Source organism: Aegilops tauschii, chromosome 5, assembly GCF_002575655.3.
Source record: "Aegilops tauschii subsp. strangulata cultivar AL8/78 chromosome 5, Aet v6.0, whole genome shotgun sequence".
Lineage (NCBI taxonomy): Eukaryota > Viridiplantae > Streptophyta > Magnoliopsida > Poales > Poaceae > Aegilops > Aegilops tauschii.
In genome coordinates this window covers 66,331,994-66,476,172 of record NC_053039.3, presented here as the reverse complement: position 1 = coordinate 66,476,172, position 144,179 = coordinate 66,331,994, and positions in this window count along the sequence as shown.

The window sequence follows — 144,179 nt, the reverse complement described above, 5'->3', positions numbered from 1 at the left end:
GGCCGAGCCTTCCACCCTTTACCAAATATATAGATGCATTAATTAAATAAGAGATATTGTGATAAGCCAAAATATCCATGTCCCAACATGGAACCAACTTCAACTTCACCTACAACTAGCAACGCTATAAGAAGGGCTGAGCAAAAGCGGTAACTTAGCCAAACAACGGTTTGCTAGGAAAGGATGGTTAGAGGCTTGACATGGCAATATGGGAGGCATGATATAGCAAGTGGTGGTTGCGCAGCGTAGCGATAGAGAGAACAACTAGCCAAGCAAAGATAGAAGTGATTTCGAGGGTATGGTCATCTTGCCTGCAAGGTTCTCAGAGTTGTCGAAAGCTTGATCCTCGTAAGCGTTCTCAACAGGTTCCTCGTTCACGAACTCGTCTCCCGGCTCTACCCAAAGCAAGAACACAAGCAATGGAACCACAATCAATCGCGGTGCAATGCACAAGCAACATGATGCAATACATGCATGATATGCGAGATGTGATATGCAATGCATATGCGTGCTCCGGAAGGGAAAATATGAACAAGGTATCAACTTGGCCAACAAAATATGCCGCTGGAAAGATGAGATGATTTCGGTCGAAATCGATATAAATATCACCGGAAACGGATGCACGGTTTGCAAATGGCAAGCAAAACAAGAATGACACCAATCTGCGATTAACAGCATGATGGAACTTCGAATACATCAAGAAACTATGCTACAGCACCCCAACATAGCAACAAAGCATATGGCAGTGATCTACAAGAGATTCTTGACAAAAGATGAACACTAAGGTACGGCTAAATCACACCAGAACAGGTTCAAACAAGCATGGAAAAAGTGCAAAAGATATCAGCTTCACAGACTTTGTGAAAATACTAACATGCCAGAAATAACATCAGGAAGCCATGTTTAGAGCAAGCAAACAACATGCTATTGGAACTTATCATATCAAAACAAGGCATGGCATAAATCTACTAAATGTATAGAACAAAAGTCCCTTGATGACCATGAGCCAGAAAGGCACAGAATATATGATGGCACCCATGTAAACATAGTAAATTTCGTTAACAGGTTTCAGACTTAGCAGAAAACAGAGCATGGCATTAACAGAATAATGAAGGCATATTTGTGAGCTCGATTCACTCATCACAAGGCAATGCATGACAAAACAAGCATACCAACAGCAAGAAGACATGTTCATGAAGTTATCCATGGCAAGAGCAAGTTCATAGCATGTATGGATCAACTACAACAACCCTGGCAAAATTTAATAGCATGTTAACATACTGCCAGGAACATTTTATAGCAAACGTAGAGCAAGATTGAGACATGCTAGGGCACTCCATAATTGCAAACAGGGGATTGGATGGATAGAACATAACCATATGTTCAAAAAATTATTACTGAAGTATCTCAAAATAAGCATGGATCTCACTGTAGCATCAAGTTTACATGGCATAAAAATAACAGCAGGTAAAGAACTAGTTTGCATGCTTGTGCTAGTCACTACATAGATCACAAAAATACATGGCATACACCCCTGTAAAGATGGCATGGCATAGATGAAAACACATGTAGAGCTCATGCCCAAAAGATGCACAAATCAAATGCAGCAAAAATGACAAAACATCAAGTTCTGATAAGTAACAGCAGTAAACATCATATAGCACTTTTCCATCAGAGATTTGAGCACCCTGATGAACTCAAACGAGCATGGCATAATAGAACAAAATGAAGAGCATCTCGTGATGAACATTTCTATATATCGTGCGAATGAAACGGAGCAGTATGCAAGGCAATATGATGTGATGAACAGGGCAACATAATGTGAGAATTTGGGGACTTAGCAGAAAAGCGAGGCGGGAAGTCAACCTCCGATCTAGGGTTCTTTGTGGGCACGCGAGCCGAGGCGGGGCCGGGCTGGCCAGAGACGGGGTGGCGCGGTGGCCGGAGTTGGACGGGGGGAGGCGCCGGAGTCGGGGCGCCGGATCTGGCTCCAGCGGAGGTGGCGGCGACCGGCGTGGGCGGCGGCTACCGGGGGCGCGGGCGGCGGCTACCGGCGACGCGGCGGCGACCAGCGACGCGGAGGAGGCGGACGGAGGCGGCGGCCGGCGACGGCAGACGGGCGGCGGGGCGCTCGGCGGGAGGCACGGGGCAGCTCGGGCGGCGCGGACGGGCCGGGAGGGCCCCGCCTGGGCCTGGCGGGCCGGCGGCGGCGGACGGTGGCGGAGGCCACGTGGCGGCTTCCCGTTGGCTCGGGTGCGGCGGTGGTTTCGTCCGGCTCGGGCCGGACGTGTCCGGCGGCGCGAGGGGAGCGGTGGCTAGTGTTTGGACTGCGGGATTTGGACGGGGTGCACATATTTATAGCTAGAGGGAGCTAGAAGACTCCAAATGGAGTGTAGTTTTCAACCACGCGATCGTGATCGAATGACCGAGGGCATGGAGGGGGCTTAGATGGGTTATTGGGCTGTTTGTAGGGGTGTTTGGCTCCAACACACAAAAGGCCTTTGTGGTTACCCGGTTAACCGTTGGAGCATCAAGCAACCTCCAAATGGAACGAAACTTGACAGGTGGTCTAACGGTTGTGTACCAAGGCCACTTGGCAAACCTCGGTCCATTCCGAGAACGTTTAACACCCGCTCACGAAAAGAGACAAGAGGGGTGCGCCCGTGCATGTGGGAGTGTCGGATTGCAAAACGGACAACGGGGAAAATGCTCGGATGCATGAGACGAACACGTATGCAAATAAGATGCACATGATGACATGATATGAAATGCATGACATGAACAAAATGCAAAACGAGAGACAAAACCCGACCACGAAGGGAATATCATAACACATAGCCGAAAATGGCAAGAGTTGGAGTTACAAATATGGAAAGTCACATCCGGGGTGTTACACGGAGTCCAGCTGGAAGGCTGCTAGAGGAGCCCGACAGCACCATCCACACCTCTGCATCCAACTCCCCGGCAAATCACAATGCCGGGGAGGACACACAGATGTAGATGATGGTGCTGCCGCCTGATGAAGATGGTGCAGGCGATGATCAGCCGGAGTCAGAGTCGTTGCTCCCCCGCCCGCTACCATCGTCATCGCCGTCACTGTCCTCCTCGTCGCTGCCGCTTGAGGAGGAGCTTTTGTCGTCGGTCGAGCTCTCCGCACAGCACCCTAAGCGACCTCCCGAGCGCCCGATGATCTTGGAGGAGAGCAGGCCATTCTCCATTAATTTGAACTAGAGAAGGTGCCCCTCCGAGAAGCCGTGGGCACGGGCGAAGGTCTTCCAGGCGCGGCGAAGATACATCACATGAGGAGCGGGGAAGTCGACATCAACCCTCATACCTCCATTCCCGCAGCCCCTCATGTGCAGCTGCAGAGCGCGTGGTTGGTCGAGCTCCATCTCCCACGCGAAGGGAGTTGGGAGGCGAAGATGACCACACAAGGGCTTGTACATCCTGATGATGAACTCCCGGGGTTGGTCGCCAACGTGGCCTTCCATCAGGGGAGGAACCACCGGCGGAGGCGCCACCAGGGTACCGCCCCGCCCTCTTCATCCCCGAGCACCACGGCGACCGCGACCTCGCCCCGTTCCTCCTCCCTCCGCGACCGGCTCCGCCACCTCAGGGTCTAGGGGAGGAGGGATGCGCTGTCGAGCAGAAGCCCTCGTCACCGCCGCCGGAACACTACCATGCCCTCGCCATCTTACCATGGCTAGGAGAGAAGGCTTGCGGAGAAGAAGGAGAATTGTGTGCAGAGAGGTACTGCCTTTGTCTCTTTTTATAGAAGGGACGGGGCAGGAGGCTGGCCCCTCACGCAGGAAATGGCCGCCCCACTCCTCCAATGTGGCCTCTCCCTACCCTCGGTAGCTTTGGGAATCAAGGCCGACCTTCTACTCCAATCATCGGCACTCGATTTTCAGCCATGGTACTCCTCCCTGTGCTCTCCGCATCCGCCACCTACCACGCTCAATGCATGCGGAACACGTGGCAGGTGTGTGCGGGACAGGGGGTGCGAGTGGGGTGGCGGTTTCCGCCCCATGATCATGGGGCAAGCCGAATCCACAAGCCACGATCGAAGTTCCCCCATGGCGTTACGCATGACGCACGGGAAAACCGGAAACTGGCCCGAAATCAAAGCTGATGAAGAAGCGATGAGGACTCCAAGAGACCAGCATCTTCAGCAACCCTGCATGTGCACATATTAGGCCCTACCCCGACGACGCTCCGCAACGCGTTCGGGGCAGGCCCGGGGGCTTCTGTCGGTGCAACAAACCCTGGGTCTGTTGCCCAGACTGTGCACAGGCACAAGAGCAAGATTGAAGTACCAGCCCAAGTCAGAGTTCAAAGGATCAAGAGATTCGAAGAATCAACATGCAGCTCAGAGAGATTAAGGCCAAGCCAGAACCGCAGGGTATCGCCAAGAGAAGGCCTCCCTTGCCGGGCAGGCGAGCCCGGCAAGGGACAAGGCCACCCCCGGAAGCAGGCGCCCCGGCCGGCCCTGCTGGGGCTCGCAGAGGCAAAACCACCTTACCAACCACTCCAGCACAAACCACATCGTCGATCAATGCGGTGTCAAGCTGCAAGATGATTAAGTGGCAGCCATTCGCCACATGGCAGCCATCTCCTATAGAAGAAACCCAGAGATGACACCCGTCCTGCGACGTGTCAAGAGAACAGGCGCGGAGCTGGCAAGATAGCCCGACATGCCTTGCCGGGCAACTAGTGATGTGACACTAAATGGTGCATTTAATGCGCCATGTCAGCCCGCAGAGTTAGGTATGATAGCACTATTCGCTATCATATCAGTGCACAATGACTACTTTGCCATTGTAGTGACCCCATGATCTATAAAAGGAGGCCCATGTCACCCATAGAAAGGGTTGGAATGTTGATGAACCCACACCCCCATACGCACGTACTCGCTACAGCCCTAAGGCAACCCCTGCCGGGCAAGTGGACTATGCTTCACCACCTCCATTCCACCATCAATCCACCAAAGCAGGAGTAGGGTTTTACGCCTCGTGGCGGCCCGGACTTGGCTAAATTGCTTGTGTGCTCTCTATCATGCTACCTTGCGCTGGTCTGCTCTTTGTGCAACGCGACGTCCCCCTGCTGAACCAGCAAGGGAACTCCCGGTCCCATAGGTGGCTGCGGATATCCCGCGACACCCCGTGCGTCGTGTAAAGCCAATTGTGGTGGGGCCGCTTCAGTAATGCATGGCCCGTGAATGAGTTTAACGCACGGGGTAGAAACGGCCAATTCACTCTTCCCACCACGCCCTTATCCTTCGCCACATATGCTCCATGCATCGCGCGGGGTAGGTAACGGAGGCGTGTGGCGCGGGAGAGCATCAAGGTGAGGGCCTGGTCATCTTGAATTGGCGGAGGAGGACGATGGCCACCCATTGATGGGGAAGCTCCCCTCCTCGCCCCGCCTGTAAAAGGGACGGGCGGAGGAGGGCGGAGTCACTCATCTTCGCATTCCTCCTCTTCTTATGTTCTGCTTTCGCTGATTATGCTGAGGGAGAGGGCTTGGGGCCAGCCCCTAGGCTCCATCTTGAAGCATTCCCTGGGTCTGAAAGGGAGACTCGGGCAGCGCGGTGACAACGCCGGGGGTGGCAATCCCGGCGTGCTTGCTGCCGGGCTGCCCGTGGCCTCTACTTCAGTGGGAGGGGATGCGAAGGACACCATGTCGTGGCTCGAGGCGGGCATGGCGCGTGGTAGTCGATTGCTCGCCATTCTTCTTCCCCTTGCGGCACTGGGGAGGAGCCACGGAAGAGATTCGTCGCTAATAGGGGTGAATCTGGCTCCTCCTGGGTGTCGTCCTCCTGTCATGCAGGAAGGCTCCTTGCTTTCTTATATGTCTCCGGGACGTGCGGTGGCTTCTAACGTCAGGGCTCCTGGGGACAACCATGCTCTCTGTTGGAGGACCCAGAGAGCATGGCGTCCGGCGTGATGGTCGTGCCGATGTCTTCGGGTGGTAGTGATGCGGACTACAGCGACAACCCACGACGCTTCAAGAACAGGGACGACCGTTCCGATGAGTCATGTTTGCCGGTGACTCCGTGCCTCCCATCTGGTCCTCCAGCAGCGTCACCATCCACGCCTGCCCTCTGGTTTCTTCCTCCTTGCTGGTGAGCAGCGCCGTCCTGATTCTGGGGAAGCGCCGAATCCCAGCTGTGCCCGCCTCCGGCATCTTCGACCTCTTCCTGTAGGAGATGGACAGGGGCAAAGGCATTATGGGGCACTTATCCATTTTCAATCTTAAACCTGCTGGCATTTGCCAAATTTTAATTCAAATAACATAATCTCTCGAGTCCATGTTTGTGTTCTATAATGCTTGAACTTATACCAGCATATTAATGAAAAAGATGAACCTTGCTAGGAACCCGTGCATGCGTATGTCCATGCAGAGGCGAGATACCTCTTTAATATAAATAAACAAGTTTTTCTCCAGTAGGCTATCCTGCCGGCACCCTTTTTGTCTACCGGAGAGCTACGTCTGCCGGGGAACAGATAGAGGGACCAGCCCCCACCAACTTCTTTTCACCAAAGGCGACTACGACCATCCTAACCGAAGCAACGTTCGAGTCATGGATGGGAGCACCTAAGTCTCAAAAGAGTGGCGAAGCTTTCTCATGTTCAAGTTATAGCCTTACAGGACACTAATGGACAGGAGGTAAAACTTATATGTTTGGCTTGCCGGGATCACTATGCCGGGCAATCTTCTCAACTCCTTATCGAAGCCAAGTCCACGGCAGGAACCTGCAGCTTCATGTAGATGAGAACAAATGCAGGATGCGATCCTATCTATATGCATATTTAAATGCTCATGAAATGCTTATGCCGTGATCTTGGAATGCTCATGCATGCATGCAATCTTGGTCGGGGGCCCCCCGTAGTGCTTCTTTATTTTCTCTTGCACGGGGTCATCGCCCCGACTTTGTACAAGGGGTTACATGCAGCTGAGGCAAGACCTGTACAAAAGGGTGGCTGCCGGGCAGCGCCCGACAGCCGCACCTTACGGGTAGAACTTGCGGAGATGCTCAATATTCCATGAGTTTTGCAACTGAGTGCCATCTCCGGTCTCCAGACGGACTGCGCCAAGTCTGGTGACTCGTACTACCCGGTAAGGGCCTTCCCACTTCGGTGACAACTTGTTTGTACCCTTGGCGGACTGAACGCGCCTAAGGACAAGGTCACCTTCCTCAAAACACCGGACGTGAACCCTGCGGGTATGATAGCAACACAGGGCTTGCTGGTAGCGTGCAACACGTGTAGCAGCTCGGAGACGGTTCTCCTCGAGTAGCACAGCGTCGTCACACCGGTGCTGATCTTGCGCTACTTCATCGTACGCAGCACTCGAGGTGACCGGTAAATGAGTTCCGTGGGGATAACTACTTCTGCCCCGTAGACTAGGGAGACGGGAGTTTGCCCGGTAGCTCGATTTGGTGTCATTCCGAGGGACCAGAGAACTACCGGCAGGTCCTCGATCCACCGCCTGTCGTGCTGCTGCAGCGTATCAAAAGTTCTTGTCTTGAGTCCAAGCAGCACTTCAGCGTTCGCCCTCTCAGCTTGTCCAATGCTCTAGGGGTGTGCCACAGAGGTGAATGGGATCTTACATTCGAGGGCATGAACATATTGCATGAAGGCGCGGCTCGTGAACTGGGTGCCGTTGTCAGTGATGATCCTTGCCGGAACTCCAAAATGACACACCAATTATTTCAAGAACTTTATAGCTGACTGAGCAGTTAGCTTTCTCACGGCAGTCACTTCCGGCCACTTTGTAAACTTGTCGATGTCAACGAACAAGAATTCAAAGCCCCCGATTGCTCGAGGGAAGGGGCCGAGGATATCGAGCCCCTAGACCGAAAATGGCCATGATAGAGGGATTGTTTGAAGAGCTTGGGCAGGCAGGTGTGTTTTCTTGGAATGGAACTGGCAGGTTTCATATTTTGTGACAAGCTCGGCCGCATGTTGGAGGGCTGTGGGCCAATAGAATCCTTGCCGGAATGCTTTCCCAACTAATGCCCTTGATCCAATGTGGGAGCCGCACATTCCTCTATGAATCTCAGCCATCAGTTCCTTTCCTTCTTCCCGGCAGACACACTTCAATTTCACACCGTTGGGCCTCCTTCTGTACAGAGTGTCATCGACAAACTGATACATACTGGCCCTCTGGGCTACTTTTTCAGCTTCATCTTTGTCGTCGGGAAGCTCTCCAGTTTGGAGGAAGTGGACAATGTGCCTTGCCCAAGTTGGAGCCTGGGGCTCGGCAACGAGGACTAGAGGCACCTCCTCTGCTGCGGGAGCAGCAGCCTTGTTCGCGGGGTCCATGGGCCCGGCAGGAGGGGGTGGTCCAGCAGGCTGTGAGGAGTTGTTTTCGGCAGGGTCTCCGCCAGGAGCGGACGGCTCTACCGGGAGAGGCTCATCATAGTCCAACTTTATCCTCTTCTGGGCCATTGTTGCTGGGGATACAGAGGGCTGAGTGAGATAGAGAACAAAAATCCCTGGTTCCACAGGAAGCTTCTGCGCAGCACACTTTGACAGATGATCAGCTATGCTGTTTTCTGCATGGGGTACGTGCTCTGTTTGCAATCCGTCAAAGCGCTCCTCCAATCTCCTCACTTCCTCGACGTATGCCTCCATCAATGGACTTTGATAATCCTTGTTGACTTGTCTCACCACAAGCTGTGAATCTCCTCGAATGATCAGCCCCTTCATACTCAGTTGCATTGTTGGTTGCTTCTTTCCGGGTGAAATGCATTTGGACGACGTACTTCAAGTGCTCCCCGGAGGGGGTGACAAGAAGCACGCCAGCTCCTGCACCTTGTAGGGAAAAAACACCATCAAAATACATAATCCATTCTTGGGGCGATTCCTTGCCGGGGATAACTGTCTCTATCACTTCCTCATCAGGGGTTAGCGTTCATTCCGCAATAAACTTTGCCAACGCCCTGCTTTGAATAGTTGATGTGCTCTCAAACTTCAAACCAAAGCTGGATAACTCCAAAGCCCACTCCACTATTCTGCCGGTAGCCTTAGGGTCTTGCAGTATCATTTGCAATGGAAAACGAGTAACAATCGTGATCTCATGGGCTTGGAAGTAGTGGTGAAGTTTCGTTGAGGCCATGATGAGACCAAAGATTAACTTCTGCACGCCAGAGTACCTCGATCTAGCCCCCTGTAACAAGGAGCTGACAAGGTACACTAGGCGCTGCACCACTTTCTTCCTTGTCGCGTCCTTGGGGTTGCTCTCGTTGATGTGCTCATTGCTATCCTGATCCTTCTCTGATTCTGCCAGTCTCTGCTCACTTTCTGCCTCATCCACTTCTTGCTGCGCTACCAAGGCCACTCTGACCACTTGGTTGGTTGCCGCCAAGTATAGCAACAATGGCTCCTTGGGTTTGGGAGCAACCAAGGTAGGCACAAAGGACAAGTAGGCCTTCAACTCTTGCAAAGCTGCATCTGCTTCTGGGGTCCACTTCATAGGACTGGCCTTCTTCAAAATTTTGAAGAACGGCAGGGCGCGCTCGATAGACTTGGAGAAGAATCTGCTTAGCACGGCAACACATCCTGTCAGGCGCCTCACATCCTTAACTGTCCTTGGCGCTTGGATCTTCTCGATGGCCTTGATCTTGTCGGGGTTGGCTTCGATCCCGCGATGGGATACAAAGAACCCAAGCAACTTGCCAGAGGGAACACCAAATACACACTTCTCCGGGTTGAGTCTCAAATTGATCTTGCGCAGGTTATCAAATGTCTCCTCCAAATCCTGAATAAGGGTGGCACTGTCCTTGGTCTTGACCACAATATCATCCATATAGGCTTCTATGTTTCTGTGTAAGTGTGGCTCAAAACCAATCTGGATTGCCCTTGCAAAAGTGGACCTGACACTCTTTAATCCAAATGGCATGCAGACAAATTAGTACGTACCACATGGAGTGATGAACGACGTCTTCTCTTCGTCTTCCTTGGACATGAAGATTTGGTGATACCCGGAGTACGCGTCTAGAAAGGAGAGCAAATCACAACCTGAAGTGGAATCCACAATCTGGTCGATGCGTGGCAAGGGAAATGGATCTTTCGGGCAAGCCTTGTTGAGATCTGTGAAATCTATGCAAAGCCTCCACTTCCCGTTAGCCTTCCGGACAACCACTGGATTTGCCAACCACGTGGGGTGCGATACTCCTCTGACCAAACCAGTTGCCTCAAGCTTCTTGATCTCTTCTGCAATGAACTGCTGCCTCTCCAAGGCCTGCCTCCAGACTTTCTGCTTGACAGGTCGGGCATGTGGGCAGACAGCAAGGTGGTGCTCGATTGCCTCCCTGGGAACACCGGGGATATGAGATGGTTGCCAGGCAAACACATCGATATTCGCCCACAGGAAGGCAACGACCGTGCTTTCTTATTTGTCATCGAGGGTGGCGCTCATAGTGAAAGTACCATCAACGCCAACCAGCCCTACCGGGACCTTCTTCACTTGGGGTGCAACGACCTTAGATCTCTTGCTGTTAGAACACTCAGGCACGTCGTCAACGGGTGCCGTGCACTGGGTGGGGGCACGCTTCCCGGACTCTTTGCTGGAGTCCCTACAATCTCTCTTCTTTCCTTTACTTTCCTTGGCGGGAGCTGTCGCTGCCGCTGTCTCTGTCGCGACCGCGTCCCGGTACATCTTGTCCACACAAATGGTTGCATCCTTCTCATCTGATGGGATGGTGATGACTCCCAGTGGCCCAGGCATCTTCAAGGTGTTGTAGGCATAGTGTGATGCTGCCATGAACTTAGCCAGGGTCGGGCGTCCAAGAATCCCATTGTACAGCAGGGGGAGATCAAACACATCAAACACAATCCTCTCAGTCCGGTAGTTCAGGTCTCCCCCAAACGTTACCGGCAACGTGATCTTTTCCTTAGGATGGCTCCTGCCCGGATTAACTCTTTGAAACGTGCTGGTAACCTCTAGCTCTTATACTCCTATCTGAAGCTTGCTGATCACCGGGGAAATCAGATTCAACCCGGCCCCGCCGTCCACCAGCATCCTTGTGACCTTGATGTTGCGAATTGTTGGGGAGACCAACAATGGCAAACATCCTACCGAAGTGGTACGGCTAGGATGACCCTCCTCGTCAAAGATGATGGGCGTACGGGACCATTTGAGCGCTTTCGGGCCTCTGGCGGGGGTTCCATGGCATTGACTTCTCGCGCCCACTACTTGAGCTGGCGGTGAGAAGTGTGCAGAGATACACCTCCGTCAATGCACATGGCATTCGTGGCCTTCTAAAAGTCCTGCTCACTAGTTTCCTCTTCATCCCCTCCATCACTTTCATCATCACAGGTTTCCTTCTCTCGACCTCTGGCAGGCTTTCCTTGGTTCCGAAAGGGTTTGCCGGGGCGATTTACTTCACCACCTCGGCCCTTACCTCCAGCAACATTCTGACCTTTTTCCTTATCACGCTTCTCATACTCTGTTCTCTGTTTCTTGACAAGCTACTCAACCTGGTAACACTCTTGAAGGTCGTGGCCCTTGGTCCGATGAATCTTGCAGTACGGCCCATCATCTTTCCCAGCTTTCTCGGCAGCAGTGGCTCCCCGACAGTGCACGCTACAGCTTCCTTGGCGGGGCCCTCAACTTTGGCCTTCTTGCCGGTAGTAGGCGTACCTGATACTTCAACAGTCATCACTACCTTATCTCTTCGCTTCTTATTGCGCTTCTTGCTCTTCTTCTAACTGGTTGATTCATCATCATCTTCCGAATCAACATTGGCGCAATCTTCCTCTCCGGGCAACTTCCTTCCCTCCTCCATCCGAACACACTTATCCACCAGTGTGTAAAGCTCCTTAACAGTCTTGGGCAACCGCATGTTCATCTTGGAACGAATACGACAGTTGCGCACATTGGACTGGAAGGCAGCTATTACGGCTGCCGGATGGATGTTTGGGATATTTCTATGAACTTTGCTAAATCTCTGTAAATACTTACGGAGGGTTTCTCCTTCCTTCTACTGGAGAAGTTGCAAATCGCTGGGCCTGCCGGGTTCTTGATGACCGCCAGTAAAGGCGCCAATGAACTCGTGGCATAGGTCAGCCCACGATGAAATGGAGTTCTCCGGTAGGTGCATTAGCCAAGACCTCACATTTGACTTGTGGGCCAATGGGGAGTAGTTGGCAAAAACCTTCTCATCTCTTCCCCCAGCAGCCTGAACAACGATGGTGTAGATGCTCAGGAATTCTGCCGGTTTCAGCCCCCTATCATACATCTCGGGTATCTCTGGCTTGAACGTGTGAACGGACGACCAACGGACTTGCCGCAGCTCTCGTGTAAAGGCAGGGCAGCCAACCTCGAAAGGTAGGCACCCGCCAACACCGAGCGCAGGCTCGTCGACGTCGAGGCCGTCGCACCTGTCGGTCCGGCGTAGGTCGTCGCGGCATTGCTCGATGACGACGCACGCATCTCCTCTCGGCCCATCCTTCGGGGCTCGATGTTGGCCTGGACGTACTCAAGGGTCAGAAGAGGCCATCGAGACGTCGTCGGGGTCTTGATTCTGTTGCGCTCGCGCTGCCTGCCGTGGTGGGGACTACACCCTGGGGATGGCCCCTTCCGTACAGTCAGCAGCATGAGCTATTGCTGTCGCTTGGGGAGGTCATGGCGGGCTAGCTCGCCATGAGCCCCCAGCTTCGACGAAACCGAGCAGGCTTTGGATGGTGGCACACCATTCGTCCATCTTCTCGGCCACTGGCTGAAACCTCAGCAGTAACTGAGCTCGCTCCATGGCCTCCGAAGCTGTACTCGGCATGGACGATGATGAAGTCGATCGTACTGTCGCTCGGCTCCTGACGGTGCCAGCGTCGATAGCAATGCGCCCCCACTGTCGCTGCGGGGCAACCACCTGGATGTGGTGTGGCGAAGGCGCTCATGGGCCAGCGGCTCTGTCGGGCGCAGTGGCTTGGTCGGCCCGTTCCCGGGGGAGGTGCACGCGCTGCAACCGCACCGATGGTGGGGGCGGCCGGAGGGCGGCGGTTCGCCCCGGTCCGAGCGCTGTTGCTGTGGCCGTGCCCGTCGGGCGTGGAAACTGGCGCAGATGGAGTGACCCCCTCACCCGCACCTTGGGGAGCATGGCCATTGGGGTGTTTCTGATGCTTCTCTCCTCTGGTGCCTACTACTCCTGCGTCGGCTACGGGGGAAGTGGTGACGGCGCCGCCTGCTCCGACCACTCCCCCAACAGCATCCGTGTCCTCGTGCGCCTCTGCACCCCCCGCAGCGTTAGAGGCCGCGGGCAGCGGAGCCTTCGAGGTGGATGGGTGAGCTGGAGGACCGGGTTTCTTTTAGGCGCCATGGTTGATGGCGTCGTCGAAGATGAAGATGGTGATGAAGTCGACGTGCTGCATGTAGGAGATCTGGCCTAGAGGCAATAATAAATGATATTATTTATCTCCAAGTTCATAATTATGTTTATGTTCCATGCTATAACTGCTATGGTTCTCGAGTCTGCAATAACACGAGGCTCGGAGGAAGACTCATATCCACGTGTGCAATAATAAATGGTAAGAAGTATTCTTAGTCTGGCCTCTAAGACTAGCTCAAGTGTTGCATGATGGTTCTGTTTTCCTGATCATGGGCATGTCAATGCCAGCAACTTTGAGGGCACAATGTTAACAGAACATTTGTGTTGAATCGACCCGGATTGATGTTATGCTATGAGATACATTCGTCACAAGTTAATGGTTTATAACATAGAGATAGTTAATGTTTGCATAATTCCTTAGACCATGAGAGTATCGAGTTTCTTCATGCTTGCTTCATGAACTTTGGGGTTTGTTAAACGTCATCCGTAACTGGATGGCTATTACGGCGGCTTACGGGTTCATGGGAAAGTATGTTAAGTAACTTGATAGCTCGAGATTGGGATTTGCTCCTCCGACGATGGAGAGATATACTCGGGCTCTCTCGGTGTTACGGTGTCCATCATCGTCTGCCCAGACACTTTGTGATTTGATCACGGGGATGCCGGAACACGAAACGAGAAAAGAGAACAAAACCGGTAACGAGGTAACTAGCATAGTGGACAAGTTGTTGATCCATGGGAATGCCAACATGTCTCAACTCGGGTATTTGTAACATATCGCGAAGCAACAGGAATAGCACACGGCAACAAGAGGTTCACTCGAATATTTATTCGTGTGGGTATAGGGGTCAATATGGGTGTCCACGGCTCCGATGTTGATCATTGATCGGAAGGGGTTCCGGGTCATGTCTATACTTCACTGAACCTATAGGGTCACACGCTTAAGGGTCATCTATCTGCTGAATACTAGACAGGGAGTCTGAGAGAAAATCACCGAAAAAGTTTCGGACACCGAAAAGTTTCGGACAGCGGAATCGTACCGCAGAGAGAGGTCATCGGATAAGTTTCGATGATACCGAAAAATTGTTTCGGGATACACCATTATGTCAAATTGGTTTCGGCACATGCCTGATAATTCTTGGAGGATGCCAGAATCATTCGCGAAGCTTTTTGGAATTTTCTGAGATAAAAACCGGAAATGTTCTGGAGCTGCCGGAGCCACTTCAGATGCGTTTCGCAGATGAAAATCACTAAAACCGGAATTGTTTCGGAACACATTGAAAATCATTTTAGTGGGTACTGGAAATGTTCTTAGACCACATAAATATTTTCAGTTTGATCAGACGCTGAAAAATGTCGTCGTGAATAGTGAAAATCAGCTTTATGGTTACTTTATGGAAAGCCAGCTTTTGGGGCTTTGCTCCAAAAGATCTTGGGGATGACATGGATGGATAGGAGCCATTTTTTGGGCCCCTCATGGGGGTGTGGCCGGCCACATGGGGTATCCCCCCTTGGGGACCCTCTTGTTCATTGGTTTCACTCCTAGGTCCTTGTGGAAGGACTTCATTCATGTGCATTTTGGGTTTTTTGTGAAAGTACCCTACCCCCTTGGGATTTCCTACAAATAGAGGTGGAGGGGCAGCCCTCCACACTCATCCCTTGCTCTCATACACATGCCATGCATTATCTGGCTTCTTCTCTCCCTCCCATGAAAAGTGTTTTGTAGAGCCGTAAGGCTGTCTGGGTTCCGGCAGGAACTGGTTCTGGACGGCGAAGCCCTGCCGGATAGATGACACCGTATGTGTGCAACTCTGTAGAGAGATCGTAGTTTTCATCTTAGTTCATGAGTGCCTCCCGAAGGGCTGTCCGTGTGACCGTCCGAGTTTCGAAGGTCCTCCCGAAGGGCTGTCCGAGTGACCATTCGAGTTTCGAAGGTCCTCCCGAAGGGCTGTCCGCGACACAGTTCGGGGGCTGTTCGACCGCCTCCTGAAGGGCTGTCTGAGGAACAGATGAGGGTATACATCCTCGCGGTTGGGAGGTTGTAAATCCTAGCTCCGGGGATCTGCACCGCCGATCGTCATCGACTCTACTTCCCGCTGCGCTACGAGTCGGTAACGAAAAAGATCAAACCATGTATGCAGTCTCCATAGTGGTCCTGGGCTGGTGCGTAGGTCGGAAATTTTATTGTTTTCTGCTGCGTTACCCTACAGTGGCATCATGAGCCGTGCTATGCGTAGATGCAGGTTGCAATCTTGAATACATCGAGATGTATGGGTATTGCATAATATAATTAGGTAGTAGATGAGATCTATTGCTGAAAATTATTTATGCGGGTGACATATGAAATCTGTTACACGACGTTCTTGTTGCTTCCCTAGAATTTGTGTTTGCTCAATCTCGAGATAGCATGGTGGAATTTGACAAAGTTCTGGCAATCTGTGATCCTGATTGATCATGGAAGTGCTATCAGTTCTTTGGGTTCTGCCGTAGTCAAAAGAAAGATGAAATTCGCAGACGACAGGGCAATGGAGATATGATTTGCACGGGGGTCATGCGTATGACGAAGTTTAGTATGGGGTTCGAGATTTTATTGTCTCGTGCTTCATGCACCCTGCAAAGTTAATCTAGCGACATGAACTATCATACTTGATGATGAACGTTGGTCGCTGCGGTTTAAGTCAAAACCTTAGAAGCCACGTAATTTTTTTTTTGCATAAACCACTTAGAGGCATCTAACTTGGTTTTGCAAGATGTGCATGTGATGTGGTATAGCAATGCTCATATTCAATTTGATTATGTATGAGATGACTATATGATGTAATTAACATGACCTGTGTGCCATGATTCGGCATGATGGTTGGAGCAATTTGATTGTCACTTTAATGACCTGTGTGTCAACCTTAAGTAATGCACTTATTTTATTAGCTATAGAGATAGCAATATTATCTGGTGCATCGACAAGGTGGTGGCAATCTTCGTGAAGGTGAACACCAACGCGAATGCCGAAGACGAAGGAATGAAAGACTTCTCCATCATAAAGGGCTATACCATATCATGCTATTATGAAATTACCTGAGATGTTAATCCCTTTGATGCACCCTTTTTGATTGCGTGGTAGTCGCTTTTTATTAGGGCGATATCTCACTAAAATATCAAGTAGTTAGTGTTCTCCCAAGTGTAGCACCATCACGGCACCTATCTTTTCGGGGTGCGCCATGGATGCATGGGTACGAACGATTAGAGAAGTGTGAGGCGGGTGAGGTCAGACCTCGCAGCAAGATCACTTGGTTGTCTTGACGTTCATGGCAGGATCGTCCTGAGCTCGGAACACACACATCGAAAGATGAGCAAGAGTCACATAGAGATGTGATCGGCAAGTTGGCCTACCAATTAAAATTCCCGTTATGAGATGATGATTCTATGGCGATGAATTGAAATCTGGATCTTGTATCACTCAAAATTAATTATGAGAGATATTGATTTGAGTGGGAGCGCACTATTGAATTAACATGTTTAATTCTCAGTGCAATTAATTATGAACACTGTCTAAGTGTTTCTTGCAAAATAGTTGTAGAATAATGGCTCGCGATTCCACTTTCCCTGTTAAAATTGAATAGCTGTTAAATATCTGGTTAAAACTTTACGATTGGTAACGTAATATGAGGATTGTCCTCAAAAGTGCCGAGAAGGATTTTGTCCTATCGCATGCTTTCTGTATCCTCCGCTAATGCTATGGATCATGTGACTCTCATCCTTCGATCCAAAAGCTAGAATTCTATTACGGTCAAGTGGAATATGTTTGCTTCCATGAAACCCAAACTTCGAAAGTTGGGATAGTTATATGATATTCATGGAACTAAAAATTGTTTTCAGATACAAACAAAGCAATGTTTGTTTGCAAGTATTAGTAAAAGTGTTTACTATGCATTTGACTATTGGGAAAGGGATCCAGAAGAACGCCTGTCATATAATGAAAGGTGAATAAAACAACAACCTAAAGAGAAAGGAAGTGTCCAAAGGGTGTTAGTATGACTTACACACCTAGGAAGTCCGGGGCTAACGCCCACTCTTAAGTTGGGTGCTTCTTTTGTGAGTGGGAGAAATACTAAAAGTTAAACTGTTAGAAGTATAAAGGCAGAAAGAAAGATGACTGGAATATCCAGCTCATGTATGACTGTCATACAAGTTTTTAATGTATAGTAGGCTGATCAAAGATATAGTTCTTGGGAATTATGGTTAAACATGTTAATCACTAATTCTTGGGTATTGTGAGTTAATCACAAAGACACCCGCTCGATTGCATTCAATTGCGAATCATTGTAAGAGCTACTATGGCCTAAAAAGACTAGCCAGAAATGAGGTTAAGGTATACACAGGGAACATAGTAAATGTTACTATACCTTCCATCGGTGTATTGCCGTCTGTATTTATTTTCATAATTCATTTAGAGTTTTACAAACTCTAGCCCATTGCATAAGGTATCTTGCAAGAAGGTTGTTCATAAGAGAACTTTTTATGTTCAATGTTATGAATAACACAAGGGCCATACTTTCATTATGAATGAGATGTATGTTATGAACATTGATAATAATACAATACCTCTGGGTTTACTTTCATAATTCATTTTAGAGTTTCATACACTCTAGCCCATTGCACAATGTTTGTTGCAAAAGAGTTGTTCATAAAAACAACAATTGTTGTTAAGTATTATGAATAACATGAACGGCCATGTTTCCATCCAAGATGGAATGTATGTTATGAATATTGATGGTAATATGATACATCCATAACACTGATGCTAAATGTCGCAAGACTAAAAGAATACCACACAAGTGTGGCACTACATTTGGTCACATTGGAGAAACCCGCATGGAAAATTCCATTATGATGGATTTTCAAGTCTTTTGATTTTGAATCATCTGACACTTGCAACTTTCCTCCGAAAAGTGAAGTGACTAAAATACCGTTCACAGGCCATAAGGAACAAACAACAAACTTATTAGTGATCATACATTTGATGTGTGTAGTCCGATAAGTGTTGCAAGTAGTGGATTTATATATCTTCAAAAATGACTCAAGTAGATATATGGATATTTTCTTGATGAGACGTAAGTCTGGATCTTTTGAAATCATTCGAAAGGTTTTCAAAAATGAAGTAGAAGTTATTGTAACAAGAAAATTATGTTTCTGCAATTTGATTGCACAAAGGAATATTTGAGTTACATGTTTAGCGAATGTCTGATGAGTTGTGAAAGGGGTTTCATAACTTGCACCTCCCGGAACACCACTGCAAGTGGAAAGTCCGTGGAGATGTAATCAAACCATTTATGACATGGTAAGGTCAAAGATGACATAAATAAATTTGCCATTATCCCTTTTAAAGTGATGCTTTAGAGACTGCGGCTTTTACACTGAAAAGAGCTACATCGGGTCTGTTAAAATGAAGCCATGGTATGGTACGCCCAACCATGTTATATCTTTTCTTAACATTTGGAATATAGGGCTTGTGTAAAAGGTTACAAACCTATTCCAAATCAGACAAGTGCTACTTTGTAGGTTATACCAAATTGTTGGGTATTCCTCCCTCACTATACCGAGGCAAATAGTTTTGCCGCGAAACGGTGTGCTTTTAAAGAGAATGGTTCTTTCAAAAAGGTGAGTGGGAGAATAGTGCAACTCGAGGAGATAAACAGTATCTACGTCATCAGATCAAAGGAAAGAGACCTTGGAAGTAATTCCAGAGTTTCCTACTGCGACTGATACGGAAGTCTCTACAATAAAACGTATGAACTTCGGTCGAACTTGCAGCTGAACCACGTAGGCAAGGCTCGTGCAAACCTCTCAGGTGCGCAAACGAGATATTGTTGTTAGACAACATTATACCTACGATACACAAGGAAGCCTTGATGGGCCCTAACTCCGGAATTGGCTAAATGCCAATACAACCCGAGTTAGTTTCCATATAAGTGATTCAAGATTAAAACCTTGATACACCTTTCGAAAGACTCAGAGTCTAACAAATATTTAGGGAACTTAAAACTGATACGGATAAAAATGTTTTATCCATAAAGCTTGACTTGTTGAAATAACAAGTTCAAGAGTTGACTACGATGAGGTTGTTTTCATCGTAGCGATGCTTAAAGTCGGTTCGAGTTGAACTAGCAATTAATACATATTTCAATCATGAGATATGAAACATGGATGACAATAGGATTTCCATCTGATGGAAATGAAACCAAGGACTTGCATGTGTTACAGTCCAAGGCATTTTGTCTATCCAGAGGATGCTAGTAAGGGTGCAAACTTCAGAGTTCCAGCGATGGACAGAAGAGAGCAAAATGGAGTTGGAATCTTCGTGCTTTGATGAAATGGTCAAAGGTGTTTGACTTCATCAATGGGTAACGAAGATGCTTGTAATTCAAAAAAGTAAGTGGGAGCATCATAATATTTCTAAAAACCTTGTGTGCTTGACACATTGTTAATTGGAAATAAATTTCTTGATACGAATTAGGACTTCATTTGAAAATTGTTTTTTGATGAAGTGCTTAGGCTAAATAGCCTCAATATTAGGCATAATGATCTATGGAGATAGATTTACCTAATAGGGCTAAGCAATGAATACATATTGACAAGGTGCTAAAACCTTTTAGCATTTAAAACCGCCAGGGAGTGATTCTTGCCGGAGTCACATGGAAGAGTTTTTTGCAAGACTCGGTGTCCCAAAACACTGATGAGCAAAATACATGATGCAGATTCCAAACACTTTTGTGTTTGGATTAATCATGTATTCCTTGGTATGTAAAACAACCAGATATGTCCGATACTCCCATGGTGTTGCGAGTATGGATACCAAAGTGATCAAATTACTGATCATGGGACAACAGTGAAAGATGTCACAGAGTACTAGAGTAAGTACTGATGACATGGTTTTCTCGCAAGTAGAGATCATGAAGAGTTCGTTGTAAAATGTTACATCGATACAGTCTTCATCTTTTCTCCATGCGATTTTCGATTTAAATTAAGGGTTTTGTGTAACACACAATGTGGTGGCACAGTTAGTTGGAATTTGTTCAAACTAGTTACTGTGGTGAATTCTATAACAAGGGCTAAGTATGTTGACGCTTTAGAAGCGACAAAGAAGATGTTGAATCATATAGTTCATTCATGAACTTAGTATGGTTCCAAGATGGCTTCTGACAATGGGACACTACTGCAGGTAGTTGCTCCATAACTCAGTCTGAGGAATCTAGGTTCGACCTGTGATTCACATACATACAAAGCCAAGTCCACACAAAATATGAATTTTGTGAAAACGTGAAAACGCGAGGACATGCAAAGATACACACGGAGCTGAAGTCGTCAGATCCGTTGGACATCAGGCTATACCACAAGCGAAGCATATTTACACCGGTGTGCCACAGGTGTGAAGTGCATTAGCATTAACTAGATTATTGACTCTAGTGAAAGTGGGAGTCTGTAGGAGATATGCCCTAGAGGCAATAATAAATGATATTATTTATCTCCAAGTTCATAATTATGTTTATGTTCCATTCTATAACTGCTATGGTTCTCGAGTCTGCAATAACACGAGGCTCGGAGGAAGACTCATATGCACGTGTGGAATAATAAACGGTAAGAAGTATTCTTAGTCTGGCCTCTAAGACTAGCTCAAGTGTTGCATGATGGTTCTGTTTTCCTGATCATGGGCATGTCAATGCCAGCAACTTTGAGGGCACAATGTTAACAGAACATTTGTGTTGAATCGACCCGGATTGATGTTATGCTATGAGATACATTCGTCACAAGTTAATGGTTTATAACATAGAGATAGTTAATGTTTGCATAATTCCTTAGACCATGAGAGTATCGAGTTTCTTCATGCTTGCTTCATGAACTTTGGGGTTTATTAAACGTCATCCGTAACTGGATGGCTATTACGGCGGCTTACGGGTTCATGGGAAAGTATGTTAAGTAACTTGATAGCTCGAGATTGGGATTTGCTCCTCCGACGATGGAGAGATATACTCGGGCTCTCTCGGTGTTACGGTGTCCATCATCGTCTGCCCAGACACTTTGTGATTTGATCACGGGGATGCCGGAACACGAAACGAGAAAAGAAAACAAAACCGGTAACGAGGTAACTAGCATAGTGGACAAGTTGTTGATCCATGGGAATGCCAACATGTCTCAACTCGGGTATTTGTAACATATCGCGAAGCAACAGGAATAGCACACGGCAACAAGAGGTTCACTCGAATATTTATTCGTGTGGGTATAGGGGTCAATATGGGTGTCCACGGCTCCGATGCTGATCATTGATCGGAAGGGGTTCCGGGTCATGTGTATACTTCACCGAACCTATAGGGTCACACGCTTAAGGGTCATATATCTGCTGAATACTAGACAGGGAGTCTGAGAGAAAATCACCGAAAAAGTTTCGGACACCGAAAAGTTTCGGACAGCGGAATCGTACCGCAGAGAGAGGTCATCGGATAAGTTTCGATGATACCGAAAATTTGTTTCAGGATACACCATTAAGTCAAATTGGTTTCGGCACATGCCTGATAATTCTTGGAGGATGCCAGAATCATTCTGGAAGCTTTTTGGAATTTTCTGAGATAAAAACCGGAAATGTTCCGGAGCTGCCGGAGCCACTTCAGATGCGTTTCACAGATGAAAATCACTAAAACCGGAATTGTTTCGGAACATGTTGAAAATCATTTTAGTGGGTAGTGGAAATGTTCTTAGCCCACATAAATATTTTCAGTTCGATCAGACGCTGAAAAATGTCGTCGTGGTGAAAATCAGCTTTATGGTTACTTTATGGAAAGCCACCTTTTGGGGCTTTGCTCAAAAAGATCTTGGGGATGACATGGATGGATAGGAGCCATTTTTTGGGCCCCTCATGGGGGTGTGGCCGGCCACATGGGGTATCCCCCCTTGGGGACCCTCTTGTTCATTGGTTTCACTCCTAGGTCCTTGTGGAAGGACTTCATTCATGTGCATTTTGGGGCAGCCCTCCACACTCATCCCTTGCTCTCATACACATGCCATGCATTATCTGGCTTCTTCTCTCCCTCCCACGAAAAGAGTTTCGTAGAGCCGTAAGGCTGTCTGGGTTCCGGCAGGAACTAGTTCTGGATGGCGAAGCCCTGCCGGATAGATGACACCGTATGTGTGCAACTCTGTAGAGAGATCATAGTTTTGGTCTTAGTTCATGAGTGCCTCCTGAAGGGCTGTCCGTGTGACCGTACGAGTTTCGAAGGTCCTCCCGAAGGGCTGTCCAAGTGACCATTCGAGTTTCGAAGGTCCTCCCGAAGGGCTTTCCGCGACACAGTCCGGGGGGCTGTTCGACCGCCTCCCGAAGGGCTGTCTGAGGAGCAGATGAGGGTATACATCCTCGTGGTTGGGAGGTTGTAAATCCTAGCTGCGGGGATCTGCACCACCGATCGTCATCGACTCTACTTCCCGCTGCGCTACGAGTCGGTAACAAAAAAGATCAAACCATGTATGCAGTCTCCATAGTGGTCCTGGGCTGGTGCGTAGGTCGGAATTTTTTTCTTTTCTGCTGCGTTACCCTACACTGCACACGCCTTCAGGTTCGTGCAAGGGAGCCCCCTACCTGGTGCACCAAAGATGTCGCGGGAAACCACGGGCACCTATAGGACAAGGAGGCCCCTTGTTGGTTCGGCAGGGGGGCGATGCATTGCACAAAGAGCAGACGAGCATGGGGCAGCATGGCAGAGATCACACATGCAATTTTACCCAGGTTCGGGCCACCATGAGGCATAAAACCCTACTCCTGCTTTGGTGGATTGATGGTAGAAAGGTGGTGGCGGAGCGTAGTACACTTGCCCGGCAGGGGTTGCCTTGAGGCAGCAGCGACTACGCGCGTATGGGGGCGTGAGTTATCCAACCTTCTAACCCTTTCTATGGTTTCCATGGGCCTCCTTTTATAGATCAAGGGGTTACCACAGTGGCAAAGTTGTCATTATGCACTGATAAGATAGCAAACAGTGCTGTCATACATAACTCTGAGGGCTGACAGGGGGAATTAAATGCTCCGCTCAATGTCACATCGTTGGTTGTCCGGCAAGGCTTGTCGGGCTATCTTGCCAGCTCCGCGCCTATTCGCTTGACGCGTCGCAGGACGGGTGTCACTTGTGGGTTTCTCCTGTAGAAAATGGCTGCCATGTGGCGAATGGCTGCCACTTAATCACTTTGCGGCTTGACGCCGCACTGATCGACGACGTGGGTCGTGGTAGAGTGGTTGGTGAGGTGGTTCTGCCTCCGTGAGCCCCGGCAGGCCCTACCAGGGCGCTTTGGTTGTCTGTTTCTGGGGGTGGCCTTGCCCCTTGCCGGGCTCGCCTGCCCGGCAAGGGAGGCTTTTCTCTTGATGATATCCTGCTTCTCTGGTTTCATCTTGGTCCATCCGATCTGCATGTTGGTCCTTCGAATCTTTGGGGTTCTTGCACTCTGGTTTGGGCTGGTGCTTCAATCTTATTATCGCGCCTGTGCACAGTCTAGGCAACAGACCCGGGGTTTGTTGCACCGACAATGATGCTTATGATGAAACTACTTCTCTGATTGATAATACTGTGCCACTTGGTGAATTTCTTGATGAATAACTTGCTAGGGTTAGAGAGAATGAAATTACTGAAACTGATGATAATATTGAAACTGAAGATTATGATTCTCCCCCAAGATATTAATTGCATGTTGTACCTGAGGTTTATGTTATGGATGAATAACCTGCTAGAGACTTCTTTGCTTGCAATGATTGAGAGGATCTTAAGAAACTGTTAGCTAAGCTGAAAGAAAAATCCTTGAATGCTAGAATGAAATATGATCCCAATTTTGCTACTTCACCTATCTTTGTTACTGATAAGGATTATGAATTCTCTGTCGACCCGGAGTTAATTACTTTGGTTGAATCTGATCCTTTCTATGGTTATGAATCTGAAACTGTTGTGGCACATCTTACTAAATTGAATGATATAGCCACCCTATTTGCTCATGAGGAAAAAAAATCTCTATTACTATATTCTCAAATTGTTTCCTTTCTCATTAAAGGGTGATGCTAAGTTATTGTTTAATTCTCTTGCTCCTAGTTGTGTGCGTAGTCCCAAGTATATGATTTACTACTTCTCTGCAAAATATTTCCCCGCTCATAAGAAACAAGCTGCTTTAAGGGAAATATTTAATTTTGTGCAAATTGAAGAAGAGAGTCTCCCACAAGCTTGGGGAGGCTTCTCCAATTACTTAATGCTTTGCCTAATCATCCTCTCAAGAAAAATGAAATACTTGATATCTTTTATAATGGACTAACCGATGCTTCCAGAGACCACCTGGATAGTTTTGCTGGTTGTGTTTTCAGGGAAAGAACTTTTGAGCAAGCTGAATTGTTATTGAATAATATATTGAGTAATGATCATGATTGGACACTTCCTGAACCAACTCCTAGGCCAACTCTGAAGAAAAGGGGTATTCTATTTCTTAGTCCAGAAGATATGCAAGAGGCAAAGAAATCTATGAAAGAAAAAGGTATTAAAGCTGAAGATGTTAAGAATCTACCACCTATTGAAGAAATACATGGTCTTGATAACCCGACACAGGTAGTAGAGGTAAAATCTCTCCATAGATTTGATGAAGGTGATATTCCTCATAATAAGTCTGCTAGTCAATGCTTGGATGAGTTTGATAATTTTATTGTTAAACAAGAAAACTTCAATGCTTATGGTAGTAGACAATTGAAATCTAATGCTTACATGCTTGACCACTTGGGTGATTATATGAGTAGAACCGTTAATGATCTTAAGCTTATTCGTAAACATGCTTCCATGGTTACAACTCAAGGAGAACAAGTACTTAAGGTACATGATGATTTGCTTAATGAGTTGAATAGTAAGAACAATGATAATGTTGTTAGGGTTATGACTAGAGGTGGTGAACACTAGTGCAGAACCGGGCTATAGCACCGGTTCGTTAGGCCCTTTGGTGTCGGTTCTGTAACCGGCACTAAAGTGTGGGGACTAAAGCCCCCCTTTAGTGTCAGTTCAGCACGAACCGCCACTAAAGGGCCACCACGTAGCACGAGCCAGCGCTGGGGGTGGGGAGACCTTTAGTACCACTTGGTAACACCAACCGGTACTAAAGTTTTTTTTTGAATTTCTTGGACATTTTTTTATTTATTTTTCTGATTTTCAATTTTCTGAATTATTTGACGATTTAGTCTCTAATCAACCCTCATAACTGCTCGAGTGTGGATCACTCATTCCAAATCGTCTAACTTCCCGGCCGGTCACCCATCCTCTCACTACTCAAGCCTGAGCACGCTTAACTTTCGAGTTCTATTCCACCTAGTTTCCAAGTCTGCACTTGTTCTTTTCCTGACAATAGTAAGCTGTCAATCCTATTAACCCTCAGGAGTTTAGCTTGAGGATGAAGTCCCACGTTTCACCATTTGAGTTTGAAACTATTATTCTAAAAACAATAATTATTTAGTAACACTAATATTTCTTGAATAAGTAGTTTGACCGCAGTTTGACCAGATTTGACCAAAATTCAAAACATTGAAATAATTATATAGTAACACTAATATTCTTGAATAATTATTTAGTAACACTAATATTTCTTGAATAAGTAGTTTGACCATAGTTTGACCAAAATTCAAAAAAACTAAAATTTGAGCATAACTTTTTTTCCTTTTAGAATTTGAGGATTCTAAAAATTCGCAAAACGACCTACTTTTACTTTAGAATCGTGCTGAACATTTTGATATATTATACTTTTTTTCGACATCGTATGCACAAGATATAGTCATTTTACTTTTTCATCACACTTTTTTGCAAAACATGTCCAAATTGAAGTTTTTAAATTTTCCTCACTAGTAGATGTAGTAACATAACTACATCTCGAAGGATTTTAATTTTTGAAGTTTTTATCATTTTCTTTTGTTTTTTTCAAAACTGAAATGGCGATAGACGAGGGGGGTGGTAGAGTTTGAAAATTTCCCTTTAGTCCCAGTTTGTGTCTCCAACCGGTACTAATGGGGCTCGTGGGGCCCCGGCCTGACGCCAGCCTGCCACCACCCCTTTAGTACCGGTTCGTGGCATGAACCGGTACTAAAGGTTCAACACGAACCAGGACTAATGCATAGCCGATCGAACCGAGACTAATGGTACCATTAGTACCGGGCCAAAATCGAACCGGGACTAATGTGTCTCACGTAAGGTCCTTTTTCTACTAGTGGAAATGACCCAGGAACCTTTGTATCCTGAGGGTCATCCTAAGAGAGTTGAGCAAGATTCTCAGAGAATTAATACTGATGCACCTAGTCCTAGTAATAAAAAGAAGAAGAAAACTGATAGGACTTTGCATGCTAGTGAACCTACTATAGACATACCTGAGAATCCCAATGATATTTCTATTTCTGATGCTAAAGACACAATCTGGTGATGAACATGAACCTAGTGATAATGTTAATAATGATGTTCATGTTGATGCTCAACCTAGTAATGATAATGATGTAGAGATTGAACCTGTTGTTGATCTTGATAACCCACAATCGAAGAATCAACATTACGATAAGAGAGATTTCATTGCTAGGAAACATGGTAAAGAAAGAGAACCATGGGTTCAGAAACCCATGCCCTCTCCTCCTAAGCCATCCAAGAAAAAGGATGATGAGGATTTTGAGCGCTTTGCTGAAATGATTAGACCTATCTTTTTGCGTATGTGTTTGACTGATATGCTTAAAATGCCTCCTTATGCTAAGTACATGAAGGATATTGTTACAAATAAAAGAAAGATACTGGAAGCTGAAATTTCCACCATGCTTACTAATTATACTTTTAAGGGATAATTAGATTCATGCCCCTAGTTGAGTCCCACTCGGCTGTTTTACCCCAAATTTCCAAAAGTCATAGGTTTTGTCCAAGTCACTTCGCTCCTCTTATGCTTTTGCCCTTTGTTTGTTTGGCTGTGAGTTTGAAAACTTCATAACTAATTCATTCTAAATCAGAAAAATACAAATAAGATACCAAAATGTTCAAAAAAAACATCACCTATATGTCAGTGTCATTTTCATTCATGAAAAAATGTTTGAAAGTACCCATCCGAGTTTTAGCTCTTATGATACCACCATCAATAGTAAAATCGAAAAAATTCAAAAAATTCAAAAAAGAAATTCGTGGCAATGAATGACAAATATTTTAAGTGCTTTCCAAGTTTCATCGGGGAATGACATTCGTGGATGTCGTGGCAAAAAAACAATCAGCACTCCAAAATAGATTATTATTTTGCTACGACTTCCACGAATGTCGTTCCCTGATGAAACTTGGCAAGCACTTAAAACAGTTGTCATTCTTTGCCACCAATATTATTTTGAATTTTTTGATTTTTTTAGATTTTTACTGTTCATGGTGGTATCATAAGAGCTAAAACTCAGATGGGCACTTTCCAACACTTCTGTCATCAATGCAAATGACAGTGACATATAGGTGAAGTTTTTCCGAACATTTTGGTATCTTATTAGGAAAATTGCCCGTGCGTTGCAACGGGAGAAAAAAGAGAACAGACCCATGCCCCGTGCTTTTCTATTGACTAAACAACAATTGTGATAAATCAAGTGGAAGACAACGATGCAACTAAATGAACCAAATGGATAATTAAGTGTATAGGGTCGATGGATCAATATAATTCTTTTTGGATGTTAGTTCGGAACGTGTGACGTGAATCCAATCAATTAATCGGATGAACAACTTTATATTTAGATCACCATACTGATAATAAAAGTATCATAGACGTAGTGTTTATTTTGAGTTACTGACACCAGACAATAAAAATGTGGTATACTCCCTCTGACGTCCAGGCATGCATGCTTCTGTCGTGTGTGCTAATCGTGAAGTCCTTGTCGTATAGATGTTCTAACTTTCTATTCTGTTACGATGTATGCATGATTCTCCATCGCAATTGAATCATTGCTTAGTCTGTTGTGCCTCAATTCCTTCATGGGGTTTTTCTATAACGTAGGAATCCGTTGTTGATTAAAAAAGAAATAGATTAGATTCTGCATCATAAATAGAGCATACATATCTACTCATAAATTAATCTCATTAGCCTGCAGATAAGCGTCAAATATGTGTTGTTTGTATAGTAGTCCCTCTGTTTTTATTTACTTCGCATATTAGCTTTGGTCAAAGTCAAGCTTCGTAAAGTTTGAGAAAAGTGTATAGACAAAAATATTAACATATACGATAACAAATATATAACATTAAAGCTTCTGTAATTACCATTGTTTAAGAAAGTAAGCTAGTGCACTAAAGTAGGTTACTTTTGTTTACTATATTCTTTAGTTTAAATAATATTGTTGTACTATGGTATCCCTAAATATAGTTTCAAGTAAGCATGAGTGAGTTAATTAATGACGGTGCATGTGTTGCTAGTGTCATGTTTCTCATGGATACAATTTAGGAACCAGAAAAATGTTACGGCATTGTAGATCATATCGTCGATGTCTAGTGAAAAAAGCATAACACATCGATAGATTAATTATTGTACTACCATCAGACAACAATTTTTTATGCATGCAACATTTTCAAAGTAATTTTACCTGAATGGAATTGTTGGTTTCCTCCGTAGCTAGTCAGTATGAGTTCGTGATGAACATAAATAGAGTGAAATTCAACCTTAATAAAAGGCAATGTGTGCATACTGCATAGTTCGGAGAACATGCAATGTGTGTGTAGTTCGGAGAACAAAGACATGCATACTACTCCCTCCGTTCCTAAATATAAGTCTTTGTAGAGATTCCACTATAAACTACATACAAATGTATATAGATGCATTTCAAGTGTGGATTCATTTATTTTGCTCCGTATGTAGTCCATCTAGTGAAATCTCTACAAAGACTTACATTTAGGAACAGAGGAAGTAATAGGTCCGCGTGATGGACTCAGATATTTTAATTAGAGGGTGAAGGATTCAAAGTATTAATCTCGTAAGAAAAGTCCAAACTATTCAAAACAGGAACTGTGAACAGCACGCTAGTCTAAAAAAGCTAGCCACACACGTTGGCTGGTCTAGAAGAAACCAGGAGCAGCGTCGCTAGCGTATGGAGCTAAACTTTTTTAAATAATAGATTTTTTTATTAATTTTCAAAAATAATACGCCGTTTTGATATTTTTCACAAATAATATGGCATCATCTTCCTAGAAGACGATTGGACCTAATCGTCTTCCTGGTGGACGATTCGGGTCCAGTCGTCTACCAGCAAGCCGACTGGGCAATCGTCTATAGGGTTGGCCACCAGTCGTCTTGCAGGAAGATGATAAGTTGCAGTCGTCTTGCAGGAAGATTATTAGTTGCAATCGTCCCGAAGAAAGATTATTACAACTAATCATCCAGAAGAAAGATAATTAGTTCCAGTCGTCCACCAGGAAAATGATTAGTTCCAACCGCATACATAGCTAGCATATGTACGTCCCTTGCGTACATAGATAGATATAGTGATAGACAAGCATCAGCCACGTCGTCCGGCACGTCGTGGAGGTGGTGTAGGCGGCGTCGGCCACAGATACCTGTGGGGTGCCCGAACGTTACGGGGAGGAAGCTCAGACCATGCCTGGTCATGCTGTGTTTCCTGTGTGGGAGGTGGTGCAGGAGTCGTATATATGTCCATCCACTCGTTGTGCTGCGACAAGAAATCATGTCTGTTATGCCCACCTTCATGGTCACTATCCCACCCGGATCCGGACATAGACGCGTCATGTCCATACGACTGATATCCGTAGGACCCTGTTGGATGGACGAACATAAGTAATGATGAAATACATAGGCTCAATTGATATTCACAAGAATAAATATGAAGAAACATACCTATAGGCGGAGGCCGTGGCCGAAACACGTAGGCAGACGTGGGATCCGGCTGGTGCTGCCACGCCGAACTACTGTCCTGGTCAGGAGGTGGTGGCCTGGCCGTCCACTGCTCTGCTAGACGTGGACGCGGATCATGTCGGTGATGCGTGGGTTCGAGCTGACCAGTCGAGTGACGCGGCGGCTGCTGGTGCGTGGAGTGGCGGGGGGGATGCTGGTGAAGTACGTCCGAAGTGCGTGTGCACGTAATAGCTCGATACACAGATCGTACTTTCTCCTCAATGCGCGACATCCAGGTCTGGACCTAAGCCCGAGGAAGCATTAGAGGTGCAGACGACAGTGAACGCTGAAAGGTGGACACCTCCTTGCCAAGTCCGCGAGTCAACTCAGCCTGAAATTGTGAGGACGATTATTACGTGCGCACGGCAAAGTATGTATGGACTACTTGCATTATATGAATAGAATATATCTTACCGCTTGCTGCCTAGAGCCCGAAGTATCATAGCTCGGGTACATATCCGCCGTATTAGGGGCAGGTATCTCATCTAGGTGGTTGTGATGAATGATGCATAACCGTGTTCCGGTCATGTACCGCTGCAGATAGAGATTGAATTCGTCCATATCAAAGTTGTGATTCTCGTGCTAGAGATGTGTGCTCGCAGTCTCCCATTGTGTAACGTACGGCTGAACCCTATCTAGCCACTCAGTATCAGTCCTGTTGATCCCCTTCTTTGTGAACCTAAAATTTTGGTGTTCGTTGAACAATTAACTAACAACTTAACTATCGACAATTTTGAAGGACAGTGCAATATTAATAACTAGACAGTACCTGTGGATGTCTCTGTGCAGCGACGCCTCTGTAAGGGGAGGTGTCTCCAATTGCAGAAGACCAAATTGCCTCATAACCCTCTGTTGGGCCATCTCCTCAACGAAGACATCGAAGATGATCTTCGATTTTGTCATCCAATAATCGGCATCTCTTGTGCACAGCACGGACAAACCACCGGGGTATCTTGCATCTATGGCTTCTTGCGTGTACGGCTGCCAGATCACCCCAGTGTACGCATCAAACTGCTCGTTTAATGCCGTGTAAGCTCGTCTGGTCTGATCAGCAGCAAAGCGTCTCTGCGGAAAACAAAAGTTAGATTGAACCCTAGTGTACAAAACGAACAAAACTTAGATTGTGACATACCCTGCGATGTGTCCAACTCATATCGAAGGTAGGCATGTCGATGCCGTCAGCATCGAACATTATATCCATAGGCTCATCAGCACGTACGTCTGGTCGTCCTACGGAGAACCTCTCCCACGACCATAGTTGCAGAAATAGAGGGCATCCAAGAAGGGCGGACGTGGGTGACGTAAGCTGGCAGGCGTTGCACATAGCTCGGTATGTATATGCTAAGACAGCCGAACCCCAACTCCTTTGTGTGATCTGATTCGGCGTCTGAGCGCTCGCGATCTCAAGTGCAATAGGGATGTAGCTCGCGTTAATAGTGCTGACATGGTTCTCTGTGAACATCACCTTGCCGAGAAGCCACAGTATATATGCCTCCAGACTTCTAGTGATCTGTGTCGCATTCAACGGGACCCTTGGATACCCCGGGAACTTTTGGATCTATTTTGAGCAAAGAGAGTATTAGTACATAGCTAAGGTATGTTATGTAAGAACAATTGCAAGACAAATGCAACTTAAGCGGCAGGGGAACTAACCTGGAAATGGAGTAACCATTCGTACTTAGGTCCGTGATTATCTGATGTCAGCGCCGGAGCTCGGTCATAAATACCCGCGAAACGCTGTGCAATACCAAGCTGCCAATCAGCCGGTGCCTCCAACGGTCCTATGACAAGACCTGCCAACGGTAGTCCCAATAAAAAGGACACATCCTGGAGAGTAGGAGCCATCTCTCCCCAGCGGAAGTGAAACGTGTGTGTCTCAGGTCTCCACCGGTCCACTAAGCATGTGAGCAAAGAGGCGTCGATGGTGAGGCGTTTGGAGGTCTGCGTGGACTCAACCAGACGCGCGAAAGGTAAAAGGCCAGCCCATTTCAACCTGCATGTGAGGACAAATCAGTAGGTGTGTCTCATCCATATATTCTTGAAGGAAATAAGTAAAGCACGTACCGCTGAACCCATCCCTCGTGTATTTTCCAATCTTCCTTTTGAGTGCGAGTGACCAGCGCATCAAGCTTGCGCTCAGAACCTATCACATCATGATGCTTTCTATCAATTTCCGCACTAAGCAACCCCATTCCCGCCATTCCTGCATATACAAATTTCAAACATAGTGGCAGACTTAATACAAATTTCAAACGTAGTGCCAGACTTAATACAAATTTCAAACGTAGTGCCAGACTTAATACAAATTTCAAACGTAGTGCCAGACTTAATACAAATTTCAAACGTAGTGCCAGACTTAATACAAATTTCAAACGTAGTGCCAGACTTAATACAAATTTCAAACGTAGTGCCAGAATTAATACAAATTGCAAATATAGTGCCACACTTAATACAAATTTATAACTTAGTGCCTAGCTTCCGCCTCGACCTCTTCCTCCTCTTCCTCCTCTTCCTACTCTTGCTCTTGCTCCTCGTCCCCGGTTCCCTCGTCCACGCCCAGTGACGAAAGTGGGACAATTAGTGTCCCTATGGCCAAATTCATTGCATAAAATACATTGCATAGTGGCACCTCCCGCTTCAGATTCATCCATATCATTCCGGATGCGTCGGCATTGTCGCCTACCTCTACTTGTACGCATATTCTCTGGGTCTGGAATGTAGCGCCTTTCAATAGGATTAACGGTGCTGAAGTTACCCATTGAGCGAAACCCCAGCAACTCACCTGTCCAGGTATTGAGGACGGACTCTTTTAGAAAATATGGAGACACGAACGATATTGTGTCCATTCCAAGCTGCCCGCAAGCAGCAAGTACATGGGAGCATGGTAGGTGAAGCAACTTTGGTTTGTTGCATGCGCACTCACACGTTGGCCATACTTCATTTCCAATTTTGACCTCATGTGTCTGCAGCTCATTTGCACAACCGAATTTGTTGTTAGATAAGCAGACCTCAAACCTTCTTTCTTGATTACCAATGGGGACTACAGTGTGTGACCTAGCTTTTTGCATCTTTTCTTCCATGTACTTCATAATTCTGGGAAGTCACAAAGCCCAACAGGCTCCTCCTCCACAGCCGCTGTTCCAGTTGCTAACTGTGCTGCTACTGCTTCCACATGTGCTCTGACAGCTGCATCTCTTGCAGCTTTCCTGTCCCTAACTTGTCTCTGCGTGCACACATTAAGTCTGTCACGTATCAAATTGTACTTCCATAGTTGGTTCTGTTTACAGAGTTTTTTGAACAAATTCATCAGGTTCTTATTTCTGAACTGCGAGAAGAAATTAGCCCCCAGATGGCGCATGCACCAACGAGTATACCTGCATGCCTGTCATGAAGGATGCAGACATTAGGCTTATCCTTCACAACTGCTACTTTCAATTGCCTGAAGAACCATGTCCAACTTTCAATGTTCTCACTCTCCACAAATGCAAAAGAGAGTGGTACTACTTGATTTTGTCCGTCTTGACCAATGGCTGTCAGGATCTGACCCTTGTACTTGCCAGTGAGAAAAGTGCCATCTACACATATGACCGGTCGGCAATGCCTGAAGGCTTCGATGCATATACCGAAAGAGAAGAACAGTCGATGCAGCACCCTCACAGTTGGGAACTCTGGCATGAAGAGGTCTTGGATGTCGACATAGGTGCCAGGATTGCGGGCCTGCAGCGTCTGGAGGAGCCGGACAACAGAGTCATATGCATCGAAAAAAGAACCAAATCTGGTCTCAAGCGCCCTATGCTTAGCCCTCCAAGCCTTGCCATAAGAAATTCTGTATTTGAACCTGACGAATACTTTTGTCTGGAGAGCCTTAACTTCCATCGCTTTGCACTCCACTATCTCACTGTAAAGCAACCGAGCAATAAGCATGGACGAAAGGTTGGCATGATCTTGAGGGATGCAGGGAATAAGACATGTGTGATGAACTAGGTCACTAATCACCCAACTTGTGCCATACTTAGGGAGATAGCCATGCACCCTGGCGGGGCAATCTTCATTCTTGCATACCATTGTCAAGTATTTCTGACTTGACACCTCAGCTGTGAAAACCCTTTGTGTGGACATTGCCCATTGAATGATTGCGTCCTTCAGAGCGTTCTTGTTCGGATACATAGCACCCGTCGCAATGTTATTCTGGTGATATTGCCAGGCAGAATCATGCCCATCGTTCACGATCATTGCTGATGAGAAGTCATGATTCCATGATGCAGGATTCGGCACATCCTCTAGGTTCTCTTCTTCATCAGACTCGTCGGAATCATCGGCATGACCAATGTCAACATCAGTATTCTCATCTTCCATCTGGTTCTGCATGTGCCCATCTACCTCGTCAGCGTCCACCTCCCCACTGTAATAATCATCAGCATTTCCTCCGTGTACCTGACTACTCTGTCCTTGTTCGTAACCATCATCTCCAGCATTTGACATTGAGTGCTGCATCACATCACTGCTTTGCCCAGGATTGTAACCACCCTCGCCTTCAGGTGAAATTATCTCCTTCACAACGGGAAGCACTAAGGCACAAGGATTGCATCCCCTGGTTTCGCAACCTTGTAACCACCGCACCCACCGAGAGTCCCGCTCTATTGGCCTCAAATAGAATAAAACGTTTGTACTTGTCCGGGTCCACAATGCATGAACACCCACGGTCTGAGTTTCAGTATTCAGCCCTAAACTTGATGTCACCCATTCTTTCAACTGACTAAGAGACCATGTTTGAGGTGCGGTCAGTGGCACCTCTATGTTCTCAAATTCACTCAGATCAACCCCAATCTCATTTGTTTGGACAGTACCAGGACCATAGAAAAATATGAACGTCACTACATCAGACATCTCGGCTCACCTATAAAATTATTTAACATGGACAGACAACTGTTAAACATCATGACAAACTAAACATATTCACAGTCCTAATTGACACACCTAAAATTATTACGTAATATTAATGGATCAACTAAAATTATTCACACACCTAAAAATATTTAAGTACTAAATATTTTTAGGATATTACCGGAACAACTTCAAAAATTGATACAACAACATGTTTGACATCTATATATAGTACATATAGTACCGCACCAACTAAAATAAACGGACATCCTTTTTTTGCGGGAAAACTGACATCCACATCCACATATAATACGCCATATTATTGGAGCAACTGAATATATTCACACAACTAAATATTAGACATCCAAAAATATAACGGTTACTACTGGAGCAAATACCAATATTCGCACACCTAATACAAAATATTAGTGGAGCAAATAACATCTACAATATTCGCACAACATCTACCGGAGAAAATGTCTCTAAAATTATACCCTTGAAGCGTGCGAAGCAACGCCGACGAACAACGGCCTTCAATCAACGGAGTCGGAGCTTCACGTCCACCACACTGCCGCAGCTTCATCAGTTCATCTTCACCTCCACCACCTCCACAAAATTGCTCACCACCATCTCCACCACCTCCACAAAAATGCTCACCACGACCATCACGAGCTACCCCATCAGTAGATCGAGGTCTCCCTTGCCTCCCCCAACTATCTATAATGTATCTACGGTGGCAAATCAGGAAGAAAATGGCTCACTTTGGAGTATAAATGGGTTACTTTTTAGTCGGAAGAGAGAAGAAAGAAGAACAGAAAGAAGAACACAGAAGAGCGAGGGGATAAGGTCGCGCGAGGGAGAAGGAGCCGGGCGACCCGGGGCGGGACCCTGTCGTCCTCCTAGTGGACGATCGTCCTGCAGCAGGACGACTGGGCCCTGTCGTCTGGGCCCCAGCCACCGACGGCCCATGCAGGCACGAGTGGGAGCGCTGCGACGTGGCCGGGCCAATCGCCAGCTGCCACGTGGATTACGGGCCACCGGTCGTCCTCCTATACGCCGACTGGACTCAATCGTCCAGCAGTAGGACGAGAGGCTGCAGTCGTCCTCTAGCGGGACGAGGCCGTATTATTTTTGAAAAATAAAATTTCGGTGTATTATTTCTGAAAATTAATAAAAAAAATGTATTGTTTAAAAAAAATTAGCGCGTATGGACTGGCTCGCAACCTCCCTAGTTTTTCTTCCGTGATGCCAGTTATCCACATCCCCGACCTCCTGCTGGGACACGCCGCCGGATCTCCCAAGCTCCCCCCCATCCCTGCACCACCACCCCGGCCATGGGCGCTGGCTACACACCCGCTGGACCCCCTTGCTGCAGTCCGCTGCTTCCTCCTCCCCTTCTGCAACTCCTCGCACGGCCCCTTCCCCTCTCCTGCTTGCCATGGAGGGCGTCATAGCTGCCGGCCCCCCTTCAGCTCCTGCTCCTGGACTCATGCGCCGCCGCTGCCTGATTCCGCTCGCCCCCACCCCACGCCCATTTGCCTCCCCTGCTTGCTATGGAGGGCGCCATAGCCGCCAGCCCCCATTGAGCTCCTGCTCGCTCCTGCTCCTGGTCTCGCGCGTCGTCGCTGCCTGATTCCACTCGCCCCCACCCCCACCTGTACAACGCCGCCTCAACCACGAGCTCCTGGCCGAGCGAGGCCAGGGTTGCTCCCCTCCGGCCACGAGTGGTTCCGCCCCTTTGCCGTGCCCGTCCTCTGCTCGCCGGATGGCCATAGTGCCACAGCTGCTGCCTGCCGGCGCGGTTGCCTACTTCGGCCTACCCTCCGCGCGTCCTCCGCCTGGCCTCTTGCTGCCTCCTCCAACAGCCGCTGCTGTGACACCATCACCTCGTGCGCCCGGTCGCTGCAGCCCATGGCCGCCTCTGCGTCCGTACACGACCGGCGAGCTCCACCCCTTCACGACCTCCTGTGTGCCAACCGAGCCCTGCGTCTGCCTTCTGCTGCTCTCCTTGCGCCCTCCTTCTTCGGCCGCCACTACCCTGCCGATGGCCATGTCCATCCTCTGCACCCGAGACCGCCAAGCCCATTGCGGGCCTGCGCGAGCCTGCGCCGCGTACGCCGCCGCACCCCGTGCTCATCGTCCCTGAGCTCCCGCGCCCGAACTCCCGAGGAGAGCCGTAGCGCGTGCTTCTCCTCTCGATCCAGCACGCGACCCCGCTGCCTCTGCCTCTGAAAGAAAATTCAGTTGGCTTTATGTAAATTCGAAACATTTTTCTGACTTACTCAAATCTGTAGTGCGGGTTGATTTCAGAAAACTATAGGCGGTTTTCTGTAAATAAGCACGACGGAAAAAGGCGAACCCTGCTATTGGTCTGGGACTTTGTTCGGCAACGTTTTTTCCTTATATATACGTGTAGATCCAATTTTAAATCTCATCCTTTGGTCTTTCTGGTTAAGATAAAATCAACGGATATAAAAATGTGACTTATAGAGAACTATGAAAGCTTCCATCCATTAATATTAGGTATAGATTTGCATTTTTTTGATTTAGTATGAATTAATTATGAAGTTTTGAAACTGACGGTTAAATGTTCAAAGGGCAAAAGCATACGAGGAGCGAAGTGACTTGAACAGAACCGGTGACTTTTGAAAATTAGGGTAAAACAACCGAGTGGGACTCAACTAGGGGCATAAATCTAATTATCTTTACTTTTAAGGGTGGAATACCAAAGAAACTTGGAGATCCAGGAGTACCAACTATACCATGCTCCATTAAAAGAAACTATGTTAAAACTTCTTTATGTGATCTTGGAGCTGGTGTTACTGTTATGCCTTTCTCTTTATATCGTAGACTAGAATTGAATAAGTTGACGCATACTGAATTTTTTTTGGAAATGGCTGATAAATCAACTGCAATACCCAATGGTATTTGTGAGGATGTAGCTGTTGTGGTTGCAAATGTTACTATCTTAATGAACTTTGTTATTCTTGCTATTCCAGAGGATGACAGTAGGTCGATCATCCTTGGTAGACCCTTTTTGAATACTGTGGGGGCTGTTATTGATTGCAACAAAGGCAATGTTACTTTTCACGTTAATGGTAATGAGCATACGGTGCACTTTCCGAAGAAACAACCTCAAGTTCATAGTATCAACTCTATTGGAAAATTTTCAACTATTACTATTGGAGGTTTTGAATTTCCTCTTCCTAGTGCCAAAAGGAAATATGATATTCGTATTGTTGGGGACATGCATATCCCCATTGAGGTAACCTAGTGTTATTCGAAAATTCTTCGGTTTCATGTCATTCGGAAAAAGTTTGTCAATAAGACTTGATCAACCTTGTTAATGGATTCCTTTTGATGAGCATGAGATGGATGAATTTAGAAGGCACAACTCTCTCTACCTATCTTTTACTTTCTGTTATTTAGATTAAATAAAGCAAAATAGTATTTTCTATCTGTTTTTTGAATTATCCGTGAAATAAAAAAATGTCCCAAAAATAAAAGTTCTCCAAATGCCATGAAAATTTAGTATGATTTTTTATAGAAAATTTGAGAATTTCTCGCACTGAACACACACCAGAGGGCCTCACCAGCTGGCCACAAGGGTGGAGGGCGCGCCCTACCCCCCTTGGCGTGCCCCTGTCCTTGTGGGCCCCACGTGGGCCCCCTCCACTTATTCCAGCACCCATCCACTTCGTCTTCCTCCAGAAAAAAATCACTCCATAGCTCAAACTCATGTTCTTGCTCGTTTTGCTGCCATTTTCGATCTCCTTGTTCAAAGCTCCATTCACAAAACTGCTTTGCGGGATTGTTCTCTGGTATGTGACTCCTCCGATGGTCCAATTAGTTTTTGTTCTAGTCCTTTATTTATTGCAATTTTTTGCTGCTATGGTGACCTTGTTCTTAAGCTTGCATGTCAAATTTATGTGGTCCAAAGTAGTTTTGATGCATTATATAGCCTCTAGGCACTTGTAGGAGTAGTTGATATCAATTTTGTTGAGTTTGGTTCACTTTTATTTTAAGTCACTAAAAATTTCAGAAACTTAGAGGAAGAAAAATGTCTAGGAGAATGTACCAGGGTGGTTCTTCAAGGAAGCAAGCACCGAGGCTCGCGATAAGTGAGCCGGACCTTGAACCACCAAGGGAAGCTAAAGTGCGACCTTGTGAGTGGCCGTCAGATGAATTTATGGCTCGTGCATGATTCAAGGATGAGTTCTATGCATACGTACAAAATGCCGGCCTTGAGGACTTCTTGTCAGACAAGTGCCTACAATATTATTATCTCACTGATTCCTTTGTGCGGAGGTTTGAGTTTTCATCTAAGTGTAATACTCATACTGTCCTGTTTGATCTTTATGATGAATCTTATACCATGGACCTAGAAGATTTTTGTGATGCATGCAAAATTCCACAATGGGGTATTCTTAGTGAGCCTCACAAATCTGAATACAATGATTTCCTTGCTAGCATCACCATGGGAGAAACTAGAAATATCACAAAAGCCACCATAGGGAGCATTCACTTTCCTGCTATACATTATTTTGCTCTCTTTATAGGAAGATGCATTAATGGTAAACATGATTATAGCCACCTTTGCGTTCCAGATCTTAGTGTCCTTAAGTGTGCGGTGTTAGGTGATAAGCGATATAACTTGGGGGCTATTATTGCGAGGAGGTTACATCTTAATGCTAAAGATGGAGATTTATTTGGTGGGATTTATGCAACTCGGCTAGCTAATTATTTGGGTGTACCCATAAGAGGGTATGATATTGAGTTGCCACCTGCTTTTCTGGATTATGATGCTATGGTACGCTACCAGTTTCTTAAGAGGAACAAATAGTCCCTCCAATATCGACTAATCTTTCATAGACGGTGCGCCATCCATGTTACTCCTCCTACTCCTACTTTCTTTAACTTTTAGGAAATGGGAGATATTTTATAACTAGAGAGGAGGCAAACGAGTATGAGAGAACAGCGGAGGCTGCTCACCTCCATGCTGCAGCCCTTCAGGCAGTAGCTGATGCATCTCAGTACAGCCCCGACTACAACTTTGGACATCCACCAGGCCAGCCGTGGGTGTAGACCAACTTAGGCCAACAGCCTAAGCTTGGGGGAGTACGTATTTCTCACCGACATTACATTCATGTTCACACACTCATTTCAGTTGTCGGCTTTTTCATTGTATTATCCATGTTAGTTCATTTCTTTTTCCCGCTTTCTTCTCGTGTGTTCGAAAAACCTTAAGAAAAACCGAAAAGATTAGTTGTAGTTAGTTTACTTTCTATGCATCACTTGTAATATTAAAACCCAAAAAGATTTCTCGTTCTTCTTTTCTTGTTGGGAGCTTTCCCGTGTAAATAGTTTTTCTCGTTCTTGTTTTATTTTCTTCAGAAAAACAAAAACTCCAAAAATATTTTAGTGTGTTTCTTTGAAATTCTTTTCTTTTCTTTGGGAGTCGAGAGGAGAAGACCACGATAAAAATGTTGAGTGGCTCTCATACGCATTATTGTTGATCTAACAAAAGAGCCCATATTACCTTGTCTTCTCCCTTGAATAAATGTTTGCAAATTCCAGCTTGGTCCAATGCACGTGCACGCTTATTATTATCCACACCGTTCGGTCGTGCAAGTGAAAGGAAATAATGACGATATATGATGAAATGATTGAGATGAGGAAAATCTGGTATGAAATCGACCTGTCTTGTTTTCGTAAATATGATTAGTTCATCATGTTGGGGAACGTAGCAGAAATTCAAAATTTTCTACGCATCACCAAGATCAATCTATGGAGTAATCTAGCAACGAGGGGAAGGGGAGTGCATCTACATACCATTGTAGATCGCGATGCGGAAGCGTTGCAAGAACGCGGATGAAGGAGTCGTACTCGTAGCGATTCAGATCGCAGTTGATTCCGATATAAGCACCGAAGAACGGTGCCTCCGCGTTCAACACACGTGCAGCCCGGTGACGTCTCCCATGCCTTGATCCAGCAAGGTGAGAGGGAGAGCTTGGGGAAGACTCCATCCAGCAGCAGCACGACGGCGTGATGGTGATGGAGGAGCGTGGCAATCGCCAGGCACCGCGGGAGAGGAGGAGGGAGAGGGGTATGGCTGCGCCGAAAGAGAGACGTTCTCGTGTCTTGGGGAGCCCCAAACCTCAACTATATATAAGGGGGGGAGGGGGCTACGCCCCCTCTAGGGTTTCCACCCCAAGGGGTGGCGGCCAGCCCTAGATCCCATCCAAGGGGGCGGCCAAGGGGATGAGAGGGGGGGCATTAGGGTGGGCCTTAAGGCCCATCTGGACCTAGGGTTTGCCCCCTCCCACTCTCCCATGCGCCTTGGGCCTTGGGGGGGCGCACCAGCCCACCTGGGGCTAGTCCCCTCCCACACTTGGCCCACGCAGCCTTCTGGGGCTGGTGGCCCCACTTGGTGGACCCCCGGGACCCTCCCGGTGGTCCCGGTACATTACCGATATCACCCGAAACTTTTCCGGTGACCAAAACAGGACTTCCCATATATAAATCTTTACCTCCGGACCATTCCGAAACTCCTCGTGACGTCCGGGATCTCATCCGGGACTCCGAACAACATTCGGTAACCACATACATACTTTCCCTATAACCCTAGCGTCATCAAACCTTAAGTGTGTAGACCCTACGGGTTCGGGAACCATGCAGACATGACCGAGACGTTCTCCGGTCAATAACCAACAGCGGGATCTGGATACCCATGTTGGCTCCCACATGTTCCACGATGATCTCATCGGATGAACCACGATGTCGGGGATTCAATCAATCCCGTATACAATTCCCTTTGTCTATCGGTATGTTATTGCCCGAGATTCGATCGTCGGTATCCCGATACCTTGTTCAATCTCGTTACCAGCAAGTCTCTTTACTCGTTCCGTAACTCACATCATCCCGTGATCAACTCCTTGGTCACACTGTGCACATTATGATGATGTCCTACCGAGTGGGCCCAGAGATACCTCTCCGTTTACACGGAGTGACAAATCCCAGTCTTGATTCGTGCCAACCCAACAGACACTTTCGGAGATACCTGTAGTGCACCTTTATAGCCACCCAGTTACGTTGTGACGTTTGGTACACCCAAAGCATTCCTACGGTATCCGGGAGTTGCACAATCTCATGGTCTAAGGAACTGATACTTGACATTAGAAAAGCTCTGAGCAAACGAACTACACGATCTTGTGCTAGGCTTAGGATTGGGTCTTGTCCATCACATCATTCTCCTAATGATGTGATCCCGTTATCAACGACATCCAATGTCCATGGTCAGGAAACCGCAACCATCTATTGATCAACGAGCTAGTCAACTAGAGGCTTACTAGGGACATGGTGTTGTCTATGTATCCACACATGTATCTGAGTTTCCTATCAATACAATTCTAGCATGGATAATAAACGATTATCATGAACAAGGAAATATAATAATAACCAATTTATTATTGCCTCTAGGGCATATTTCCAACAGTCTCCCTCTTGCACTAGAGTCAATAATCTAGTCCACATCACCATGTGATTAACACTCATAGGTCACATCACCATGTGACCAACATCCAAAGAGTTTACTAGAGTCAACAATCTAGTTCACATCACTATGTGATTAACACTCAATGAGTTCTGGTTTGATCATGTTATGCTTGTGAGAGAGGTTATTAGTCAACGGGTCTGAACCTTTCAGATCTGTGTGTGCTTTACGAATATCTATGCCATCTTGTGGATGCTACCACGCGCTATTTGGAGCCATTTCAAATAATTGCTCTACTATACGAATCCGGTTTACTACTCAGAGTCATCCGGATTAGTGTCAAAGTTCGCATCGACGTAACCCTTTACGACGAACTCCCTTTCACCTCCATAATCGAGAAAATTCCTTAGTCCACTAGGTACTAAGGATAAGTTCGACCGTTGGCATGTGATCCATTCCCGGATCACTATTGTACCCCTTGACCAACTCATGGCAAGGCACACTTCATGTGCGGTACACAGCATAGCATATTGTAGAGCCTACGTCTAAAGCATAGGGGACGACCTTCGTCCTTTCTCTCTCTTCTGCTGTGATCAGGTCTTGAGTCTTACTCAATACTCACACCTTGTAACACAGCCAAGAACTCCTTCTTTGCTGATCTATTTTGAACTCTTTCAAAATCATGTCAAGGTGTGCGTTCTTTGAAAGTATCATCGGGCGTCTTGATGTATCTCTATAGATCTTGATGCCCAATATGTAAGCAGCTTTTATCCAGGTCTTCCTTTGAAAAACTCCTTTCAAACAACCCTTTATGCTTTCCAGAAATTTTACATCATTTCGGATCAACAATATGTTATTCACATATACTTATCAGAAATGTTGTAGCGCTCCCACTCACTTTATTGTAAATACAAGTTTCTAACAAACTTTGTATAAACCCAAAAACTTTGATCACTCCATCAAAGCGTATATTCTGACTCCGAGATGCTTGCTCTAGTCCATGGAAGGATTGCTGGAGCTAGCATACCTTTTAGCATCCTTAGGATCGACAAAAACTTTTCTGATTGTATCACATACGACCTTTCCTTACGAAAACTGGTAAGGAAACTTGTTTTGATATCCATCTGCCAGATTTCATAAATGCAGCTAATGCTAACATGATTCCGACGGACTTAAGCATCGCTATGGATGAGAAAATCTCATCGTAGTCAACTTCTTGAACTTGTGGAAATACTCTTTGCCACAAGTCGAGCTTCATAGACGGTAACATTACCGTCCACGTCCGTCTTCTTCTCAAAGATTCATTTATCTCGGATTTCATGGCTTCTAACCATTTGTCGGAATATGGGCCCACCATCGCTTCTCCATAGCTCGTAGGTTCATTGTTGTCTAGCAACATGACATCCAAGACAGGATCACGCATTACTCTGAAGTAGTACGCATCCTCGTCGTCCTACGAGGTTTGGTAGTGACTTGATCCGAAGTTTCATGATCACCATCATAAGCTTCCACTTCAATTGGTGTAGGTGCCACAGGAACAACTTCCTGTGCCCTGCTACACACTAGTTGAAGTGACGGTTCAATAACCCTATCAAGTCTCTACCATCCTCCCACTCAATTCTTTCGAGAGAAACTTTTCCTCGAGAAAGGACCTGTTTCTAGAAGCAATTACTTTTGCTTCCAGATCTAAAATAGGAGGTATACCCAACTGTTTTGGGTATTCTATGAAGACGCATTTATCCGCTTTGGGTTCGAGCTTATCAGCCTGAAACTTTTTCACATAAGCATCGCAGCCCCAAACTTTTAAGAAACAACAATTTAGGTTTCTCTAAACGGTGTCGTCTCAACGGAATTGCGTGGTGCCCCTTTTAAATTGAATGCGGTTGTCTCTAATGCCTAACCCATAAACGATAGTGGTAATTCGATAAGAGACATCATGGTATGCACCATATCCAATAGGGTGCAGTTATGATGTTCGGATACACCATCACACTGTGGTGTTCCAGGCGGTATTGATTGTGAAACACTTTCCACACTGTCTTAATTGTGTGCCAAACTCGTAACTCAGATACTCATCTCTATGATCGTGTCACAGACATTTTATCCTCTTGTCATGGTGATCTTCAACTTCACTCTGAAATTACTTGAACCTTTCAATAATTCAGACTTGTGTTTCATCAAGTAAATACACTCAGCATCTAGTCAAATCATCTGTGAAGTAAGAACACAACGATATCCACTACATGCCTCAGCACTCATTGGACTGCATACATCAAAATGTATTACTTCCAATAAGTTGCTCTCTTGTTCCATCTTACTGAAAACGAGGCCTTTCAGTCATCTTGCCCATGTGGTATGATTTGCATGTCTCAAGTGATTCAAAATCAAGTGAGTACAAACGATCCATTTGCATGGAGTTTCTTCATGCATATATACCAATAGACATGGTTCACATGTCTCAATCTTTTCAAAAAACGAGTGAGTCCAAAGACCCATCTACATGGAGCTTCTTCATGCGTTCTATACCAATATGACTCAAATGGCAGTGCCACAAGAATGTGGTACTATCATTACTATTTTATATCTTTTGGCACGAACATGTGTATCACTGCGATCGAGATTCATTTTAGGTGCAAGACCATTGAAGGTATTATTCAAATAAACAGAGTAACCATTATTCTCCCTAAATGAATAACCGTATTGCGATAAACATAATCCAATCATGTTTATGCTCAACGCAAACACCAATCTCGATGGTAGAGAGAGCATGCGATGCTTGATCACATCAACCTTGGAAACACTTCCAACACACATCGTCATCTCACCTTTAGCTAGTCTCCATTTATTCCGCAGCTTTTATTTCGAGTTACTAACACTTAGCAACCGAACCGGTATCTAATACCCTGGTGCTACTAGGAGTACTAGTAAAGTACACATTCATATAATGTATATCCAATATACTTCTGTCGACCTTGCCTGCCTTCTCATCTACCAAGTATCTAGGGTAGTACTGCTTCAGTGACCGTTCCTCTCATTACAGAAGCACTTAGTCTCGGGTTTGGGTTCAACCTTGGGATTCCTTACTAGAGCAGCAAATGACTTGTTGTTTCATGAAGTATCCCTTTTGCCCTTGCCCTTCTTAAACTAGTGGTTTTACTAACCATCAACAATTGATGCTCCTTCTTGATTTCTACTTTCGCGGTGTCAAACATGGCGAGTTGCTTCAAGGATCATCATCTATCCTTGATATGTTATAGTTCATCACGAAGCTCTAATAGCTTGGTGGCAGTGACTATGGAGAACCATCACTATCTCATCTGGAAGATTAACTCCCACTCGATTCTAGCGATTGTGGCAGTCAGACAATCTGAGCACATGCTCAACGATTGAGCCTTTCTCCCTTAGTATGCAGGCTTAAGAAACTTGTAGCGACCCGACCCGAATGGATCAAGTCTCTGTGCTTAAGTGTCAACCTTGGATCGGTATGCTGACACACACAGTACTTGAGGATTTATAACAGAGGTAAATCACATGTATAAAATAACGTAAATACTATTACCTCAATCCAAAATAGCGGAAGTAATAAGGTTGTGGATTCCCATCAACACCAACGGCAAAGTTGAGTGTAGAAATCGTAACCCTAACGAATCACTTACTCGTCGTAAGACATCCTGCAACATGAAACGTTGCAGCCCGAAAACGGGTCAGCACATGGAATATGCTGGCAAATTCACACCATAGAGAAATGATGAACAAAGGCTATCACTACATGCATATATGGCTAGTGGAAAAGCTCTATGGTTATAATGTTTTTGCGAAAAGCCAATTTTTTCCCTACTGCAAAGGAATAAATTTTATTTAACTATCATGGTGGTTGTGAAACATTGAGATGGTTGACAGCATCTCAATCCCAATTAAGTATCATCATTAACCCAACAATATTAATTAAAAGTAACATGATGAGATCAACGGGATAATCCAAGAACTAGATACTCAAGATGTCCATAACCGGGGACACGGCTAACCATGATTAGTTTGTACACTCTGCAGAGGTTTGCGCACTTTTCCCCACAAGACTCGATCGCCTCCGCTTGATTCTCGCACTGCATGATGTTTGAGAAACGGATGACCGAGACACAGTCTTTCAGAAACAATCACTCTTTACTCTGGATGGACCGGTACACCTACTTTCCCCTACATCTGCTAGTCCACCTCTTCAAGAGATCCTGTAACCTACTCAGCTATGCTAGAGCCCATAATAGCTTGTGGCTGCACACGGAAGTTTCTAGCATGAATAATCTTATGATCCCTTTGAGCCTGGGTGGCGGACCTTATACATACAGACAACACTGGGTTCTCCAGGTGCCTCAATCCACCCAGATGTGAGTTTTAGTTGCCACCTTAAGTTGAACCATTAATAAACATCTCACATCTGTCGTGAATATCTCTCAAACCCAATCCACGTCTACGAGCACAGCATGGTAATAATAAAAGCAACGTAGAAGTAACTCCCAAGGGTTTGATAAGAAAACAGGTAATAGGTACTACCTCAACTACTTCCCAGTACCCACAGTTTATTTAGATCCTAATCATGCAAGTGTTTGAGGAAATAGATCTAATGCAATAAAAACTGGGTATGAACGGGGTATGATCAAAGTGTGAACTTGCCTGCAATGTTGATGAAGATGATTCGCACTCAAAACTCTTGATAGATCTACATCGTCACACTCCGGTCAATCTATCGCAAGCAAGCAATAGTAACCACACATAAGCAATCACTCAAAAGATCAAAAAAAAAACGAGGGAAACAATTCGGAAAACTTCAAAACCAAGCAATTAACTCTTGCAACATAAAAAAATTCTAACAGTACCAAAATTATGTGAATTTGGCCTTATCAGAAAGTTTAGGTCAAGAGCTTCGATTTGCAAAAAGAATCAACTCAAACGGAGTTACGGAACTTAAGTTATGAACAAAAGAAATTTGAATACAAATCTGTTCTAAATCAAATTTTAAAACTTTCAAAAACATGTTTGAGTTGGATTACTGGATAGAGGAGATCATAACGAAGACGTGGGCGTTGGTTTCGTTGGATTTGGGCAAACGGGTGAAAAGTAGTGATCGTTTGAAAATCAGGGACTAATCTGTAACTAAAATCATCACAAACGGGTCCCTGGCAGAAAAATTAAAATATAAGGAAAAGTACAAATATAGAACGCTCGCTAACTAGTTCTAAACAGAGAACGTTCGCAGTTTAGTAAAACCTAAAAAAACAGAACTAGGTTTTCTTAATAAAACCAAAACAAATAAAATAAATAAATAAACCGGGGCGGTTCACGGTTTTATACCGGCTCGGGCAAATAAACCGGCGGCGGCGGCGGTTCTGGCGAGATGGCGTGGGGCTCCGGCGAGGGCGGCGAGGTGGCTTCGGGGCTCGGCTGCGACGGGCGGAGGCACGGGGAGGCGCGGCGCGATGCGGCGGTGACGGCGGTGGCCGAGGGCGACGGAGGAGCGCGGGGCGAGGCGGCGGATCTCGCCGGCGGCGGCGGCTATGCGGGAGCGGCGGCGGCGGGGCAGAGAGAGAGGGGGAGGGCCCGGGGCGGCGCTATTTAAGGGGGGGAAGGGGTGGCGCGGTGGCGTGCGGGAGGGGGCAGAGGAGAGGCGGCGGAGGGAGTCCGGCCGGCCTACGGCGGCGGCGATGCCGTGCGGGTGCGGGAGAGCTCGGGGAGCTGGGCCGGCCCAGTTCGGCGGGAGTTTTTTTTAAACAGAGAAAGAAATAATAAAAACAAAAGAAAAAGAAAATATTATATAGGCATATAATATATCATAATATTCAGAAAAAGATTTCCTACCACGTGGACATTTTTGTAAAGTCAAATAAAATTCACAAAATTTTTAATAAATCAAACAATGCTGCTGCCTTATTAAAATCCAATAAAAATCATTTTAAAAATACCAAAATGATTTCAAATTTATTTTCTCCAATTTTCTGATGTAGGGAATCATGTTACCCTATTTTCTGTATATTTTATTTTTGGAGAAAAATAATTTGAATAAAACTCAAATGACTCCAATATTGAAAAATAATTGCAACGGGACTTTGAATAAATCCTTTGAAACTCCCAACTCGTATTTCATTTGTTTTGAAGAAGTCATTTTATCTTCTCTCGTGAAAATCTTTGAGTTGCATAAAGTTTCAGAAATGAAAAATATTTTCAAATAAAATTCAAATATTTTCAACACCCCTTGTCATTTAAATAAATGGAAGAAGTCATGTCATCTTCTCTCCAGGGTTTTGTGGTGAAAAGAATTTGAATTCATGGAGATCATAACAGCCAAAAATGAAAGTTTGGGAAAGTCCTTTTATTCCATCTCATTTAACTTTCAAAAAGTTTCGAATTCCACTCAATTTCACTCAATCAATCAAACAATCAATCCAAACTATCTGTTTATTATAACATTCCAAAATTTAGAATTTTGGGATGTTACAAACCTACCACCTGAATCTCGTCCTCGAGATTCGGAGAGGCTAGAAAGAAATAGGTTAGGGTTTGGGGTTCTCCTTAAAATCCATCGATCATCACCGGGGTCTGGGGTGCTACCACCCTTAGAAACATTGTTACGGTTCCACCAAAACTCGTATACTCCATCCTTGTTGTTGATAGTGTCACTCTTCTCAAATTCTCGGAAAAATTCCTTCTCTGGCTCTTTGGGTAGCGGCATAACCTTTTCCTCAATTCTTGTGTCCATTCCATCTTGGTAAGGTTCTTACATGACTGGGTCTTCTTAGCTGATGGGTCAGGCGCCAATACTAAACAACTATCGATATCTCATGGTGGTGATCAATTTATGGTTTCTCCCGCAGGAAATGGGTCTGGTTGGTCCTCACCGTATAACCTACGATTGGCAAGAACTGCCGTGTACAAGGGAAACGTTCTTATACCATTCTAAGGTTTAAACAAGGTTTGATCGTCGTCTCTCTACTATAGGTAAGTCACTCAGATTTACCATCCCGTATAGCAAAGCAAATAATAAGAGTAAGTCGGTATGGTGATCAATCCATCCCGCACCCAAATCATTACCTTGTACATGGTTTAGTGAATCTCGCATTCTAACACTCGGTCATCCTCGCAAGCATTGCATAATTTCTCTTGTCGATGAACCAAGTTCAGATAAATCCATGGATTCTGCAAGCCAAACAAACATCTATCGTTCCTTCCCAACCCTCAGGTTTTGCGTAACTCCTATAAGATCGTCTGTAGATAAAATCGTAACTTCTTCCAGGGTCTTCCCTTCAACAAGAGTGTGCTTGCTTCTTGGCAGGTCCTGGGGCCTGTGGGTTATGGCCCATCTCATCACTTGTAAACCTTGAACTCATCATTGGGGAAAACTGATGCTTAATCCAACATCCAACTTCCTAGTATTCTTAAATCCATCCAATTGTACTGTCTTCCTTCCTTCCATTGGCACCAAACTAGGACATGATTACTCAGACTCATCATGGAATTCCATTGATCCATATTTCCAACATCATACCTCCTTTATATCCAATAGTAATTCATCTCCTCATCCTCGGGGGATATCCCACATACCGAGATAAAAAAACTTATACTTATGAAGTCCATACTCCACTTCGTGGAACATCATTATCCTTTCCAGGGTGAAGCGTCCTTACAGGGGAATATTGGCCATCTCTGCATGGCACTTCTTCAACTGGGAAAACGTGAAACACATCATGAACTCATGGCAGTCCTTCGGGTGACTCCAACTTGTTGGCCACTTCTCCCATATGCTTCAAAACTCGGTATGGTCCTACATATCTCGGGGCTAACTTTCCCTTAACTCCAAATAGTTTAACTCCTCGCAGAGGGAACACACGAAGACATGCTCCGTCTCCAATTTCATAGACTACTTCCTTTACATCCAATAATACTCCATACCCTCATATTCTTGGGGTATCCAACATATCAAGATAAAACTCATACTTATTTTGTTCGAAATCCACTTCGTGGAATATCATTACCTTTTTCCAAGGGTCAAGTTTCCTCACAAGGTACTACCACCTTTAAAATGCACAATCTTCCATAGACCATATTTCTCATATCCTCGAAAATGGTCAAAATCTTTCTTCATAAAGTAACAACTCATAGAATCCAAATCAATACCAATGATGCTAACTTTATTGATTCTCAAATTATTACAATCTCCTTCATTCCATTACATGCCTCAATCCGAATCTTCACTAATAAAAGAAATGTCCACACTACTACTACATTTCTCGTTGCACTCAACTATTTGCCACAAGTCTCCGTCTCCTTGGGGCATTCCCTGGCAAAGTGCCCTGCTTCATCACAACGGAAACATATTATTTCTGACATATCTCGAGGTTTCCTTGTGATTATATAGCCTCCTGGGGTCCTCATCTTCCCTTTTGGGCAATCACTGAAGTAGTGTCCTGAATTTTTGCACCTGTAACATGTGATATGACTCAGGTCCTGTTTTGTAGAAATTGGGTTGTTCCTGGGATCCAATCTACTTTTCTTCCTGGACTTTTCCGTTCCAATCAGGGCTTCTATTTCCTGTGGGTCATACTCTACTTCCTCTGTCGGAAATTCTACTAAATCCCCATTCAGACAATTTTGGGAGATGTGTCCTTCTTCTCCACATGAATAGCATGACTTGGTGCAGGGTTTATTTGGTTCTTCTTTGGGTGTGTCCTCCACCCTTTCCTTCATCACAGATTCCTCTAACATTTCCATGAGGGCTCTTTTCCTTGCTTCTTTCTTCTGCTGGACGGTCCTTTGTACCATGGGGTAGATGTGACACTGAGCAGGGTAGTGGGTAGTCCCTTCACACAAGAAACAAGTGATCTGCCGAGTTGGGCATTCTTCAGCTGGGTGGCTTCCTTCACAATTAGGGCATTCATCCTCGTGTTCCTTATGGTTGTGTCCTATTTCTCCACAAGGCTTGTATGCACAAGGTTTCTTCATATCCTTTCCATAAGGCCTCAATTTCTGGGACACAAGACGAGATCTTTGTAGAGTCCACTTAAATTATTTCCAAGTGGTTACTCCTTGCCATCCATTGATGGTTTGGTACATCCTCCACCAAGTAGCAGCACCTCTTTCAAAACATTGAAGAGCATGCCGGGTCATATCCTTTCCGACTATAGGGTTATTCTTCATGTGATCCTCCATGTTCTGAATCCATCGGTCCGTCTCCAATTGACTCATCGGTCCAGAAAATACAAGCTCATCTCCATTCATCCTCTATTGGGTCCATGGGTTTGGGGTGAGATAAGAGAGGTCGAGAGGGATGCACACAATACAAACAATAGTTTTGAAAAGACAGATTTTTATTGTGGCTGTCGGAAAAACAACAAACAAATGACAGCTCACAAACGTCGCATCTAACGTAGGCATATAACAGGGGTTGGGTCTTCTGGAGGTCAAAAAGTCTTCAACGTCGCCAAACTCTTCAAGTCTTGTTCATGCCTCCAATGGCTTCTTTCGATCATGCTTGTCCTTCTCAAGTTCTTTTGCCAAATCATCTCTGTTGACGCGAAGTCTCTCATGATGTCCTTTAATATTTCTGGAGTTGCGCTCCAACTTCTGGGTCTCAACATCCTTGACATGAACCCTGATCCTACTGTCCTTCAGTTCCTGACGAGTCTCCATTATCTCGAGGTTTTGCTCCTCCATCATGGCTACTTTCAACTTCTGGGTTCTGAGTTCTTCACGAAACGCTTACTTGTCGAATACTGCTTCCTGAAGGTTCATCTTTAAACTTCCTGATGTAATGCTCCAGATCCTGGTGATACACCAGCTAAGGTTAAAACTTCGTCTTGCTGATAGGTGCTCCATCAGTTTTCTACCATCCAATCCTTATGACGAGCTGCATGCTTAACTCCGCACGGTGACAATAGCATAAGCGGACGATAACATCATGGATAGTCGTGTTTATGCCCATGTTACTGCCATGAGCTTTCATTCCATAACTGATATCTCTGTCTTTGGGTTTTCTTAACAAAAACTTTGAGTTTCTAACTCTCCATGTTTCGGTCTTTCTCCGATACACCTTGGTCTCGGGCATTGACGGCTTCCATAGTCTGCCAAGTTCCATAAGGGTAACCTTCCTAGGTCATACACATCTGGCAATTCTTCAGAGCCTTCAAATTCTCCCAGTCTTCGGAGTCTTCAACCATTGTAGTTTCCATTATCATAATGCACGGTAAAATCCTCTTCATTCCGAATGGTCTTAGTTGTCCGATATCTTGTACTTCTTGAAGTGGTCTCATCCGTCGAATCTTCGAGTGGTCCAAAGGGAAAAAGGGTATGGTCTTCACTAAAAGGGAATATTTGAATTAACTCAGAAGAAAGAGGGGTAAAGATCTTTTTGAAAAGGAAAGTTTTTTTAGGGAAAAATCCTTCCTATGGGCTTGCCAGTTTCTAGGGTCACGTCCTACAGTCAACATGCGCTCTGATACCATCTTGTAGCGATCCGAACCGAATGGATCAAGTCTCTGTGCTTAAGTGTCATCCCTGGATCGGTATGCTGACACACACAGTACTCGAGGATTTATAACAGAGGTAAATCACATGTATAAAATAACGTAAATACTATTACCTCAATCCAAAATAGCGGAAGTAACAAGGTTGTGGATTCCCATCAACACCAACGGCAAAGTTGAGTGTAGAAATCGTAACACTAACGAATCACTTACTCGTCGTAAGACATCCTGCAACATGAAACGTTGCAGCCCGAAAACGGGTCAGCACATGGAATATGCTGGCAAATTCACACCATAGAGAAATGATGAACAAAGGCTATCACTACATGCATATATGGCTAGTGGAAAAGCTCTATGGTTATAATGTTTTTGCGAAAAGCCAATTTTTTTCCCTACTGCAAAGGAATAAATTTTATTTAACTATCATGGTGGTTGTGAAACATTGAGATGGTTGACAGCATCTCAATCCCAATTAAGTATCATCATTAACCCAACAATATTAATTAAAAGTAACATGATGAGATCAACGGGATAATCCAAGAACTAGATACTCAAGATGTCCATAACCGGGGACACGGCTAACCATGATTAGTTTGTACACTCTGCAGAGGTTTGCGCACTTTTCCCCACAAGACTCGATCGCCTCCGCTTGATTCTCGCACTGCATGATGTTTGAGAAACGGATGACCGAGACACAGTCTTTCAGAAACAATCACTCTTTACTCTGGATGGACCGGTACACCTACTTTCCCCTACATCTGCTAGTCCACCTCTTTAAGAGATCCTGTAACCTACTCAGCTATGCTAGAGCCCATAATAGCTTGTGGCTGCACACGGAAGTTTCTAGCATGAATAATCTTATGATCCCTTTGAGCCTGGGTGGCGGACCTTATACATACAGACAACACTTGGTTCTCCAGGTGCCTCAATCCACCCAGATGTGAGTTTTAGTTGCCACCTTAAGTTGAACCATTAATAAACATCTCACATCTATCGTGAATATCTCTCAAACCCAATCCACGTCTACGAGCACAGCATGGTAATAATAAAAGCAACGTAGAAGTAACTCCCAAGGGTTTGATAAGAAAACAGGTAATAGGTACTACCTCAACTACTTCCCAGTACCCACAGTTTATTTAGATCCTAATCATGCAAGTGTTTGAGGAAATAGATCTAATGCAATAAAAACTGGGTATGATCAAAGTGTGAACTTGCCTGCAATGTTGATGAAGATGATTCGCACTCAAAACTCTTGATAGATCTACATCGTCACACTCCGGTCAATCTATCGCAAGCAAGCAATAGTAACCACACATAAGCAATCACTCAAAAGATAAAAAAAAAACGAGGTAAACAATTCGGAAAACTTCAAAACCAAGCAATTAACTCTTGCAACATAAAACAATTTCTAACAGTACCAAAATTATGTGAATTTGGCCTTATCAGAAAGTTTAGGTCACGAGCTTCGATTTGCAAAAAGAATCAACTCAAACGAAGTTACGGAACTTAAGTTATGAACAAAAGAAGTTTGAATACAAATCTGTTCTAAATCAAATTTTAAAACTTTCAAAAACATGTTTGAGTTGGATTACTGGATAGAGGAGATCATAACGAAGACGTGGGCGTTGGTTTCGTTGGATTTGGACAAACGGGTGAAAAGTAGTGATCGTTTGAAAATCAGGGACTAATCTGTAACTAAAATCATCACAAACGGGTCCCTGGCAGAAAAATTAAAATATAAGGAAAAGTCTAAATAGCAAACGCTCGCTAACTAGTTCTAAACAGAGAACGTTCGCAGTTTAGTAAAACCTAAAAAAACAGAACTAGGTTTTCTTAATAAAACCAAAACAAATAAAATAAATAAACCGGGGCGGTTCACGGTTTTATACCGGCTCGGGCAAATAAACCGGCGGCGGCGGCGGTTCCGGCGAGATGGCGCGGGGCTCCGGCGAGGGCGGCGAGGTGGCTTCGGGGCTCGGCTGCGACGGGCGGAGGCACGGGGAGGCGCGGCGCGATGCGGCGGTGACGGCGGTGGTCGAGGGCGACGGAGGAGCGCGGGGCGAGGCGGCGGATCTCGCCGGCGGCGGCGGGGCAGAGAGAGAGAGCGGGGGCCCGGGGCGGAGCTATTTAAGGGGGGGAAGGGGCGGCGCGGTGGCGTGCGGGAGGGGGCAGAGGAGAGGCGGCGGAGGGAGTCCGGTCGGCCTACGGCGGCGGCGATGCCATGCGGGTGCGGGAGAGCTCGGGGACGAGCTGCGCTGGGCCTGGCTGGGGAGCTGGGCTGGCCCAGTTCGGCGGGAGTTTTTTTTTAAACAGAGAAAGAAATAATAAAAACAAAAGAAAAAGAAAATATTATATAGGCATATAATATATCAAAATATATTCAGAAAAAGATTTCCTACCACGTGGACATTTTTGTAAAGTCAAATAAAATTCACACAAATTTTAATAAATCAAACAGTGCTGCTGCCTTATTAAAATCCAATAAAAATCATTTTAAAAATACCAAAATGATTTCAAATTTATTTTCTCCAATTTTCTGATGTAGGGAATCATGTTACCCTATTTTCTGTATATTTTATTTTTGGAGAAAAATAATTTGAATAAAACTCAAATGACTCCAATATTGAAAAATAATTGCAACGGGACTTTGAATAAATCCTTTGAAACTCCCAACTCATATTTCATTTGTTTTGAAGAAGTCATTTTATCTTCTCTCGTGAAAATCATTGAGTTGCATAAAGTTTCAGAAATTAAAAATATTTTCAAATAAAATTCAAATATTTTCAACACCCCTTGTCATTTAAATAAATGGAAGAAGTCATGTCATCTTCTCTCTAGGGTTTTGTGGTGAAAAGAATTTGAATTCATGGAGATCATAACAGAAAAAATGAAAGTTTGGGAAAGTCCTTTTATTCCCTCTCATTTAACTTTCAAAAAGTTTCGAATTCCACTCAATTTCACTCAATCAATCAAACAATCAATCCAAACTATCTGTTTATTATAACATTCCAAAATTTAGAATTTTGGGATGTTACAAACCTACCACCCTTAAAATGAATCTCGTCCTCGAGATTCGGAGAGGCTAGAAAGAAATAGGTTTGGGTTTGGGGTTCTCCTTAAAATCCATCGATCATCACCGGGGTCTGGGGTGCTACCGCCCTTAGAAACATTGTTACGGTTCCACCAAAACTCGTATACTCCATCCTTGTTGTTGATAGTGTCAGTCTTCTCAAATTCTCGGAAAAATTCCTTCCCTGGCTCTTTGGGTAGCGGCATAACCTTTTCCTCAATTCTTGTGTCCATTCCATCTTGGTAAGGTTCTTCCATGACTAGGTCTTCTTAGCTGACGGGTCAGGCGCCAATACTAAACAACTATCGATATCTCATGGTGGTCAACAATTTATGGTTTCTCCTGCAGGAAATGGGTCTGGTTGGTCCTCACCGTATAACCTACGATTGGCAAGAACTGCTGTGTACAAGGGAAACGTTCTTATACCATTCTAAGGTTTAAACAAGGTTTGATCGTCGTCTCTCTACTATAGGTAAGTCACTCAGATTTACCATCCCGTATAGCAAAGCGAATAATAAGAGTAAGTCGGTATGGTGATCAATCCATCCCGCACCCAAATCATTACCTTGTACATGGTTTAGTGAATCTCGCATTCTAACACTCGGTCATCCTCGCAAGCATTGCAGAATTTCTCTTGTCGACGAACCAAGTTCGGATAAATCCATGGATTCTGCAAGCCAAACAAACATCTATCGTTCCTTCCCAACCCTCAGGTTTTGCGTAACTCCTATAAGATCGTCTGTCGATAAAATCATAACTTCTTCCAGGGTCTTCCCTTCAACAAGAGTGTGCTTGCTTCTTGGCAGGTCCTGGGGCCTGTGGGTTATGGCCCATCTCATCACTTGTAAACCTTGAACTCATCATTGGGGAAAACTGATCCTTAATCCAACATCCAACTTCCTAGTATTCTTAAATCCATCCAATTGTACTGTCTTCCTTCCTTCTATTGGCACCAAACTAGGACATGATTACTCAGACTCATCATGGAATTCCATTGATCCATATTTCCAACATCATACCTCCTTTATATCCAATAGTAATTCATCTCCTCATCCTCGGGGGATATCCCACATACCGAGATAAAAAAAAACTTATACTTATGAAGTCCATACTCCACTTCGTGGAACATCATTATCCTTTCCAGGGTGAAGCGTCCTTACAGGGTAATATTGGCCATCTCTGCATGGCACTTCTTCAACTGGGAAAACGTGAAACACATCATGAACTCATGACAGTCCTTCGGGTGACTCCAACTTGTTGGCCACTTCTCCCATATGCTTCAAAACTTGGTATGGTCCTACATATCTCGGGGCTAACTTTCCCTTAACTCCAAATAGTTTAACTCCTCGTAGAGGGAACACACGAAGACATGCTCCGTCTCCAATTTCATAGACTACTTCCTTTACATCCAAAAGTTTCGAATTCCACTCAATTTCACTCAATCAATCAAACAATCAATCCAAACTATCTGTTTATTATAACATTCCAAAATTTAGAATTTTGGGATGTTACAAAACTTGTCAGAGGTCTCATACCTCTTGACGTGGGCACTAGTACGAAATCCCAATTTCAGTCTTCGGAACATCTCAAATGTTCTGCGACGTTTCAAAAACGTCTTTGGTGCCACAATTCTAAACCGTTAGCATTACGCACTGAACTATCACGTAGTCATCAAAACGTGTATGTCAGATGTTTTGTAACATCCACAGACGACGCTGAGGTTCAGCACACCGAGCGTTGCATTAAGGACATAAGCCTTCTGTGCAGTAATGAGGACAATCCTCAGTTCACGGACCCAGTCCGCATAATTGCTACTACCAACTTTCAACTAAATTTTCTCTAGGAACATATCTTAAACAGTAGAACTAAAGCGCAAGCTATGACATAATTTGCAAAGACTTTTGACTATGTTCATGATAATTAAGTTCATCTGATTAATGAACTCCCACTCAGATAGACATCCCTCTAGTCATCTAAGTGATACATGATCCGAGTCAAACTAGGCCGTGTCCGATCATCACGTGAGACGGACTAGTCATCATCGGTGAACATCTCCATGTTGATCGTATCTGCTATACGACTCATGTTCGACCTTTCGGTCTCTTGTGTTCCGAGGCCATGTCTGTACATGCTAGGCTCGTCAAGTCAACCTAAGTGTTTGGCATGTGTTCCGAGGCCATGTCTGTACATGCTAGGCTCGTCAACACCCGTTGTATTCGAACGTTAGAATCTATCACACCCGATCATCACATGGTGCTTCGAAACAACGAACCTTCGCAACGGTGCACAGTTAGGGGGAACACGTCTCTTGAAATTTTAGTGAGGGATCATCTTACTTACTACCGTCGTTCTAAGCAAATAAGATGCAAAACATGATAAACATCACATGCAATCAAATAGTGACATGATATGGCCAATATCATTTTGCTCCTTTGATCTCCATCTTCGGGGCACCATGATCATCTTTGTCACCGGCATGACACCATGATCTCCATCATTGTGTCTTCATGAAGTTGTCACGCCAACGATTACTTCTACTTCTATGGCTAACGCGCTTAGTAATAAAGTAAAGTAATTTACATGGCGTTATTCAATGACACGCAGGTCATACAAAAAATAAAGACAACTCCTATGGCTCCTGCCGGTTGTCATACTCATCGACATGCAAGTCGCGATTCCTATTACAAGAATATGATCAATCTCATATATCACATATATCATTCATCACATCTTCTGGCCATATCACATCACATAGCACATGCTGCAAAAACAAGTTAGACGTCCTCTAATTGTTGTTGCAAGTTTTTTTACGTGGCTTGTATAGGTTTCTAGCAAGAACGTTTCTTACCTACGTAAAACCACAACGTGATATGCCAATTTCTATTTACCCTTCATAAGGACCCTTTTCATCGAATCCGTTCCGACTAAAGTGGGAGAGATAGACACCCGCTAGCCACCTTATGCAACTAGTGCATGTTAGTCGGTGGAACCTGTCTCACGTAAGCGTACGTGTAAGGTCGGTCCGGGCCCCTTCATCCCACAATGCCGCCGAAACAAGATAAGACTAGTAGCGGCAAGAAGAATTGACAACATCGACGCCCACAACTACTTTGTGTTCTACTCGTGCATAGAAACTACGCATAGACCTAGCTCATGATGCCACTGTTGGGGAACGTAGCAGAAATTCAAAATTTTCTACGCATCACCAAGATCAATCTATGGAGTAATCTAGCAACGAGGGGAAGGGGAGTACATCTACATACCATTGTAGATCGCGATGCGGAAGCGTTGCAAGAACGCGGATGAAGGAGTCGTACTCGTAGCGATTCAGATCGCGGTTGATTCCAATATAAGCACCGAAGAACGGTGCCTCCGCGTTCAACACACGTGCAGCCCGGTGACGTCTCCCACGCCTTGATCCAGCAAGGTGAGAGGGAGAGGTTGAGGAAGACTCCATCCAGCAGCAGCACGACGGCGTGGTGGTGATGGAGGAGCGTGGCAATCCCAAAGGGCTTCGCCAAGCACCGCGGGAGAGGAGGAGGAGGGAGAGGGGTATGGCTGCGCCGAAAGAGAGACGTTCTCGTGTCTTGGGCAGCCCCAAACCTCAACTATATATAGGGGGGGAGGGGGCTGCGCCCCCTCTAGGGTTTCCACCCCAAGGGGTGGCGGCCAGCCCTAGATCCCATCCAAGGGGGCGGCCAAGGGGATGAGAGGGGGGGGGGCGCCACTAGGGTGGGCCTTAAGGCCCATCTGGACCTAGGTTTTGCCCCCTCCCACTCTCCCATGCGCCTTGGGACTTGGTGGGGGGGCGCACCAGCCCACCTGGGGCTAGTCCCCTCCCACACTTGGCCCACGCAGCCTTCTGGGGCTGGTGGCCCCACTTGGTGGACCCCCGGGACCCTCCCGGTGGTCCCGGTACATTACCGATATCACCCGAAACTTTTCCGGTGACCAAAACAGGACTTCCCATATATAAATCTTTACCTCCGGACCATTCCGGAACTCCTCGTGACGTCCGGGATCTCATCCGGGACTCCGAACAACATTCGGTAACCACGTACATACTTTCCCTATAACCCTAGCGTCATCGAACCTTAAGTGTGTAGACCCTACGGGTTCGGGAACCATGTAGACATGACCGAGACGTTCTCCGGTCAATAACCAACAGCGGGATCTGGATACCCATGTTGGCTCCCACATGTTCCACGATGATCTCATCGGATGAACCACGATGTCGGGGATTCAATCAATCCCGCATACAATTCCCTTTGTCTATCGGTATGTTATTGCCCGAGATTCGATCGTCGGTATCCCGATACCTTGTTCAATCTCGTTACCGGCAAGTCTCTTTACTCGTTCCGTAACTCACATCATCCCGTGATCAACTCCTTGGTCACACTGTGCACATTATGATGATGTCCTACCGAGTGGGCCCAGAGATACCTCTCCGTTTACACGGAGTGACAAATCCCAGTCTTGATTCGTGCCAACCCAACAGACACTTTCGGAGATACCTGTAGTGCACCTTTATAGCCACCCAGTTACGTTGTGACGTTTGGTACACCCAAAGCATTCCTACGGTATCCGGGAGTTGCACAATCTCATGGTCTAAGGAACTGATACTTGACATTAGAAAAGCTCTGAGCAAACGAACTACACGATCTTGTGCTAGGCTTAGGATTGGGTCTTGTCCATCACATCATTCTCCTAATGATGTGATCCCGTTATCAACGACATCCAATGTCCATGGTCAGGAAACCGCAACCATCTATTGATCAACGAGCTAGTCAACTAGAGGCTTACTAGGGACATGGTGTTGTCTATGTATCCACACATGTATCTGAGTTTCCTATCAATACATTTCTAGCATGGATAATAAACGATTATCATGAACAAGGAAATATAATAATAACCAATTTATTATTGCCTCTAAAGCATATTTCCAACACATCATTCCTGATTCAGTCTATTATGAATGAAACATGTTTGCAATGACAATTAGAGATTATAGTTACTCATGCCATGCTTAATTAGCTAGGAGTTTATAATGGTTTACCTTGCGTGCCAACATGCTTTTAAAATGGTTGTGATGTAGTATGATAGGATGGTATCCTCCTTTGAATGATTCGAGTGGCTTGACTTAGCACATGTTCACGCATGTAGTTGAAATAAAATCAACAAAGCCTCCACAATATTTATGTTCATGGTGATTTATATCCTACTCATGCTTGCACTCAATGTTGGTTAATCTCAATGCATGTTTATGCCCGTTGTCGCTCTCTAGTTGGTCGCTCCCCAGTCTTTTTCTAGCCTTCACTTGTACTAAGCGGGATTGCTGCTTGTGCATCCACTTCCACAAACCCAAAGTTGTTCCATATGAGTCCACCATACCTTCCTATATGCGGTATTTACCTGCCGTTCCAAGTAAAATTGCATGTGACAAACTCTAAACCTTCAAATGATAATCTGTTTTGTATGCTCGAATCGCTCATGTAGGAACTAGGGATGTCAATATCTTCTATGCTAGGTGGGTTATTCTCATGATGAGCAGACTCCGCTCATTGCTACCTCTTGAGCATGCGTTGGTTTTTCCTTGAAGAGGAAAGGGTGATGCAGCAAAGTAGCATAATTATTTCCCTCAGTTTTAGAGAACCAAGGTATCAATCCAGTAGCAGACTACACGCAAATCGCCTAGTACCTGGTACAAACAATCAAGAACCTTGCAACCAACGCGATAAAGGGGTTGTCAATCCCTTCATGGCCACTTGCAAAAGTAAGATCTGATAAAGATAATAAGATAAATATTTTTGGTATTTTTCTTGTATAGATTGAAAAGTAAAGATTGCAAAATAAATAGTAAACTAGAATTATAGATCGTAAACTTATATGATGTAAAGTAGACCCGGTGGCCATAGGTTTCACTAGTGGCTTCTCTCATGATAGCATATATTACGGTGGGTGAACAAATTACTGCCGAGCAATTGATAGAAAAGCGCATAGTTATGAGAATATCTAGGCATGATCATGAACATAGGCATCATGTCCGTGTCAAGTAGACCGAAACGATTCTGCATCTACTACTATTACTCCACACATCGACCGCTATCCAGCTTGCATCTAGAGTATTAAGTTCATAAGAACAAAGTAACGCATTAGGCAAGATGACATGATGTAGAGGGATAAACTCAAGAAATATGATATAAACCCCATCTTTTTATCCTCGATGGCAACAATACAATACGTGTCGGTTCCCTTTCTGTCACTGGGATCGAGCACCGAAAGATTGAACCCAAAGCTAAGAACTTCTCCCATTGCAAGAAAGATCAATCTAGTAGGCCGAACTAAACCGATAATTCGAAGAGACATGCAAAGATATCAAATCATGTATATAAGAATTTAGAGAAGAATCAAATATTGATCATAGATAATCTTGATCATAAGCCCACAATTCATCGGATCGCGACAAACACACCGCAAAAAGTATTATATCGAATAGATCTAAAAGAACATCGAGGAGAACTTTGTATTGAGAACCAAAGAGAGAGAAGAAGCCATCTAGCTAATAACTATGGACCCGAAGGACTGAGGTAAACTACTCACACATCACCGGAGAGGCTATGGTGTTGATGTAGAAGCCCTCCGTGATTGAATCCCGCTCCGGCAGATCACCGGAAAAGGCCCCAAGATGGGATCTCATGGGTATAGAAGGTTGCAGTGGTGGAAAAGTGGTTTCGTGGCTCCCCTAGATGTTTTCAGGGTATAAGAGTATATATAGGCGAAATTAGTAGGTCGGTGGAGCTACAAGGGGCCCATGAGGGTGGGGGGCGTGCCTACCCCCCTTGGGCGGGCCCTCCTGCCTCGTGGCTGCCTCGTTGCATCTATGACTTCCACTCCAAGTCTCCTGGATTGCGTTTGTTCCAAGAAAGATCCTCGCGAAGGTTTCATTCCGTTTGGATTCCATTTGATATTCCTTTTCTACGAAACACTGAAATAGGGAAAAAACAGCAACTGGCACCGGGCCTCCGGTTAATAGGTTAGTCCCAAAAATAATATAAAAGAGCATAATAAAGCCCATTAAACATCCAAAACAGATAATACAATAGCATGGAACAATAAAAAATTATAGAGATGTTGGAGACGTATCAGCATCCCCAAGCTTAATTCATGCTCGTCCTCGAGTAGGTAAATGATAAAAACAGAATTTTTGATGTGGAATGCTACCTAACATAACTTTCGATGTAATCTTCTTTATTGTGGCATGAATGTTCGGATCCGAAAGATTCAAGACAAAAGTTTAATATTGACATAAAAATAATGATACTTCAAGCATACTAACTAAGCAATTATGTCTTCTCAAAATAGCATAGCCAAAGAAAGCTCATCCCTACAAAATGATATAGTTTGGCCATGCTCCATCTTCGCCACACAAAATGCTCTCATCATGCACAACCCCGATGACAAGCCAAGCAATTGTTTCATACTTTAGTATTCTCAAACTTTTTCAACTTTCACGCAATACATGTGTGCGAGCCATGGACATAGCACTATGGGTGGAATAGAATATGATGATGGAGGTTGTGTGGAGAAGACAAAAAAGGAGAAAGTCTCACATTGACGCGACTAATCAACGGGCTATTGAGATGCCCATCAATTGATGTAAATGCGAGGAGTAGGGATTGCCATGCAACGGATGCAATAGAGCTATAAATGTATGAAAGCTCAAAAAAAGAAACTAAGTGGGTGTGCATCCAACTTGCTTGCTCACGAAGACCTAGGGCATTTGAGGAAGGCCATTGTTGGAATATACAAGCCAAGTTCTATAATGAAAAATTCCCACTAGTATATGAAAGTGACAAAATAAGAGACTCTCTATCATGAAGATCATGGTGCTACTTTGAAGCACAAGTGTGGAAAAAGGATAGTAGCATTGTCCCTTCTCTCTTTTTCTCTCATTTTTTTGGGCCTTGTCTTTTTTTATTTGGCCTTTCTCTTTTTTTTGGCCTTTCCCTTTTTTTATTTGGCCTTTCTCTTTTTTTCTTCCTCACACGGGACAATGCTCTAATAATGATGATCATCACACTTCTATTTATTTACAACTCGATACTAGAACAAAATATGACTCTATATGAGTGCCTCCGGCGGTGTACCGGGATGGGCAATGAATCAAGAGTGACATGTATGAAAAATTATGCATGGTGGCCTTGCCACAAATACGATGTCAACTACATGATCATGCAAGGCAATATGACAATGATGAAGCGTGTCATAATAAACGGAACGGTGGAAAGTTGCATGGCAATATATCTTGGAATCTCTATGGAAATGCCATAATAGGTAGGTATGGTGGCTGTTTTGAGGAAGATATAAGGAGGCTTATGTGTGATAGAGCGTATCATATCACGGGGTTTGGATGCACCGGCGAAGTTTGCACCAACTCTCGAGGTGAGAGAGGGCAATGCACGGTACCGAAGAGGCTAGCAATGATGGAAGGGTGATAGTGCGTATAATCCATGGACTCAACATTAGTCATAATGAACTCACATACTTATTGCAAAAATCTACAAGTCATCAAAAGCAAGCACTACGCGCATGCTCCTAGGGGGATAGATTGGTAGGAAAAGTCCATCGCTCGTCCCCGACCGCCACTCATAAGGAGGACAATCAAAGAAACACCTCATGCTTCAAATTTGTTACACAACGGTTACCATATGTGCATGCTACGGGACTTGCAAACTTCAACACAAGTATTTCTCAAATTCACAATTACTCAACTAGCACGACTCTAATATTACCATCTTCATATCTCAAAACAATCATCAAGTATCAAACTTCTCATAGTATTCAATGCACTCTATATGGAAGTTTTTATTATATCCATCTTGGATGCCCATCATATTAGGACTAATTTTATAGCCAAAGCAAATTACCATGCTGTTCTAAAAGACTCTCAAAATAATATAAGTGAAGCATGAGAAATCAACAATTTCTATAAAATAAGACCACTACCGTGCTCTAAAAAGATATAAGTGAAGCACTAGAGCAAAATTATCTAGCTCAAAAGATATAAGGGAAGCACATAGAGTATTCTAACAAATTCTGATTCATGTGTGTCTCTCCCAAAAGGTGTGTACAGAAAGGATGATTGTGTTAAACTAAAAAGTAAAGACTCAAATCATACAAGACGCTCCAAGCAAAACACATATCATGTGGTGAATAAAAATATAGCCTCAAGTAAAGTTACCGATAGACGAAGACGAAAGAGGGGATGCCTTCCGGGGCATCCACTAGCTTAGGCTTTTGTTTGTCCTTGAATTTTACCTTGGGGTGCCTTGGGCATCCCGAAGCTTAGGCTCTTGCCACTCCTTATTCGAAAATCCATCAAATCTTTACCCAAAAACATGAAAACTTCACAACACAAAACTTAAACAGAAAATCTCATGAGTTCCGTTAGTGTAAGAAAACAAACCACCACTTTAAGATAGTGTAATGAACTCATTCTTTATTTATATTGGTGTTAAACCTACTGTATTACAACTTCTCTATGGTTCATACCCCCCGATACAAGCCATAGATTCACCAAAATAAGCAAACAACACACGAAAAACAGAATCTGTCAAAAACAGAGCAGTCTGTAGTAATCTATATCAAACGTATACTTCTGAAACTCCAAAAATTCTGTAATAAATTGGCGGACGTGAGGAATTTATCTTTTAATCATCTTCAAAAAGAATCAACCTAAAATCACTCTCCATTGAAAAATGGCAGCTAATCTCGTGAGCACTAAAGTTTCTGTTTTTTACAGCAAGATCACAAAGACTTCACCCAAGTCTTCCCAAAGGTTCTACTTGGAACAAACACTAATTAAAACATTAAACCACATCTAAACAGAGGCTAGATGAATTATTTATTACTAAACAGGAATAAAAAGCAAGGAACAAAAATTAAATTGGGTTGCCTCCCAACAAGCGCTATCGTTTAACGCCCCTAGCTAGGCATAAAAACAAGAATAGATCTAGATATTGTCATCTTTGGTATGCAATTCTTCAATAGAAGACTTATAACCCTTAGGAGTTTCTGTATTTTTATTGATGATCAAACTCCTAGGCAATAAATCAAGAAATTCATTTGTAGCAAAAGTTTCCTTAATGATAGCGAAAAAGTTGGGGTGGACACTTATTGATTTGAGATCTTCATTCTTCTTACTAGAAGATTCACCCTTATTTTTAGGAACATACATAAACTTGGCAACTTTGGTAGGAGGAGGGTTTGAAGTGTTTCTCACGGCAGAAAAGGCAGACTCTAAGTTGGTAATAATATCCTCAAGTTTATCAGTTCTAGTGGAATCTTGATCTATCTTTTCATTAACTATGGGTTGTTTTTCTCTAAAAAAATTCAGAGTAACTCCTACCTTAGATCCATATTGGGTAATTTGGTTGTGGATCTTTTTATCTAAATTCTCGATCAACTCTACAGTGGAAACTTTATTTTCAATAATTTCAAGTCTTTGCATCACATGTTCCAAAGTTAAAATAGTTCCATTAACCAAAAGAGGTGGTGGCCCAAACAAATCTATCATAGCATTATAAGAATCAAAAGTATGGCTACCCAAGAAATTCCCTCCGGTAATGGTATCAAGAATATATCTGTTCCAAGGAGTGATGCCTACATAAAAATTTCGAGGAAGAACGGAAGTAGATTGCTTCCTAGTGCATCTATTCTGAGCATTGCAAATTCTATACCAAGCATCTTTTAGATTTTCTCCCTCCCTTTGTTTAAAATTAAGAACTTCATTATCGGGAGTACTAACAATGATAGAAGGACTGGCCATGACGGCGAAACAAACGATCTAACACACGGACACACAAGAAGCAAGCAAAAATAGACGAACGAAAAAGGGCGAATAAAACGACAAAGGTGAAGTGGGGCAGAGGAAAACGAGAGGCAAATGGCAAATAATGTAATGCGATGGAGAAGAGTTTGTGATGGGTACTTGGTATGTCTTGACTTGAGCATAGATCTCCCCGGCAACGGTGCCAGAAATCCTTCCTGCTACCTCTTGAGCATGCGTTGGTTTTCCCTTGAAGAGGAAAGGGTGATGCAACAAAGTAGCGTAAGTATTTCCCTGAGTTTTTGAGAACCAGGGTATCAATCCAGTAGGAGACTACACGCAAATCGCCTAGTACCTGCACAAACAATCAAGAACCTTGCAACCAACGCGATAAAGGGGTTGTCAATCCCTTCACGACCACTTGCAAAAGTGAGATCTGATAAGGATAATAAGATAAATATTTTTGGTATTTTTGTTGTATAGATTGAAAAGTAAAGATTGCAAAATAAATAGTAAACTAGAATTATAGATCGGAAAATTATATGATGTAAAGTAGACCCGGGGGCCATAGGTTTCACTAGTGGCTTCTCTCATGATAGCATATATTACGGTGGGTGAACAAATTACTGCCGAGCAATTGATAGAAAAGCGCATAGTTATGAGAATATCTAGGCATGATCATGAACATAGGCATCACGTCCGTGTCAAGTAAACCAAAATGATTCTGCATGTACTACTATTACTCCACACATCGACCACTATCCAGCATGCATCTAGAGTATTAAGTTCATAAGAACAAAGTAACACATTAGGCAAGATGACATGATGTAGAGGGATAAAATCAAGCAATATGATATAAACCCCATCTTTTTATCCTCGATGGAAACAATACAATACATGTTGGTTCCCTTTCTGTCATTGGGATCGAGCACCGCAAGATTGAACCCAAAGCTAAGCACTTCTCCCATTGCAAGAAAGATCAATCTAGTAGGCCAAACTGAACTGATAATTCGAAGAGACTTGAAAAGATATCAAATCATGCATATAAGAATTCAGAGAAGAATCAAATATTGTTCATAGATAATCTTGATCATAAACCCACAATTCATTGGATCTCGACAAATACACCGCAAAAAGTATTACATCGAATAGATCTCCAAGAACATCGAGGAGAACTTTGTATTGAGAACCAAATAGAGAGAAGAAGCCATATAGCTAATAACTATGGACCCGAAGGTCTGTGGTAAACTACTCACACATCATCGGAGAGGCTACGGTGTTGATGTAGAAGCCCTCCATGATCGAATCCCCCTCCGACAGATCGCCGGAAAAGGTCCCAAGATGGGATCTCACGGGTACAGAAGGTTGCGGCGGTGGAAAAGTGATTTTGTGGCTCCCCTGGATGTTTCAGGGTATAAGAGTATATATAGGTGAAAGAAGTAGGTCGGTGGAGCTACGAGGGGCCCACGAGGGTGGGGGCGCGCCTACCCCCCTGGGTGCGCCCTCTTGCCTCGTGGTCGCCTCATTGCATCTCTGACTTCCACTCCAAGTATCCTCGATTGCGTTGTTCCAAAAAAGATCCTCACGAAGGTTTCGTTGCATTTGATATTCCTTTTTCTGTGAAACACTGAAATAGGCAAAAAACAGCAACTGGCACTGGGCCTCCGGTTAATAGGTTTGTCCCAAAAATAATATAAAAGAGCATAATAAAGCCCATTAAACATCCAAAACAGATAATATAATAGCATGGAACAATAAAAAATTATAGATACGTTGGAGACGTATCACTCATCATTCACGAGAAAATGGCTGGTAACCGGGATGCCCAGTCCCATGTTCAAATAAAATCAAAGTATAATTGCAAACAAAACTCCCCCAGGATTGTTGTTAGTTGGATGGTACCCGTTGTTTCAGACCAGCCGTGGAATGTGCTCGTTGGTGGTGGGGGAGTGTAAACTTTACCATTCTATTTGGGAACCGCCTATAATGTATCTATTATGGAAGATACTGAGATCTCTTGGTTGTTATCTTGACAATGAAAGCATACCGCTCAAAATATTATTTATCTCTGTTTCAAAAACTCGAGCTCTGGCACCTCTGCAAATCCCCGCTTCCCTTTGCGAAGGGCCTATCTATTTACTTTTATTGCTGAGTCATCATCCTCTTATAAAAACACCAGTTAGAGAGCACCACTATCATTTGTATGCATTGCTATTAATTTATATTGGGTATGACTGTGACTGGATCTATTTTTCCATGAATTACAATGTCTAGTCAGTCCTTGATCTTCAGGGGTGCTCTGCATTTATGTTTGCGGTCTCAGTAAGGGCTAGCGAGATACCATCTTGTTATATTATATCATGATTGTTTTGAGAAATTGTTGTCATATGTGATTTATTATTATTGCTCGCTAGTTGATTATGCCATTGATGTGTGTACATGTGAGACCTAAGTGTTACTGTGAATATGGTTAGTTCATAATCTTTGCTGAAAACTTGAATGCTGGCTTTACATATTTGCAATAACAAGATCAAACAGAGTTTGTAAAAGTTTTTCTTTATCACTTTCAGTTTGTCAACTGAATTGCTTGAGGACAAGCAATGGGTTAAGCTTGGGGGAGTTGATACGTCTCCGTCGTATTTACTTTTCCAAACTCTTTTACCCTTTTTTTGGACTCTAACTTGAATGATTTCAATGGAATTAACCTGGACTGGCGCTGTTTTCAGCAAAATTGCCATGGTGTCATTTTTGTGCAGAAATAAAAGGTCTCGGAATGACCTAAAAATTCACGGAGATCAGTTTTGGAATAAATAAAAAATATTGGCGAAAGAATCAACCGAAGGCGGCCCACACCCTGGCCACAAGGGTGGAGGGCGCGCCCTCTGTCCTTGTGGGCCCCCTGGACCTCCACCGACCTCAAATCCAACTCCATGTATTCACGTTCGGAGAGAAAAAAATAAGAGAGAAGGATTCATCACGTTTTACGATACGGAGCCGCCGCCAAGCCCTGTTCTTCCTCCGGAGGGCATATCTGAAGTCCGTTCGGGGCTCCGGAGAGGGGAAATCGTCGCCATCGTCATCATCAACCATCCTCCATCACCAATTTCATGATGCTCACCGCCGTGCGTGAGTAATCCCATCGTAGGCTTGCTGAACGGTGATGGGTTGGATGAGATTTACCATGTAATCGAGTTAGTTTTGTTAGGGTTTGGTCCCTAGTATCCACTATGTTCTAAGATTGATGTTTCTATGACTTTGCTATGCTTAATGCTTGTCACTAGGGCCCGAGTGCCATGAATATATTTGTGTTCTTGATCCTATCTTGCAAGTCAATAGTCACCTACTACGTGTTATGATCCGGCAACCCCGGAGTGACAATAGTCGGGACACTTCCCGGTGATGACCGTAGTTTGAGGAGTTCATGTATTCAATAAGTGCTAATGCTTTGGTCCGGTACTCTATTAAAAGGAGGCCTTAATATCCCTTAGTTTCCAATAGGACCCCGCTGCCATGAGAAGGTAGGACAGAAGATGCCATGCAAGTTCTTTTCCATAAGCACGTATGACTATATTCGGAATACATGCCTACATTATATTGATGAATTGGAGCTAGTTCTGTGTCACCCTAGGTTATAACGGTTGCATGATGAATGCCATCCGACATAATTATCCATCATTGATCCATTGCCTACGAGCTCGTTTCATATTGATCTTTGCGAAGTTGCTTTTCCGTTGCTACTGCTACAATTGCTACAAAACTGCTACTGTTACTTTTGCCACTGTTACCGTTACTTCCATACTACTTTGCTACTAAATACTTTGCTGCAGATATTAAGTCTTTCAAGTGTGGTTGAATTGACAACTCAGCTACTAAAAGTTGAGAATATTCTTTGGCTCCCCTTGTGTCGAATCAATAAATTTGGGTTGAATACTCTACCCTCGAAAATTGTTGCAATCCCCTATACTTGTGGGTTATCAGACAGATGTTATCCACTCATTGGACAGGAGGCGCCTATGATACGTCGACACGTGGCACGGCCCAACAGAGGCCCATTCCAGTGAATAGGCCGGCCCATTTGACTTAGTCAAAAGGTTGCGGGCCGGCCCACAAAAAGACTGTTAATGGCCTGTTCGCATATAGCCCATTTACAGCCAGCTAACTCACGACCCATTATGGCCTATCCGAATTAAGCCCAGTAGTGTCATCTGGGCCGTCCAATATGATTCCAGCCCGTTGTAACTTCCGGCCCATGTATGGCCCATGAAGTCTTTCGGCCCATATGAAGCCCTTTCTAACTCTGAGCCCATTAACGGACCGTGGTGAAACTGGCCCGTAATGAACAGTGTATCGCTTTATACCCATTAACGGCCCATTATTCCATTGGGCCGTTTCCAGCCCGTGTTATCTTTCGGCCTTCTCAGGGCCCATTTATTCTTGGGATGATTTGTAGTATTCGATTACTTACGGTCCGTTACTGGCATGTTCCGGTTGTGGGCCAACACTGGTACGCGTCGGTCGTATATAAACAGTTTTTAACCCCTTTCCGCGACGGCATTTGGGACCATCGCCAAGTGAGTGTGTGCGATAGGGTGTCGTTGACCCAGAAACCGTCGGGGATATGGAGCAGTGATCCAGAGGCCTTCCAGAATGTAATCGTGTGTGATGCAGCACACACTAAATTCTTTCGCATGTGTGGTATCACTGATTAAGCATTTCTAATGACGCAGTGAAACCATACGGTCTGTCGTAACGAACCGTTTGGGAAACAATATGTAAGGCACATGGGCCAACATATGAAATGTGTGCGATTTGTGCCCCATCGCACATGAGTTTTCTGCGTAACTCGTCTGCCATGCTAGACTCCATCGCACACGTTTGCCAAGAATTACCGTCTGCGATAATGTTCTATCACAAACGGTTCAGGAGCCCCTTCGCACACATACAAGTGCTGCAGACCGTTTGTCATTGGATATCACCAACGGTTGCCGCAAGAGTGACGTATGCTATTCGTTTGGGATCCCACACGTTTCCTGAAAAAATTACGACTGAGATTGTATTTTGCATTGGGAACGGTTTACTCCCAGTTCCCGTGTGCGATAACGCGATATCGCAAACGGTTCCGGAGACCTTACGCACACGTAGCAGCGCTGCAAATCGTTTGTGATCTGCTGTGTATCACCGACGGTTCCGCTATGATTGATGTATGCTTTCCGATGTGGATCACACTCACTCATTTAGTTGAACCGTGTGCGGAGCAATTGCCCGGTTAAAACAAAAATATCCCATTTTGAATCAGCATGCAAAAAGAAAATTTGCCACAATATTCAATTGAACAAATAAAAAAAATCCCATTTTGAATCGGCACGCAAAAAGCAAATTCACCACAATATTCAATTGAACAAATAGTTTCCACAGGAAGAACATTCATCAGATTTCGCAACAATTCAATTGAACATATGGTAGCTAAATTCCAATGATTTGTCCACACATATATGCTTTACATAATTAACCATAGTGTAAGAAATACGAAGACCTCATCAGATGGAAAACAGTGGATCCATGTGTTATATGTTTAGCGGCTAACTCTTACTCAATGTTTCAGGAGAACGCATGCTGAAAGCTTCATTATGACAAGTGGGATTGATGTAGTGATCCAGGAAGAAGTCGCTGATAAATCTCCGAACCATCAGCAATTCACCAGCCGGAAGCGGTTCAGGGGTCCTCGGTTTTAAGATGAGCTGCAGTATTTTTAAGATCAGAATGTGCCATATGAGTGGAGTAGAAGATATTAATTAAGATAGACTTACTGGTACTAATTCACGAGGATCATCACAACTATCAGCAGATTTGCAGATGGAGATCATGTGTCTGCAAACATAGTATGCACAAAGGTTGGTCCCTGCTTCTTGCTGAGGACACTGGAATTTTTTGTACAAAATTAGTCATGTATTTGTCCTGTTAGGAATAACCTAACCGGTGTTAGATGTATTTTTTTTCTTTGTACCAAATAGAAAGAGGTTTATTTAGAAGCTTGAACATTTGACTAGCGTAAGGAAAGTATAGACTGTTGGATAAATTTTCCGAAAATAATGGATTTTGGTGTGTTACCGAAGAAACGATCTCATGCTGCAGAGGTTGTTCTGTCTTGAACAGGTTCCCTGGTTTAGTTTTCCACAATGCGAGCACACTGCAAATGATGATGAATTTTGACAACATCAATTATTGAACCAGATATGAATGCAAATTAATTTCAACATCGTAGAATTCAATACCTATCCAAGAATCTGAACATGCGTCAGATCCTGAGCATTTGTTGACTCTCTTAGAGAATCAATGTAGTAAATTGTGTTCTTGTTTGGAACAATGAATACAAATATCCAGTGATTGCTACATATTAAGAAAGCCATGAACTTACGAATGATGTCGAAATCTAAAAGACAATCAGTGTATGCGTGGTTGTTTACTTGACTTACCATTCATGATATGGCCAGAGAAATGATTCTGCATGGGACGTGTTTTCAAAGATACGGACGACCGTGTTAACGGCCCAGTCCCTTCAGTCCTTACCATCTAATGCTGTGCCATTTGCTAATGCAGGATCTATGAAATACACACTCTCCCTTTTTCTTCTATGCGCATTCAATCGCCTGAGAGGAATAAAATGTAGTTAGTTGTTTATCATTTGCAGCCTTGTATGGAGAAGTTGATCAGAGTTTGTTAAGTACTTACAAAATCAGGCATCTAACAAGAGTGGCATCGAGCACGTTGAAGTTGAAGAAGAGATGTTAGTCCTCGAAACTCACATTGATGGAACCAACATCGTGTCGGAAATGATCTCTATTGTAGTGGACTAGCAAAGCATGATGACATGCTGACATTTGATCCATGCAATATTCATGTAACTCGCGGCGACTGGAGCTGCACTCATCAAAGTATTCGCCAACAAGAAATGGCTGACCATGGACGTAATTGCGTGCTTCAAGTACGTCTGCTTTACTTTTAGCAAGCAACAATTCTACTTCTTCATCATCCATGGCGTGAGAAATAATATTACTCCCCGATTCGAACAAGCTGCTGTTAATTTGGTTCTGGGCGCTGAGTGCTTTAAGTAAGAGGCAATCGTTCTCTTTCCTCTTCACTCTCCCACTACGCTTCCTCGTGGTCGTGGTTGCAGCCTTTTTGGCCACTTCCTTGTTGGTACTTGAAGCATTTCTGGCAGAACGTCTGGTTGGCTGCAAGGTAGACTGCCGAGCTGTGACGCCCCCGATTTGACCGTACACTAATCATACACACAAACGTGTACGATCAAGATCAGGGACTCACGGGAAGATATCACAACACAACTCTAAAAATAAAATAAGTCATACAAGCATCATAATACAAGCCAGGGGCCTCGAGGGCTCGAATACAAGTGCTCGATCATAGATGAGTCAGTGGAAGCAACAATATCTGAGTGCAGACATAAGTTAAACAAGTTGCCATAAGATGGCTAGCACAAACTGGGATACAGATCGAAAGAGGCGCAGGCCTCCTGCCTGGGATCCTCCTAAACTACTCTAATGGTCGGCGTCAGCGGCCTCCACATAGTATTAGGCACCTCCGGTGTAGTAGGAGTCGTCGTCGACGGTGGCGTCTGGCTCCTGGGCTCCAGCTTCTGGTTGCGACAACCAGGTAGAATGGAAAGGGGGAAAAGAGGGAGAAAAGCAACCGTGAGTACTCATCCAAAGTACTCGCAAGCAAGGGTCTACACTACATATGCATGGGTATATGTGTAAAGAGGCGATATCGGTGGACGGAACTGCAGAATGCCAGAATAAGAGGGGGATAGCTAGTCCTGTCGAAGACTACGCTTCTGGCAGCCTCCATCTTGCAGCATGTAGAAGAGAGTAGATTGGTAAGTTCACCAAGTATCATCGCATAGCATAATCCTACCCGACGATCCTCTCCTCGTCGACCTGTGAGAGAGCGATCACCGGATTGTATCTGGCACTTGGAAGGGTGTGTTTTATTAAGTATCCGGTTCTAGTTGTCATAAGGTCAAGGTACAACTCCGGATCGTCCTTTTACCGAGGGACATGGCTATTCGAATAGATAAACTTCCCTGCAGGGGTGCACCACATAACCCAACACGCTCGATCCCATTTGGCCGGACACACTTTCCTGGGTCATGCCCGGCCTTGGAAGATCAACACGTCGCAGCCCTACCTAGGCACAACAGAGAGGTCAGCACGCTGGTCTAAATCCTATGGCGCAGAGGTCTGGGCCCATCGCCCATTGCACACCTGCACATTGTGAGGGCGGCCGGAAGCAGATCAGCGCGCCGCTCAGTTGCTGACGTCACGAAGGCTTCGGCTGATACCACGACGTCGAGTGCCCATAACTGTTCCCGCGTAGTTGGTTAGTGCGTATAGACCAGTGGCCAGACTCATATCAAATACCAAGATCTCGTTAAGCGTGTTAATTGAAGTATCCACGAATGCCGACCAGGGCCAGGTCCACCTGTCTCCCCGGTGGTCTCAACCTGCCATGTCGCTCTGCCACAAACTAACAGTCGGGGGCCATCGGGAACCCAGGCCCACCTCTACTGGGATGGAGCCACCTGCCCCTTCAGCCCCCATCTCCGAACAATATCATAAGTAATGTAACAGTATAAAGTATATAGTATATGCCCGTGATCACCTCCCAAAGTGTTCACGGCCCAGTAGTATAGCATGGCAGACGGACAAGAGTGTAGGGCCACTGATGGAATACTAGCATCCTATACTAAGCATTTAGGATTGCAGGTAAGGGTAACAACTGTAGCAACAATGACAGGCTATGCAGCAGAATAGGATTAACCGAAAGCAGTAACATGCTGCACTACTCTAATGCAAGCAGTATAGAGAAGACTAGGCGATATCTGGTGATCAAGGGGGGGGGGCTTGCCTGGAAGCTCAGCCGAGAAGGAGGGGTCGTCAACACCGTAGTCGTACTAGGTAGCAGCAGCATCGGTCTCGGTGTCTAGCGAGAGAAGAGGGGGAAGAAACAATGCAAACAAATGCATGACGATGCATGACATGACAAAGCATGATGCTAGGTGTGCCCAATCTTGGTTACCATGCTTTGAACGCGCATCTGCAGCGCTATCAGCTCGTCAGGTGAACACCAATCCGGACTCTTCTCGACCCAGGAGGTGAGTCGCATAGGAGCGCCGGACCGGAATTCGGCAGCTGCGGACCAGGTGGCGCCGCGAGGTTCAGTGATATAGAACCATTGCTTCTGCCATTCCTTTACTGTGTCCACAAAAGTGCCCTTGGGCCAGGAGACATTGGACAGCTTGCTCACCATGGCTCCTCCGCACTCCGCGTGCTGGCGATCCACCACCTTCGGCTTCACGTTGAAGACTTTGAGCCACAGCCCGAAGTGGGGTTGGATGCGGAGGAAGGCCTCGCACACGACGATAAACGCCGAGATGTTGAGGAAGGAATTCGGGGACATATCATGGAAATCTATCCCGTAATAATACATCAGCCCACGGAAGAAAGGGTGGAGTGGAAACCCTAGCCCACGGAAGAAATGGGGGATGAACACTACCCTCTCGGTGGGCTTCGGCGTGGGGACGACTTGTCCCTCGGCCGGCAGACGGTGGTCGATCTCCTTCGCCAAATATCCGGCCGCCCAAAGCTCAGTAATGTCATCCTCCTTGACGGAGGAGACCATCCACTTGCCCTGACCACCGGATCCGGACATGGTTGCTTGAGTGGAAATGAGATGAGAACTAACCTATTAACCGGAGGCCCAGCCCAAATTGTTGTTTTCTTGCCTATTTCAGTGTTTCAAAGAAAAGGAATATCAAACAGAGTCCAAATGACCTGAAACCTTTGGGAGAGTTATTTTTGGAACGGAAGCAATCCAGGAGACTTGGAGTAGACGTCAAGGAAGCTTCAAGGAAGCCACGAGGGTGGGGGGCGCGCCCTAGGCGCGCCCTAGCCCCCTGGGCGCGCCCCCCACCCTCGTGGCTCCCCTGACCGACTTCTTTCGCCTATATATATCCATATACCCTAAAAACATCGGGGAACACAATAGATCTTGAGTTTCGCTGCCGCAAGCCTCTGTAGCCACCAAAAACCACTTAGGACCCTGTTCCGGCACCCTGCCGGAGGGGGAATCCCTCACCGGTGGCCATCTTCATCATCCCGACGCTCTCCATGACGAGGAGGGAGTAGTTCACCCTCGGGGCTGAGGGTATGTACCAGTAGCTATGTGTTTGATCTCTCTCTCTCTTTCTCTCTCTCTCTCGTGTTCTTGAGGTGGTACGATCTTGATGTATCGCGAGCGTTGCTATTATAGTTGGATCTTATGATGTTTCTCCCCCTCTACTCTCTTGTAATGGATTGAGTTTTCCCTTTAAAGTTATCTTATCGGATTGAGTCTTTAAGGATTTGAGAACACTTGATTTATGTCTTGCATGTGCTTATCTGTGGTGACAATGGGATATCACGTGATCCACTTGATGTATGTTTTGGTGATCAACTTGCGAGTTCTGTGACCTCGTGAACTTATGCATACGGGTTGGCACACGTTTTCGTCTTGACTCTCCGGTAGAAACTTTGGGGCACTCTTTGAGGTTCTATGTGTTGGTTGAATAGATGAATCTGAGATTGTGTGATGCATATCGTATAATCATACCCACGGATACTTGAGGTGACATTGGAGTATCTAGGTGACATTAGGGTTTTGGTTGATTCGTGTCTTAAGGTGTTATTCTAGTACAAACTCTATGATAGATCGAACGGAAAGAATAGCTTCATGTTATTTTACTACGAACTCTTGAATAGATCGTTTCAAAAGGACAACTTTGAGGTGGTTTCGTACCCTACCATAATCTCTTCGTTTGTTCTCCGCTATTAGTGACTTTGGAGTGACTCTTTCTTGCATGTTGAGGTATAGTTATATGATCCAATTATGTTATTATTGTTGAGAGAACTTGCACTAGTGAAAGTATGAACCCTAGGCCTTGTTTCCTAGCATTGCAATACCGTTTACGCTCACTTTTATCATTAGTTACCTTGCTGTTTTTATAATTTCAGATTACAAAAACCTATATCTACCATCCATATTGCACTTGTATCACCATCTCTTCGCCGAACTAGTTCACCTATACAATTTACCATTGTATTGGGTGTGTTGGGGACACAAGAGACTCTTTGTTATTTAGTTGCAGGGTTGTTTGAGAGAGACCATCTTCATCCTACGCCTCCCACGGATTGATAAACCTTAGGTCATCCACTTGAGGGAAATTTGCTACTGTCCTACAAACCTCTGCACTTGGAGGCCCAACAACGTCTACAATAAGAAGGTTGCGTTGTAGACATCAGCGAGCGAGAGCCGGAGCAGCTGCAGCTAGTGCCGGTGTGGAAGTCGCCGCCGAGGAAGCAACGACATGGGGGAGAGACGCTGTGGATGAAGTGGCCGGCGATGGCGCCGGCGATGGAGACCCGCCATGGCTGCTCGACATCGAGCACCAGCAGCCCCGTGAGATCGAATAAAACATAAAATGCAGCGATGAGTGCAGAACCTCCTTGGTGGCACCAAGTTGGACACGGCTTCTTCGGAGGAATTGGTGAGGGTGCTGCGGTTCCGGTGCGGAAGATCAAGACAGTGCTATGGGGATTGTAGCACATTGTTTTTTATGGCCATATCAACACATTGTTTTCTACTGCTGGTTCACTGGGCTGCCGTGGTTCGCACTCCTCCGATGTGAGTAGTAGTACTACTAGTATATACCGCATGATTCTTTGCTCCTTCTTACTACTACATACTTCGCCGACATGTGGGAGAGCCAGCATCTGGGTCGACGTGTCATGCACCAGATTAGAGTGCGGAACGGAAGGGGGGCATCACCCCGGTCGTACCGCCAGTAATTCATGACTATAGTGAGTAGTAATACCACAAGTCTTTCCAGCAGTAATGCGCCGTCAAATCGCACAGCCCGACCTTTCCAGCAGTAAGTAAGTTGAATTCGCTACTCCCTCACCCTCCTCGCCTCTGTGTCAAACCGCCTATGTGAAAACCGCCACACGTATTGCCCGGGAAACGCCCCACCCTCAACTTTTAACTACATGAAAATAGTTCGATCTTGTTCATTCTATATAAATACTAGTACTGTATGTTTATTCACCCATGGGGTTGTTCCATTAATGGAGGGCCGGGCAGCATAGGTGAACAATACTGCTACTAGTAGTAGTGTAAGTAGGACTCGTACAGTTAGTCACCTTAAATAGAGAGTTTCTTTTCTTTAATGCCACGTACACAAATTGAAACGCTTGTTGTGGAGAGAAAAAGATAATCACTCCACTATATATGTACGCAGGGGCCTGAGCGCTTGCTATACTAGGGTTGCTCTCTTCGTTCTCTCATCCTCTCCATATCTAAACAAGACAGTGGTAGCGACATTTTCTCTCTGCTCACCGCTGGTCACAGATCCGGCCTGATCCCTTCAGCTGGTGTGTGTAGAGGACTAGGTGCATCATTCACGCGGTCATCACCGGCAAGGGAGGAAACCCACAACTGCCGGAGGGGCCCGATCCTCTGCCCGTGCCTTTCTCTCTGACACAGCGCCTGCTTCGACCCTTCTTCCTCCCTGCTGTACTGTGCGCAGATCCGACCATCCGCCGCCGACATCCCGACGACCCTCAGGTATAAGTTCTTCGAAAGCGGCCTTGCTCTACTGCCCCAGCTCCCTACGTGTCTGCATGTGCATCTTTTTCTACTCCCATCAGCTCTTCCAAAGCCACCTAAATTTTTAGTATTATTAGAGGTAAAGCTAGTTCATGCATTCGAATCTAGGACTTGGTTCAAACAACAAAGAAGGGGGGAAAGTTGTAGCATGAATCTAGGACTTGATTCAAAGAGGAAATAATATGGTGATATTAGCAGAGACCAGATACCCAACCGGTCTCTTGGTTGAAAAGGGAAATGATGGGAAAATGCAGTACAAACTGGATAAGGAACATATCTATTGTTGGTTGAAAAAAGGATAGAAAGTGGCGGCTGGTGGACAAGTCAACAGAGTATGTCCAGGATTAGATTTTTTGCCCTCACATAGTAAAAGGTCTCCAGGATTAGAATTGCTGCCCTCACATAGTAAAAGGTCTCCAGGATTAGATTTGCTGCCGTCACATAGTAAATGTCTCTAGGATTAGATTTGCTGCCCTCACATAGTAAAAGGTCTCCAGGATTAGATTTGCTGCCCTCACATAGTAAAAGGTCTCCAGAATTAGATTTGCTGCCCTCACAGAGCATGAACACACTCGGCATCACCACTTTATGCCACCATGTAGGTACATTGTGCTGATGTGTCCACTGTCGCATGTTCTTATACCAACCTTTTGTTGTTGTTAATGTAAGGGCGCATGTAAAATGAAGCGATCACACTGTTACCTTAAGGAAATGTCTAACCAATGTTATTGTTAATCTAATGCCTCCAGTGATATGATGCAATTTAACTGTGTTACAAATGGTACTCCTGCTGTTTTCCCCAGTATGATAAGTATGTTGCTCCTTTACGCTGCTGAGTGTCCTAGTGTCCCCACGGTCCCATGCCCTTAAACCAACTCTTTAGCTGCTGTTTGATTTACTGTATCTGGTAAACAAGCAATGCCACCATTAGAGTAATCCCATATTTGATGAATGTCATTGTTGATCGTAATGCTTCTGGTAACATGAAGCATTGCTGACGTTTTAAAATTTCTACTGTCCTTGGGTGATTGCCATGAACATAATTAAGATGCTTCTTTTCATTTTGTGTATGTTTCGTATATTCTTATTGACCAACAACTGTTTACTTTCTATCTTTTTGTGCAGATAGGGATATCCATTTCACCTTGTTGCTATTGTGACCTTTTGGTGAATTGCACAAAACACTTTTTTTAAATGAATGTCTTGTGCAGTTCAACTAAAATGTTACATGGGCAACATCTCTCAATTTTAGTGGAACTACACAAAATGGTGATTGGAGTTTCCAAAATCTCCGTCAAATTCTGCTGGTAATCTTGTGCAACATTTTATTATCCTTTGTAAGATGAGCCGTCACTGTCACCACAATGGCACTTTATTTTAGTGGAACTGCACAAAAGGATAAGCAAATTATAGTTGCACCTTACATGAGCTGGACAACCAACCTTAATGTTCCTCAATTTTAGTGCAACTACTAAAGAAGAACCTTCCAGCTCACGAGAGCAAGTACTTCTTGCTAGCTGAATGATGCAATCTTTGCTTCATTTCAGGTGAACTATAGAAAAAGGCGCATGAATTGAATCATGGAACTCCTGGCTAGCCTCATCCGAGTGGAGATGCAGGTTGAGTTCAAGGAGTGCCATTATTATAGTAATCATGCTATCCTTATTTGTGTTGTGCAAACAGGAATACTCAACTATAGATGTTGTGATGGTCAAGAGCATTCGCCAAGTTCTTCGGTTGTATGACACGGCTAGCCAAGATGGATTTAATCCTGATATTCACTTTATCAAAAGGCTCTAATGGGTTGGTTCTGAATCTTGCAAGCTGGGAATCAATGAGATGTGTAGGCATCTTTGTTGTACTTATTATTTGAATCTTATTTGTTGGTTCTGAATCTTGCAAGCTGGGAATCAATGAGATGTGTAGGCATCTTTGTTGTACTTATTATTTTGATCTTATTTGTTGGTTCTGAATCTTGCAAGCTGGGAAACATGGCATGATGATGCAGAGGACAACAACCATAACAAACGGTTCAAACTTGGTAGTATTATCTATGTGAAAGTGCAAAAAATGTGCTGATCGTGTGCGTCCTGAGAATAATAATTCTGATTGTTGTGCATGTTGATCCTGTGGCACTGATAGAACGACCCAATGCATTGCTTGTTTAAGTATAAATTTCTCTTAAAGCTAATTAAATTTATGTAAAGTGACCACTAACTCTTGTTATTACAGTACCAATACAGACCCGCTCATGAACCGGCGTGTGGCCGGAGTAGGTTTCTTAATAGAGGCGTTGGAATGCGCCGAGGGTGCATCTTCTACCGGGCGTGCAGTGGGCGAGGGAGGGGTAGTAACTGTTGTCGCCTGTAAACACTCAGTTTACTGTTGAATCCAGTTCCTCAAGAGCTAAAAAACGAACTGCTGCCGCCGCCTACCCACTCGTTCACTTCAAGAGACTCCAATGGCGATCCGAGGGGTGAGCCTGCTGGATATGGACTTTAGCAAGGAGTTCCCCTTTGAGTTTGCCATTCAGTCCTATGGCTGCACCAAGTTGAATGTGATGTGCACCAACGATCTGGACTCGGTGAAGCTCTACCTCGCCGAGTTCAAGCAGTACCTACATGACAAGAAAGCACAAGGTCGTAGGACTAGACCTTGTGCCCATCCATTTGTCTCCTGACAGGGACCAGTGGATCACCGTCGCCCAGGTATGTGTGCGGGACGAGGATCTCGTCTACCACTACTGTAGGGCCATCAGAGGGTCTGGAGCTTTCGCCCATTTCATCGGCAGCGCCGACTGCACCTTCGCTACGGTGGAGGGAAGGAAGAACGCGACGATTCAGCCATCTAGTGCAACAAGCTTGTCGACATCCAGAAGCAATACAAGATCATCGGCAACGGGCAGGAGAAGGACTCCGTGGTTGACCTCGTCGAGACCATCATCGACCCCTGATACGCCAACATGAAAGAAGACAATGATACCAAGGACCTGAACATGTGCGAGGTACCTCTAAATCTAGCCTACATAACCTACGCGGCCAAGGACGCATACGCATGCTACGACATGTACAGGCGGATCTTGGACATGAGGGCGTGTCTGCTTCCCGTAACCGACGAGTACACGGACAGCCGCGGCATCATGATCAAGCGTTCCAGGAAGTTCTAGATGTTGTACTTTATCTATTTATAAGCACCTTTATCATCTGAGTGTTTCATGCATTAACCTATGAGTCGTAATTATCTGTTTTGTCCGAAATATTTCTTTTAAGAACCCAGTAACCTGTTTGCTTTTTTAGTGGCTATTTGCTTATGTATGTAACTAGTTCACTGATCCGTTTAAAAAAAACTACTTCACTCGGCTGCCGTGCTTTGAATCTCCTTCCTCCCAACTTATTCCCCTTCTCAGGTGGACCCAGCAGGTCTCGTACACAGACATATGGGACCAACCACCTATCCATTTGTATTTCTTTATTTTGTTCAATCTTTTGTCCTCTTCCTATATAGCGGCTGGCCATCATAGCCTATGGCGTTGGCCAGGCCATCCCTCTACTCCCACACATTGTCTGGCGGCGGCAGCTCCACCGGCCCACCCTGCACCCGAACAAGTCAACCCTCATACTCCCCTCCGCCTGCGTCTTCCCCTGCTCCGGTTCGTTCGGTCCGAGGTCTCGATGTCGTCCTCCGCCTTGGTGCTCTCGCCGCGGCGCCGCCGTCTGTCGTTCCCAACATGGTAAGAAAAACAAGAGGAATCGGGAGACAACTGTTCGTCGAGAGGCTGGCAGTCCCAGGCCCACCATGTCCATGGCCTAGGTTTTGTTGTTTAATATGGGCAGCCCACGACATGTTTCAACATTTTTTGGATCCAGCAGTTATCAAGCGGCCTCTGGGCCTCCCAACCTAGCTTGTCTATAACAACAGCAGCCCAAGTTATGTTTGTTTTTTCAAGACGACGCGCAACTTAGTTCTATTTTTCTATAAGAATGCAAAACTGAACCTATGTTTTCTATAAGAATGCAAAACTGAACCTATAATTACATCTTATTTTATTACATATATATAGATAATAGAAACAACATAAGGTTCCGTTAAACCTGTCATTCGTCCAACCATTTTATAGACCTTCCCACTTCCTTTATTTTTCGTTTTCATTAATCCTATATCTGAATTTTCTTCCACTTTCTTTTTCGATGTAAACTGAGTTTTCTCCCAGTACTTTTCCCTAGAACCAACTCAATTGTCCCACGTCTAGCCTAAATAATAATAATACCCCAAGTCCTATTAACTCATCAAATTAAAATGATATTTTATTTCGTAAATTGAAAGTTCTTACAAAATAATAATAATATTTGTTTATATATAACTTGGCAAGTTAACTCCTAGTGATTGCGTACATAAGCTTGCAAAGATTTTACTGACCAATGCAGTAATAGACATGCAATTATGTGTTTATGTTTTTATAACATTTCTCCATCCAGCCCAACATGATATTTTCACCCAGCCCAGCAAGTCCGCGGATTTCAAGAAAAATGCAAATGGTCTTTAAATTCTACCATATATATAAACGGGCTGCATTGATGCTACCTCATTGTTTCACCAAGCCCACCAAATGGACTAAAAAGACAAATGGACTAGGTGACATGTGGGCCAGTAGGTCGAAGCCTAAGCAAGGCGTTGGATTTACATCCAACGGTCGGCATTCTTCTTCAATCTCTCGTCTTCTTCCCCCAGTGCTGCCGGGACCGCCTGCTCCAGCCTCCGGCGTCCAGCGGTGTTGTTTTGCGTGCCTCAGTGAAACGCTACCCCGCCGACGGCCAGGCCATCCCTCCACTCCGCACCTCCGGTTATTCTCTGCCGAGTGTAGGCCCACCCTACACCCGAACCAGTCAAGTTTCCCACTCCTCTCCATCTGCGACTCCACTGCCGCGTCTTCCCCATCTCCAGGTCATTCCAGTCTGGGGCCTCGCTGTCATCCATCGCCTCACTGCGCTCGGCGCGGCGTGGTCAACAAACGAGAGTCATCGGAAGAGGACTGTACGTGGAGAGCCTGACGGCTGGGACCCACGAGGTCCATGGTCGCACGCAAGGAAAGTTCCTCCTTATTAAGTTGTTTCCTCCCCCTGGCAGCTAGGACCCACTGGCTGTATCTTCGCACGGAAGGAAGTGCCTCCTTGTTATGTGAAAAAACCATTCCTCCCGATGATAGCTGGGACCCGGCAGATATGTACGCAGGGCTTTGTCAACTTAATCTACAAATGACTTGTGGGCCTACTAAGCAGACGTGTACGCAGGGCTTTGTCAACTTAATCTAAAAATGATTCTAGCAGCTAGACCGTTGGATGTTAATCCAACAGCCGTCTCCTTCTTCAACCTCTGTTCTTGCTCCTGTCTCCCGTGGGCGGTAGTGCTGCCGTGCACCCGAACCAGTCAAGTTTCCCACTCCTCTCCATCTGCGACTCCACTGCCGCGTCTTCCCCATCTCCGGGTTGTTCCAGTATGGGGCCTCACCGTCGTCCACCGGCCTTGGTGCGCTCGACACGGTGTGGTCAACATGGTCAACAACCAAGAGTCATCGGAAGATGACTGTACGTGAGAGGCTGACAGTGGGGACGCACCACGCCCATGGACGCATGCATGCAACTGCATCCTTTTTACCCTGAAAATAATGGTTTCTCCCCCTGACTGCTGGGACCCACCAGGTACATCTTCCACGCATGATATCCCCCTAACAGCTGGGACCCAACAGCTATATCTTCGCACGCAAGGAAGTGCGTCCTTATCCTCCCTGACAGCTGGGACCCACCCGGTCGAAGCGTACGTACCGTTGTCTGTCTTGTCGGAACGTGTACATACATACTGGTCGATCGGTCTCTCTGCCAGTATGAACCGTGGCCGAGTAAGTAGAGACACATGTCATAGTAGAGCCCCCCACATAGCAGTTCAGGCTGTCCCGTCTAAACCGTGTACACGTACATACAGCCACACGCCAAAAAATACGGCCACGTACGTACATACGGGTGGGGTCTCGAACGCCTACTCGTGCATACGTATGGTCAGGGCTCGTGTACATGGCTGGGTCGGAAATGGAGAAACTGCGTCATCGTAGTGTTCATGGGGAGGCAACGGAATGCGTCGTGTTCATCGGGATGCAACAGAACGCATGTTGTTCATCGGGAGCCAACCGGCTTGGACAGAACAGCCGATGGAAACGAGGCCTGGCGTACCGCAGAACGGAGGAAACGGCCTTGTGTTGGACCGGCCATGGTCGAAACGGGATCCTGTTCATCGGGAGGGGTCTGGCGTATCGCAAAATGGAGGAAACGGACTTCTCTTGGACCTCCTACGGTCGAAACGGGGTCCTGTTGATCGGGAGGGGTGTGGTGTACCGCAAAACGGAGGAAATGGACTTGTGTTGGAGCGCTACGGTCAAAACGAGGGTCCTGTTCATCGGGAGGGGTGTGGCGTACCGCAAAACGGGACTCCACGGAATACTGTTCATCTCCACCGTCGACCTCCTCCAGCCTCCACTGGCTACTGTTCATCCACCGTCGACCTCCTCCGGCCTCCACCTGCGACTGTTCATCCACGGGCTCCTGTTCATCCAGCCTCCACCGCGTGCTCCTCCACCGGCTACTGTTCAACCAGCCCTCTCCACGGGGTCCTATTCAACCACCCCTCCACGGGCTACTGTTCATCCAGCCCTCCACCGGCTCCTGTTCAACCAGCCCTCCATGGGGTCGTCATGTTCATCCAGCCCTCCATGGGGTCCTGTTCATCCAGCCCTCCACGGGGTCCTGTTCATCCACCCCCAACGGCTCGATCGAGGTCCTGTTCATCCAGCGGGACGTCCTCTACTACCACGGGCTCCTGTTCATCCAACCCCCCACCGGGAACTATTCATCCAAACCCCCAACAATGCTCACTGTTCATCCAGAGGCAGCATCGATCGGCTTCAGTTAGCAGCAGTAGCGAAGGAATCACTCGGGTTCAATTAACAGCAAGGGATCGATCGATCGCTCAGGTTCAGTAACGCGTAGCCTGCAGTGCAATCGCTCAGGTTCAGTTAGAGCCAACGCCTCGCACACACGCGCGTACGTGTACGAGAGAAACGCGCATCGCTCGGCCCCCGACCACCCACCGTAACCAGGAACTCCCCCGATATTTTCCTTGCCCTCGCTTCTACCACGATTTTTTCCATCATGGACAGCCCAAAGAATGTCATGCAGCTGCGTCTCTGGCCCGCCCAGGACGAAAAGCTCATTTACTGTCATGATTTTTTGGCATGGAAGTAGGAGCCCACCACATCTATGATGATACCGGGTTTTGTCACAATTATCGTCATAGAAGTTTCATAACACTAGTAGAAAACAGGGCTTTGGTTGGGGCCTGGCCATCCCATTAGTCCCGGTTCAGTCACGAACCGGGACCCATGGGGACATACGTCCCGGTTCGTGCGCCCAGGGGGCCGGCCGGGCCTCGGGAGGCATTTGTCCCGGTTCGTGTGGACCCATTTGTCCCGGTTCTAGGCACGAACCGGGACCAATGGTCCTCGCTCCTGGCCCACAGCCATTGGTCCCAGTTCATGCCTAGAACCAGGATAGAAGGGTGGTCTTTAGTCCTGGTTCCAGCCATGAACCGGGACCAATGAGGTGGCTATATATACCCCCTCGCGAGCAGAGCACTCCACACTGCTCTGTTTTTTCTGGCCGGTGAGGGGAGAGCTTTGTGGTGCTCTAGCTCACCTCCTATGCACATGAGGTTTTCGATGAAATGCCCGAGCCACATTAGTTAAGCTTTCTCCTCTCGAAACTTGACCTCCGAGCTCCATTTTTCCCGAGATTTTTCTAGGTTTAGCGGTCCGTCACGTCCCGTCCCCGTCTTCACCGCCGTCGATCGCCTGCGCCGATCTCGTCGCCGGCACCACCGTGGTGAGCCTCTTGTTCTTATCTTCTTTTTGAAAGAAAAAATTCTTACTTTAGATAGATGCTTGTCTAATTTTCTTACTTTTGACACACATAATTATATATAATGCACGCAGATGAACCGGCAATGGATGTACGGTGACAGACACACCTCCGAGTACATTAAGGGCCTGCATAATTTTCTCGAAATGGCTGACGCAAACAAGCAGAACGGTTTTATGTGTTGTCCATGCCCTAATTGTCAGAATACAAAGTCTTACTCTGACCGGAAAATCCTTCACACCCACCTGCTTTTTAAGGGTTTCATGCCACACTATAATGTTTGGACGAAGCATGGAGAAATAGGGGTTATGATGGAAGACAACAAAGAATAAGAGGACGATGAGAACTATGTGCCCCTGAATACGGTGATGCTACAACGGGGGAAGCTGCTGAAGATCAAGAGGAACCAGACGATGTGCCCGATCATGATGATCTCCGCGGGGTCGTTATTGATGCAAGGAAAATTGCGAAAGTCAAAAGGAGAAGCTGAAGTTTGATCGCATGTTAGAGGATCACAAAAAAGGGTTGTACCCCAATTGCGAAGATGGCAACACAAAGCTCGGTACCGTACTGGAATTGCTGCAGTGGTAGGCAGAGAATGCTGTGCCTCACAAAGGATTTGAGAAGCTACTGAAAATATTGAAGAAGAAGCTTCCAAACGATAACGAATTGCCCGACAGTACGTACGCAGCAAAGAAAGTTGTATGCCCTCTAGGATTGGAGGTGCAAAAGATACATGCATGCCTTAATGACTACATCCTCTATTGCGGTGCGTATGAGGACTTGAACGCATGCCCGGTATGCGGTGCATTGCGGTATAAGATTAGACGAGATGACCCTGGTGATGTTGACGGTGAGCCCCCCAGGAAGAGGGTTCCTGCAAAGGTGATGTGGTATGCTCCTATAATACCACGGTTGAAACGTCTGTTTAGAAACGAAGAGCATGCCAAGTTGATGCGATGGCACAGAGAGGACCGTAAGAAAGACGGGAAGTTGAGAGCACCCGCTGACAGGTCGCAGTGGAGAAAAATCGAGAGAAAGTACTGGGCTGAGTTTGCAGGTGACCCAATGAATGTATGGTTTGGTTTAAGCGCGGATGGCATTAATCCTTTCGGGGAGCAGAGCAGCAATCACAGCACCTGGCCCGTGACTCTATGTATATATAACCTTCCTCCTTGGATGTGCATGAAGCGGAAGTTCATTATGATGCTAGTTCTCATCCAAGGCCCTAAGCAACCCGGCAACGACATTGCTGTGTACCTAAGGCCATTAGTTGAAGAACTTTTACAGCTGTGGAATGGAAACGGTGTACGTGTGTGGGATGAGCACAAACAGAATTTAACCTGCACGCGTTGCTGTTTGTAACCATCAACGATTGGCCCGCTCTCAGTAACCTTTCAGGACAGATAAACAAGGGATACCACGCATGCACGCACTGTTTAGCTGACACCGAAAGTGTATACCTGGACAAATGTAGGAAGAATGTGTACCTGGGCCATCGTCGATTTCTTCCGACCAACCATCAATGTCGAAAGAAAGGCAATCATTTCAAAGGCGAGGCAGATCACCGGAAGAAGCCCGCCATGCGTACCGGTGATCACGTACTTGCTATGGTCAATGATTTACACGTAAATTTTGGAAAGGGTCCCGGCGGACTATCTGTTCCAAATGACACGGAGGGACACGCACCCATGTGGAAGAAGAAATCTATATTTTGGGACCTACCCTACTAGAAAGACCTAGAGGTCCGCTCTTCAGTCGACGTGATGCACGTGAATAAGAACCTTTGTGTGAACCTGCTAGGCTTCTTGGGCGTGTATGGGAAGACAAAAGATACACCGGAGGCATGGGAGGACCTGCAACATTTGCACGAAAAAGACGGCATGTCTCCAAAGAAGTATGAAGGTCCTGCCAGCTAAGCTCTTACCAAAGAAGAGAAGGAAATCTTCTTTGAATGCATGCTTAGTATGAAGGTCCCGTCTGGCTTCTCGTCGAATATAAAGGGAATAATAAATATGCTAGAGAAAAAGTTTCAGAACCTAAAGTCTCATGACTGCCACGTGATTATGAAGCAACTGCTTCCGGTTGCATTGAGAGGGCTTCTACCGGAAAATGTCCGATTAGCCATTGTGAAGCTATGTGCATTCCTCAATGCAATCTCTCAGAAGGTGATCGATCTAGAAATCATACCAAGGCTAAGGAGTGATGTGGCGCAATGTCTTCTCAGTTTCGAGCTGGTGTTCCCACCATCCTTCTTCGATATCATGACACACGTCCTAGTTCATCTCGTCGACGAGATTGTCATTTTGGGCCCCGTATTTCTACACAATATGTTCCCCTTTGAGAGGTTCATGGGAGTCCTAAAGAAATATGTCCGTAACCGCGCTAGGCCAGAAGGAAGCATCTCCATGGGCCATCAAACAGAGGATGTCATTGGGTTTTGTGTTGACTTCATTCCTGGCCTTAAGAAGATAGGTCTCCCTATATCGCGGTATGAGGGGAGACTGACTGGAAAAGGCATGCTTGGAGGGTACTCAATAAAATGCAGGGACGTGCATTCTTGGTCTCAAGCACACTACACAGTTCTACAGAACTCTACCTTGGTGACCCCGTATGTCGATGAACACAAGAACAGTCTGCGCTCCAAACACCCGGAGCAGTGTGACGACTGGATTAAATGTGAACACATCAGGACTTTCAGCAGTTGGTTGGAAACACATCTCAGAGGTGACAACACTGTTTGTGATGAGTTGTACTCATTGTCCAGCGGACCATGTTCGACTGTATTGACTTACAAAGGATACGAGATAAATGGGAATACATTTTACACAATCGCCCAAGATCAAAAGAGCACCAACGAAAACAGCGGTGTCCGCTTTGATGCAGCAACCAAGAGGCGAAAGGACACATATTATTGTTACATAGTGGACATATGGGAACTTGACTACGGACATGATTTTAAGGTCCCTTTGTTTAAGTGCAAATGGGTGAATCTGTCAGGAGGCGGGGTGCAGGTAGACCCACAATACAGAATGACAATAGTGGATCTGAACAATCTTGGGTACACTGACGAACCGTTCGTCCTAGCGAATGATGTGGCGTAGGTTTTCTATGTGAGCCAAAGAAAGGATAAGGAAGAGAATACATCATACGATGATCCAAAGCGCCACATAGTTCTTTCAGGAAAAAGAGACATCGTGGGAGTGGAGGGCAAGACAGACATGTCTAAAGATTATGAAAAGTTTCATGAAATTCCTCCCTTTAAAGTCAAGGCTGACCCAAGCACCCTGTTAAACGATGAAGATTATCCATAGTTATGGTGCAATAAGCAAAGAACACAAGCGAAGAAAAAGTGAAGACTTTCTCTCCACAACTATTATGATGATGGCTTTGATCTAAAGTATCCATGTAACAGACGAGTTTCCGTATGAAACCCTGATACTTCAAAAGAGATTGTTCGTTTTGTACACGAAGTGCATCCAGTTTTTGCCATAACCCTCTCAACTTTTTAGCACGTGCTATGTGGGTGAAATGATGATACCATGCCAACTTTCAACCTTTCCAGAGTTCATTTGTAGTGCTTTTCATTTTCAGGGTCATATAGCTCAAAATAATCAGTAAATGCATGAAAAATAACAAATGAAGACAGAAAGGGTTGAAAATTGATGATGTGGTTTTGAATGGTGCACTTGGAACACACAAAAAGTCTGGAGTTCAAATAAGTTCAAAAAAATGAAATCCCTTTGTAATAGATGAGTTTTCGTCTGATACCCTGATACTTCGAAAGAGATTGTCCATTTTGTACACAAAGTGCATCTGGTTTTTGTCGTAACCGTCTCAACTTTTTAGCACATGCTATGTGGGTGAAATGATGATACCATGCCAATTTTCAACCTCTTCAGAGTTCATCTGAAGTGCTTTCCAATTTCAGGGTCATTTAGCTCAAAGAATGAACTAATATAAAAAAGAATGATCTGGAGAACTTTTCTAAACCTCTAGTATTATTGAAACTAAAATAATATTAAATTTATGCAACAAAAATTATCAAAGTATTTTCTGTTCAAAACATTATAAGCAAAAAGAATTTTCATAAAGAACTTTTTTTGTTAGAAACTTTAATAGCAAAAAGAATTATCATATTTGTTTTGTTAGAAACTAAAATAACAAAAACTGTTTTTGAATATAATGATAGAACACACTAGTATTAAATAGCAGGAAAAAGAATCACTCCAAAATCTATTTTTATAGTAAAGTTAATCACAAACTAGTGATTCACACAAATTTCAAAGAATTCAAATTTAAAGTATTCAAAAATTGGAAAATTAATGGCACTAAGAGTAAATTTATAATTTTTATTACCTAAAACCAAAAAGAATAACTGAAAAACGAATAAGTATTCTGCTATAAGTAGAAACAAAATAAAATAAAACAAACAGAAAAGAGAACAAAAAGAACTCGAAAAAATTAAAAAAAATGCCGCCTACTGGGCCACCACGACCTGCATACGACTAGAAACCCGCAAGTGGGCCAGGATGCAGGCCCGCAGTAGGCCCAGTAGGCCCACAGGCACAGAGAATGGAGTGGATTTAGGCCCATAAGCCTGCAGTAGAGAGGAGCTCGAAGTGGTCGGCTCGGCAGGGCTTGTAAACCACTCCGAGCCCCACTCAACTAGCGAGCTGGGACTAAACTTTGACGCGGGCGGGCAGCACCCACCTTTGGTCCCGGTTGGTGGAACCAACCGGGACTAAAGGGGTGCATTGGTCCCGGTTCGTGGCACCAACCGGGACCAATGCCCCCCTTTAGTCCGGGTTGGTGCCACCAACCGGGGCCAAAGGCCTTTGCTTCCCGCCCTTTGGGCTGCTGAAAAGAGACCTTTGGTCCCGGTTGGTGACACCAACCGGGACTAAAGGGGGGCATTGGTCCAGGTTGGTGCCACGAACCGGGACCAATGCTCTAGCTATATATACAACACTTGTCAAAATTTTCATTCGGTTCCTCCCCCGACGACGCCGACGACATCGACGCCGCCACGCTGCCCCGACACCGTTCGCCGCCCCTGCCGTCGCTCGTGCCTCGTCCTCGCCGTCGCCGTCGCCGATGTCGTCCCCGACCCCGCGCGCCCCTGCCCCGGCTTGCCCCTGTCCCGCCCCCGAGCGCGCCTGCCGGCCGCGCCCCTGCCCCGGCCACAGCCCCCACCGTTGCCGTCGTCGTGCCCTCGCCGCCCCCGCCGTTGCCGTTGCCGTGCGCCCCCGTTGTGAGCCGCCGCACTTGTCAAATTTTGTGATGATATTTTTTGTGATGATATTTTTGTTCATATATATAATGTATATATGTATGTGGATATATGTATCTGTGGATGTGGCTATGTTATGGATATAATGTTCATATATGTATTAATTGTTTTATTTAGGTTGTTAATTAGTAGACATTAATTTTGTTCATATATGTATGGATGCATGTGGCTATGTATGTATGGATATAAGAAGAGGAAGAAGGAGGAGAAGAAGGAGAAGAAGAGGAGAGGAAGAAGAGGAGAAATAAATAAGAAGAGAAAAAAATAAGAAAAACAGAGAAGAAGAAGAAAGGAATAGAGGAGAAGAAGAAAAAATAGAATATACCCCCTCCCCGATAACTTCGACATGGGGGGGGGTTGATAAATAATAGAAATAGTTAAACTAGTTTATTTTTAGTAAGTACTACTTTATTTTATTATAGTAAGTGCTTAGTAGTTGAACTAGTTGATTTAATCAAACTACTTTATTTTACTATAGAAGTTGTTTATTTTTAGTAAGTACTACTTTATTTTATTTATAGTAAGTGCTTAGTAGTTGAACTAGTTGATTTAATAAAACTACTTTATTTTACTATAGAAGTAGTTTATTTTTAGTAAGTACTACTTTATTTTATTTATAGTAAGTGCTTAGTAGTTGAACTAGTTGATTTAATAAAACTACTTTATTTTACTATAGAAGTAGTTTATTTTTAGCAAGAAAATTAATAGAACTAGTTTATTTTTTTAGTTAAAGCAATTATTCCCGCATCGACGTCGACGATGCCTATCCCGCATCCTCGTTGTCGACTTGACGGAGGAGGGCCTGCTTGATCAGAGGGGCCATGTCCGGGACTGGGCTCCGCCGGGCTGGTATTGGGAGGTGCTACCTTCCGGGGGGCGTAGGTTGGTGAGGAGCCAGCCCGTCGTTGACCTGAACCTTGTTTGGTGGCGGTCGCATGGGCCAGTGACGGTGCCGAGGCTTCCAGACACCGCGGAGGTGGTACGTCACCGTGTCAGCAAGGAGGACGAGCACGTCCGTCACTACATGGTTGCGTTGGAGAGCAGGTTCGACAATACCTGGCAGGTTCTTCAGGGATCTCACTGGAGCTATGATCCTGTGATGGTTCCTTCTCTTCGGGTGTCCACCGCCCGCGCCGATACCCGTCGGGCGCTATGGTTCTAGCTGTATTAGCGATGCTATATGTATGATACTATTCGAGGTGTATTAGTGATAATATTCGACGATGTACGATGCAAGAGATGATGTAGTTTTGCTTATTGAATGCATGCTAATTTGAATACTAATTTATTTTACGATTTGGTTTTGCTTATTGAATGCTCAAATTGGAAAACTACTCCTACTTTGAATGCTAAAATTGGAGAGCACTATGCAAGGCGTATGCATTTGATTAGTCGATAGCTTATAGGGTTTTTGTTTTTGTAGAAATCTAGGAGCCCCCTCCATCATCCCCGCCATCGTCCCCGTCACCGATCCCCCTCCGACCTCGAGGTGAGACCAGCCAAATCTCCATGTCAATATGAGTCCTATAAGATATTTTAGAAATATAATTAAACGATATTTCGGGTTGACTTTAAGTCAGTCGAGTCTCCACCATATATGAGAGGACGAAGAATCCCGACTGTTGTCGTGGGGGTAGCTTCTCCTTCGTTCCCGTGTGCTAGACAATTTGGTGTAATGCACTCGGGAACGAAAGGAGGAGCTACCATCACCGACGGACACAAATGTCAGAGAGGAATCAGTGAGGGAGAGTCTCCACCATATATGAGAGGACGAAGAATCCCGACTATTGTCGTGGGGGTAGCTTCTCCTTCGTTCCCGTGTGCTAGACAATTTGGTGTAATGCACCCGGGAACGAAAGGAGGAGCTACCATCACCGAAGGTCGAATATATACACCACGTGAGCTGAGAGTTTTCAAGAAAAGACTCGACAGACCGATAGTCAACCCGTGATGAATAATAATGTTCTAATTTAGTTTTTGTAGTACATATATTTAATTGTACAAGTTTAATCTTTGAATTATGAACATAGGAAATGTCGTACTCGGACAACGAAAGTCTCCCAGGGGAGTGCTCCTGGTGCAACGACGACCAAGGTCTGTGCGATAGGTGCCCTCACCTGGATGAAGATCGGTGCTTCAGCATTAAGCTCCAGGAGACCTTCGATGTTGAAACGGTACGCAATGACGACAAGTGTTTTTTTCGTAATTAAGCACGACTTCAACTATTTCAACGTGTAATTTTCATCTTTTACAATTCAACTAGCTTATCCCATGCCATGCAAGAAGCTATGTCTTGGGGAGGATGGGTTTTGAAGACCATGAAAGTTTCGAAACAAAGAAAATTCACCTAAGGACCCATCATGGTATGGATTTTGAAGTAAATCTGTACAATTCTCAAAGCGTAACCCATTTTGGTTGCCCAAATTGGGAAGCACTTTGAAAGATGTATGGTTTTTATGAGGATATGCTTGTCACCATGGATCTTGGTGATTCTGACATCGAGCAAGGCAATATGGACATTTGGGTTCTTGTTGACGGCTTATTTCCATTGACAGCTATGTGAGTTTCTCAAACATAGTTATTAGCTAATTTATATTGTTTATTTCAAAATAGTTGACGTCTTACACTAGTAGAAAACTGGGCTTTGGTCACAGGGCAATATTCACATTAGTCCCGGTTCAGTCATGAACCGGGACTAATGTGAGCATTGGTCCCGGTTCGTGCGGCCAGGGGCGTGCCGGGCCTCGTGGGGGCATTGGTCCCGGTTCGTCCGGACCCTTTGGTCCCGGTTGGTGGGACAAACCGGGACCAATGGGCCACGCTCCTGGCCCACCACCCTTTAGTCCCGGTTCCTACCACAAACCGGGACTAAAGGGCTGGTCCTAGTTGCGGCCAGTGTTTAGTCCCACCTCGCCAACCGAAGGGCGCTCACACCAGTTTATAAGCCCGTCCCTCTCTGCCTTGTTGAGCTCCTCTTAAAGTGAAAATAGATGCCCTTATACAGGGAATTTGACCTAAATTCAAAGTAAATTTCATAGAAATTTATTATGAATTTAGGTTGAATTTCCTCTATAAGCGCATCTATGTTCATTTTTTTATATTTATAAAATAAATAAACCTTAATAAAATAAATAAAAATAAATAAACCTTAATAAAATAAACTATAGTAACTAAAATAAATAAACCTTAATAAATTAAGTAAAAATAGCAGCAGTAAAATAAATAAAAATAGCAGTAGTAAAATAAATAAAAATAAAATAATTAAAGTAAAATACATAAGTAATTAGAAATAAAATAAATAAGTTTTTTGTTGTAAGTAGAAACAAAACAAAACAAATAAAGCAAAAGAGAAAAAAACAGAGGAAAAAAATTATGCCACCTACTGGGCCACCACGGCCTGAATACGACTAGAAACCCATCAATGGGCCAGGATTCAGGCCCGCAGAAGGCCCAATAGGCCCCATAGGCAAAGAGAACGGTTAGGCCCGAAAGCCTGCAGTTGAGAGGAGTTCGAGAGGGTGGGCGCAGCAGCGCTTATAAACCACTCTCGAGCTCTCTCAACTAGCCCAATAGGCCCCATACGCGGGGCAGCACAAGGCCTTTGGTCCCGGTTGGTGCCACCAACCGGGACTAAAGGGGGCATTGGTCCCGGTTCGTGGCACCAACCGGGACCAAAGGCCTTTAGTCCCGGTTGGTGCCACGAACCGGGACCAATGAGTTCCCTATATATACCCCATCGCCACAGCAGAGCACTCCAGAGTGCTCTGTTTTTTCTGGCTGGCGAGGGGAGGGCATTTGGGTGCTCTAGCTCACCTCCTATGCACATGAGGTGTTCGATGAAATGTCTGAGCCACACTAGTTAATCTTTCTCCTCTCGCAACTCGACCTCCGAGCTCCATTTTCCCCGAGATTTGTCTAGGTTTAGCGGTTCGTCATGTCCCGTCCCCGTCTTCACCGTCGTCGATCGCCCGCGCCGATCTCGTCGCCAGCACCACCGTGGTGAGCCTCTTGTTCTTATCTTCTTTCTGAAAGGAAAAAATTCTTACTTTAGACAGTTACTTGTCTAATTTTGTTACTTTTATTATTCCTTCTTATTACATAGTGCGATGGTTTTGGTATTCGCCCCCGTCGGCCCTCGTCCTGTCTATGATTCGGATGTGGTATATATTATCTTTTTATAACTATTTGGTTCATTTATTATTTATGACAAATATACCGACCAACGTGACATAGATTTTATTTATCTAGGAGGTGGTTGAACCGGAAATTCTAACCGACCCTATTGTCGAGAGGTTAAATTTAGTTGAAGAAGAAAACAATTACTTGAAGGAAAAAATAAAAAAATTGAGGAGGAGAAGATGATATTGGAGTTGCATGTTGCGGATGTCGTCGATGATCACAAGATCAAGATGGATGCAATGCGCTTGAAGATTAGAAAGATTAGTAAATATGCCATTCATACCGAGGCTTGGTATCATTATGCCGTTGGATCAATTGTTACCTTGGTTGCGATTATGATCGCATTTGTTTTCGCATTGAAATGTTTTACATAGTTTCAATGTATGGTTTAATTAATTAGATGCTCTGGAGAGCTATATATATGTTGTTAGATGAGAACTATGTATGTACTTTGGTTTTAATGTGATGATGAACTTCTATTAATTTGGTCACTTAATTATCTATTCATGATGTTCTGTAATGGTTTTTGACACACTTAATTATATATAATGCACGCAGATGAACCGGCAATGGATGTACGGTGACAGACACACCTCCGAGTACATTAAGGGCGTGCATGATTTTCTCGAAGTAGCTGAGGCAAACAAGCAGAATGGTTTTATGTGTTGTCCATGCCCTATATGTGGGAATACGAAGTCTTACTCCGACCGGAAAATCCTTCACACCCACCTGCTTTACAAGGGTTTCATGCCACACTATAATGTTTGGACGAGGCACGGAGAAATAGGGGTTATGATGGAAGACGGCGAAGAAGAAGAGGACGATGACAACTATGTGCCCCCTGAATACGGTGATGTTGCAACGGGGGAAGCTGCTGAAGATCAAGAGGAACCAGACGATGTGCCCAATGATGCTGCAAGGGGGGAAGCTGCTGAAGATCAAGAGGAACCAGTGCCCGATGATGATGATCTCCGCCGGGTCATTGTCGATGCAAGGACGCAATGCGAAAGTCAAAAGGAGAAGCTGAAGTTCGATCGCATGTTAGAGGATCACAAAAAAGGGTTGTACCCCAATTGCGAAGATGGCAACACAAAGCTCGGTACCGTACTGGAATTGCTGCAGTGGAAGGCAGAGAATGCTGTGCCTGACAAAGGATTTGAGAAGCTATTGAAAATATTGAAGAAGAAGCTTCCAAAGGATAACGAATTGCCCGACAGTACATACGTAGCAAAGAAGGTCGTATGCCCTCTTGGATTGGAGGTGCAGAAGATACATGCATGCCATAATGACTGCATCCTTTACCGCGGTGCATACAAGGATCTGAACGCATGCCCGGTATGCGGTGCATTGCGGTATAAGATCAGACGAGATGACCCTGGTGATGTTGACGGCGAGCCCAACAGGAAGAGGGTTCCTGCGAAGGTGATGTGGTATGCTCCTATAATACCACGGTTGAAACGTCTGTTCAGAAACGAAGAGCATGCCAAGTTGATGCGATGGCACAGTGAGGACCGTAAGAAAGACGGGAAGTTGAGAGCAGCCGCTGACGGGTCTCGTGGAGAAAAATCGAGAGAAAGTACTAGGCTGAGTTTGCAGTTGACCCAAGGAACGTATGGTTTGGTTTAAGAGCGGATGGCATTAATCCTTTCGGGGAGCAGAGCAGCAATCACAGCACCTGGCCCGTGACTCTATGTATGTATAACCTTCCTCCTTGGATGTGCATGAAGCGGAAGTTCATTATGATGCCAGTTCTCATCCAAGGCCCTAAGCAACCCGGCAACGACATTGATGTGTACCTAAGGCCATTAGTTGAAGAACTTTTATAGTTGTGGAATGGAAACGGTGTACGTATGTGGGATGAGCACAAACAGGAGGAATTAAACCTGCATGCGTTGCTGTTTGTAACCATCAACGATTGGCCCGCTCTCAGTAACCTTTCAGGACAGACAAACAAGGGATACCACGCATGCACGCACTGTTTAGATGACACTGAAAGTATATACAAAAGCAGGAAGAATTTGTACCTGGGCCATCGTCGATTTCTTCCGACCAACCATCAATGTCGAAAGAAAGGCAAGCATTTCAAAGGCGAGGCAGATCACCGGAAGAAGCCCGCCATGCGTACCGGTGATCACGTACTTGCTATGGTCAATGATTTACACGTAATCTTTGGAAAGGGTCCCGGCGGACTAGCTGTTCCGAATGACGCTGAGGGACACGCACCCATGTGGAAGAAGAAATCTATATTTTGTGACCTACCCTACTGGAAAGAGCTAGAGGTCCGCTCTTCAATCGATGTGATGCACGTGACGAAGAACCTTTGCGTGAACCTGCTAGGCTTCTTTGGCGTGTATGGGAAGACAAAAGATAAACCTGAGGCACGGGAGGACCTGCAACATTTGCACGAAAAAGACGGCATGCCTCCGAAGCAGTATGAAGGTCCTGCCAGCTACGCTCTTACGAAAGAAGAGAAAGAAATCTTCTTTGAATGCCTGCTCAGTATGAAGGTCCCGACTGGCTTCTCGTCGAATATAAAGGGAATAATAAATATGCCAGAGAAAAAGTTCCAGAACCTAAAGTCTCATGACTGCCACGTGATTATGACGCAACTGCTTCCGGTTGCATTGAGGGGGCTTCTACCGAAAAACGTCCGATTAGCCATTGTGAAGCTATGTGCATTCCTCAATGCAATCTCTGAGAAGGTGATCGATCCAGAAATCATACCAAGGCTTAGGAGTGATGTGGCGCAATGTCTTGTCAGTTTCGAGCTGGTGTTCCCACCATCCTTCTTCAATATCATGACGCACGTCCTAGTTCATCTAGTCGACGAGATTGTCATTCTGGGGCCCGGATTTCTACACAATATGTTCCCCTTTGAGAGGTTCATGGGAGTCCTAAAGAAATATGTCCGTAACCGCGCTAGGCCAGAAGGAAGCATCTCCATGGGCCATCAAACAGAGGATGTCATTGGGTTTTGTGTTGACTTCATTCCTGGCCTTAAGAAGATAGGTCTCCCGAAATCGCGGTATGAGGGGAGACTGACTGGAAAAGGCACACTTGGAGGGGACTCAATAAAATGCAGGGACGTGCATTCTTGGTCTCAAGCACACTACACAGTTCTACAGAACTCTACCTTGGTGACCCCGTATGTCGATGAACACAAGAACATTCTGCGCTCCAAACACCCGGAGCAGTGTGACGACTGGATTACATGTGAACACATCAGGACTTTCAGCAGTTGGTTGGAAACACGTCTCAGAGGTGACACCACTGTTTGTGATGAGTTGTACTCGTTGTCCAGGGGACCATCTTCGACTGTATTGACTTAAAAAGGATACGAGATAAATGGGAATACATTTTACATGATCGCCCAAGATCAAAAGAGCACCAACCAAAACAGCGGTGTCCGCTTTGATGCAGCAACCGAGAGGGTCAAGGACACATATTATGGTTACATAATGGACATATGGGAACTTGACTATGGACATGACTTTAAGGTCCCTTTGTTTAAGTGCAAATGGGTCAATCTGTCAGGAGGCAGGGTACAGGTAGACCCACAATACGGAATGACAACAGTGGATCTGAACAATCTTGGGTACACTGACGAACCGTTCGTCCTAGCCAATGATGTGGCGCAGGTTATCTATGTGAAGGACATGTCTACCAGACCGAGGAAAAGAAAAGATAAGGAAGCGAATACATCATACGATGAGCCAAAGCGCCACATAGTTCTTTCAGGAAAAAGGGACATTGTGGGAGTGGAGGGCAAGACAGACATGTCTGAAGATTATGAAAAGTTTCATGAAATTTCTCCCTTCAAAGTCAAGGCTGACCCAAGCATCCTGATAAACGATGAAGATTATCCATGGTTACGGCGCAATAAGCAAATGAAACAAGCAGAGAAAAAGTGAAGACTTTCTCCCGCAACTATTATGATCATACCATGCCAACTTTGTAACAGACGAGTATGATACCATTGTCCGTTTTGTACAAGAAGTGCATCTAGTTTTTGCCGCAACCCTCTCAACTTTCTTGCACATGCTATGTGGATGAAATGATGATACCATGCCAACTTTCAACCTTTTCAGAGTTCATTTGAAATGCTTTTCAATTTTAGGGTCTTATAGCTCAAAATAATTAGTAAATGCGTGAAAAATAACAGGCCAAAAATTAAAAATTATGCCACCTACTGGGCCACCACGGCCTGAATACGATTAGAAACCCATCCATGGGCCAGGATTCAGGCCCGCAGAAGGCCCAGTAGGCCCACAGGCATGTACAGAGAGGTTAGGCCCATAAGCCTGCTTTAGAGAGGAGCTCGACAGCTCAGGCGCACCGCACCTTATAAATAGGTGCGGCTCTCTCTCAGCTAGCGAGGTGGGACTAAACTCACCACCACGCCGCTGTGCAAGGCCATTGGTCCCGGTTGGTGGCACCAACCGGGACCAATTCCACCCTTTGGTCCCTGTTGGTGCCACGAACCGGTACTAATGAGGCTGTGGCCCCACGAGCACCTTTAGTACCGGTTCGTGGCACGAACCAGTACTAGAGTTTCTTACTAAGCAGTTTTTTAGTCCCACCTCGCTAGCTGAGAGGCACTAGGAGCGGTTTATAAGCCATGAGTGCAGAGACGATGAAGAAGAGGCGCAATGCTCGCGTTGCTTAGCTTCAAGCATTGAGGAATAAGGTAGACTGCATGGAGCTATGTGCAGTGCAGTCTACACTATTCTGAAAGGCTTGAAGCAAATCAACGAGCATTGCGCCTCTTTTTTATTTTTAATAACTTATTACAACTCCAGACTTCTTGTGTTTCGACAAAACAAAATAAACTTTAATAAAATTTATGAAACTAAAATTAACAAAGTATTTTCTGTTCAAAACATTATAAGAAACCTCTATTATTATTGAAACTAAAATCATATAAAATTGATGCAACTAAAATTATCGAAGTATTTTCTGTTCAAAATCATTAAAAGCAAAAAGAATTTTCATAAAGAACTTTTTTGATAGAAACTTTAATAGCAAAAAGAATTATCATAAAGTAAAATAAATAAGTAATTAGAAACAAAATAAAATAAAATAAATAAGTTTTTTGTTGTAAGTAGAAACAAAACAAAATAAATAAAGCAAAAAAGAAAACAAAAAACTAAATACAGCAAAAAGAATTTTCATAAAGAACTTTTTTTGATAGAAACTTTAATAGCAAAAAGAATTATCATAAAGTAAAATAAATAAGTAATTAGAAACAAAATAAAATAAAATAAATAAGTTTTTTGTTGTAAGTAGAAACAAAACAAAATAAATAAAGCAAAAAAGGCAAAAAATAAAAATTATGCCACCTACTGGGCCACCACGGCCTGAATACGACTAGAAACCCATCCATGGGCCAGGATTCAGGCCCGTAGAAGGCCCAGTAGGCCCACAGGCATGTACAGAGAGGTTAGGCCCGTAAGCCTGCTTTAGAGAGGAGCTCGATAGCTCAGGCACACCGCACCTTATAAACAGGTGCGGCTCTCTCTCAGCTAGCGAGGTGGGACTAAACTCCCACCACCACGCCGCTGTGCAAGGCCATTGGTCCCGGTTTGTGGCACGAACCGGGACCAATGCCCCCCCTTTAGTCCTGGTTGCTGCCACCAACCGGGACCAAAGGCCGCCGCTTCTCGCCCTTTGCGCTGCTGAAAAGGGGCCTTTGGTCCCGGTTGGTGGCACCAACGGGGACTAAAGGGTGGCATTGGTCCCGGTTGGTGCCACGAACAGGGACCAATGCCCTTGCTATATAACCAGGACTTGTGAAAATTTCACACCTCCCTCGCCTCCCTCGCCAGTTGCCCCCGCCGCCAGGCTACCCAAATCGCTCGCGCGCTCCTCGTCGCCGTCGCCGCCGCCGGCCGCCATCCCCGTCTCCCCGTGCCCCTGACCCGCGCTCGAGCCCACGCCGGCCGCCGCCCCATGCCCCTGCCCCGTCCCCGAGCACGCACGGCCGCGCCACGGCCCACCCCCACCATTGTCGTCGTCGCCGGCGCCCGCCCCCACTGCCGCCCCTGCCTCGACACCACCCCTCCTCCCCGTTCGGTCCGGCTCTGGCGACCCCCTTTCCTCCCTGTCCCCTCGATCCTCTTCATATAATTTTTTTTCATATGCATATGTTGATTATATGGATGGATGGATGATGTATATGTTCATTATATGGATGGATGGATGATGTATGCTTTTTTTCATATAATTTTTTTAGGCAGATTTTTAGAATTTTTTGTGTATGTATGTTATGTTTATATGTATGTATGTATGTTCATATGTATGTATGCTTATATGCAAAGCATAGGCAAAGAAAATGTATGAATGGTCATATGCAAAGAAAAATGTATGTATGGTCATATGCAAAGAAAATGTATGTATATATATGTTCATATGAAAGAAAAATGCATGTATGTATGTTCATATGCATATGCAAAGAAAATGTATGTTCATATGCATATGCAAAGAAAATGTATGTTCATATATATGATGATATGTTCATGTATGAGTATATGTATGTATATATGTTCTCTGTGTATATATATGTTCATGTATATATGCAAAAGATAGATTTTTAGAAAAGTTAGGATTTTTTCTGTTCATAGATTTTTTTGGTGATATTAATTATTGTAGAATATGCAAATGTTTGTATATTCATATGAACAATGCATTAGGCAAAACCTTTATTTTTTCGAAATTTTCTATTTGAACATTTTTTTATGAATGAGAGGAAAAAGGAAAATAAGAAGAGGAAGAAAGGAGAAGAAGAGGAGAGGAAGAAGAGGAGAAATAAATAAGAAGAGGAAAAAATAAGAAAAATAAGAGGAGAAGAAGAAAGGAATAGAAGAGATTTCTTCTCTCCTCTATTGCTTTCTTCTTCTCCTCTTTTTTTTCTTCTTTTTTTTCTTCAATCTTCTCCTCCATTCCTTTTCTTCTTCTCCTCTTTTTATTTCTTCTTCGTTTTCTTATGTTTTGTCGGGTCTGTCGTCGTCGATATACCCCTCTCCCGATAACTTCAACACGAGGGGGGGTCGATATACCCCCTCCCCGATAATATTATTTTCCCATGTACGTATGTCGTCGTTGTCGATATAACCCCCTCCCGATAACTTCAACACGTGGGGGGGGGGGTCGATATACCCCCTCCCCGATAACATTATTTTCCCATGTATGTATGTCGTCGTTGTCGATATATATAACTCCCTCCCAGATAACTTCGACATGATGGACGGTCGATATTTATACCCCCCTCTCGACCGTGATAACTTATACCACGGGAGCACCCCCTGGCCCTCTTGCTCGACCAAAACTCTCGAGGACACCCAAACCCTAGAAAAAAACGATGTCGGTCTCCTACCCCCTCCTGCCGCGCCCCTACCCTTGAAGCGTTGCCGAGGCCACCCCAAACCCAGAATAAGCTAGGTCTACGTTTGCACTAATATATCCACCTGCTGTCATGTTTGTGTAATAATTGCCATGTTGTAATATTTGTAGAAACAATGGAGCACGGACGAGATGAGCAAGCAGAAGAGGTGTTGGGGGACATAATCTTAGCCGGAGGTGATATCTTGTCGTATCTTAACGACAATGATGGTATGGAAGAACAGGGTGAAGAAGCAGGCTACGGTGATCGAAGAGTGGAGGAGGAAAGACATGATTATGATGGCTCCGGTGACCCAATGCTGGTGCAAGAAGGAGCCCGTGGTGATGGCTCCGGTGACCGAACAAAGTCCGGCCAGGTAAATATATTAGTTAAGCCTGTGCTGACTAGCTAATTGATGCATTCATTGTTTTGGTATGTACATATATTAATTAACACTCGTCTTTCTTCTTTTTTCTAGCCCTCCGGATCGAGCACAACTGCGGTAAAGAGACGAGGCCCAAAGAGAAAGTTGCGCTCGGATGAAAGGTTTGAGATCACAGCAATCACGCGCGACGGCCAACCGATTGAACCCATCCGGACAAAGGATGCATTTGCTGCTCAGTGCGGGGTTCTAGTTAGGGACAAGATCCCGATCAGCATCCACCAATGGTATAAGCCTAAGAAGGAAGACCCTGAGGTGTCTTATGTCAATGATATGCAGAAAGATGATCTTTGGACTGAGCTGAAGGCAAATTTCACCCTACCGCCAGAGGAGGATCCGGAGAAGCCAGTTAAGGAGCAATTAATCAAGTCTCATGCTCTTAAGAAGATGGCAGACCTATTCAGGAGGTGGGAGAATGAGCTGAAAACGTTTGTCAACAAAGAAGAGACACCAGAATTCATCGGCCGGTATGAGAAGATCAGAGATTACTAGCCCGCATTTGTGGCCCACAAGACATCGGAAAAGAGTAAGAAGATGTCAGCAACAAACAAGAAGAATGCTGCGAAGAAGAAGCTTCACCATCGCACGGGGTCAGGTGGCTACCTCAAAGCCCGACCTAAGTGGGCCAAGGCTAAGAATGATCTGCTTGAAAAAGGGATCGAACCACAGACAATGAACTGGACAGACCGTTGCCGGACTTGGTTCTTCGGGGCTGGCGGAACCTTGGACCCTGTATCAGGGAGGTGCGTTTGGACGAACGAGCTTTTGAGAATACCAGTCAAGAAGATTCAGCGATATATCGATGCAGCGCAGGAAGGGACGTTCATTCCAGACAGAGAGAACGACGAGCTCACAATGGCCCTCGGGAATCCTGAGCACCCTGGACGGACACGAGGCACGCCAGGCTCCGTTCCGTGGAAGGCTGGTTTTCCCGACGCGGGCAGTTACAAAAGCCAGGAGAGGAGGAAAAAAGTGGAGCAGATCCAAATTCAGAAGCTGCACGAAAGGGTTCAAGCGCTAGAGGAACAAGACGGCAATCGACATGCCGTAACTGCCCCCGAAGCTACACCGCCATCTCAGCGGAGAAGCAGCGTGGCTTCCACCGAGCTGCTTCAGCTGGAGCATGCGGCTCCTGCTAGCTACCCCGTGGATGCTATCACGGAGTCTCAACATTGCCACCTTATGGCGGAATGGCAGAACTTCAAAGTCAAGGCGGCTGTTGGCTCTGTTTTACCTCCTGAACCCGGCACAACCTACCACTGCCGGCCGATTCCAGAAGGATATGCTAGGGTGATGGTGGATGAAATAACGGAGGGATTTGAGGAGCTCCAGCTTGACCACCCTACCGGTGAAGGGGAGACTCGGCTGGGTTCTGCTCTGAATACTCCATGCCTATGGCGGAAGGAGCTCATCAAGCTTCCGAACTGGACGGCTCCGGCGAGTAAGGGCACTCCGCCTCCTCCTCCGCCTCCTCCTCCGGTGAGTGATCAGGGCACTCAGCCTCCTTCTCCGGCGCGTGGCGGCACTCCGCCTCCTCCTCCGCCTCCTCCTCTGGCGAGTGATCAGGGCACTCAGCCTCCTTCTCCGGCGTGTGGCGGCACTCCGCCTCCTTCTCCGCCTGCGCCGGCGCACCAGAGCAGCCAGCCTCCTCCTTCTCCGCCTCGTCAGCAAGGGCGGAAGAGACCCGCCGCCGCTGCGGCTGCTCCGGCGTGTCGTAGTCCTTCTCCTCCGCCTCGTAAGCAAGGAAAGAAGACAGCCGCAGCCGCTCCGTCTACTCTGCCGGCGTCTAGCAGTACAGCTGCCAGAGGCGGGAGGCAATACAGATTCGGTCCTTCTCTGAAGACTCCAGAGAAGTTACCATACGAGAGGACCGAGGAGGAAACCAGGAAGATCGTGCGAGCCAAAGTGACAAACTTCTTTGAAGGGGTGAAAGCAAAGAAACATCCACCTCCGGAGGAGAAGGTAGATCCGGTGAAACCAAAGTGCAATGTGGCTGCCCTGACAAAACCACCAAAGTCTCCGCCGAGAGGCAACTATGAGCGCATTCTTGCAAAGACATATGCCGAAGCGGAGCGGTCGGGAAGTATTGTCAGTGATCAAAGGTTAAAAGAACGACGAGCTGGGAAAAAATTTGCCCAGCTCGGCGAACAAGCGAACCAATCGTGCCCCCCACTCAAGGTGTCAAAAGACATCGTCGCTAATGATCCGAGGATGGTGCCCGGTTATAGCAATCTTGGAGATTACCTGCCCGACGATGTACATTATGAAATCATGGAGGTGGACGAACACAAATACCATTACGGGAAGCCTCTCGTCAAAGATGAAAGATCTCTAACAACGATGATGCGAAGATTACATGATTGGTACATGAAAACCTGCAGAGAGTCTGATGGGACGAGTACTTTGACGCTGAGAGTTAAACCGGAGCATGACCTCATTGGAATTGAACTGCTGAATGTTCCATTCGAGGATTTCTTCCAGTTTTACAATCAAAAGGCCCTCGATAAAGCAACGATCACTTGCTACTGTCTATAAGTAGTACTACTTCTGTCATTAAGTCTCTCTATATAGGTCAACTCTTTCATTGCATGTATTTATAATTATCCTCACTATATTATGCAGATTGAAGATCGCCGAATTGAAGAAAAGACAAATCGGTGATATTGGGTTCATTAACACAAATCTCATAGATGCATATACGGTTGAAAAACATCCCAAAGAAGCCGAGGCCAACTTGCTACAATCGTTGGTATTAAATCAAAACAAAGATATAATACTCTTTCCTTACAACTTCAAGTGAGTGTTACTGTCTTGTGCATATTCGGTTTCCCTTATTAGTCCAGGTTATGGTAATGTAATTGATGACTTATGCATGCATGCGCAGCTTCCACTATATTCTCCTAGAGATTAAGCTTGAGCAGGGAGTAGTAACCGTCTTACACTCGAGACGAAAAGATCCCCAGGACTATGCGAACATGACTCAAATGCTCGAGAAGTAAGTTCAATCGATCATTATCCACCATATCAGCAACTTTGTTCATTTCCTGATATCAAGTAATTGTTTTCTTTATCTGGCAGGGTTTGGAGAAAATTCACCACAAAAGCTCCGGGACTGCCGAAGAAGCTGCAATTTAAACACCCGAAAGTAAGTACTATAGTAGCATGTTCCGTGCATCTACTAGTGATTCAAGCGCTAGTTTCATCAATACCATTTAGCATGCTTGCTTATCAGTTTGATTGACCTCTATTTCTTGTAAAGTGGTTGTTGCAGGAACCCGGGAATAATTACTGTGGATACTACGTTTGCGAGTCCGTCCGCTACACGACCTGTGAGCGGGGCTACACTGAAGAACAATATGAAGTGCGTAAGCAATAATATTCACAATTTTATTGTATTACCATCATTTGTGTTGAGTTTCATTTATTCATATATATATGTTTTGACCCCCTTCTTCAAATTAGATGTTTCGGAAGCGGGATGAACTCCTAGCACCAGATCGTATGCGAGGAATTCAAGAGGAATTGGCGGCATTCTTCCTTGACCACGTGATCGCTGAAAACGGAGAATACTATGTGGAGCCTGTGTTCCTACAATTTAATTAGGAGATTGTATTGTAAGAGATAATTATTGCATATATGTAGCCGGTAGTGTCGGATAGATATACGAGAACTTGTTGTTCGACCAATCTCTCGAAGAAGGAGAGGTGGTCGATATCACTTCTCTCTGTATGCATATGTTCATGACGATCTTCTGTTTCCTTCATTTGATTACTAGCTAGCGTGTCTAGTCCTCTCCATACGTATATAGTACGTAGCGTCGACCAAGCACGGAGATAAGAGAGGAAACTTCTCTCTATTAATTAGCTAGCTAACACAATATATGAAACACCTAAATTAACCCCCCAAAACCCCTAAACCACCCCCTTTCAAAAAAACAAAAACCTCAGCTCCTGCCAGCTGCTGACGCGTGGATGCCTATTGGTCCCGGTTGGTGACACCAACCAGGACAAAAGGCCCTGCCTATTGGTCCCGGTTGGTGACACCAACCGGGACAAAAGGCCCTGCCTATTGGTCTCGGTTGGTGGCACCAACCGGGACCAAAGGCCCCCCTGCCTGGGCTGGCAGCAGCAGCCACGTGGAGGACCTTCTGTCCCGGTTCGTGTAAGAACCGGGACTAAAGGGTTAGGGCTTTAGTAACGACCTTTTAGTCCCGGTTCGAAAACCGGGACAAAAGGCCCTTACAAACTGGGGTAAAAGCCCCTTTTCCTACTAGTGTTATTTCCATTGACAGCTTATTTTCATTCTTCAAACAATGTGCAGAAGATGGTAGACAAAACCCACTACATCGATGGCTCCGAATTAACTTATCAGGAGAAAAATCATCTGATCGCATTTTGTACTGACCTTGAGAATTACAATACCTATTATGATACTCCTCCAAATTATGGTGAATACGTGCCACTAGTGCACGTGTTGAACCACGGTAACTTATATGGAGATACCCTGGTAAGATTTTTTACTATTACGACATCCGTGCATATTTTGCATACTTCTAAAACTAGTACCTCATTGCTAACTACGAAGTTATTACTATGTTTTTCAACAGAAAATCCCGACGGATTGTGTGCCTCATTTGATGTATCAGAATGGTCGCCTTGATGTTTTGAACATACAGCCAGGTCATCCTACGAATCTCACCTGTCCATACCGGATTTCTAAAACCGGTGAACACATGCTCATCAAAGAATGGAAAAATGTATGGACAGTCGTAAGGAGGTTCTTTGAAGCAAAAGGAAGTGAAGCGCAAGAATTGGAGACAGGATGATCTCCATTCTCCATAATGGAGAGTCAGGGCCTATATTGTTTTATGCTATTTTAGCTTAAAGAGGGTATTTAGGTCCTACCTAATACTGATGATCATGTGCTAAGAACAATTAAGTTCGGTTGGTTCGATGACTACGAGGATGATGATCGTATGACTTGTTATTAATAATGAGTAGATGTTGTATGATGATGATTAGTAGGACTTGTTATTATGATGATGCATGATGAGAGCATGAAGAGTTTTCATATACCAGTGGGTGAAATGAACATGGATTGGATTGAAGTGAAGGAATCATGTGGTGCATGTCGAAAGTAGTACTAATCCAAACTTGATCAAGTAAGGATTAGTATTACTTTCGACATGCACCACATGTTGCCTTCACTTCAATCTAAGCCATGTTTAGGCATAGCAGTAGCGTTGGTAAACCAAGCACGGAGATCAGAGAGGACACTTCTCTCTATTAGCTAGCTAACACCCTAAATTAACCCCCCAAAACTCCCTAAACCACCCTCTTTCAAAAAAAACCTCAGCTCCTGCTAGCTGCTGACGCGTGGATGCCTTTTGGTCCCGGTTGGTGCTACCAACCGGGACCAAAGGCCCTCCTGCCTGGGCTCGCCGCAGCGGCCACGTGGAGGCCCATCTGTCCCGGTTGGTGTAAGAACCGGGACTAAAGGTATAGGGCTTTAGTACCGACCCTTTAGTCCGGTTCCCCAACAGGGACGAATGGGCCCTACGAACTGGGACAAATGGCCCTTTTTCTACTGGTGTAAGTATGACATAATTTTTTTCGTTCGGACCAAAATGTCATGGATGTGTCTTTTTTAGTGGTGGCGGCGATTAGGCATCAGCTTGATCCGAGGAATCGGTGATGATGCTGCTCTTCCGGTGGTGCAAGTGAAGACGGCGGTGTGGGAATGGAGGTGGCGCGAAAGACGAGGGGAACATCGGGGCAGCTCCTTGGAGGTGGAGGACAGGGTGGCTGAACCGGCGGGATGACGAGATCGACGATGGATTCTCATCCGGTGTGGTGGATGAGGGACGTCGAGGTGTTGCTATGGACGACATCGTCGGGGAAGAGGCTCCGGCTGGGTGGGCGGACGGAGGAGAGTGTTGGGCTTCACGGGTTTTCATGGCCTCGGTGTATGAATGGGGGACAGAGGGGATGGGAGGGGGAACCATGGCTTAGGGACGCGCTTGTCCGAAATGTGGGGAAGTTACGAAAGTAGCCCCACAGATTTGAACTAGGTGGTTCTTTCAGTTTAGGGGTATCACGGGAATTTCGCGTGTCGGGATTTGGCAGGAGATGGGAGTTTTCGCGTGCATTGTAATTTTGGGATAGCAAGGCGCGGGTCGAGATGGAGGGAGTTTTCGGAGCACAATGAGATAAAGAGATATCTTACAATTTTAGGGTAACAAGGCACATGTTGAAGAGGCGGGAGTTTTGCAGCACGATAGACAGAGATGCTAGCTTGAAATTTCGGCATGACAAGGCGGGGCTTGAAATTTCGGGAGAACAAGCTTAACGTGTACAAAAAAAGACAAATCGCACCTCACTAGGGAGAGCCATGTCCCGTTTTACAATATTACCAGAAATGCATTCAAATACAACAACAAAAAACTAAAAAAATCGGGACAACAAAACATAACGTGTACAGTACCGAATCAATTTGCACTTCCCTCAACAATATAAAAACAATTCATGTTGTCTAGCATATGGACTAAATTTGAGTACATTTTCCCTGTTTGAATGGGATTGTACTCGGGTTAGTTATACAACCATATAAATATTATCTTCACAACACATGACATGAATATAGGAGTAGTAAATTCCTAGATAAATATGAACTACGTGTACATATGATCTCAAATTCAAATATATGTATCCATTTTATGTTGAATTCAAATCATAGTACATGTATGCTCTAGCTAGATGTTCAGAATCTAAACCATGTATGATACTACATAATGTGTTTAACACGCACAACACACACACAAACACCATTTAGACTAGTAAGGTACATGTGCATTGCACGCATGAGATTTGGCAACCAAATTATGAATAAATACCACATTATAGCATGTAAGCTTTGAGTCATATATGGATGATGTAGATGCTCATTTAATTCTAATAGTTCATCTCATTCAAAATCAATTAGTTTTTTATAAAAAAGCTAATCTATTTTAAGATTCATGGAAATTTGCGTTGTAAAGCATAAAGTAAAAACAAATAATGACAATTCATATAGAAACAAATTTGGGCAATTATGATACGAAAGATTCTAGAACAAAGGAGAAGTGCTTGTGTTTTGAGATTTGTGCATTATGCTTAAGTTCAACCATCACTACTACAGGATGCTGTTAACGTGACACTACGATTAGAGACCCTTCGACGAAACAGTGTTCGATCCAATAATCGCAAACGGTGGTGTAAAAAACTGTCAAAAAAGGTGCAAAACGTTTGCGATGGCGGATGCATCAAACACGATTCAGATTTTAGTTGTGTGTGCGATGCAGGGCATACGGTTTAGTTCAATTAACTATTTGTGATGAGGAGGAACAAAAGAAACGGGCAGCCAAATGAAGGTGTATGCGATATACAGCATACAGTTCACGCGGATGAACTGTTTATCATTTGGCAACACAAAAGAAACGGTCAGCCAGATAAAGGTGTGTGTGATATACGGCATGCGGTTCACTCGGATGAACTGTTTGCGTTTAGACAAGAGAACAAAAACGGTTCAATATAACAATATGTGTGTGATACGCGGCAAATATGTGTGTAATCAGAAATGTGTGCGAACACCGATAATAACACAGACGATTGCTGCTAATAAGACGTGTGTGTTGTGCGATGGGATTGCATACAGCACAACAACAACAACAACAACAACACACACACACACACACTTATAAGGACATGGTTGCATAACCAAATTAAACATCCACTTACATAGGTTGCTACGACAACCATGGCATTTGCACACACGAAAGTAAACTTTTACATGCATAATTAAATAGGTGCTACTACACACATGAAATTTCCACACACCAAAGTAAACTATATATTAGATGCATGATTAACTAGGATAGACGATCATCTGATCATCATCTACTTGTTGTCACGCTTGCTCTGGTTGTGGCTCGATCCAGCCTCGTCGATCTCCCTAACATGGCACTTCCTCATGTGAACGATCCGCCTATGCATCTTGTAGCATGTGTACACGCTCTTGGCCGCGAACCTTAGGTGAGGTTCATCCAGTTGCCGCATCCAGGCCCTGTGCCAGAATACGGGACCTGTTCTGTTGGCATCCTGCTTCATCTTTTCGTAGTATGGGTCGATGATGGCCGAGGCGAGTTCAACCAGGGAGTCCTTCTTCGTGCTGCCCCAGACCCTGTAGTGCTCACAGATTTCGACAAGGTTCTGGCAGGCCAAGCCCGTAACCCTGAGCGCTTTTACATCGTCGGTGGTTTCCACTGTGGCGAACTTGTAGTCGGTGATGTTGGCAAACCTGGTGAAACGGTCGCAAAGCTCTGTGGCCATGCAGTAGTGGTAGATGAGGACATGATGGCGCACACACAACTGGGCGACGACAACCTTCTGATCTATGTTGGGATGACCGACGGTGTACTGGAGGTCGATGCCGACCACCTTGTACTTGTCTCGAGCAAGCAACTGCTCAATGGTGTTGATGTAGTCGTCCACCACGGCTGGGTCAATGGTGTACACCACCGAGAGATCCGTCTACCTCGCCTGGGTTTCCACTTTATGCTCGCCGAACTCCATTGGAGCGCCGCTAGACATCCCCTCTCTATGTGTCGTCGTGGGTGTGCTTGTTGTGTTGTGGGGGCGCGATCGAAAGGTTGAAGATACTAAGGTTATAATGCCCGCGGGAATTAAAGGGGAAGCCGGACGGCCTAGAATATCGCATGCCCTGATGGCAATTCTAATTTGCAGCACGTAACTCCATCGTGCCGCACATAACAGCATCATGTGGCAACACGCACGGCGCAACCGCATATGTATGGGGCCCCCGATGTCACTACAAAAAAAGACACATCCGTGACATTTTGGGCTGAACGAATTTTTTCTCTGTCATATGATGATAATTGTGACAAAACCCGGTATCATCATAGATGTGGTGGGGTCCTACTTCTATGAGAAAAAATGATGACAAAAAATGGGCTTTTTGTCTTGGGCGAGCCGGAGACGCAGCTGCATGACATTCTTTGGGCCGTCCATGACGGAAAAAACCGTGGTAGAAGCGAGGGCGAGGAAAATATCGGGGAGTTCCTGGTTACGGTGGGTGGTCGGGGGCTGAGCGATGCACGTTTCTCTTGTAGTACACGCGTGTGTGCGAGGCGTTGCCCTCTAACTGAACCCGAGCAAGGCGTTGGCCTCTAACTGAACCCGGGCGATTGCACTGCAGGCTACGTGTTACTGAACCCGAGCGATCGATCAATCCCTTGCTATTAACTGAACCCGAGTTATTCCTTCGCTACTGCTGCTAACTGAAGCCAATCGATGCTGCCTCTGGATGAACAGTGAGTGTTGTTGGGGTGGGGGGTTGGATGAACAGTTCCCGGTGGGGGTTTGGATGAACAAGACCGCGTGGTTGTAGAGGCCGTTGCCGCTGGGTGAATAGTACCCCGATCAATCGAGCCGGTGGATGAACAGGACCCCGTGGAGGGCTGGATGAACAGGACCCCATGGAGGGCTGGATGAACAGGACGACCCTGTGGAGGGTTGGTTGAACAGTAGCCGGTGGAGGGCTGGATGAACAGTAGCCCGTGGAGGGGTGGTTGAACAGGACCCCGTGGAGAGGGCTGGTTGAACAGTAGCCGGTGGTGGAGCGCGCGGTGGACGCTGGATGAACAGGAGCCAGTGGATGAACAGTCGCAGGTGGAGGCTGGAGGAGGTCGACGGTGGATGAACAGTAGCCCGTGGAGGTAGTCGACGGTGGAGATGAACAATATCCCTTGGAGTCCCGTTTTGCGGTACGCCACTCCCCTCCCGATGAACAGGACCCCCGTTTCGACCGTAGCTCTCCAACACAAGTCTGTTTCCTCCATTTTGCGGTATGCTGATACGTCTCCGTCGTATCTATAATTTTTGATTGTTCCATGCCAATATTCTACAACTTTCATATACTTTTGGCAACTTTTTATATTATTTTCGGGACTAACATATTGATCCAGTGCCCAGTGTCAGTTCCTGTTTGTTGCATGTTTTATGTTTTGCAGAATACCCATATCAAACGGAGTCCAAATGAAAAAAAATGGACGGAGAATATTTTTGGAATATTTGTGAAATATGGGAAGAAGAATCAACGCGAGAAGGTGCCCGAGGGGGCCACGAGGCAGGGGGGCGCGCCTGACCCCCTGGGCGCGCCCCTGACCCTCGTGCCCCCCCCCCCCCGCCCCCGTAAGGCGGTTGCTGCTCTTCTATGGCCGCAAGAAAGCTAATTTTCGGAGAAAAATCTGGGCGAAGGTTTCAATCCAATAGGAGTTACGGATCTCCGAATATATAAGAAACAGTGAAAGGGCAGAATCCCAGAACGCAGAAACAGAGAGAGACAGAGAAACAGATCCAATCTCGGAGGGGCTCTCACCCTTCCCATGCCATGGAGACCAAGGACCAGAGGGGAAACCCTTCTCCCATCTAGGGAGAAGGTCAAGGAAGAAGAAGGAGGAGGTGGGCTCTCTCCCCGTCGCTTCCTGTGGCGCCGGAACGCCAACAACTTCACCGCCATCATCACCAACTCTTCCCCCCTCTATGCAGCGGTGTAACCCCTCTTTTCCTGCTGTAATCTCTACATAAACATGGTGCTCAACGCTATATATTATTTCCCAATGATGTATGGCTATCGTATGATGTTTGAGTAGATTCGTTTTGTCCTATTGATTAATTGATGATCGTGATTGGCTTGAGTTGCATGTTTTATTATTGGTGCTGTCATATGGTGCTCTCCGTGTCGCGCAAGCGTGAGGGATTCCCGTTGTAGGGTGTTGCAATACGTTCATGATTCGCTTATAGTGGGTTGCGTGAGTGACTGAAACACAAACCCGAGTAAGGGGGTTGTTGCGTATGGGATAAAGAGGACTTGATGCTTTAATGCTATGGTTGGGTTTTTCCTTAATGATCTTTAGTAGTTGCGGATGCTTGCTAGACTTCCAATCATAAGTGCATATGATCCAAGAAGAGAAAGTATGTTAGTTTATGCCTCTCCCTCAAATAAAATTGCAATAATGATTACCGGTCTAGTTATCGATTGCCTAGGGACAAATAACTTTCTCATGACAAAAAGCTCTCTACTAAACCTAACTTAGTTGTGTTTTTATTATCTTGCAAACCTATCCAACAACACCTACAAAGTACTTCTAGTTTCATACTTGTTCTAGGTAAGTCGAACGTTAAGCGTGCGTAGAGTTGTATCGGTGGTCGATAGAACTTGAGGGCATATTTGTTCTACCTTTAGCTCCTCGTTGGGTTAGACACTCTTAGTTATCAAAAGAGGCTACAATTGATCCCCTATACTTGTGGGTTATCAAGACCTTTTTCCGGCGCCGTTGCCGGGGAGCAATAGCGTGGGGTGAATATTCTCGTGTGTGCTTGTTTGCTTTATCTCTAAGTAATTTTTATTTGCTGTTCTTAGTTGTTCTCTATCTTTAGTTATGGATATGGAACACGAAATACCAAAAAATAGGTGTACTTGCTATTCATGGAGATGGGGAACCTCCTAAAACCCTCGATGCTGGTTATGTGAAAGATATTATGTACTAATTTGGTAATCCTGAGAAGACCCCATTCGATTATGTATTGGGAGAAACGTTGGATCAATGTGAATACTTCAGGGATTATCGCTTGACTCAAAAAGGGAAACTACTATGGGATCAAATTCATATGTTGCATTGGTATGCTCGGGAACTATGCTTGAGATATGATTATTCTTGTTGCTCTAGCATGAAGGCTCCACAGCTTCCCTTTTCATGCAAATTTAATGATGATAAAACCTTGGCTTCTTATGCTAATGGTATATATGATTACTATGATGTGGAACAAAGAGAAGAATTCGTTGCATTTATGGGTGCTTATGAAATTGAATCTTTGTTTAAAGAGTTTGAAGATTTTGATGATTCAGTTTATAGACCTGAAAATTTTGCTATACTTACATATTTCTATGAGAATTATGAATTCAACTCCGATATTGATGATTTTATTGAGAAAGTCTCCGCTGTCCAAGAATAGACTAATATTTTGCACGATCCTATGGAAGAAGAAATTGATGAAACTGTGAGCTCATTGGACGAAAAAGATGATGAGGAGAGCGAAGAACAAAAGGAGGAAGATCGGATTGATCACCCGTGCCCACCTTCTAATGAGAGTAACTCTTCAACTCATACATTGTTTAATTTCCCTTCGTGCTTACCGAAGGATGAATGCTATGATAATTGTTATGATCCCGTTGATTCTTTTGAAATATCCCTTTTTGATGATGCTTGCTATGCTTGTGGCCAAGATGCCAATATGAATTATGCTTATGGAGATGAAATTGCTATAGTCCCTTATGTTAAACATGAAATTGTTGCTATTGCACCCACACATGATAGTCCTATTATCTTTTTGAATTCTCCCGACTACACTATATTGAAGAAGTTTGCCCTTATTAAGGATTATATTGATTGGTTGTCTTTTAACGTTGCACATGATGATTTTGATGAATATAATATGCATGTGCTTGCTGCTCCCACTAGCAATTATTATGAGAGAGGAACTATATCTCCACCTCTCTATGTTTCCCACATGATAAAATTGCAAGAAACTGTTTATACTATGCATTGGCCTTTACTATGTGTGCATGAATTGTTCTTCTATGACATGCCGATGTATAGGAAGAGATTAGACTTCTTCATTACATGACATATGTTACTTTGTGCTCACTACTGAATTACAAATCATTGTTAATTAAAATTGGCTTTGATATACCTTGGGATCCGGGTGGATCCATTACTTGAGCACTATATGCCTAGCTTAATGGCTTTAAAGAAAGCGCTGCCAGGGAGACAACCCGGATGTTTTAGAGAGTCATTTATTTCTGTTGTGTGCTTTTATAAAGTTAAAAAATAAAAATAATGTGCCGAGGTTTGCCTTTAGGATGTTTTAGACTACTTGTTGGTTTGTGCGGTGCAGGACAGAAACTTTGGCTGTAGTGCGCGATTTTACATTTTTTTACAGGAACGTCAAATGGTTCTGAAACTTTTTGCACTGTATTTATATACACATTGTTTATTTTTCCTAATTTTGGTAGAATTTTTGGAGTACCATAGGTATGGTGAATGTTCATATTATTACAGACTGTTCCGTTTTAGACAGATTCTGTTTTTGATGCGTAGTTTGCTTGTTTTGATGAAACTATCAATTTCTATCAGTGGATTAAGCCATGGAAAAGTTATATTACAGTATATATAATGCAAAAACAAAATATGAATTGGTTTGCAACAGTACTTAGAGTAGTGATTTGCTTTATTATACTAACATATCTTACCGAGTTTTCTGTTGAGTTTTGTCTGGATGAAGTGTTCGAAGATCGAGGATGTCTCGATATGAGGATAAGGAGGAGAGGCAAGAGCTCAAGCTTGGGGTTTCCCAAGGCACCCGAAGTAAATATTCAAGGAGACTCAAGCGTCTAAGCTTGGTGATTCCCTGGAAGGCATCCCATCTTTCTTCAACAAGTATCGGTATGTTTTCGGATTCATTTTGTTCATGCGATATGTGCAAATCTTGGAGCGTCTTTTGCATTTAGTTTTCATTTTTCTTTTATGCACCATGCTGGTATGAGGTATTCCATGGTTGATTTATAGAATGCTCTTTGCACTTCACTTATATCTTTTGAGTATGGCTTTATAGAATGCTTCATGTGCTTCGCTTATATCATTTGAAGTTTGGATTGCCTGTTTCTCTTCACATAGAAAACTGCCATTTGTAGAATGCTCTTTTGCCTCACTTATATTTGTTAGAGCATGGGCATATCTTTTGTAGAAAGAATTAAACTCTCTTGCTTCACTTATATATATTTAGAGAGATGACAGGAATTGGTCATTCACATGGTTAGTCATAAAATCCTACATAAAACTTGTCGATCACTGAACATGATGTGTTTGATTCCTTGCAATAGTTTTGCGATATAAAGATGGTGATATTAGAGTCATGCTAGTGGGTAGTTGTGGATTGTAGAAATACTTGTGTTGAAGTTTGTGATTCCCGTAGCATGCACGTATGGTGAACCGTTATGTAACGAAGTTGGAGCATGAGGTATTTATTGATTGTCTTCCTTATGAGTGGCGGTCGAGGACGAGCGATGGTCTTTTCCTACCAATCTACTCCCTCCGTCCCATAATATAAGAGCGTTTTTGACACTACACTAGTGTCAAAAATGCTCTTATATTATGGGACGGAGGGAGTATCCCCCTAGGGGCATGCATAGTAGTACTTTGCTTCGAGGGCTAATAAACTTTTGCAATAAGTATATGAGTTCTTTATGACTAGTGTGATTCCATGGATTATACGCACTCTCACCCTTCCATCATTGCTAGCCTCTTCGGTACCGTGCATGGCCCTGTCTCACCTCGAGAGTTGGTGCAAACTTCGCCGGTACATCAAAACCCTGTGATACGATACGCTCTATCACACATAAGCCTCATTATATCTTCCTAAAAACAGCCACCATACCTACCTATCATGGCATTTCCATAGCCATTCCGAGATATATTGCCATGCAACTTCCATCATCATCATATACATGACTTGAGCATTTATTGTCATATTGCTTTGCATGATCGTAAGATAGCTAGCATGATGTTTTCATGGCTTGTCCGTTTTTTGATGTCATTGCTACGCTAGATCATTGCACATCCCGGTGCACCGCCGGAGGCATTCATATAGAGTCATATCTTTGTTCTAATATCGTGTTGTAATATTGAGTTTTAAGTAAATAAAAGTTTGATGATCATCATTATTAGAGCATTTCCTCAAGAAAAGAAGAGAGGCCAAAGAAGCCTAAATAAAAAAAGGGGGGCCAAAGAAGCCCACAAAAAAAAAAAGAAAAAGAAAGAAAGAAAGAAAAAAAATGAAAAAAGGGGGCAATGTTACTATCATTTACCACACTTGTGCTTCAAAGTAGCACCATGTTCTTCATATAGAGAGTCTCTTGAGTTATCACTTTTATATACTAGTGGGAATTTTCATTATAGAACTTGGCTTGTATATTTCGATGATGGGCTTCCTCAAATGCCCGAGGTCTTCATGAGCAAGCAAGTTGGATGCACACCCAATTAGTTTCCAGTTTGAGCTTTCATACACTTATAGCTCCTAGTGCATCTGTTGCATGGCAATCCCTACTCCTCACATTGACATCAATTGATGGGCATCTCCATAGCCCGTTGATTAGCCGTGTCGATGTGAGACTTTCTCCTTTTTTGTCTTCTCCACACAACCTCCATCATCATATTCTATTCCACCCATAGTGCTATGTCCATGGCTTGCGCTCATGTATTGCGTGAGGGTTGAAAAGGTTGAAGGGCGTTAAAAAGTATGAACCAATTGCTCAGCTTGTCATCGGGGATGTGCATGATGTGAATATTTTGTGTGGTGAAGATGGAGCATAGCCAGACTATATGATTTTGTAGGGATAACTTTCTTTTGCCATGTTGTTTTGAAAAGACATGATTGCTTTATTAGTATGCTTGAAGTACTATTGTCTTAATGTCAAATGATAGACTATTGCTTTGAATCACTCGTGTCTTAATATTCATGCCATGATTAGATTACATGATCTAGATTATGCTAGGTAGCATTCCACATCAAAAATTATCTTTTTTATCATTTACCTACTCGAGGACGAGTATAAATTAAGCTTGGGGATGCTGATACGTCTCCGTCGTATCTATATTTTTTGATTGTTCCATGCCAATATTCTACAACTTTCATATACTTTTGGCAACTTTTTATATTATTTTTGGGACTAACATATTCATCCAGTGCCCAGTGCCAGTTCCTGTTTGTTGCATGTTTTATGTTTCGCAGAAAACCCATATCAAACGGAGTCCAAACGGAATAAAAACGACGGAGAATATTTTTGGAATATTTGTGAAATATGGGAAGAAGAATCAACGCGAGAAGGTGCTCGAGGGGGCCACGAGGCAGGGGGCGCGCCTGCACCCCTGGGCGCGCCTGCACCCCTGGGCGCGCCCCTGACCCTCGTGGGCCCCCCCATAAGGCAGTTGCTGCTCTTCTTTGGCCGCAAGAAAGCTAATTTTTGGAGAAAAAGCTGGGCAAAGGTTTCAATCCGATCGGAGTTACGGATCTCCGGATATATAAGAAACGGTGAAAGGGCAGAATCCCAGAACGCAGAAACAGAGAGAGACAGAGAGACAGATCCAATCTCGGAGGGGCTCTCGCCCCTCCCATGCCATGGAGACCAAGGACCAGAGGGGAAACCCTCCTCCTATCTAGGGAGAAGGTCAAGGAAGAAGAAGAAGGAGGGGGGCTCTCTCCCCCTCGCTTCCGGTGGTGCCGGAACGCCGCCGGGGCCATCATCATCACCGCGATCTGCAACAAAAACTTCACCGCCATCATCACCAACTCTTCCCCCCTCTATGCAGCGGTGTAACCCCTCTTTTACCCGCTGTAATCTCTACTTAAACATGGTGCTCAACGCTATATATTATTTCCCAATGATGTATGGCTATCCTATGATATTTGGGTAGATTCGTTTTGTCCTATGGGTTAATTGATGATCGTGATTGGCTTGAGTTGCATGTTTTATTATTGGTGATGTCCTATGGTGCTCTTCGTGTCACGCAAGCGTGAGGGATTCCCGCTGTAGGGTGTTGCAATACATTCATGATTCGCTTATAGTGGGTTGCGTGAGTGACTGAAACACAAACCCGAGTAAGGGGGTTGTTGCGTATGGGATAAAGAGGACTTGATGCTTTAATGCTATGGTTGGGTTTTACCTTAATGATCTTTAGTAGTTGCGGATGCTTGCTAGAGTTCCAATCATAAGTGCATATGATCCAAGAAGAGAAAGTATGTTAGTTTATGCCTCTCCCTCAAATAAAATTGCAATAATCATTACCGGTCTAGTTATCGATTGCCTAGGGACAAATAACTTTCTCGTGACAAAAAGCTCTCTACTAAACCTAACTTAGTTGTGTCTTTATCTAAACAGCCCCTAGATTTTATTTACGTGCTCTTTATTATCTTGCAAACCTATCCAACAACACCTACAAAGTACTTCTAGTTTCATACTTTGTTCTAGGTAAGGCGAACGTTAAGCGTGCGTAGAGTTGTATCGGTGGTCGATATAAGTTGAGGGAATATTTGTTCTACCTTTAGCTCCTCTTTGGGTTCGACACTCTTACTTATCGAAAGAGGCTACAATTGATCCCCTATACTTGTGGGTTATCACATGCCACACACCTCCCAATCAACAGGACCCCATTTCGACCATAGGATGTCCGTTTCCTCCATTTTGCGGTACGCCAGACCCCTCCCGATGAACAGGATCCCGTTTTGACCCTGGCCGGTCGAACACAAGGCCGTTTCCTCCATTCTACGGTACGCCAGGCCTCGTTTCCATCGCTTGTTCAGTCCAAGCTGGTTGGCTCCCGATGAACACGACGTATTCTGACCCAGTCGGTTGCCTCCCGATGAACAGGACGTTGCTTCTCCGTTCCGACCCAGCCGATTCGCTGCCCGATGAACAGGACGCCGTTGCTGCCGTCTGTTGCCTCCCCATGTACACAAGCCCTGGCCGTCCGTTTATATATGCACGAGTAGGCGTTCGAGACCCCACCCGTATGTATGTACGTGGCCGTATTTTCTTTCTTGCACCCTGGCCGTTGTGCGCGCGTCTACATGCTACGTGCGCGCCTCTACTATGACACGTGCGCACCTCTACATCGACCAGTATGTACATACACGTTTGCGACCAGAATGACAATGCTACGTACGCTTCGACCAGGTGGGTCCCGACTGTCAGGCACTTCCTTCCGTGCGAAGATGTAGCTGGTGGGTCCCAGCAGTCAGGGGGCGAATCATTTTTTTTCTGTAATATGGATGCACTTCCTTGCATGCGAAGATATAGATGGTGGGTCCCAGCAGTCTGGGGAAATGTTTTTTTCAGGAAATACGGTGGCCCGTCCAATGGGTCCCTGCTGTCAGGTGGAGGAATCATTAATTTTCGCGTAATAAGGAGGCACTTCCTTACTGCGGCCGTGGAACCAGCTGTCAGCCTCTCCATGTACAGTACTCTTCCGATGGAAGTCATTCATTGACCACATTGACCATGCTGCGCCGAGAGCACCAAGGCGGTGGACGACGGCGAGGCCTAAGAAGGGGACGACGCGGAGCCGGGGAAGATGCGGCAGTGGATGCCCATGCGGAGAGGAGTATGAGGGTTCACTGGTTCGGCTGCGGTGTTAGGCTGCGTCGCCGCAGGGCCTGGCCAGCGGTGGGAGTAGTAGGGGGCGGTGAGGCCTCCGCGGCAGCACAGCCGGCCACGGAAGGCAGGAGCAGGCGACACGACCGGCGCTGCTTTGGGCGGCTGGAGCAAGAAGACTAGAGGTTGAAGAAGCACTACGGCCGTTGGATGGACATCGTATGGTCACTGGAGCTAGAATCGTTCATATTGACTAAGTTGACAAAGCCCTCCATCCCCGTCAACTTAGTAGGCCCACATGTTAGCCTCCCACTATGCTGGGTCCCAGCTAGCAGGGGGAGTATTCATTTTTTGTGCGTAATAAGGACGCACTTCCTTGCGTGCGAAGATATAGCTAGTGGGTCCGACCTGTCAGCGGGGGTAACATTTTTTTCATGAAATACAGAGGCCCTTCCGGTCGGTCCCAGATGTCAGGTGGAGGAATCATTATTTTGTGTGTAATAAGGAGGCATTTCCTTGTGTGCGGCCATGGACCCAGCTGTCAGCCTCTCAACGTACAGTCCACGTCCGATGGATGTCGTTCGTTGACCACGTTGACCACGGCGCGCCGAGAGCACCAGGGCGGTGGACGAAGGCGAGGCCTAGGAAGGGAACGACACGGAGCCGGGGAAGACTCGGCAGTGGTTGCCCACGCGGTGGGGAGTACGAGGGTTTACTGGTCCGGCTGCTGTCGCCGGAAAATAACAGGATGTGTGGCTGAGTAGAGGAATGGCCTGGCCAGCAATGCATAGGGTGGGGCAGTGCGGCATGTGCGGCAGCACAGCCGGCCATGGGAGGCGAGAGCAGGCAGTCCCACCGGCACTGGTTTGGGTGGCTGGAGCAAGAAGATTAGATATTATAGAAGCAGCATGGCCGTTGGATTAACATCCAATGGTCACTGCTGCTAGAATTGTTTGTGGACTAAGTTGACAAAGCCTTTCGTACACGTCAACCTAGTAGACCCACAAGTCAGCCGCCAAATCTCTCCCAAACAGCATACAGCCCGAAATTTCTAGCCAGATTCAAATTAATTTAAAAACTAAACATACCTAAATTTAAATCCAATGAAATTTTACCCGCACAAAAACAATGAAATTTAAAATATCAAAATCCTAAAGAAAAAAGTATTTTGGAACTAATTGCCTGTATGCTGTATTTTTTCATTTTACAGCCCATTTAATATTTACTTATATCCCATTTCTTATTACTTATAGCCCATTTTCTGGGCAAAACGCATCCCTCCTCGCCTTGAAAGATTTCCGGCCCAGCAGGGCGTAGAAAAACAAGTAGGCCTACGTTGGTTATTATGCAAAAAAGAAAATAGCTGGGCTAGCCATTTTCAGAAAGGCAAAAATCAAACTGGGCTGGTCATGTGCTAGACAGGCCACAGCTCCCGAACAACCCAGTTGATACCCTTCTTTGTCCCGAAAAAACAAAATTACTGCGCCTGCTGGGTCCCTACTGTCATCCTCACCATGTACAGCCATCTCCTTATTCCTCTCAGTTGTTGACCATGTTGACAACACCAGAGGGCGGCGCCGCGATGAGCGAACCAAGGCGGAGGACGATGGTGAGGTCTCGGATGGGAACAAACACGAGCCTGGGAAGATGCGCAGAGTTTTAGGGTGCGATGTGGCCACGATGCGTGCGCGCCAGCACAGCTAGCCGTGGGAGGCGGGAGCAGGCGGTCCCGCCGGCGCTGGTTTGGCTTTGGCGGCTGGAGGAAGAAGAGACCGAAGAAACATGACAAACGATGAATGTCAATCCAACGGTCTAGGTTGGCACAATCGTTTGTTGACTAAGCTAACACTAAGTAGCATACTTTTTATAAATAGGAAGAAAATAAAAACTGGGCTCGTTCGCCTGATAACATTCCCGAAACTGCGACCGTTCGATCTTGCGTCGCAAGTAAAACTGCGAGGAAAATGCGTTCGTCTGCCGTGCTCCTCCCAGGGAACGTTCACCACATAAGTGACTAGCACCATTGGTTTTCAACCGAGAGGTCTTGGGTTCGAGTCGTAGGAACTCTCAATTTTGTCCTCCTTCCTTCCTCGCAAAAAAAGAAAGAAAATCAAAGACTTGAGAAGGCATACAGAACAAGCTAGTGTACCAATAAAGAGAGGTTGCTGAGTTTTAGAAAAAAGAGAGACATGCTCCTGTAGCTGGTTCGAATCCAAACCTAGACTATGACTATATATGGTGCTATGCTACTCTGGAAGTAATGAAACTGACATATCCAACGTTCGCTTCTCCTCTTCTCTACTTACTCTTCTTAGCATCAGAAGCTCTGGCCGCAGCAACCATGTCCGCTAGCTGCTCGTCCACCTACTCTTCAGCAGGCAACAACGAGATATGCGCCAAGTCACCACCCGTACCATGGCCTGTGGGTCTCATCACACCCCCGTCGGCACAAGCAACGCAGCAGGTTGCTCATCGCAACCTGCTGCCGTTGGTGTGGTGCCACTGCTGCAAATCACGCAAAGTCATCCGTCACGTCTCAACCACAATCCTCAAACCTGGCCGAGTCTTCTGCAAATGCCCGAATCATGGGGTAATAATATGTTTAAGTGTTGTTCTGCTGCTTTCAGTTGCTGATTTTTTAATAGTTTGGTTGATGATCTTCCAATTTGATTCGTGCAGAAAAGGGAAGATTCACGTGATTTGTATTTCTGGGAAGTTGCTGATGTGGGGGAACGCAACTATGCTGATTATTTGGTTAGCCGAGGAATCCCAATACCAGCAGGTTGGGGTGTTGGACAAGTAACTAAAGGAACGGCAGAAGAGGAAGATGCAGAGCAGAAGGTTAAAGATGCAGTTCCTCTGATCAGTTCCTCTGATCATGGCCAAGCAACAACTGCTGAACAGCCTTGACAGCAATGAGGAGATGAAAGATCTTGTGATGATAATGGGCAAAATCGATGTGCTCTGTAGGATGATTGTCTCTTTATTTGTAGTGTATGTAGCACTCGCGGTGTATTCAGTGGCTATGACATGAGCACTTTGCTGAAACTAGTAATGAATGAAACCTGTGTAGCAGGCTGGGCGTAGTGTTGTGAACATCTAATGATTTCTATTAACAGAAATCAGGGGATATCCCCTTTTGCTCATAAATAAATAAATAGCATAGGCCCTTTTGGTAATAAATAAATAAATTAGTAGAGGCCCTATCGGGTCAGCTTTGTTCCCATTCAAAGACGTCGAGCAATTGCGGTCCAACAGCAAACTATGTCATCAAATTCAAGTTTCACAGCCAAATATGAGTACAACTAAACAACAACGTCATCATGTTTTAGTTGTCATACAATCACCAAACACAAATGAACATACATAACAAGTGATGTTCTCACAGCAAAATACTAAACAACACGTTCATCAGGTTTCAGTTGTCATAGCAAACACAATTTCACATAGTAGATAAAAAACGTCTTCTGACAGGCAAATTCGACAAAAGCAATCTAATCATCATCCGCAGCAGCAGCGTTAACATCTTCGCCATGTGTATCAGTCTGAATCGTAATTCCCCAGAGTGCCATCTTCTTCTTCATCCTCAATGTCCTTGAACGTTGGCTTCTTCTTGATCAACTCTTGTTTGTCCACAGCACGACAGGCAATCTTTTCGCCAGCTTCATTGACATGATGGTTCTCAAAGATATTAGGAACATTTGTGGAATCTTGTACATCAGGAGCAGTGTAAGCATCATCTTGTTGTGCAACTTCATTAAACAAATTCCTCTGCTCAAACCTTTGCGATACTCTCCAGTCATCGCTACATGCAAATGTGTCTTCCAAGAAAAATATTTGTGTTGCTTGATTTGCCAAAATAAAAGGCTCGTTGGCCTGGTATGCCGCCTTGACATTGATGGATATGAAATAATCATCAGCTCTGGGTTTTGCGATCCTGGAAAACAGGTTATACCAACGACAGCATAATAGAACCACACACCAATGATCCTCGAAACTGGAGATATACTGCAACTGAACAATGTCTGTTATGTTAGCATACATTTCAGTTGTGTCTCTGTCGTACGTATCCGTGCTCATGATGGCACTGTTTTGTGTCTTCCTGCCTTCGTCGCATGCAAGGGTGTTGTAGCGCACATCTCCAACAATGCAAGATTCATAATGTCTTACCCGAGTATCAGGACCCATTGCTAGTGTGTAAAGGGCATCATCAACTGCCTTCCCATCCTCCCGCATCTTGTTAACCTATGGTTAGAAAATAGACAAGCTGATCATCTTATGTACTCAATATATTAAAAAAACTGACAGTGCAATTAAAAAGCTTACATGGCTCTTGAACCATTTCGCAAATCCTGCCATAAGCAGTTTGTCAATGTTTCTTGGATTTTGCGGCAATAACTCCTTTTTGTAGATGCTGCACAACATAGTGATCGCGTCAAACATCTAAATATATAAGAATGTGCTGCAAGTTTAGTAGATTACGATGTATAAGCTGCGGTACTTAGCACTTACTTGATATAAGGTAGTATCTCAGGACAGTTATTCAACACATCCCAACCCATTTTGTCCAAATCTTTAGGTTTGTCTTCTTGTCGACTCTTCCCTGTAACTCGAACAGAATAATCGAAAACATTGAGCCCGGGATTGTCTTCACCCACCTCTTTGCTAAGCTGATCAGCTGTTTCAACGTATTTTGAGCAGAATGTCAACGCTTCTGTAGCAATGTAGGCCTCTGCAATGGAACCCTCGGGTCTAGCTCTGTTCCTAACATAGCCCTTGAAAATGCCTAGCCGCCTTTCAATAGGGTACATCCAGCCATACTGTACTGGACCTCTAAGTAGTGCCTCATCAGGTAGATGAACAGCCAAATGCACCACACATCAAAAGAAGGCTGGAGGATATATCTTCTCAAGGTCACATAGGATAGCTGGTATCTTCTCTCTAAGACGCTCCAAAGCATCTACCCTGATATTTCTACTGCAGAGTTCCCTGAAGAATTGTCCCAACTCTACAACTTCTCTGTATAAGTCAGGGTGGCCCAATCCTCTAAGGATAACAGGTAAAACCCTTTGAAGTACGACATGGCAGTCATGAGTTTTCAACCCTTGTACCTCGTTTCCATCTGCACGGACTCTCCTTTCAGGGTTGGAAGCAAATCCATGTGGGAATCTCACACGTGACAGGACCTCGCAGAATTCTTTTCTTTTTACCTTGTCCAAGACGTACACAGCTGGTGCCATATCCCCTGGTTTACCTTCATCTTCCACCTGCAAATCCTTTCTGATACCCAGGTGTGTCAAATCAATCCTAGATTTTAAGGTATCTTTCATCTTGCCTTCAATATTAAGAAGTGTGCCGATAATGTTGTCACATATATTTTTCTCGATGTGCATCACATCAAGATTATGCCGCAGATCCAAATATTTCCAATACTCCAAGTCCCACAAAGTGGACCTGCGGGTAAACAATAATCTCTCTTCTGCCCTGCCATGCTTCCTTTTCCCGCTACCATTACAAGGATGGTTTCCTGGTGTAATATGGCTGACCTTCTCTAATTCCACTTGCAACTCATCGGCGGTGAGCCTCTTTGGCGCATCGCGGTTTTCATGCTTTGCATTGAACACATGTCTTCGGTATTTTGTAGGACGCGGCTTGTCCTTGGCAAGGAAACGGCGGTGTCCAATGTAACAGATCTTGCTAAGTATTGCGTATGACAGCGGATTCCTGTCACAGCGAACACATGCATTGTAACCATGTGTCGTTCGCCCTGACATAGTGCCCAAAGTCGGATAATCATGGATGCACCAAATTATAACAGCACGCGGAAAGAAATCAGCTGGTGGGCTGCTATATAGGTCTCGAGTGAGAACACCCTTCCATAGCTGTTGAAGTTCCTCCACAAGAGGCTCCATGAATAATGAAATCAAAATCCTTTCCAGGACTTGTTGGACCTGGGATGAGCAAGGCCATCATGTAGTTTGATTCATTGGTGCAGACATTTGGAGTCATGTTGTAAGGGATAACAAGCACTGGCCACATGCTATATGTGGCGCTCTGGTGGCCAAGGTTAAATCCATCCGAAGCTAAGCCAAGTCTAATGTTTCTCGGGTCAGCAACAAACTTTTTGTGTTTCTGATTAAAGCTTTTCCACTCAGTACCATCTGATGGATGGCTCATTACATTATGATGTTTGTACTCTTGGTTCCTAGAATTCCACAGTACATCCTCTCTTGTTTCAACATCATGAAACAACCTCTGCAATCTCGGTGTAATTGGAAAATGTCTTAGAACATTATGAGGAATCCTCTTCACAACATCGCCATCTTTCCATCTTGATGATTTGCATTTCGGGCATTCACTTAAGTTGGGATAATCCTTCCGAAACAGAACACAATTATTCTTACAAACATGGACCATATCATATCCAATTCCAACTGCACGAAGGAAATTCTTCATTTTACTGTAGGTGTGTGGCAGCTCAGACGCATCTGGGAAAGCTTTGCGGAAAGTAGCCAACATCACATCAAATGATTTGTTGGTCATCCGCTTAGATGTCTTCACTTGAAGAAAGGTGACCATAGCTGAGAATACTGACAGGTTATTTCCTGGGGTGACAACCACATTGCATTGTTCCAACATGCGGGCCACCATTTTTCTTCTACACGTGAAAGTTCACGAAATGCACGAGCATTTCGTAGCATTGTTTCAATGTTGGTCAAACTCACTGGGTCCGCCACCACCACCTCCTCCTCCTCCTCTTCCACTGAACATCAGGCATATCAAGATGGTGATCTACTGCTTCCACGTAGTCAGTAACATTGACGTTCACAGCTTTACCATGATGAACCCACCTAGTATATGTGACCGACATCCCATACAAGTGTAGATGATTTTGCACAGTTGACTGGGGTCTTGTAACTGAATTCATACAACTGCTACACGAGCAGAGCACATCTGATTTCGGACCACTGTACTCAGCTCTGATAAAGTTCATGAAGTTTTCAACCCCCTCGACATATGCAGCGGAGAATCTTCGAGCAGAAGTTATCCAAGTCCTCTCCATCTGTTAGACATACAAATTAGTTCTTCTACTAGATATTACAGGAAAAAGATATATGCTTTTTTATGAAGTCCAGAAAAAAATACCTAGGTCGATGTCTTAAGCTATGGCAAGATATTTGGACGAGCAGATGTAAGTAACGAAATATATTTAATGCTAACTCAGCAAATAGATTTGAGTGCTAAATTATGGCAGGCTGTTTCAGTAGTCAATGAGGCCGAGCACACAGCCATCGAACAAAGATCGAGTATAAGACGGTGTAGAGCTATTTCACCTAACAGATTGGCTACTAGACCATGGCAATCTACGTCACAATAAATATATGGCAGGATATTTTAGCAACTAATCGGGCTTGGCATGCCATCTCAGCTAAGCAGATTGAGTGCAGAACAGGGCAAGGAAGCTTCTTAAGCAGAGCATATTGACTGTAAACTACTTCGGCAAACCGTGAGATTAACGGCGCCTATCAGCTAACATTCAGTGCTACACCGAGATGCACAGGGTCTCAGTCTAGAATGCGCATACCGTGGGAGAAGCTGACCGCCGTGCGTCTCCACATGAACGTCGCCAGTGGTGGCGGCGCTGACCGCCGTGCGCCTCCACAAGAACGTCGCCAGCGGTGGCGGCGCGGCTCGAGGACGGCAGTCTACGAGAGCGTACTGTGGGAGCGAGAGGATCACCGTGCACTCCCTCGATGAACCGTGGCGCCGACGTATCGGCGCGGCGGGGAGGGAGGCTTTGGCGGAGCGAATGGAGTGGAGGGGGACGGGGGGAGGGGGTTTGGGGAATATTATTGGCTAGTTGGCCGAAGGGCAGTTGAATTTGGGATCTGGGGGGATTTTTTTGGGGGGGGGGGGTTCGCGCAGTGGGCGGGGGGAGTTTGGCGCATGGTCGGTTTCTCCAAGTATAGTTCCACTTGTCAGTGAAGTGGCAAGCCGAAGCGCGTTCCGTTTGGGTGAGCCGTGTGCAGGACTGAACGTGTGTGGGGTGCAATGCGGCCGCGACAGGGGTGCTGTGAGTGTACCCCCTTTTTCATTTTAAACTAGGTGCTTCGCCCCCTCAAAAAAAACTTGGTGCTTCGCGCGATCCATCGATACTACTACTAGTAATCCTGTAATCCTGACTAAAACGGCGTGGTCGGGTCTTTTCCCGCGCGATATGCTGGGAGGTTGGCTTAGTTGGGTTTTTTTGGACGAGTAATGCTACACCTACGTAATCCCAGTTACGTAATTAATGTAATGTGAAACGTGTGAGTTGTTGATTGTAGATTGGGGGAGTGAGGGGCCCACCACCATGAAAATCAGGGAGGAGAGGGGAGGCACTTTACGTTAACCCTTTCGTAGGTTCCTAAGATTAATTGTGAAATGCGTGAATGTGTAGTAGACGTACTATTGGAGTGCCTAAGATTAATTGTGTATGCAGACCCTATGTGTTTATTTACTTTGCATGTTAGCTTTGTCTCGGTTCAATAAAGAGCAGAGTTGGTGATGATGGTGTGCCTGCCATCCTGCAATATAGGCCGTCCGATCTATATCTAACGGATAGGAAGGAAACCATGACAATTTACCCACACTCCTCTCCACATTTGCAGATGTAGAAAGATGTGAAATGCGTGAATGTGTAGTGGACGTACTATTGGAGTGCCTAAGATTAATTGTGTCTGCAGACCCTATGTGTTTATTTACTTTGCATGTTAGCTTTGTCTCGGTTCAATAAAGAGCAGACTTGGTGATGATGGTGTGCCTGCCATCCTGCAATATAGGCCGTCTGATCTATATCTAACGGATAGGAAGGAAACCATGACAATTTACCCGCACTCCTCTCCACATTTGCAGATAAGGCCTTCCCTCGTTCACCCTTTTCTCCCACAAGATCTTGATGTTCCGTGCAACGCACGGGCATCCTGCTAGTACTCCTACAATATACTATATTATTGTGAAAGTTCATATACACCGGCCGGGATTAATGCAAACACGGCAGATTTTCATTACATTTCGAACTTTTATAGGACAGAAAAATAAAAGAAACCCGACCCTAAACCTATTCTACGGCGGCAACCGACGTCCTCCATCTGCGATCTCCATGTACGGGGGCGGGGTTCATGACAAAGGTGCGGTCTCCGGCGAGGAAGAGTAGAACACGGGAGACGGACCGGCTAGTTGGCACACCATGCCCTACTCATCCTCGGAGTAGTCCCCGACCTCGGCAGTGGCGGACGTTGGACGGCGGCAAGTAGGATGCGTGGCTGACGGTGCTCCCGTCGTCGGCCGCCATCGTTGCCACCACTTGTGCGGTCGCGTCCGCGTCCGGCTACGCCGCTATTGCGTCGCAAGCGGCGACTTGAGCGAGGGTGGCGACCTCGAGCTTCATCCCTGAAGACCTCTCCCGGAGAGCGTTCACGCTCGCGGTCATGGCGGATGTGGTGCCAGGTAGCAGGACGATGCGCTATGGTGTGGAGGTTAGCTGGGCATTGCCGCTTTAAGTAGCGCATTCCGGTGAGGCCAAAGCGCCCGGGTGCGTCATTAAGTCGCCAGAGTTTCTTCCTCGGGCACCGAGCCTCTTAACGACGGTATACGGACGGACGGCATGAATGCGGGCAGCTGGCGCCGGCTAGGAACGCACCGCGCGACGGCACGAGGGACGAGGGTTTTTGGTGTGCTAGGGTAGTCAGCTGCGGTCGTGGCAACGTTGGAGATGCCCTTTGCTCACATGCGACCCCACATGTCATTGAAAAAGCAAGACGACCCTGCATGGTCTCAGGTCCTGGGGATGCAGTTGGCCGCGCTACACCACTCCGCGGACGCGGCGCGGTGCGCGCGCACTTCGGCACCCGGTGCATCCTCGACGAGCCGGGTGTTGATCTGCTGGTCGTGCCACAGCGCTAACGCCACCCACGGCACACTGAAACCGACCGTGTACAACGACGATGAGTGTGTCGCTCACCGCGGTCGCCCTGTCCAGAGGCGCTGCTGGAGCTGCGCCACGCTGCTGGCCCCCACGACCCACATGAACGGTTGCTGGTGGCGAGGAGGTCGCGGGCCAGCTCCTCTATTGGACTAGTCTGTGCCACGTCGTCCCTACAGGTGTGCCCCACATGTCGGTTTCCCTGTTTTCCCAGCCATATTCGAGCGTCAGTGCTCGGCGTTGCGCATTAGGCGTAGAACAGGTGGTTTTTGTGCCCTGTTTCAAATGTGGTATAGTACCAAGTTGTTACCGTAGCCCCAAGTGTGGTGGTTTTGGGTACGGTACCACCCTTTTCCTGTTCAAGTAGTGAAGCGTAACACTTGATTAAGTATCTGGATGGTGTGCTAAATGTAGATGTCCGGCTGTTTGAAAGAATAATTGAGGTGTGCCAGGTCCGTGCCCGCATTTAGGAGTCCAATTACCATGTTCCGGCAGTAGTAACTATACTAGTCCCTACGTACTCCCTCTGTTTTTATTTACTCCGCATTTTAGCTTTGCTCAAAGTCAAACTTTGTAAACTTTGACAAAGTTCATAGACAGAAATAATAACATATACAATAACAAATCAATACCATTAGATTCATTATTGATACTTTCACATCATATATATTTGCTATTGTAAATGTTCATATTTCTACTCTTACTAGCAAGATGCCCGTGCATTGCACGTAACATCAAGATGCATTTCTATGACTAGTTTATCTTGTGAGGGAAGGCCTTATTTGAAATTGTGGCGAGGTGTGCGGGTACCTTTCTGCAAAATTGCCATAGTTTCCTTCCTATTCATCAGATATAAATCGGACGACCTATATTGCAGGATGGCAGGCACACCTTCATCACCAACTTTGTCTTTTATAAGAGTCCGTCCGATTTATATCTGATGGATAGGAAGGAAACCATGGCAATTTTGCAAAAAGATACCCACACCCCTCTCCACATTTGCAAATAAGGCCTTCCCTCATTCATTCTTTTCTCCCACAAGATAAACTACTCATACAAATGCATCTTGATGTTCCGTGCAACGCACGGGCATCTTGCTAGTGTACATAAAAAGCAGAGTTGGTGATGATGGTGTGCGTGCCATCCTGCAATATAGGCCATCCGATCTATATCTAACGGATAGGAAGGAAACTATGACAATTTACCCGCACTCCTCTCCACATTTGCGGATAAGGCCTTCCCTCGTTCATCCTTTTCTCCCACAAGATCTTGATGTTTCGTGCAAGGCACGGGCATCTTGCTAGTTTTCTATAAACTTGGTCAAATTTTATGAAGTTTGACTTCAGTCAAACCTAATATGCAGAGTAAATAAAAATAGAGGGACTATCTTACTCAGTGACCAAGACGGAAGGGAAAACAAGACAACTTATTGTTTATTTGAGCCGTTCAAGTATAATCATGCGGCGTTGCTTATTTCTCATTCCTCTCCAATCCTCTTCTCCATCCATCATGCCGCCCTCCGGTCGAGTCCATCCTCTCGCATGCGTCATTTGAACATTCCGCCGAGTATCATTCGCATGTGGGCCTAGACCGTGCTTGTATTTCCAATGTTGTAATTTGTTTGACATGCATACAAAAAAATGGTTCGTTTAAAGTTTCACTTTGCCTCCACTACGTGTCGCTTCCCGTCTTAGTTTTGACATCCCATTCAGTTCATGCCCCGGCACATCTTGACGAGATCGATTGATGCTGAGAGATCAATTGTGTGTCGTGCAAGGAGATAAAGGTTTGGTCTATTTCTATGATAGAAATGACCCGCAGGGGGCGGGCGAGGGGGGTCTGTGGGGATCAGAGGGAGTATATTGTACGTTCATAAGCGAAACGAACGTATTGTACCCACCCTAGTCCTCTTTCAATCGATCTCCGGACCCCGCATGTGTGATACCTAAGGCGGATTCAAAATTTTGAATCGGTGATCATAGCATCCGCATATCATATATAAAGGGTATTCAATGTTCGTTTCGCTTTTGAACGTACAATATACTCCCTCCGATCCTTTCTAGTTTACATATAAGTTTTATGTGTAGTCAAAGTATCTCTACTTTGATCAAACTTACAGAAAAAAGTATCAACATTCAACAACACCCAATCAATATTGTCAGATTCGTACGTACTCCTAGATTAGTATTCAAACAGAGATGGTTTCCAATTTGTTTTCAACCACGTGAATGTGCTTGTTCTTGCACATGCTCTTCCTACTAGGATTTCGCGACGTATAGCCACTCCAGTAGTAACTTTTTTAAGTTCCCTGTCCAATAGTACTAGTGGAGTACTGACAACATCTGTAGTAGAGTATGCAGTGCTCATACTACTCCCTCCTTCCATTTATATAGGTCCTAAGAGCAAGTCTAATAAGGCCTAGTCAGCAGGCTATAAGACTTGTCATGTCATTAAAATCCTACTTGAAGGAGTGAGAAGAGAGGAGAGAGAGTGAAGCGGGCTCTTCCAATCATATACCTTGCTCATAGATCAAGAAAAAATAGTATGCATGCAACTCTCTTCCAATCATATACCTTGCTCATGCAAATATTAAATGCTTAGTGCCAACCTAATAGCCATTCTAAGAGCCAACTTACATGGCACTTTTGCCTATGTGAAGGAGAGAGATGTGAAAAAGTAAGGGGAGTGAGCTCTCATGCAAGAGCCTAGCTATATACGCATTCCTAGGTAAATACAATAAATATGAAGAAACAGATAGAGAGGAGATGGGAAAAAGTACTAATACAATAGCCAACCTTCTATATTATTTTTTTGTGGGAAATAGCCAACCTTATAGCCCACACTATTGTATGAGTGCATATAGATGATAGCTATAGATGACATGGCAGTTCCTTATAGCCATTGGCTGGCTATATTATTAACCATGCCCTAATGCGTTTTCCAAAACCGCCTTTGACTATTGACAAGATTAATAGTACATGAGATGTATAATTTATATCATTGGAAACTCCTTTCACATACGAATTTGACCGTATGCTTTGTGTAAGTTGCATGTCATATATTATTACCCTAACATTTGGTCAAAGTTAGCCTCGAAAAATGCATTAGGCCCTGTAGATGGAAGGAGGGAGTAGTGGTGGAAGTGGATCCTCTGACGTAGGTATCCCTGCCTTACCCTCCCTTTCGGTCACTTACTGGTGGACCCCATGCTTGCTAGGCCCCGCATGTCAGTTACTCAATGGGTTCGGCCACATCAGGGGATCCTCATCCATAGTATACTCCCTCTGTTTTTATTTACTCCGCATAAAACGGAGGGATTGGTAGTATAAATGACGCAGGCGGGGGAGGGGGAGGGACGTCGGTTTGCTCTGAACCGCGGTCCCAAAAGAGAGCGAAAACACAAGACGAAGCGCATTCCATTCGATGAACGACGTGGAGGGTCCAGCGTGCCGGGGTGCAACAGGAACGCGACAAGAACGATGTACAGTCAAAACCGATTGACTTTCGCTTCTCGGCCAGAACCACTATTCACACGAGAACCTTCGCTGCTCGGCCTACACCAGCCACTGCCCCAAAACCACACCTCCTCTCCAGCCCATTCCCCCATGTTTCGATCCCCTAGCCCCCATCAAGTGCCCCCTAGTTCGCCAGAAAGCCATCGTGCGCCGCAAGATCACGTACTACAAGATGATGACGCCGGAGCGCCGCGCAGAAATCGCGGCGGCGGTCGGCGCCACAGACCTCCGTTCCCAAGCTCGCTATGCGGCAGGCCAATCCCTGAGTTCTCTGGAGCCAAGCTACAAGGAGGAGGAAGCCGATCCAATGTTCATGGCGGAGGTCGCGGCGCAGAAGGCCCCCGATGGGTATGAGACGATGGACGTCGACTTCGTGCCAGCGTCCGGGTCCCCCATGGTGCAGGCGGACCAGCGGTTCAACCTGGCGATACTAAAGGAGGACCGGGAGGCACAGGCTCAACTCGATGCGGAGCGCACGTATGCTGTTGCCATCGAGGCTCTCCTGCAGGTGGAACCGGATGTCGTGGATGTGAACCAGGTAGCGGAGGCTCGACTCGACGTGGAGCACGCGGATGGCGCTGCCATCGTGGCCCTCCTGCAGGCGGAACCGGACGTCCTGGTCTTGAACCGGGTGGCGGAGGCTCAACTCAACACGGGCCGCGCGGATGCCGCTTCCATTGACGCCCTCCTGCAGGCGGAACCGGACGTCCTGGACTTGAACCGGGCGGCGGAGGCTCAACTCGATGCGGAGCGCGCGGATGCCGCTGCCATCGAGGCCCTCCTGAAGGCGGAACCGGAAGTCCTCGACTTGAACCAGGCGGTGCTCTCATCCGTGCAGAGCGCCCGCACGCTCCGCGTGAACGAGTAGCTGGAGGCCGAGGACAACCACGGTGCCGAGACACACGTCGGCAGCCAAAGACGACGAGGCCGTCTTGTTCCGCGAGCAGTGATAGTTTTTCTTTATGTTGTTGTTTTTAGGGATCTTTTGTTGTGTAAAAACATATATTGTTATGCAAGTCGCCTGACTTTCATCATTTGGGTCAGTCTACCATTTCAGGTGGTTGGATGAATATCCTACGTCTCGTAACCCTTCTTCCTCACCTCTTCTTCTTCCCCAACAGACCACCGCACGGGCCGTGCGGATCCACCCCAACATGCGGTTGGATAAACATAATGTATGAACGAAAATTATCTATCAGCGGTAGCACGTGTCAGTGAGGGTGCGTTCCCTTGGTTGGGTTTGCGGCGTGCAGGAGCGACTGTGTGAGGGTGCGGTGCGACCGCGGCGTGCCGGAGTGACCGTGTGAGGGTGCGGTGCGACCGAGACAGCCGTGCGCAAGTGTACCTCCTTTTCATTTTGCAAACTTTAGGCAAGCTTGGCAAAAATGTGTGGCAAAGTATGGCAATGCAAGGCCTAGACCCAAACAGGATAAGTACGTACGTACTAGGAGTAATAGTCTTAAAAAAGAAAGGTGGGGTTTTCCTTCGCGGGATTAATCGATAAAAATCCTCGTTTGACGTGTCAATTAATGCGTATTTTTTTATCCAAAGCCCAAAGACCTAACCATCTCAGTCCTCATCGCTTGATTAATGTAGCGCCATGCAAACAAACCTTCTCACTTCCGCATGCATGCAAAGGTATGTTAATGTCCTTGGTTGCTAGTACGAGGCAAACCCCATCAATTTTGCCTCGATTAGTGTTAGTGGCCTTTTGCAAATTGTAATTTTGATATACTGGCCTTGTATACAAAAAATGGAGGTAGTAACTATTTTACTTCCTTCCCCATTGCGGTGATGCCGACGATATCTCGAATGATGTGGTTTGGCGAAGTGCGTTCGACGGAGAACACCATTGAAGGAGACCACGGTAAGTCGTTCGCAAGTGCCGCCTGCAAGCCGAGACAACCGCCTTATTTGCATCCAGGAAGTCCGTTGAACCAAAGGACACGTAAATGTACAGTACTACAAGTACACAATAGCGTCGTCCATCCAGCTTAGTGCGGTGAGGTGGTTTCTCGAAGAAGATGATGGAGAAGCGGAGTCAGCGAAGAATGAAATGATGGTTGCTTCGTCCGTGCTTTGTGATTTGACGCCTCACTGCTTTGTGATTTGTGATAGAAGGGATAGGGAAGTAGACTCTGTGCTCTATGCTGTACATGCGTCCAAGCACGGGCAAAAGAGGAGAGACGTTGCATATTTCTATTCCTTCAATCAATCAATCAGGGAGCTTCGGTTCCATCTTTTTGGCATTGGTAGCACCGTCCACAATGGTTCCCATCGATGACAAAAGCTATTTTCACATTTGGCTACACATTGTGGATGCCCTTAACCGTACCGCTTGGTTTTGCTCCTGTGTGCTATCTATACAAATCTCAATTATATTGATCTAAAAAATTATAGAATCAAGATTAGTAAAAAGGTGGTGATTTTCCATGCGGATGGCGGGGGAGGTTTCTTATTTTTAGAGGACGTTGGCCTGGCGGTTTGCTAACATGCGGTCCCACGTGTCAGTGCTTTACCAAGCTGATCCGCGTCCCACATGAGGCAGAACAACGGCAAAAGCAACCCGTGGTTAACTTGAAGAAGATGAGGGAGAAGCGGATTCAGCAACGAGTGAAATGATGGTTGCTTCTCCCCTCCAACTTATTTTTGTTACTAGCATTATTATTACTTTGTCCCTCCAAATTAACTCTGGGAAAGGTGCAGCTTTGTGATTTGACGCCTCATTGCTCATTACTACGCCGGCGCCATGACTGGGGTGCTTCACCCCTGCTGCTCTGCACTGTATTTCGGTATGGCACGTGGACCCGGTAGCTTGATGTCCCACATGTCGGCGAAAGGGACTGGAACATTTATGAAAGCGAGTGCTCCACTCTTACGACGGAGGAGTACATGACACGGTGGCCCAGTGAACTGTCACTTGTACTGTATAATACTATAGTTTTGCTGTTTCGCACGATCCATCAATACAAACCCGATTAAACAGGAAAGGGCAGGATTTTTCCCGCGTGGTAGATGATACTGGCCATACATTTCAAAGGCAATTTTAAAGTATGCAAACTGAATAATTAAGTGACAATATGATATCTAGTAAAGCTAAAAACACATATGATTTATTGTGTTAGAGTGTAGTAGTAGTGCTGTATTGCATAGTTGTTAGATGTAACATGCGAGAACGTGTAGAGATGTAGTTTTGGAGGGCCTACAGAGAGAAAGCATAATACGGTCACCGAACTTAAGAATACGCTCATTACGGTCACTATATACGTTTTGCAGTGATTATATGGTCACTTGCTCACCGTTCAGCATCGGATTGCACTCTGTTGACCGGCCAAATAGTCTGCGTGGCACCATGTTGACTAGTTAAATTGACTAGGTTCCTTGTGGGTCCCACCTGTCAGTTCGCATAGGAAAAAGGTCAGATAAACACAAATTTACGCAGGCGCGACGAGACCCCAACCCGTGCGCGGGAATCACTAGGTTGTGTATGTGTCTGTCAGGGCCTGATGTGTGCGCATGCATGTGTAGGTTGAGCACTTGAGCGTGAGAGTGTGTGTTGGCCGTGTGGTGTGTGCATGCATGCGTGCGTGTGTGCGTGTGAGTGTTGCGTGCGTGCGTGGCTGCATGTGTACGTGTCAGTGTTGCGTGCGTGTGTGGCTGCATGTGTTCGTGTGAGTGTTGCATGCATGCAGTTCATGTGCATGCGTGCGTGTGTGTATAATCACCACACCAGCTCATGTGTGTTAAAACAGACGGCTCGGCATACCAATACATGGCCACCTTGTCCGTTGTGCCCACGGTCATGACTTCGAACCACCGTCCAATATTTTGTTGTTGTTTGTTTTCATTCTTACTAGCAAGATGCCCGTGCGTTGCACGTAACATCAAGATGCATTTGTGTGACTAGTTTATCTTGTGAGAGAAAAGGATGAACGAGGGAAGGCCTTATTTGAAAATGTGGAGAGGTGTGTGGGTACCTTTTTGCAAAATTGTCATAGTTTCCTTCCTATCCGTCAGATATAAATCGGACAACCTATATTGCAGGATGGCAGGCACACCATCATCACCAACTCTGTTTTTTTATAAGAATGTAGTTATAAGAGTGTAGATGTAGATGTAGAGAAGATACAAGCCGACAGGTGGGCCCAATGGTAGTGACATAATGTGATGCAACACTAGAGGTGCCATGTGGAACGATTAACTGGTCAACTAGTCGTGTCTTGAGCAAATACAGAGCTATACGGTGAGCCCATGACTGTATAAGAACCACAAAACGTAAATGGTGACCGTAATGAGTGGATTCTGAAGTCCAGTGTACGTATCGTGCTTTCTCTTCAAATACCATGATCGTCATTGTATATATCGCGAGAGAAAGATGAAACATGCGTGAATGTGCTGGGGGCTTACTTTTAGAGGACCTGGAGATAGTTTGTGTGCGTACGTGAAAGGGGCATAGAGGGGTGTATGATGGAGAGAGAGATGCTCTTTGTTTCTCTTTATTATGACTAACTTTATATATAGTATAAAAATATAAAAATTCACAGTGCGGAATAAATATCATTGTGGGCACCATGCAATGCAAATAAACATTCATACTTCTGCATACAACTTTGTAATGTTGTATATATTTAGAAATTGTAAAAAAAATTGGCCACACTCAAAAGGAATGTTGTTTGCGAAATAAACGTGAAGAGAGGGATTTTTAGATCAATGGGGAACGTGATGTAACAGGTGTCAATGTGTAGTTGATGTATTCGGCAGGGCCTAGAGAGGTATGTGTGTGTATTACGTATTCGAGAGAGGCATGGATAGAGGGGCCGGCGGGGGGAGGGGGCGTGGGAGAGATAGCACGATAAATGAGAGAGGTCTAGAGAGAGAGACGAATATGATGTCACGGCGAGAGATTCCCTTGAGTGTGTATATGCAAGGGGGAGGGGATAGAGGCACGAGGAGAATTTTTTTTGTGTGGTGTCTGTGTTGGTATGTGTGGGTGTGAGAAGATAACGAGACCTGGGGGCAGATGGTGTGTCACTGCGTGAGGTCCGATGGGTCGAGGTGAGGCCCTTGGTTCGGTTCCGTCCTACGCCACATTGGTCGGCCCGTGACGCATTTACGGAGATCCATGGATGACTAGTCGTACAAGACAAAGATAGCAGAATTGTGAAGGACTCTGTGTCCACTGACAAAGCCGGCTAGGATTTGTAACCCTAGGTTCTCGGACTAAGGTAACCCCTTATCTCTGATATTACTATTCATCCAACCTAACTTTAAGGGGCATCCTACAGAATGCTCTGCTAGAATCATACTCGTCGATTAGGAAGAGAGGTGTGAGACAATGCGTGAGAGACAGGCCTAAAGATAATGTGCGTACAGGAGACACGTAGGCATGTCTATGTATATATAAAGGGTCGATGGGGATTGTGCATGTGTATGCTTGTGAGAGGAAGAGTGCTTATGATAAAGGTTAGTGAAAATAGTCGTAAATGGTTACGAGAGGGAGGGAGGGTTATATCGAGAGCATGTCTACGAGAAAGACACCTCGGGAGAGAGTGTGTGAGCATGTGTGAGAGACCACCGATGGAGAGTGAAACTACACATAAAAGACTGATGTACACATTGATTAAAGATATAAATTGTATCCAAATATTAGGATGGGATCATGATATTTGCAATTCGCGTAAGGAACGGTCATTGATCCATCAGACATCTAGATTCTATCGAATTTGAGCATGTCTATGTTATTATTCGACGTAATTTATCCACATGGTTAGTATTTTGAACTCCAGACAATGCATCGCTTTAGCAATCGAATATAAACGTGAGTATAGTTCATGTTGTGTGTGTAAAGCACATTATACATATGAAAGTTACACAATGAACATTATAAATAGCTAGCTATGAACTAGCATACATTTGAATTCATCTTAAGGTGGTTTAAAAAAATCAAACTCAACATGAAGTCCATTCAATTATTTGAATTTGATATCATGGCATTTGTAAATCATACCTAAATTATTGGGGCACCAATCTTTGCTCTGATTTTGTACATAATAGCATATATAGTCGTGTACAAAATAGATTCAAATTTATCTCCTCCATTCCAAAATAGTCATAGTTATAGGATTTTCAAGTGTCAAAATTTCAAAAAGAAGCGGATAATTTAATGAGGATTTCAAACATACAAGGTCAAAGTTAACGTTGTCTATTTATGTCAATCCTCAAAGTTCAAGAGTACTCTAAACGTGAATGCTTCTGTTTCAAAATTTCAAACGAAGCGCCAAAAGAGCCTCTACTCGCCCGAAACCGCGCGAGACCAAGTTTGGTAGTAGAAGGAAATTAATTCTCTAACTCCGACCCGTGAAACCTACCGGCCCAACGTCCAAAGGTCTAAACCGGGGTAGGTTTGTAGCTTCATCTAGACGCCACGCAACCGCCTCCGAAAAACATTCATACACAATGGCCACCAAAGCACACATGCGCGCGGCCGAAATTTCTCCCGCCCACTATTTGGGACACCTGGGATTACCATCCTAACCCCAACCCGCAGTAGGTCCGAAATTTAAGAGGGGGGCACAGTTTGTACTTTCCCCAAATTTCAAACAAGCGCGTCCCATCTGTTCAAAAAAGCCAAAAACAAGCGCGTCCCGGACTGAAAGATGGTTCTCCCATAGCTCCCCCCGCCCCTCCCCCCTCCCGTCTGATTCCCCATTCGTACTCCGTGGGCGCCAAAACTACCTCTCCACAAGCCATGAAACCCCGGCGTCCTCCATCCGCCACCCCATCCCACCCATCAACCGCCGCCCTCCTCCATCACGCCGGAGCCGATACCCCGACGTCGTCATCCACACAACCTCAACCGCAACGCCCTCCAAGGCTAGTAGTTGAAGCCGAGGCCGAGCTGTCCGTACCTAAGCCAGTTCAACCACGCCGTCCCGCGTCTCACCGCTCCCGCTCCAACTTTGCCACCGTCCACCACACCGGAGCTGTTCGTGCTATGCCGTCCTTCGCCGCCTTGGATCTACTTCCCCTCCGCCGACATACGGCCACGGCAACACAGTCAACAATTTGGCCATGGGTTCGTCCAAGCCTGCACCCTCCTCCAAAACATCGGTTTCCCGGCAAAAAGAAGAAGATCGGCGCGACATATGGAGGCGACCACACTGGCAACCGGAAATGGTACTCCTCTTCCCTTATTCGTGAAAATCTTACGTGTCTGCTTGCACGGTATTCATCCCACAGAAGACACTAGTTGACCGCTTCTTCTTGATACTAGATGTTCCTAGTAACTCGCGATGCACAAGGTTTCTCCTCATATACTATTTCACCTTAGCTAGAGGTCCGTCGCCCCCCTGGATTTCAATTCCTGGTCAGTTGATTCCCAATTAACGGATGCATTCCCCGGCGTAACAGGCG